The sequence below is a fragment of the Giraffa tippelskirchi genome, chromosome X (assembly GCF_054371585.1).
Source record: "Giraffa tippelskirchi isolate mGirTip1 chromosome X, T2T-mGirTip1v1.2.pri, whole genome shotgun sequence".
Lineage (NCBI taxonomy): Eukaryota > Metazoa > Chordata > Mammalia > Artiodactyla > Giraffidae > Giraffa > Giraffa tippelskirchi.
This window is the reverse complement of record NC_137289.1, coordinates 99,270,338-99,414,516: the sequence shown is the minus strand read 5'-3', so window position 1 is coordinate 99,414,516 and position 144,179 is coordinate 99,270,338. Positions and strand designations below refer to the sequence as shown.

Here is a 144,179-nt window from a genome sequence, read left to right as displayed (position 1 = left end):
ATGGAACTACTAATGCATGTAACAGCAAGGATGCATCTCAGCTGTGTCAATGAGAGATGTCAGACACAGAAGGCTATGTGTTATACGATTTCCTGTCAATGGATTCCTGGAAGAGGCACAACTATAGGCACAGAAATATATCTGTGGTTGCCAGGGTATAGGAGTGGAGGAAGGAGTCTGATGGCAAATAGCTCAAGGGAGCATTTCCGAACCAATGGGACATTTTCTACATTTTTACTGTGGTAGCATTTACACCATGGTATGCATATGTCAAAACTCGACAAACTGTAATGCTTTGAAGCATTGACTTCTATCATATATAAATTGTATCTCAATACTTCTCACTTTTTTTTTAAGGAAAAGGAACTTTTAAGTATTTAAATATTGGTTATCGTATCCATCTAGACCATGAGCTCATAAACATAAAAATCTTATTTGGAATTCTTCCCAGACCTGGCCAACAACCAGGATTCCCATGCTACCTTTGTACCCTTATGACAGGACACAGAAACTTGGTCTTAACCATGTTTACAATTCCCTCTCCTTCAGCTCAAGTCAATATGCTTGTTGAGTTCTGTCCATTTTACTTTGAAAATGTCTAATGCAGTCTACATTTTCCCAAGTCCACCACATCTGCCGTAATCCGAAGCCTCCCTCCATTTAATTGTCAACCCCCTTCTAATAATCTCTCACACACACTCGGGGTGTCGGTCTCCCACTCCCCGCCTTCTCCCTCCCTCTCTTACAGCTGCAAAACTGTTTATGACTTTCTAGATAAAGGCTACTGTCTTACACAAGCACTTGAAAGTATGGTCGAGCCCTTGTCCTGCTTGCTAACAACATGGGAAGCAGAGAATCCTCTTCTTGTCTCTCTTACCGAGCTTCATTCACACCCTCCAATTTCTTAAGCTTAGTTTGTCCCATATTTCTGAAGCCTCCTGGTTAGTAAACTCCTTCAAGCTAGGCTTCAACAGTATATGGAACGAGAACTTCCAGATATACAAGTTGGGTTTGAAGAAGCAGAGAAACAAGAGATCAAATTGCAACCTTCGTTAGATCATGGAGAAAGCAAGGGAATTCCAGAAACACATCTACCTCTGCTTCATTGACTAGACTACCTCAAGACCTCTGACTGTGTAAATCACAGAAAACTGTGCAAAATTCTTAGAGATGGGAGTACCAGACTAGCTGACCTGTCTCCTGAGAAACCTGTATGAGGGTCAAGAAGCAACAGTTAGAATAAGACATGAAACAATGGACTGGTTCAAAATTGGGAAAGGAGTAAAACAAGGTTGTATATTGTCACTCTGCTTATTCAACTTACATGCAGAGCACATCATGGGAAATGCTGGGCTGGATGCCTCACAGGCTGGAATCCAGATTGCTGGCAGAAATATCAACAAGCTCAGATGTGCCGATCATATCACTCTAATGGCAGAAACTGAAGAGGAACTAAAGAACCTCTTGCTGAGGGTGAAAGAGGAGAGTGAAAAGGCTGGCTTAAAACTCAACATTCAAAAATATAAGATTTTGCCATCCAGTCTTATCACTTCACGGAAAACTGAAGGGGGGAAGGGGATGCAGTGACAGATTTAATTTTGGGGGCTCCAAAATCACTGTGGATGGTGATTGCTGCCATGAAATTAAGACACTTAATCCTTGGAAGAACAGCTATGACAAAGCTAGTATGCATGCATGCTCATTGCTTCAGTCGTGTCTGACTATGACCCCATGGACTGTAGCCTGCCAGGTGCCTCTACCCATGGGATTCTCCAGGCAAGAATACTTTAGTGGGTTGCCATGCCCTCTGCCCATGGGGCATGGCAGGGGATCTTCCCAACCCAGAGTTGAAACCCATGTCTCCTGCATCCCGTGCATTGCAGGGGGATTCTCTCTCTCTCTTTTTTTGCCACTTTATTTATTTTTTAATTGAAGGTAATCGCTTTACATAATTTTGTTGTTTTCTGTCAAACATCAACAAGAATCAGTCGTAGGTACACCCATGCAGGAGAATCCTTTACTGCTGAGCCACCAGGGAAGCCTATGTCAAACCTAGACAGCATAGTAGAAAGCAGAGACATCACTTTGCCGACAAACTATGGCTTTTTCGGTAGTCGTGTACAGATGTGTGAGTTCGATCATTAAGAAGGCTGAGTGACAGAATTGACGCTTTCGGTTTGTGGTGCTGGAGAAGACACTTGAGAATCCCTTGGACAGCAAGGATATCAAAGCAGCCAATCCTAAAGGAAACCAACTGTGAATATTCACAGGAAGGACCGATGCTGAAGCTGAAGCTCCAATACTTTGGCCACCTGATGGGAAGAGCCAACTCACAGGAAAAGACCCTGATGCTGGTCGTAAAGCAGGTTATGCCGTGGTGACTACTGAAGAGGTTTTAGAAGCAAAATCTCTCCCCCAGGGAACCAGTGCTCAGTTAGAGGAACTTCTGGCTCTGACCCAAGCTCTAGACTTAAGCAAAGTGCAGCGAGGAAATATCTACACTGATTCTAAATATGCTTATTTGACTTTACACGCTCATGCTGCAATATGGAAAGAAAGACAGTTTAAAAGGGCAACAAGAGAACCTATTAAGCATTTCAGAGAGATCAAGAGACTTTTAACTGCTATATATTGTCCTAAAGAAGTAGCTGTTATGCACTGCAAAGGGCACAACATGGATGGGAGTAAAGTAGCTGAAGGTAATCAGCTAGCTGACTGTCAAGCCAGAAAAGCAGCACTTTAGGAAGCCCCTTCACTGCAGTTGCCTTTGATCTGGACAGGTCCTGTGGAACAGGAAAAACCATAATATACCGAGGAAGAATTAGAAAGATATGAGAAAAGAGGAGCAAAGATTACTGATAAAGGATGGTTACAGTCCGAGGATGGACGATTAATAATTCCTGAAAATACTCAATGGAAAATTCTTAAGGGATTACACCAGAGTTTTCATTTATGTGTAGAGAGTACTTACCAGATGGCTTCTCGTTTGTTTGAAGGGAAAAATGTAATGAAAACTTTAAAGGACCTTATCAAAAGATGTGAGGATTGTTAGAAAAATAACCCGAAGACTGAAAAGCTAGCAAAATCTGGATTACAACGAAGTGGGAAATATCCTGGAGAGGACTGGCAAGTTGATTTTACTCCTATGCCAAAAGCTAATGGATGTTCTTGCTTACAAGTTTGGGTGGATACTTTTACTGGATGGATTGAGGCTTTTCCCTGTTGTAGTGAACAGGCTAAGGAGGTTATAAGAATTTTAATCCATGAAATTATCCCCAGGTTTGGGCTGCCACGGAGCCTTCAGAGTGACAATGGCTCCGCCTTTAAAGCTACTATAACCCAGGGGGTGTCTAAAGCTCTAGGAATAGAATATCACTTACGCTGTTCCTGGAGACCCCAATCCTCAGGAAAGGTCAAAAAAGCTAATGACATTATCAAAAGACATCTGTGCAAATTAACTCAAGAGACACAGGACAATTGGATTGAAGTTCTATCCATAGCTTTAATGAGGGCTCCCACTGCCCCCCAAAAGGAGGGACTGTCCCCCTTTGAACGTATTTATGGAAGGCCTTTCTTATGCACAGACATTGTTATAGACCCTGTAGCCTTAGAATTAACTAATTATGTAACTCAGCTCTCAGCTTTTCAACAGGCACTAATGGAACTCCGGGAGGTGACTCCTGACCCAGCCTCTGAGCTAAGCAAGCCTCTATTTGAGCCAGGAACTGAGGTCTTGATAAAAACTTTGGGATCTGGGGGCCAGTCCCTCGAACCCCTCTGGGAAGGCCCTTACCAGGTTATTCTTTCTTCTCCCACAGCTGTCAAAGTACCAGGAATTGATTCATCGATGCATCACACTCGAGTTAAGAGGTGGCACCCTGACCAGAACTAAGTGACGTCATTTTATGTCTTTACTCTCTATGTTCTGACTTTATACTTTCAGATGGGCCTGATAATCTATGTGAACCTACTTCTGCTGACTCCAAAAATCCTGAGTCTGCCGTTTGATCCTCAAGACAATTCCTTCCTGTCCTGGGCTCCCTCCTATGCTGCATTCCACAATCGGTCTAACTGCTGGGTCTGCGGAGTGCTCCCCTCTTCATCAGTGGAAGGCTTCCCGTGGTGGACATCTCCTCTTCAAGGAAAAGATTTTCTCCAAGTCTGCAAATACCTTCGACAACAGTCATGTGTGATGCCTCTTCTTAATCTGATGACATCTAACAACCCTAAGATGGACTGGTGCAACACTTTGTACTTTAGCTATGAGCCTAAAGGCTCAGAACCCACTTGACAAACCAGTATGTTATACTCATACATTGTTCTCCTTATCTATGTTAATGAAACCATGTATTTGTATGGAAATCTGCCTTTCTTCAAGATTCATGTAAATCGTTTTATGGCCCGGAATGACTTACCTGGTGCCAATGTTATCTCAAAATGCATGTTGTGGGTGAGGCGCCTGGGTTTTGAGACATTCTCTGAGTTTTGAGACATTTCCTTTCCTTAATTAGCAGACTGCTAGTAGCTCTATAACACCCAGTTAAAGACTGGGGGGGGGCACTCTTTCTGTCCCCCTTCTGATGTCTATGTCAGAAGCTTTCTCTATCTCTTGTATACTTTAATAAAACTTTATTACACAAATGTTCTGAGCGATCAAGCCTCATCTCTGGCCCTGGATTGAATTTTTCTCCTCCAGAGGCCAAGAATCCAGGCATCTCTTGCGGTTCAGCAACAACCTTTCACTGGGAAAGATTGAAAGCAAATGGAGAAGGGGGCAGTAAAGGATGAGATGGTTAGATAGCATCACCGACTCAACGGACATGAATTTGAGCAAACCATGGCAGATAGTGGAGGACAGAGGAGCCTGGGTTGCTACAGTTCATGGGGTCTCACGAAAAGAGTCGGACACGACTGAGCGATTGAAAAAGAACAACAACCACCACCTTACCTTTGAGTTTCCCTAAGGTGCCACAGCCCCACTCTCAGTGGGGCTAAGAAGCTTTCTGTGTCTGTCAGTGGTAAAGGCTGAGACTTATGTCTTCACACACTCAGCGCCCCCTGCTTAGGGTTGATGGCAGGTCCTTAGAACGCTCATCACTCCCTCCCACAGCTCAGAGCACGGAGCTTTCTCACAACAGTAATGGAGCCCCCTACCCTGCTACAGAAATGGGAGTTGTACCTGTTCACCCCCTCTTAATATGTTTTCTCCCTTTGTATTCAATTCACTTCCACATTTCTTGCTTGAGTTACCAAATCGAACTCTTCTCATCCTCAACGGGTAACTGTAACAAGCTGCACCTGCATCTCTGTCAGGGATGGTGCATGTACCCCCTGCACTATGTATTTTCTTTCTCCTTTCCTGTCGGAATCTGTCGACTCCCAGACATCACAAAAAGGGCTCCAGATCACCCACAAAAGGGGCGGTGCTGCAGGGGAGGCTGTGACTCTCATCCACAGCCTCAGTCAAAGCAGGACTATGTTATAAGTGTCACAAGCTGCCCCACTGCATCATGGGAGCCAAAAGAGCAATGGTCTGAAAGTCCTAACACAGACACTTATGTGGATAGAACACCAGTGTCTTCCTAGGGACCTGTGAGTTGTTGTTTGGTTTGGGCCTATAAAGTCAGTGACCTTTTTCACAATGCTTGCAGGCTTAGCTAGCCTTCCATCAGGACCTCTCTTCTCCCCTACAGCCCCCCACCTACTGTACCAAAAATCATACTTCTGACGTCAGTGCGCCAATTGGGTTTTCACCTGGCAGGGATACCAACACAACTATTTATGCTGAAATCTCAAGATACCTGAAGAGAACGTGTTTTCAGAAAGTCCATCTTTCAATTATAATAGAAAAACTGCCTATGTAACAATGAAGATACAGCAAATTAAAATACTAATAAAATGTTATTTGGAAATTATCTAGAATGTCACACCTAAGAGAAAAAAAAATTAGTATGTGGTCTATTGCCTTTCAGGTTTAATCTGCATTTAAGAAAATTACGATGTGGGCGAGGTAATGTCTTCATGATATTGTATTTGATTTTTTTGTTTATCATTATATTATTACTATGTTTATGCTACTTTCCAGAATGATGAGGGTGCTCCACTAATGTCTGTGATGGCAAATACAGGTTTAGAGCTTGATATGGACTAGGAACTGTTCTCTGTGATGTGTGCATATTGACATGACACCCCATGGTCTTTCATGAACTTAGGAGAAACTGTGTTCAATCCATATGCAGATCCATCGTAATGTTTCATGCAGATGGACATGTTGATCTGCCTTCTGATTCACAGTAGACTAGACACTGCTCTGTATTCCAGATTGGGAGTCAGATACCACACCTGTCTATTTCTCTCTGGCCTGGGCACCAATCTGACTCAGCTCTTGCAAGCTAGATGACCTTGTGCAAATTCATTCACTGATTATTGTCTACGTGTCTCTGCTCCTCAACTGCTGAAAGGGATGAAAGCATTAAAAATGCTTACCTTACAGTGTTGCTATGAGTACTCAAAGACTTTTGAGTACATATGAAGTACATATGTATATTGTGTACATATGGAGAGCTAAGCACGATACAGAAGGGTGAGCTTTTCTTCTTGTCTCTCTTCAATTCCCTTTCTGCTTGTACTCATATCCCCCTGTCCCTGCCCCCATGCTTTTACTTCCCCAATCCCAACTGATCTGTGTCATCTCTGATCTGTGCCCCTGTTCTCAGACTCTCCATCCCAAAACACAGCTGAACATCTCCTCATGATTTACCTTGGAAAATATCCATATCATCACCCTGGATTAAACAATCATGAATATCAGTGAAAGAAATAAGAAAAACAAAACTGAAATGTGAAAACAACACAAGAAATAAAGCATTACTGATGATCGTTTGACTATTAACATTTTCATATCTTCATCAGATTCAGATGTTCAGAATTTGATTGAGAATTAGACCTGATAAAAATAATGGAAAAAAAGGCCATGTGATGAGGTTTCTTGGCCTTTTAATTTCCCTGGAAAATGTTTTTAAAAGTTTATATACTCATGTTCTATAACCATCCAGTGACCACTTGCTTTCCCATCATGATGCAGATCCTATGAAGAGATCATTAGACTTCTAACTTCATAGAGAATATTCACTAAACTTTTTCATATGAGCACATGATGAAACCTAAATATTTCATTTAAGCTTCACAATATCCTCATAAGAAGAGGAGGGATACTCATTGTGCTAAAAAAAAAAAAAAACCCTCCCTCATACCTCATACACTCCGTTCTTGAGGCCTCGAAAGGCCTGAAATGATAGTGCAAGGTCCATGCGGTGAGTCAAATGTGGTCTTGACATTGTGTCTCTGGAACAATCTCCAGGGAAATGTGGAACAGCAATAATATTAACAACAGTAATGACAACAGCTAGAATTGACTTGGAACGTACCATATGGCACATACTGTCCTGACAATTTCCCATGTCTTAACATGGTCAGTGGTCTACACTGCCCCTTGAAGTAGTTAAATTTACTCCAAGCTAGTGTTTCCATGTGGTTAAAGGAGGAATGAGGCACAGAGTCGCTACATAACTTATTCAGTGTCGTGCAGCAATAAGGGAGCCACAAGTCTGGATGCACTGTGGAAAACTCTGTGTATTCTGTATATATTCAGTCAAGGATAAGATGCAATGGTTACGGCAAAATATGTAGAATAACAGCTACCACATAGCACAAATTGATCTTACATCACAGAAATACACACTAAACAGAAATCTGATTTCTTCAGAAATCCTTCAAATGGAGGCTTGACAAGACTGGCATCAGGATGTTTTGTAGAAATCATGGTCTGAGAGCCTCTTCAGAACAGCAGACAACATGTCAGTGAGTCTCCTAAACTGGAGTTCTTGGGTCTGTGTATCAGAGAAGGCAGGAAACCCCTGTCACATGCTCTCAGTGAAGACAGAGCCTGGCAGTAGGCAAAATAAGACCATGCCTCTGGAGAAGGCAATGGCACCCTACTCCAGTACTCTTGCCTGGAAAATCCCATGGATAAAGGAGCCTGGAAGGCTGCAGTCCATGGGGTCGCGAAGAGTCAGACACAACTAAGCGACTTCACTTTCACTTTTCACTTTCATGCATTGGAGAAGGAAATGGCAACCCACTCCAGTGTTCTTGGCTGGAGAATCCCAGGGACGGGGGAGCCTGGTGGGTTGCTGTCTATGGGGTCACACAAAGTCTGACACAACTGAAGCGACTTAGCAGCAGAAGCAGCAGCAGCTGCTCTGGCAGTGCCTAGACAAGGTGTCCCTGTCAATCAGAACTGAGGAATTCTTTTAAAATGTGCAGATTCCAGGACCTACACTCAGTGAATCTCACTCAGTGTGGCTACAACAGTGCCCTAGAATCTGTGAGATTTCTCTATAATTGAGAAACTATCAGGGACTATATTAAACCCCTTTGGTAGTGAGACTGTCAGCAAAATAAAGGAAATAGAGATCGGAACAGATATTAGAAAAAATATATAGATAATCAACAAAACCCAAAGCTGGCTCTTTCAAACGGTCAATATGAATTCATAAATTTCCACCCACAAGAATAAAAAAAAGATAACTAAAGACAAAACTTCCAATAACAGGAAAGAAATAGGTTACAGATCCCACATTTCCTAATCCAATCATTTCATCAAGGTGAATTGGGCCAAATCCAAGCAATGTGATGAAACCACTCGTTTTTTTTTTTTCTCATTGTCCTCCAGCTTCCCCTTCCTGCCTCTCTCCTTTGCCCAAGTTACTTTCTCCTTCTTAATTCCTGCCCTCCATCAAGAGGAGCAATGTTATGAGGTATGATTCCCATGCCTCATAATCCCATGATTATAACTGATGTCCGCTGCTTGGCTGACATTCAGCATGGATGCTATCATCCCTGCAGCGGGTACACTTAAGCTCTCTGTCTCTCATGATGGACCAGAAGGTTTCATTCCTAATTTCAGGTATAGGTAGGAGAGAAGGTGCAGGGCACATGTTGGAGCCTTGAGTCCTTCATCTGTGAAATGCAGATGACCACAAACTGGGGGACAAACAGAAATAGCAGCACCAGGCCCCTTTCAATGAGAGCTACGTGCCAAACCCAGTGCATCACAGGACTCCTTGACATTCAGGAGCACGCCAAGTAGATTTCCATGCGAGGACTGTTGCATTTGTTGTTCCTTCTGCCTGGAATGCTCTTCCCTTAGGTAACCCCACGACCTGCTCCCTCACTTCCTCCAGATCTCTGCTTACTTGCCATCTTTCAGGGAGACTTTCCCTCATTATCTTGAATAAAATAATAACATCATACTTACATACACCTTTTCCCCTGATCTAGCAATATCTTTCGTCATAGTACCTGCCACCCTTGATTTATTTACTGGCCACCAAGTCTATGAAATGAGAGACTTGGTTAGTTTTGCCCTGTCCCAAACTCCTCCAATAGTGCTCAGGTCTATGGCAGGTGCTCAGAAAACATTTGCTGAAGGACAGTCTGGAGGCAGGCCCTTTACACACTTTGCTAACATGCACAGGTACCCTCCAAGATGGGCACTGGCCCCATTGTATTAATTATGATACATACTGAGATTTCAGGAGACAGGTGATACATTCAACAACACACAGTCAGCATGTCAGGTTCCCAGCTTCAGAATCATATATGCCAGCTTCCAAATCCTCAGTCCTGGACAGAGAGCTCACAGCCAAGAACGTAAGAGGTTTTATTTCTAACAAAAAGACTCCAAACAGCTCAGATACCGAGAGACACCAAAAAGAGCTCACTGAATCTCTGCACAGAGAGCACACAACTCGAGTCTCAGACGCTCAAACACAACAGAGACCATAACCATACACGCTGTGACAGAGACCCTGCAAACAGCCCAAAGTCTTCTAGACAAAAACAAATGAGAACTGCACAGATACTTCAAATCATGGAGACTGACTCTCAAACCACGCGGACACTTAACGACCAAATACAAACCCTCCTAAACAGAAAGACAGAAGTTTTAATAACTCAAGAACATCATATGACCTTAAGATAAAGTTCCCAGACAAATGAAAGACTTGCAACCTGTGCATAGATCCCCAAGCAGCTGATAGTTTACACCTTTAGATTAACCCATCCTTATAGCAGAACAGAGGCATCACAACTTGGAACCCAGAATCAAAAGCTCAGTGATCTCACATTCTGGAGTGCAGACGCCTACACAGAGATATCTAACCCAGGGACTGAAAAGCCAGAAAGCTCCAAAGATGCACATCCCGGTATACAGGCACACATCCTAGAAGCTTTGCACTATGGATCACAAAATCCACTCAGATCAAATATCCCATCACTCACAACTCCGCCCAAAGGCTCAAGATCAAATGTAGTCAAACAGCACCTGTGTTGTCACACGTAGCAACACACAATCCCAAGGTGCCAGATACAGTTTACTCTCCAGGGAGAGACACCAAACTCAGAGACCTCTCCCTGGACATGAATTGCATGCATTTGTGTGAAGACCATGCGCTGCCACAGGATCCAGACTGAGCGAGAGCTAAACAAGACTGAAACGCAGTCACCACGCACGGCCAGTGACCGCGCCAAACCTCGCCACTAACCAGAGCAGCTATTCGACCCCTTTGGGAAAAGCAATAAAACTCGGAGGAAAATTGCATGCTCTGCATCGTCGCGCACGCCAACGCAGGCGCACGGATATACACGCTCCTCTCGCCCTCAGTTCCAGTTCTGTGCCCACAGTGCCCGCAATCACGCGGTGACCAATCACTACCCAGAAAGCTTCCCTGACGCCATACCCAAACCGACAGCAGGTCTCTCGCTCCGTAGTCGTCCCACCAACGAAGGGGTGGAGCTGGAAAAGAGACGAAGAAAGTTTCCGCTTAATACTGGTGTCCACTCGGATTCGAAAGCAGCGGGAAGACAAAGAGGAGCGAATCGGGATATACCCAGAGGGGCCCTGAGCGCCGCGCCTGGGAACTGTGGTCCATGCCTGACGCGGTGTAAGGGGGCCCTCCCTGCTGTGGAACGCCCTCTCCCAATGGTACCTTCCAGAGTGGGGGGTCTTACCGCTACCTCTCAGTGGTACATCCCAGGACAGATCTGTTTCATCTCGCGCGCCCCTTGCTTGTGGCATTGGGGAACAGCAGATATAAATGCCTGTGGACCATTCCAGGATGATCCGCAAAGGGCGGAAGGGCAAGATTAGGGTGAAAACTTCACAGATTGCTGAAATTTGGGACTCAGAAAAAAGTCTTCATAAACTGAAGATTACGTCTCTATGGGGATCACTGTCGTAACAGAGAGCATTGAAAGCATTTTATCTATGCTGGGCGTTGTACTGGTTTGTACTTTCCTGTTCAATACAGAATAGGTCTCATGGGGGAAAGCCAGCAGCAGTCCCTCAACGGGTAGGATGGATAAAGCTTCCGACTGGAATCTGAAGGCCTGGCGTGGGAATGCCCTCTGTCGTTGACTGCGAGTAATATGTGAAAGAGACAACAGGCCCTTCCATTCTATTAGGAAAGGGGTCAACTCCGAGGGGACCCAAGGACACCACCACGTAGGTGAGATAAAGACCATGGCTTTTGTCACCATCTTGTCATCCCTGAATAAGCTTCCTAGCAGAATCCTCAGCCTGTCTAGCTATGCCTCTTTCAACAAGTTTAAATTTGTTTATTCATTCTGTCATTCATTCATTTTCTCCAAAGTATGTGTCAAGCACACCTCTGTGTGTTTGGAAAGAGAAAATCAACGTTTTCCTCATGGAGCTTACATTCTGTTGGGATCATGTGGTCCCCAAATACAAGCAATTTATCAGGTGTTTGTAACTGCTGTGATTAAAATTAAATTGGGATAGTGAAATAGAGGGGATGATATCTAGAAAGAGTGGTCAGGGAAGTTCAAAGATTGTGATGTTTGAGCAACAGCCTAGAGGAGATATGCCTATCTGGGAGAAAAGTATCCTAGATAGAGGTAAGGCCAGTGGAAAAACTAGGGAGTAGAACCCTGTGTAGTGTGTGTGAAAACAGTGAGGAGGGCAGTGTGACAGGCACAGCACGATGGAGGGAGAGCGAGGAAATTGGGTGACAGAAGTGATGCAGGCCAGGTCCCTTAGGCCTTCTGGCCATTGGGAGGATTTTGCCTTGAATCACAGGAGGGTTCTTATCAGAGAAGTCCCCAAGCTTCTTTCAGAGGCCCAGATCACACATGATTGTTGAGGAGCTCTTGGTTTAGTTGAAGAAAAACCCTTCCCCACTCTTTCTGCAGCTGAGCATGCCTTTCCTGGAATCCCCTACACTCAAGGGGAATGCCCCCTACTGCTCCCAGTGAACATCCGTGTCAACCGATGATACCCTCAGGAGAGACAGGGCAAGGACCCTCTTGGTGTGAGTGAGGTCACATTGAGGCTTGCAAAGGCAAAGAGGGACGATATAACAGGCACAGAGATGGCAGGGAGAAAGACAAAGATAGAGCATTAGACAGGGATGGAGAGACTACTTCTGGCAGCAAATTGTCCTCGCTGACTTAGCCCCAGCCATACTACTGGATGATGTACAGTACATTTTCTCTATAGGAGAAAAGAAGCCCCTCCCCAGGGACTTTCTCTAGAGAATGACTCAGTTGCCCATGGCCTGGGCCTTAATCATGCTCCCTTGATACACATCAGGGGCCTCTGTCCATCAAGACAAGGACATGCTCAAGTCATGGGGAAGCTCATGCTGCACACAGGGTCCCTCACAACCTATCCTGCCCAGACTGCCATCCTGCTGATCTCCCTGCCAATGACTGCTTAATGGGGGAAAGAGAAGCAGGGATCTCTGCATTTGTAGTAGAGCCTCATGCAAATTGGTGAATGTGAGGTTTCTCCCCACCTGCTTAGAGGCTCACCTCTATACCTTCCACAACCATATCCCCAGGGAATGTGAAGATTACATCCCATCCATCAGGTAAGAAGCTGGATGTGTGATGGGGAGACACAGAGACATATCCTGACAGTGAGTCAGTCATAGGGTCCTTGTGGCCCTGTGCCAACGCCCCCCTCCCCCACTACCTGGCCAGGGTTGTCCTGATTCTACCCTGCCTCCTCCAAGGAGCCCAAGCTTCCATCCAGTTCCTCCCCTCCTCATGAGCTGAGACCTTCCCTCTGCACTGGGCCTTTGGCGCCCATCTGCTAATGGTGCCCTCCTTGTTGTGGGTTGGGCAGATGGACTGAGGGAGTGTGTGTACACAGTTTTAGTCACAGGGCCCCTATCAAGGGTGGTAGTCATATCAGCATTGTTCTTAACAGGATTATTACCTGGGCTTCTGTGAACTGTGCATTATTACCCTCTCTGAGGATGGGGCCCCAAGCTTTTATCTCTGTAGGGAGGCATGGTAGAAATCGTAGCAAATGTGACATCACAGGCCTACTTCCAAGACCCATGACAGTGGGGTACATCCAGCATTCCTTTTAAGACTCATAGGCAGATACATGAACAGCTGAGAGGCCCAACCCTCTGGACAAAGGCCCCCCAAATAGTACTGAGATTTCATGCCCTGGGACAGAGATCTGCAAACAGTTCAGACTGCTCATCCTGGACACCAACCCAAAACAGCTCTAATACGTCACACCTGAGGACACAGACGCACTCCAGCTCAGAAATGCCAACTGTGGCCTCAGATGAATTAGGATCCCTAAGTGAAACAGCATTTCTCACAGCCACTTCTACGGGGTTAAGTTGTAACCTCCGTGGTTCCTGAATGACACTGCATTGTGAAGGAATTCTGGGTAAAAAACAGGAAGAGGCCCACTGTGCTTTGGACAAACTGGCCCTTATTTAGTCACACGCCTACCTCAGGAGACGGTTCAGTGACCCCAGATTCTTGCATCTCCCCCCCCCAAAAGCATGAAAACGATTAACTTGCAATATCTGATCTCTGTGTTTCACAGTAATCTTTTACCAGCATTCATGCTAGACTTCATGTATTTCCTAGGCAAAAATCATATTGTTTTCACTGCTACCTCCTCACAGCATTGTTCTCAGAGCTAACGGAGGAGCTATAGTCTCAGGAGACCCCCAATCCAACTTAAACTCATAACTCTTCTGTTGTATGTTTTTCTTTAAGTGGACAGTACTGTAGCTAACAGCTCCCATTTACATCAGAGGCTTCACACCCCTCACCCAGAGCCTACAGCCTGCACCCTGGGACACAGAGCCCCACATCTTTGCCTCTGGGCTACTGAGTGGGCATTTGCATGGAGTCTTTGTTCAGTCAACCTCAAGGGACAGAGGCCTCCAGTCTTGCAGTTCTTGCAGCCTGCAGTCACCAGCATGTAACCCTGAGGAAGGCTGGTTCATTCCAGGGGCATGGTGTGCCTTAGAGCTGAGGGGTTCTGAAATTGATTTCCCATGCCTGGGTCCTGAGAATGGCCCTAACCCCACCCTGGTCAACTCTGGTCATGGTAACTTTGTGTCCTGCCCTATGGGAGGTTCAGAGTGAATGCCAGATCCACAGAAGATGCCCTGGGGACCTGGTCCTCTCTATCGCAGCAGCCACTCTGGGCTACTGAATTCTGGAGATAGGAGAGGTTTTCCCCTCACTGTGCCTATGACAACTCCCTTACATCCCTCTAATCACCTCTGTCATTTTCCAAGATCCCTCTCCTGGTGACATCTGCCACAATTCCTCCTATCCCCCAATTCCCACCCCACCCCTCCCCTTCCACCAGGCCTCCCCTCCCCACTCAGGGGCCTCTTTAGCCCCTCCCCCAGCCCTACTCACAGGGCCTCACCCCATTTCTGTCCTCTCACCCAGCACTTACGCTCCCTCAGAAGATCCCCTCAGGACCCTGCTTGCTCCCTGCATTCTGCCAGATACCTGTCTCCTGTCCACACACAGGGTCTGTCATAAAGTCCCTGTGAGGGCTGAACTGAAAAATCTGTTCAGGATCCAGACAAAATTCAGACCCAGACCAGGAGTCCGGGGCAGTTCCTGCAGGGCTGGAAGGAAAAGGAGAGGGTCTCTGAGAGGAGAATCTGGTCTCAGAGTCCTGCACGGGTGAAAGGGTTTTCTTCAAGGCTCCTAGTGAGGATGAAGTGAAATGGCACCTTATAAGTGCTTATGCGTGCATGCCAAGTGTGTGCCAATTCTCACCAGGCTTCTCTGTCGATGGGATTCTCCAGGCAAGAATACTAGAATGGGTTGCCATTTCCTCTTCCAGGGGATCTTCCCGATCCAGGGATCAAACCCCCATTTCCTGCATCACCTGTACTGGCAGGTGAATACTTTCCCACTGAGCCACCTGGGTAGCCCCAACATTTGTTGAGAGTTAATCTGATATTGTGTTCTCACTACACACACACAGTATAACATAAAACAAAACTAAAGGGCCACAAGGAAAGTTTAGGAGGTGTTGGATATGTCTATTACATTGATTGTGGTGATGATAGTATCATTGTTTGCATACGTCCAAACTCATCAAATTGTACACATTAAATGCCGGGAGCCAGCCCTTGAGATCCCACCCATGACAGAGTCATGGGAAGGAGGAATGATTGAGCACAGCTTCTCAGGCCTCAGGGATTCTCGGAAGGCTGCCTCAGCGCTCACCTTAAAGATATCTGTCTTTCTGATGTTTACTATAAAAAACCTCTTCTTATTTTCTATGACTTAAGCAAAAGGCCTTTCCCGATTTCCTTCTAAAATAAATCATTCTGAAACCTCAAATCAACAAGGCCCCTGAATGGTAGCACCCTAAATAAAATTATCTGGGATATAGAGTATGCTGATCTAAATTCCTTCTGCTAACGTATTAGTTTGTTTAATAAATAAGCCTGTGCCTTTAGAGCTAATATGCATAACTGCTCCTTAATAATAAAACAACATTGAGAGCCTCCACACAGAAAGCCCCTATGGGCACAAAACCCTTCGCAGGAAAAAAGGCTTGTTAGGAAATATAAGAAATATTGCTTTATGAAACTGTTACTTAATCTATATTTACTCATTATGTTTTTACTCTTAACATAGTTAGCCTATATAATGAAAGCATAATAGTTAAAAATTTATATAAATAAAAGTTTAGCTTTAATACAAATAATAAGACAATTGTTGATTTAACTGATGATTCTTACTTAAAGCTGAACTTCAGCTTGCTGTTCTATGGCTTTATGGGACCACATTCTTTTCTGTTAAGCTCAAGGCATAGAGTAAATTACCGAAAACAGGTTTTACCTTGAAACTTTCTATTGATGAATTCTTTCCTGTTGTGCCCGATACAAAAGTGTTCTGACTGATCAACCCTTATCAATGGAGAGTCACAAGATGTTGGCAGGCCCTCAGGCCAGAAGACGATGTAAACAAAATGAGGCTTTTGGTAACTAAAAACATGCAAACGGTTTCGATGAAGGTCAAAACTGCTGGCCTATTAAGCTGAATTGATAGGCCCATTAAGCTGAATTCATATGCCCATTAAGCTAAATTAGTATGCCCACTAAGCTGAATTGGTATGACTCTATACTTTACATTTGTTTCTATGTACCACAGAAAAAAAATAAAAGCTGTCTTAAAAATAATAAAGTTGGAAGACACTTGGGAGACACTTGGAAACACCGAGACTCGCTGTGTCTTCTCATTCACATCGCCGACGCCGTCCATCCTGAGGGAACCCCTGGACCTGCTGGAGCTGGACTCCGGCAATTAAATATATAGAATTTGCTGTATATCAACTCTATTTCAATAAAGATGTTTTTAAAGGGAGAGCAGAAAAATGTTCTCCAAAAAATTGATACTTACATAAAATGAGAACATTTCTTGAAAAATACTGATGAGCAAAGTTCACTCAAAAAGTAATGAAGATAAATACCTTTATCTATTAAGTAAGTTCATGTGTGTGCATGCTAAGTCACTTCCATCGTGTCTGACTCTTTATGATCCTATGGACCATGGCCCGCAAGGCTCTTCTGTCCCTGGGATTCTCTAGGTAAGAATACTGGATTGGGTTGCCAGTGCCTCCTCCAGGGGATCTTCCTGACCCAGGGATTGAACCTGACTCTCTCCTGCATTGGTAGGCAGGTTCTTCACCTCTAGCACCAACTGGGAAGTCCGAAGGAAGTTAATTCCTTTGTCTCATATTATGAGGCCATTGTTACCTGATAACACACAGCCGTGTCATACTCCTTTCCCAATTTTGAAGCAGTCACCTCTTCCATCTTTGGTTCTAACTTGCTTCTTGACCTGCATACGGGTTTCTAAGGAGACAGGTCAGGTAGTCTGGTACTCCACTCCGTTTAAGAATTCTCTACAGTTTGTTGTGGTCCATACAGTCAGAGGTCTTAGCGTAGTCAATGATGCAAAAGTAGATGTTTTTCTCAAATTCCCCTTGCTTTCTCCATGATCTAACGAATGTTGGCAATTTGATCTTTGGTTCCTCTGCCTCCTCGAAACCTAAGTTGTATATCTGGAAGTTCTCAGTTCACGTACTGTTGAAGCCTAGCTTGAAGGAGTTTTCTAACCAGGAGGCTTCAGAAACTGGGGACAATCTAAGTGGAGAAGCTTAGGAAATTGGCGGATGTGAAGGAAGTCTGATAAGAGACAAGAAAAGGTCGGACACGACTGAAGCGACTTAGCAGCAGCAAGGTAGACAGGGGCTAGACCATGCCTTCAAGTCCTTGTGTATGAGAGTAGCAACAGAAAGTTCTGCAACTGTAAGAGAAGGAGGGAGAGGGCGGGAAGAGGGAGACAGACACCCTGAGTGGATGTGAGAGAGCCGTTAGAAGGGGGGTTGACAATTAAATGGAGGGAGGTTTGGACTAGAGCAGATGTGGTGGACGTGGGTAAAAGTAGACACATTAGACGTTTACGAAGTAAAATGGACAGAACTCAGCAAGAATTTGGACTTGAGGTGAAGGAGAGGGAATTGTAAACATGGTTAAGAACAAGTTTGTGTGTTCTGTCATAAGAGTCCAAAACTGTCTTGGGGAATCCTAGAAGTTGGCCAGGTCTGGGAAGAATTGCAAAATAAGATTTTTATGTTTTTGAGCTCATGGTCTAGATGGATACAATAACCAATATTTAAATACTTAAATGTTACTTTTTCTTTAAAAAAAGTATTGAGTTACAATTTGTATACAATAAAAGCCAACACTGTAAAGCATCACAGTTTGTAGAGTTTTGACAAATGTATACAGTGGTGTAATGCTACCACAGTAAAAGTGTAGAAAATGGCCCATCGTTTGAAAATGCTCCCTTGGGGTATTTGCCATCAGACTCCTTCCTCCACTCCTATACCCTGGGAACACAGATACATTTCTGTGCGAAAGGTTGTGCCTTTTCAGAAGTGCATTGACATGAAATCATATAATATGTAGCCTTCTGTGTCTGGTTTTTCCCAGTTTCTGCACAGTTGAGACACATCCTTTCTGTTGCATGCATTAGTAGTTCCTTTTTTTTCTTTTATTACCATGTAGTATTCCTTTGTATGGGTATACTCTTTTGCTTTTCTTTCATCTGTATACCAGTTGTTGAATAGTTGGGTTGTTTCTATGTGTGGCTATTAGGAATACATGTGTGGAATATATGAGTACAGGCCACTGTGTGAGCATGTTTTCATTTCTCTTGGGTAAAATTGTCTAGGAATAGAATTGCTGGGTCAGATAAGGCTTCCCAGGTGGCGCTAGTGGTAAAGAACCCACCTGCCAATGCAGGAGACTCAGGTAGGATCCTTGGGTCTGAAAGATCCCCTGGAGTAGGAAATGGCAACCCGCTCCAGTATTCTCATCTGGAAAATGCTATGGACAGAGGTCCTGGCAGGTACAGTCCACGGGGCCCCAAAGAGTTGGATACAACTGAGCGACTGCACACACACACACACACACACACACACGCGCGCGCACACGCGTGCATACATGGTAATTTACATATCTTAGAATCTAAACTGTATCCTCTGTAGACAACATACAGTTGGATCTTGTTTTTATTTTTAAACTAGTCTCTCAATGTCTGCCTTTTGGTCGTATTGTTTAATCTATTCACATTTAATGTTGATACAGACTTATATCTCCCAATATATTTTTCTGTCTCATGTCATTTTGTTCTATGGTTCTTATGTTACTGTTTTCTTTTGCATTAAATGGGTACTTTCTAGTGTAGCATTTTAAATTCTTTACTGTTTTTTCCACTATTTTTAACTTATTTCCTTGGCTATAGGCTACCATAAACAACTTCAGTTCAGTTCAGCGGTTAGTCATGTCCGACTCTTTGTGACCCCGTGGATGTAGCGTGGCAGGGCACCCTGTCCACCACCAACTCCCGGAGCTTGCTCAAACTCATGTCCATTGAGTTGGTGAAAAACCTACCCCACTAGCTTTGTTCATAGTGATGCTTTCTAAGGCCCACTTGACTTCACACTGCAGGATGTCTGACTCTAGGTGAGTGATCATACCATCGTGGTTATCTGGGTCATTAAGATCTTTTTTTGTATAGTTCTTCTGTGTATTCTAGCCACCTCTTCTTAACAGCTTCTGCTTCTGTTAAGTCCATACTGTTTCTGTCCTTTATTGTGCCCATTTTTGCATGAAATGTTCCCTTGGTATCTCTAATTTTCTTGAAGAGAACTCTAGTCTCTCCCATTCTATTGTTTTCCTCTATTTCTTTGCAATGATCACTGAGGAAGGCTTTCTTATCTCTCCTTGCTGTTCCTTGAAACTCTGCATTCAGATGGGTATATCTTTCCTTTTCGAAAGTAAGATGTTTATTACTAATGCCACTAATAAACATCTTACTGTATCACAATCAGCTTGAAATTTATTCTAATCCTAATGAGATACAGAAACATTATTCCTATATCGCTCTATTCCAGTTTCCATCTTTTCCTCATATTGTCACAAATAGTAGAGCTATAAAGGGTACATCCCATTAATACATGCTTATCATTATTATATTACTATAATGTTATGTCTATGAAAAGCTGATATAAGGCAGGATATCAGGTATATATTTACAACTTCTGTTCTATTAACCTTCTTTATCATGATTTCTGATGCTTTGCATATGTTCCTGTGGATCTGACACCATCTTGACTTGTTTCCTTACCTAATACAGCTTTGCTCCCAACCACCTCCTTTATGCTGTTACTGTGAATATATTACATTCCATATGCTATTGGCCCAACAATAATTGGGATTCTGTGGTGGCTCAGACAGTAAAGAATCTGCCTGCAATGCAGGAGACTCGGGTTCAATCCCTCAGTCAGGAAGATCCCCGGAGAAGGGAATGGCCAACTACTCCAGTATTCTCGCCTGGAGAATCCCATGGACAGAGGGGCCTGGCAGGCTGCAGTAATGCGGTTGCCAAGAGTCAGACATGACTGAGCAACTACCACATTCACAACAATAATTTATGTGAAACTGTTTTAGACAGTTGCTTTTTAAATACAGGAAGAAAGGAGTGAAATATGTATTCATAAAGTACTTTTATTCATATAATTATCTTTACCTGTGCTCTTTGTTTTTTCACAGGGACTCTAATTAACATCTGAATTCACTTATTGCAGCATGAAGAACTTCCTTTAGTTTTTCTTGTAAGCCGGTTCTACCAACAAATTCCCTGAGGTTTTTTTCTTTTTTTGGAATTTGGGAATGCTTTAATTTGCTTTCATTTCTATTTTTTTAAACCACTTTATTGTGGTATGTTTGACATGTAAACAGCAGTGTATACACCCGTGAAATCATCACCAGCTCCAATATACAAAACTCAACTGTATTTGTATACTAGTGGTGAATACTCCTAGTAAGTAAGAAAATTCCAGTTATAATAGAATAAGAACAATATAGTTATGAATTAATTTAACCAAGGATGTGTAAGATTTGTACACTAAAAATAACAAAACACAGTTGAAAGAAATAAATGAAAATTTAAACAAATGGTCACTGACTATCAATGGGCACTAGAGTTTCTCCTAGAAATTGGCTGTCATTGTACACACATCTCTGAGCACGTGGGAATATTTCCTTAAGGCACATTCATAGCAGTGAGACTGCTGGATCAAAGACTTCCTTGGCCAAACACACATCTCTGGAGTACCTACTATGTGCATGTGCCTGACACTGTTCTAAACGCCAAGGAGGCATCACAGAATAGGGCTGACACATGTCCCTCTTTCATGAAGGCAAATGCTGCTGAGGGTGAGGGCAGGATGGAATGTAAATCCTGATGGGTGCTGCCACAGAGCCCTGCAAAGGTGTTTCTCCAGTTTACACTGGCCTCAGTGGGGCAGGGGAGTGAATGTGCCTTTACTGGCATCTTGGCACCATTTGTAGGGTGGGAAGTCTAGGCAAGAGGCTGGACTCCTTATGTCCAGTTCCCTAGAAGAGCTTCAAGTCCACAACTAGGAATGATCCGCGTAGGGATTTCAGGGACCGTGAATACCCTAGGTGTCCATACCCTTGGTTGTGACATCACAGAGTGTATTTGACAAAGCCTGGGAGGTATCTGACCCTTCGGTGTCTCTGCACCCTGAGTGTGCCATCTCTGACCTGGAGATAAGTCTGTGAGCCAGGGATTGAGGGTGCTGAAACCTTGAGGGGTTTACTATGTCTTGGACTGTGAACTTTGGGGTTTCTAGGAGGCGGGGTACCATGGTCTGAGGTCTCTTTGTGGTGGCTGCATGAAGCATTGTGAAAGAGCTGTATGTGTTCACCATACCAGTGCTCTGTGCAGTTGGTGTGATGTGTCCTATGGTGTGAGCTGTGTGATTGCGACTTCTGTGTCCAGGGTGTGAGGTCTCTGAGCTGTTGGGTTTCTCCCTGGCAGCTTATGAAGTTGCTAAAATGCATGTCAGCCTGTATTCGAATTTCATCTCAGCTGATTTCGTGTGTCTTGCCTCATTTACTGAGTCTCTAGGAGTTTCAGTTTGGTGGATTGTTTGGTGTTGGGTGTCCAGTGCAGCGAGGTCTGCCAGCTGCTGTTTCCTTGGTCCATATCTGGTTGAGTGTATCATTGAAATTTGTTTTTTTTGACCCATAGTGTGAGGTCCCTGGGGTATTTGTGAGTCTGGATCCAGGCTCTGATGCTGCACAGCTGGCGGGAGACTAGGGTCCTACAGGGAGGTTGCTCTGTCTTGGTCCTGTGCTGCAGGGATTGAAATCTCTGTGCCACTTGGGCATTTATGTCTCCATTGAGATATTTTGTCACTTGCCAGGCTTCAGACATGAGGTGTTTGTGACCTCCTGATGTCTTCATCTGACAGCTGTCTAGAAAGAGAGAGGTTGATTGATTTGAGTTGACTGTGTACTCATCCACTGTCACTTCCATCAACCTGGCTTCATGTCTAGACCGTTGAGGTATGGGGTTGCCTTCCTGGAGACCCTCCCTGGGGGTCAGTTTCTTGCGACTGTTTTGAAGGTCTCCCTCAGTCACAGTGGTGGAAATGCCATTGTGGAGGGCGAGTTTTTTCTGTGACTCTGACAAAATGCAGCAGGGACACCCTGGCTTTCCTAATATATCCTCTGTCTAATGTAAAGCTGCCCCTCTCTCCAACTTCACTTATTCTCAAACCTGCAGAACATCATCACTTCCACAGCAAAGCTGTCAGCCAGGAGCATCACTGTACACTCAGTCCTGGGAAACCTTCCTTGTCATGGACATGTCTGCTTTCCCCAAACCTGCTTCCTGCTTCTAAGCCTTGCCCTCTGGTGCGGCCCCTTGGCTCAGCTGTCTGGTGGCCTGAAGTCTGGAGAAGCCTTCCAACCTGAGAAGGGCAGGGGAACTGGAGGTCACACCCCAAGGGGAAAACAACAAGGCCATTCTAACTTTTCCCAACATTTCCTGTCATTCCAAAATGTAAAGGAATGCCTGTTGGCCTCTCCTTTGCAAAAGTAATTGAAATCTTCCTGCAGTTGTGTGTCAGGCAGGGGTGCATTGAACACACTGGGAGCAAGTCACCGGAATGTTGGGGGTGGCTGCATGGGTGATCAGTCCTGTCTGATTCTTTGTGACACCATGGTCTGTAGCCTGCTGGACTGTTCTGTCCATGGGATTTTCCAGGCAAGAATACAGGAGTGGGTTACCATTTCCTCTCCCTGGGAATCTTCTCAATCCAGGGATCTAACCTGTGTCCTCCTGTCTCCTACACTGGCAGCCACTGTGCCACCTGGGAAGCCCTTTGGGGGCTAGGGGCAGGCAGGGGGTGTGTGGAAAACTTCCTCTTGTTTTTTGAAATAGAAAGCTCGACAAGTGAGAATAAGAAAAGGGGAAAAACAACTACTACACTTGCTGAAAGTTAAAGTCGCTCAGTCATGTCGACTCTTTGCGACCCAATGGTCTATGCAGTCCATTGTCTATACAGTCCATGGAATTCTCCAGGCCAGAATACTGGAGTGGGTAGCCTTTCCCTTCTCCAGTGGATCTTCCCAACCCAGGGATCAAACCCCAGTCTCCGCATTGCAGGTAGATTCTTTACCAGGTGAGCCATAGTGGAAGCCCAAGAATACTGGAGTGGGTAGCCCATCCCTTCTCCAGCAGATCTTCCTGACCCAGCATTGAACCAGGCTGTCTTGCGTTGCAGGAATATTCTTTACCAGCTGAGCTATCAGGGATTGAAACATTTCACATTGTTGTTATTCAGTAGCTCAGTCATGTCCAACTATTTACAGCCTCATGGACTGCAACATGCCAGGCTTCCCCGTCCTTCACTATATCCTGGAGTTTGCTCAAACCCATGTCCATTGAGGCAGTGATTCCATCCAACCATCTCATCCCCTGTCACCCCATTCTCCTCCTGCCCTCAATCTTCCCCAGCATCAGGGACTTTTCAAATGAGTCAACCCTTCGCATCAGGTAGCCAAAGTAGTGCTGCTTTAGCTTCAGCATCAGTCCTTCCAATATTCAGGACTGATTTCCTTTAGAATGGACCGGTTTGATCTCCTTGCAGTCCAAGGGACTCTCAAGAGTCTTTTCCAACACCACAGTTCAGAAGCATCAATTCTTCAGTGCTCAGGTTTCTTTATAGTCCACCACTCACATACATACATGACTACTGGAGAGACCATAGCTTTGACTAGATGGACCTTTGGTGGCAAAGTAATGTCTGTGCTTTTTCATATGCTGTCTAGGTTGGTCATAGCTTTTCTTCCAAGAAGCAAGCCTCTTTTAATTTCATGTCTGTAGTCACCATCTGCAGTGATTTTGGAGCCCAAAGAGATAAAGTCTCTCACTGTTTCCATTGTTTCCCCATCTATTTGCCATGAAGTGACAGGACCAAATGTCATGAAGTTAGTTTTCTGAATGTTGAGTTTAAAGCCAACTTTTTCACTCTCCTCTTTCACTTTCATCAAGAGGGTCTTTAGTTCTTCTTTGCTTTCTGCCATAAGGGTGGTATAATATGCGTATCTGAGATTATTTATATTTCTCCTGGAAGTCTTTTTTTTTAATTTATTTATTTTAGTTGGGGGCTAATTACTTTACAATATTGTAGTGGTTTTTGCCATACATTGACATGAATCAGCCATGGGTTTACATGTGTTCCCCATCCTGAACCCCCCTCCCACCTCCCGCCCCATCCCATCCCTCTGGGTCATCCCATTGCCCCAGCCCTGAGCATTTGTCTCATGCATCGAACCTGGAATGGTGTTCCATTTTACATATGATAATATACATGTTTCGATGCTATTCTCTCAGAACGTCCCACCCTCACCTTCTCCCTCAGAGTCCATAAGACTGTTCTATGCATCTGTGTCTATTATTCTGTCTCGCATATAGGGTTATCGTTACCATCTTTCAAATTCCATATATATGCATCAGTATACTGTATTGGTGTTTTTCTTTCTGGCTTACTTCACTCTGTATAATGGGCTCCAGTTTCATCCATCTCAATAGAACTGATTCAAATGTATTCTTTTTAATGGCTGAGTAATATTCCATTGTGTATATGTACCACAGCTTTTTTATCCATTCGTCTGTTGATGGACATCTAGGTTGCTTCCATGTCCTGGCTATTGTAAACAGTGCTGCGATGAACATTGGGGTACACGTGTCTCTTTCAATTCTGGTTTCCTTGGTGTGTATGCCCAGCATTGGTATTGCTGGCTCATATGGCAGTTCTATTTCCAAGTTTTAAGGAATCTCCACAATGGCTGTACTAGTTTGCATTCCCACCAACAGTGTAAGAGGGTTCCCTTTTCTCCACACCCTCTCCAGCATTTATTGCTTGTAGACTTTTGGATAGCAGCCATTCTGACTGGCGTGAGATGGTACCTCATGGTGCTTTTGATTTGCATTTCTCTAATAATGAGTGATGTTGAGCATCTTTTCATGTGTTTGTTAGCCATCTGTATGTATTCTTTGGAGAAGTGTCTGTATAATTCTTTGGCCCACTTTTTGATTGGCTCGTTTATTTTTCTAGAATTGAGCTGCAGGAGTTGCTTGTATATTTTTGAGATTAATTGTTTGTCCGTTGCTTTGTTTGCTATTATTTTCTCCCATTCTGAAGGCTGTCTTTACACCTTGCTTATAGTTTCCTTTGTTGTGCAAAAGCTTTTAATTTTAATTAGGTCCCATTTGTTTATTTTTGCTTTTATTTCCAATATTCTGGGAGGTGGGTCATAGAGGATCCTGCTGTGGTTTACGTCACAGAGTGTTTTACCTATGTTTTTCTCTAGGAGTTTCATAGTTTCTGATCTTATGTTTAGATCTTTAATCCATTTTGTGTTTATTTTTGTGTATGGTGTTAGAAAGTGTTCTAGTTTCATTCTTTTGCAAGTAGTTGACCAGTTTTCCCAGCACCACTTGTTAAAGAGATTGTCTTTTCTCCATTGTACATTCTTGCCTCCTTTGTCAAAGATAAGGTCTCCATAGGTGCGTGGACTTACCTCTGGGCTTTCTATTTTGTTCCACTGATTTATATTTCTGCCTTTGTGCCAGTACCATATTGTCTTGATGACTGTGGCTTTGTAGTATAGCCTGAAGTCAGGCAGGTTGATTTCTCCAGTTCCATTCTTCTTTCTCAAGATTGCTTTGGCTAATCGAGGTTTTTTATATTTCCATACAAATTGTGAAATTATTTGTTCTAGTTCTGTGAAAAATACTGTTGGTAGCTTGATAGGGATTGCATTGAATCCATTGATTGCTTTGGGTAGTGTACTCAGTTTCAATATATTAATTCTTTCAATCCATGAACACGGTATATTTCTCCATCTTTTTGTGTCCTCTTTGATTTCTTTCATCAGTGTTTTATAGTTTTCTATATATAGATCTTTTGTTTCTTTAGGTAGATATATTTCTAAATATTTTATTCTTTTTGTTGCAATGGTGAATGGTATTGTTTCCTTAATTTTTCTTTGTTTTCTCATTGTTAGTGTATAAGAATGCAAGGGATTTCTGTGTGTTAATTTTATATCCTGCAACTTTACTATATTCATTGATTAGCTCTAGTAATTTTCTGGCAGAATCTTTAGAGTTTTCTATGTAGAGGATCATGTCATCTGCAAACAGTGAGAGTTTTACTTCTTTCCCTATCTGGATTTCTTTTATTTCTTTTTCTGCTCTGATTGCTGTGGTCAAAACTTCCAAAACTATGTTGAATAGTAGTCGTGAGAGTGGGCTGCCTTGTCTTGTTCCTGACTTTAGGAGAAATGCTTTCAATTTTTCACCATTGAGGATAATGTTTGCTGTGGGTTTGTCATATATAGCTTTTATTATGTTGAGGTATTTTCCTTCTATTCCTGCTTTCTAGAGGGTTTTTATCATAAATGGATATTGAATTTTGTCAAAGGCTTTTTCTGCATCTATTGATATAATCATATGGTTTTTATCTTTAAATTTGTTAATGTCGTGTATTACATTGATTCATTTGTGGATATTAAAGAAACCTTGCATTCCTGGGATGAAGCCCACTTGGTCATATGTATGATCTTTTTAATATGATGTTGGATTCTGTTTGCTAGAATTTTATTAAGGATTTTTGCATCTATGTTCATCAGTGATATTGGCCTGTAGTTTTCTTTTTTTGTGGCATCTTTGTCAGGTTTTGGAATTAGGGTGATGTTGGCCTCATAGAGTGAGTTTGGAAGTTTGCCTTCTTCTGCAATTTTCTGGAAGAGTTTGAGTAGGATAGGTGTTAGCTCTTCTCTAAATTTTTGGTAGAATTCATCTGTGAAGCTGTCTGGCCCTGGGCTTTTGTTTACTGGAAGATTTCTGATTACAGTTTCGATTTCTGTGCTTGTGATGAGTCTGTTAAGATCTTCTATTTCTTCCTGGTTCAGTTTTGGAAAGTTATACTTTTCTAAGAATTTGTCCATTTCTTCCAAGTTGTCCATTTTATTGGCATATAGCTGGTGGTAGTAGTCTCTTATGATCCTTTGTATTTCTGTGTAGTCTTTTGTGATCTCTCCATTTTCATTTCTAATTTTGTTGATTTGATTCTTCTCCCTTTGTTTCTTGATAAGTCTGGCTAATGGTTTGTCAATTTTGTTTATCTTCTTCAAAAACCAGCTTTTAGTTTTGTTGATTTTTGCTATGGTCTCTTTTGTTTCTTTTGCATTTATTTCTGCCCCAATTTTTAAGATTTCTTTCCTTCTACTAACCCTGGGGTTCTCCATTTCTTCCTTCTCTAGTTGCTTTAGGTGTAGAGTTAGGTTATTTATTTGATTTTTTTCTTGTTTCTTGAGGTACGCCTGTATTGCAATGAACCTTCCCCTTAGCACTGTTTTTACAGTGTCCCATAGGTTTTGGGTTGTTGTGTTTTCATTTTCACTCGTTTCTATGCATATTTTGATTTCTTTCTTGATTTCTTCTGTGATTTGTTGGTTATTCAGAAGCATGTTGTTTAGCCTCCCTATGTTGGAATTTTTAATAGTTTTTTCCTGTAATTGAAGTATAATCCTACTGCATTGTGGTCAGAGAAGATGATTGGGATGATTTCAATTTTTTTGAATTTACCAAGGCTAGATTTATGGCCCAGGATATGATCTATCCAGGAGAAGGTTCCGTGTGCACTTGAGAAAAAGTTGAAATTGATTGTTTTGGGGTGAAATGTCCTGTAATATCAATTAATTCTAGCTGGTGTATTGTATCATTTAAAGTTTGTGTTTCCTTGTTAATTTTCTGTTTAGTTGATCTATCCATATGTGTGAGTGGGGTATTAAAGTCTCCCACTATTATTGTGTTATTGTTAATTTCCCCTTTCATACTTGTTAGCATTTGCCTTACATATCGTGGTGCTCCTATATTGGGTGCATCTATATTTATAATTGTTATATCTTCTTCTTGGATTGATCCTTTGATCATTATGTAGTGTCCTTCTTTGTCTCTTTTCACAGCCTTTATTTTAAAGTCTATTTTATCTGAAATGAGTACTGCGACTCCTGCTTTCTTTTGGTCCCCGTTTGCATGAAATATCTTTTTCCAGCCCTTCACTTTTAGTCTGTATGTGTCCCTTGTTTTGAGGTGGGTCTCTTGTAGACAGCATATATAGGGGTCTTGTTTTTGTATCCATTCAGCCAGTCTTTGTCTTTTGGTTGGGGCATTCAACCCATTTACATTTAAGGTAATTATTGATAAGTATGGTCCCCTTGCCATTTACTTTGTTGCTTTGAGTTCGTGTTTATACACCCTTTCTGTGTTTCCTGTCTAGAGAAGATCCTTTAGCATTTGTTGAAGAGCTGGTTTGGTGATGCTGAATTCTCTCAGCTTTTGCTTGTCTGTAAAGCTTTTGAATTCTCCTTCATATCTGAATGAGATCCTTGCTGGGTACAGTAATCTGGGTTGTAGGTTATTCTCTTTCATTACTTTAAGTATGTCCTGCCATTCCCTTCTGGCCTAAAGAGTTTCTATTGAAAGATCAGCTGTTATCCTTATGGGAATCCCCTTGTGTGTTATTTGTTGTTTTTCCCTTGCTGCTTTTAATATTTGTTCTTTGTGATTGATCTTTGCTAAGGCAGGGAAATACTCAGCAAGTAAAGGAAAATCATAAATGCCCACCAAACCAAACAAAAGAGGAGGAGATAGGGAACCTATCTGAAAAAGAATTTAGAATAATGATAATAAAAATGATCCAAAATCTTGAAAACAAAATGGAGTTACAGATAAATAGCCTGGAGACAAGGATTCAAAAGATGCAAGAAATGTTTAACAAGAACCTAGAAGAAATAAAAAAGAGTTAATATATAGTGAATAATGAAATAAATGAGATCAAAAACACTCTGGAGGGAACCAACAGTAGAAGAACAGAGGCAGAAGATAGGATAAGTGAGATAGAAGATAGAATGGTGGAAATAAATGAAGCAGAGAGGAAAAAAGAAAAAAGAATCAAAAGAAATGAGGAAAACCTCAGGGACCTCTTGGACAATATGAAACGCCCCAACATTCGAATCATAGGAGTCCCGGGAGAAGAAGATAAAAGGAAAGGCCATGAAAAAATACTTGAGGAGATAATAGTTGAAAATTTCCCTCAAATGGGGAAGGAAGTAGTCACACAATCCAAGAAACGCAGAGAGTCCCAAACAGGATAAACCCAAGGCAAAACACCCCAGACACATATTAATCAAATTAAGAAAGATCAAACACAAAGAACAAATATTAAAAGCAGCAAGGGAAAAACAACAAACACACAAGGGGATTCCCATAAGGATAACAGCTGATCTTTCAATAGAAACTCTTCAGGCCAGAAGGGAATGGCAGGACATACTTAAAAGTAATGAAAGAGAACAACCTACAACCCAGATTACTGTACCCAGCAAGGATCTCATTCAGATATGAAGGAGAATTCAAGAGCTTTACAGACAAGCAAAAGCTGAGAGAATTCAGCACCACCAAATCAGCTCTCCAACAAATGCTAAAGGATCTTCTCCTGGAAGTCTTGCTTCCAGCTTGTGCTTCATCCAGCCCAGCATTTCACATGATATACTCTGCATATAGGTTAAATTAGGAGGGTGACGTTAAAGAACCTTGACGGACTCATTTCCCTCTTTGGAACCAGTCTATTGTTCCCTGTCCAGTTCTAACTATTGCTTCTTGACCTGCATACAGATTTCTCAGGAGGCAGGTAAGGTGGTCTGGTAGTCCCATCTATTGAAGAATTTCCCACAGTTTGTTGTGTTCCACAGAGTCAAAGGATTTGGTGTAGTCAATAAAGCAGAAGTAGATTTTCTGGAATTCTCTTGCCTTTTCAGTGATCCAGTGGATGTTGGCAATTTGATCTCTGGTTCCTCTGCCTTTTCTAAATCCAGCTTGAACACCTGGAAGTTTACAGTTCACATAGTGTTGAAGCCTCACTTGGAGAATTTTGAGCATTACTTTACTAGTGTGTGAGATGAGTGCAATTGTGCAGTAGTTTGAGCACTCTTTGGCACTGTCTTTCTTTGGGATTGAAATGAAAACTGACCTTTTCCAGTCCTGTGGCCACTGCTGAGTTTTCCAAATTTGCTGGTATATTGAGTGCAGCACTTTAACAGCATCATCCTTTAGTGTTTGAAAAAGCTGAACTGGAATTCCATCACCTTCACTAGCTTTCTTTGTAGAGATGCTTCCTAAGGCCCACTTCATTCTGCATTCCAGGATGTCTGGCTCTAGGTGACTGATCACACCGTCGTGGTTATCTGGGTCATAAAGATAATTTTGTATAGTTCTTCTGTGTATTCTTGCCACCTCTTCTTTATATTTTCTGCTTCTGTTAGCTCCATAAAATTTCTGTCCTTTATTATTCCCATATATGCATGAAATATTCCCTTGGTATCACTAATTTTCTTGAAGACACCTCTAGTTTTTCCTTTTCTATTGTTTTCCTCTGTTTCTTTGCACTGGTCACTGAGGAAGGCTTTCTTATCTCTCCTTGCTATTCTTTGGAACTCTGCATTGAAATGGTTATATCTTTCCTTTTCTCCTTTGCCTTTAGCTTCTCGTCTTTTCTCAGCTATTTGCAAGGTCTCCTCAGACAACCATTTTGCCTTTTTGCATTTCTGGTACCTCCATCCATAGTGCTTCAGGCACTCTATCTATCAGATCTAATCCCTTGAATCTATTTGTCACTTCCACTGTATATTCATAAGGGATTTGATTTAGATCATACCTGAATGTTTTAATGGTTTTCCCTACTGTCTTCAGTTTAAGTCTGAATTTTGCAATAAGGTACTCATGATTTGCGGAGAAGGCAATGGCATCCCACTCCAGTACTCTTGCCTGGAAAATCCCATGGATGGATGAGCCTGGTAGGCTTCAATCCATGGGCTCGCGAAGAGTCAGACACGACTGAGCGAATCCACTTTCACTTTTCACTTAAATGTATTGGAGAAGGAAATGGCAACCCACTCCAGTGTTCTTGCCTGGAGAATCCCAGGGACGGAGGAGTCCGGTAGGCTGCCGTCTCTGGGGTCGCACTGAGTCGGACACGACTGAAGCAACTTAGCAACTTAGCAACTCATGATCTGAGCCACAGTCAGCTCCTGATCTTGTTTTTGCTGACTGTTTAGAACTTCTCCATCTTTGGCTGGAAAGAATGTAATTAATCTGATTTCGTTATTGACCATCTGGCTATGTCCATTTGTAGATACTTCTCTTGTGTTGTTGGAAGAGGATGTTTGCTATGACCAGTGCGTTCTCTTGGCAAAACTCTGTTAGCCTTTGCCCTGCTTCAAACTGTACTACAAGGCCAAAGTTGCCTGCTACTCCAGGTATTTCTCAACTTCCTACTTTTGCATTCCAGTCACCTATGGCATGAAAAAGACATCTTTTTTGGGTGTTAGTTCTAGAAAGTCTCATAAGTCTTCATAGAACCATTCAGCTTCTTCAGCATCCCCGGCTGGGGCATAGACTTGGGTTACTGTCATATTGAATGGTTTGAGAAGTCTCTCTGTTAATTATATTTATTTCTAATTTCATTGAATCATATTTCAGAATTTTCTTGTAGCTCACTGAATTTATTTTCAACAGCTATTTTCAATTATTTATCAGTTAGATCTCAATAGTCTATGATTTGGGGTTTAGTTGCTGGAAATTATATTAATAATTATCATCTTATGATGCCACATTTCTTGGTTTTTTTCCTATAGCTTCTAGTTATGCATTCTGCTTCTGCATTTGAGGTATCAGATACCTCTTTTGTTGTTGTTTGGTCACTAAGTCATGTCAGACTCTTTCCTACCCCATGGACTGCAACATGCCAGATTTCCCTGTCCTTCACTATCTTCCCAGAGTTTGCTCAAGCTCATGTCCATTGAGTCAGTGATGCCATCTGAATATCTCATCCTTTGTCACCCCCTTCTCCTCCTGCCCTCAATCTCTCCCAGCATCAAGGTCTTTTCCATGAGCTGTCTCTTCACATCAGATGTCCGAAGTATTGGTGCTTTGGCTTCAGCATCAGTCCTTCCAATGAATACTCAGGGTTGATTTCCTTTAGGACTGACTAGTTTGATCTCTTTGCTGTCCAAGGGACTCTCAGGGTCTTCTCCAGCACCACAATTTGAAATCATCAATTCTTGGGCACTCACCCTTCTTTATGGTCCAACTCTCACATTCATATATGACTACTGGAAAAACCATAGCTTTGACTATATGGACCTTTGTCGGCGAAGTGATGTCTCTTTGTCTAGGTTTGTTCATAGCTTTTCTTCCATGAAGCAAGTGTCTTTTAATTTTGTGACTGCAGTCACCCTCTTCAGTGATTTTCGAGCCCAATAAACTAATATCTGTCAGTGTTTCCACTTTTTCCCTATCTATTTGCCATGAAGTGATGGGACTGGATGCCTTGATCTTAGGGTTTTTTAATGTTGAGTTATAAGCCAGCTTTTTCAATATCTTTTTCCACCCTCATTAAGAGACTAACAGAGTTTTTCCAAGAGAACACACTGGTCATAGCAAACACCTTCTTCCAACAACACAAGAGATAAGCTTTTATGTCTGTGATTCTTAGGTTGACTATTAGAAACCTCTCTTTTGTTTTCCAGAAGATGGCACTATAGCTCAAGTTTATGATTTCTCCCTTCTTTATCATCTGTGTCCTGTTTTTGGCTATGTTCATTGTCTACTAGAGCTCTCGGGAGCTTACTCTGGTAGATGCACCTGAGAGCACACCCAAGAAGCATCTAGCAGAATGGGAAGAGATGTGAGTCTAGCTTTTAGTGTATTTGGCTCTTGCAGACATGGTAAGAAATTCCCCAGTGATGACACACCCAGAGGCATATGGGTGGACTTGCTACTGAGCACAATTCTTTCAAGGCCATTTGAAATTCTTGTCTGTCTCTTCTTCATTATCCTCCCTCCCTCCAGTCATGGTGCTCCCACGTTAGTACTTTAGATGCTGGTGGATAAAAATGTATTTCTCCAGGTGCATCCCATCCAGCTGAAATAGTCAGACCCTCTCTTATTGTCCCATTCTTTCACAGCAGGTTAGTCTCTACTAAATGAATCAGCTCCAATTAGGGCCTTTTTGAGGGTGGGGAGGTGTAGAGAAATTTTCTGTTACCACTTCTTCTGGAATCAAACTTATCTTCATTGTAGCAAAATGTGTATTTTTTCTTGTTTATTTTTTTCTCCAATGATGTGTTGGAGTCTCCCTTCAGGAGGATTGTTGTTCTGCAAATTCTCTTTCATGGGTAAGTGCTCAACATTTACCCAATCCTTGCGAAACAGGACCAAGAGGAGTCCAGAGAGTTCTGCTGGTCCTGTTGGTTCTGCGGAATGTATAGAGGTTTGTCTGTCTCCTATCAGCTGCACTGATGGATGATTCTTCTTGATTCCTTTGGAGATAAGTGCAAAGTCTGGAAATCCCCACAAAGTTGCCTTTGTTCACATATGGATGCTTACTTTATTGATTAAATAGTAGTTCATAAAGGAGGAATGTCTTATGCCAAATTACGGACATCACTTTTAATCCATTTTGAGTTTATTTTGTTTACAGCTTAAGATAGGAGCCTTGTTTTAGTCTTATTCATATGACTATACAGCTTTCCCACCAACATTTATTGAAGACACTGACCTTTACCCAGTATATAGTCTTGGCACCTTTGCAGTAAATTAATTGACCGTATATGATATGCATGGGCTTATTTTTAGGCTTTCCATTCTATTCCATTGTTCTATGTGTCTGTTTTTATGCCAATACCATATCCTTTTTGAAGCATAGCTGATTTACAATATTGCATTAGGTTCAGGTGTACAGTAAAGTGATTATGCATATAATTTTTTCAGATTATTTGCTATTGTATGTTATTACAAGATATTGAATATTTTATCCTGAATTATATGGTAAATCCTTGTTGCTTATGTATTTTATATATAATAATGTGTATCTGTTAATCCCATACTCTGAATTTATCACCTCACTTTCCCCTTTGGTAGCCATAAGTTTGTTTCCTATGTCTATGGGTCTGTTTCTGTTTTTAAATAGGTTCTTTTGTATTATTTTTTAGATTCCACATGTAAGCAATGTCATATAATATTTTCCTTGACTTACTTCATTGGTATGATATTCTCTAGGTCACCTATGTTGCCACAAATGGCAACATTTCATCCCTTTTTATGGATGAGTAATATTCTCTCATGTATATATGTGCCACATCTTCCTTATTCACTCATCTTTCTATGGACATTTAGGTTGCTCTCATGTATTTGTTGTTGTAAATAATGCTGCTATGAACATTGGATTGCATGTGTCTTTTAAAATTAGAGTTTTCATTTTTTTCCAGATATATGTCCGGGGTAAAGTTGCTGGATATTATACCACACTGTTTTGATTACTATGAAAGAATCTGAAAGCATTAGTCGCTCTTTCGTGTCCTACTCTTTGTGACCCTATGGACTGTAGCCCACCAAGCCCCTCTGTCCATGGGATTCTCCAGGCAAGAATACTGGAATGGATAGCCATTCCCTTCTCCAGGGGATCTTCTCAGCCCAGGGACTGAACCCCAATCTCCTGCATTACAGGCAGATTCTTTATCATCTGAGCTACCAGAAAAGCCATTTTGATAGCTTTGTAATATGGCTTTAAATCAGAAAATGTGCTGCCTCCAACCTGATAAAAGTTTTCAAAGATTGTTTTGGCTATCCACTGTTTTTTTATTATTAAATATAATCAATTTACAATGTTGTGTTAGTTTTTGGTGTACAGTAAGGTGATTTAAAGTCAATGGGTATTTTTCAGTCCTCATCTTATCTTTCTGCAGCATTTATACAATTGAATTTTCCTTTCTTGACATATTTATTCTCTGGATTTCTTGGCACTGTCCTACTTCCCAGATTATTTATCCATCTCCTATCTATATGATCATTTAGCTTCAATCTTGTCTGTGGACTCTTCACCTTTCCCATACCTTTAAGTTTTAGAATTTCTTAGAGCCCAGACCTTGGCTCTCTCTTTCATATTCTTGCCTTAAGTAAACTCACCCAGACCCATGAATTCAATTGACTTTCTAAAACAACTTACTAAAACATACTCTAATATTATTTGATCAAAGTTATTAATTCTGAGTATTTCATTTCGAAAACCTTCAACTCTTGGTATAGGTGAATTTATTTTCTACTTTTTTAAATTAGTTTATTTTCTATTTTTTAACTTTACAATATAGTATTTGTTTCCCATACATTGACATGAATCCACCATGGGTGCACATGTTTACCCCTTCCAGAACCCCCCTTCCACCTCCCTCCCCATTCCATCCCTCCGGGTATAGGTGAATTTTGCTAGATAATAAAGTCACCTAAGAAATGAAATGTTGATTGTTCTTGCTCTTTGAGGTATGTTTAGAACTATAAATTATATATCTTTACTGAATATATTCATGTGATTGAGACAGAGACTGTTAAAAATTAGGAAAAGAATTACTAGAAGTAGAATATATATCCTTGGATAAGTGCAGAATTTTAATATTTGTCCTCAAAAATATTTCTAAAAAACTAACATAAGGACTGTGTGCATGTGTGTTTAGTAGTTCAGTCTTGTCCAACTCTTTGCAACCCTTTGGACTGTAGCCCATCAGGATCCTCTGTCTATGGGTTTTTCCAGGTAAAAATACTGGAGTAGGTTGCCATGCCCTCCTTCACGGGATCTTCCTGACCCAGGAATCAAACTCTCATCTCCTGGGTCTCCTGCATTGCAGGTGGATTCTTTACTTGCTGAGCCATCAAGGAAGGCCCAACATGAAGACTGTCTATGTTTAATACTCAGTAGTTTTAGTTTACTTGAGCAAATTAAGAAAACTGTAACATATTTATGTTGGAGTATATGCTGACAGTTTTCTTGGAAAAAATAGAAATAGTGTTTAATTCTAAAAAGTGAAACATTAGAAATGACTTAAACATCATAAGCCAATAGACATTTATTCTTACTTTAGTTGCATTTATTTTTTTACTCTTCCTCCATCCAATCAGTCTCACTCTCTGATATACCAGAACTATATCCCATAGCTCTACGACAGACCAGGATGTGACTTGCTTCATTTTTAGGAATCTCCATTTTGACTTTGGGTACACATTGATACTTAGTTTTGCATAGCAGAACACCTTTTCGTATTGCTCCCATCAAGGCCATCCTTGCTTTATTGATCATTGGTAGAGCTGATGGAGAAGATTGCTTAAAGCCAGGACAAACTGGAGTTGATGAAGATTGAGACACTGATAGAGCCCAAGGGCTTGAAATGGAAGATGGTGACTGTACAAAGGAAACGAGTGATTGTAGAGTGGATGATTTTGTTGACTTCAAACTTGATGATCTTGGGTGTGGTGTAGTCAAATGTCCTGTTGGTTGTGCAACTGAAGATCTTGGCAACTGTGCAACTGAAGATCTTGATGACTGTGTATCTAAACATCCTGATGATTGGGCAACTGGACGTCTTGGTAACTGGGCAACTGAAGGTTTTGATGATGAAATCAAAGATACTGATGTTTGTGGATATGAAGATACTGATGATAGTGGAATTGAACTTTGTAGTGTTTGTGGAGTTGAAGATCTTGGTAATGGTGCAATTGAAGATTTTGATGTTGGTGGAACCACACGTCTTGGTGGTGGTGGAAGTGAAGATATTAGTCTTGATGAAACTGAAGATCTTGGTGATTGTACATCTGATGCAGAGTCATTTAGATCTGTAACTGCAGTCCTTGATTGAATTCTAGGTGAAGTTACTGGAGGAGATAAAGGTGGAAGCATCTCCTGATCTTCACTTTGTGGGACTAGATCATTTTGTATCAGTTCATAATATTGGAAAGGTTCAGGTGCTGGAGGAGAGAAATCTCTTTCAGGTGGTGTAATTAGAAGAGCTGTATCAAGAGTGGTCTGCAGGCAATCAGGAGGTAGTGAGGCTGCTGGATCACTGAAAACAGCTGGTGTAAGTTGAGTCAGGGAATGTGTTACTGAGGAAAGACTTGTCCTCTTTGAAGCTCTTAATACAGCTAACCAATCAGGTGGTAGTGGAGGTGGTGAATTTGGTGCTGTGGGACTCACAAATACCTCTGTTTTAAGACGAGTTTGAGGTTGGGGTTGCAAGCCTTCTCCCATTCCAGTTCCATAATTGACATAGGTATGTGAATTTTTAATGTCGCCAGCTCCATGCATTGGCCGTTGTAGAGGGCTGGATAACACCTTTCCTACAGTTCTTGTTAGAGGTTTACTGATTTCACTAAATGAGAAAGTGCAAAATGAATTTTCAGCTGATTGATCTACATATGAATGAGAGGTCTCACCACAGGCATCTGTGATATGGTCCACCGTAATATTATCTTCTATCTGTTGACCTTGAGGCACACATTTTGGATCATATGGATAATCTAGGTGCTTCTTCTTTTGCTTGACCTTCCCTCCCTTTTGTTCTTCACCCTCAGAATATGAAACAGGATAAATCTTTAAACTTTCTCTACCATCTTGGCAGTAACGAGCAGGCAGAGTAAGAGATGATGTCTGTACACAGGAATCATGTTTTCCACACATTTTAACAGATTTGGAAGAGTATACTTGCTGTGTTTGAAAAGCTGTATTTTGAAAGATCCTCTTTGATTTTCTAACTTGCAAGGGCACTCCTTCATTTGGATCCTCTTGGGTAATGCCACCAGTTAACTGGATTACACTCTGTTGTAAAGTCTTAAGTTTGAAATAGAGCCTATCGACCTCTTTGGTTAGTTCCCCAAATATGTATTCAGTATATTTATTTAGATCATTTACTTGTCTAGCTATATTGTTTAAAGACGTCTGGGTTACATAAACTAACTCCCCTCGAATTTTTCTGGGCCCTGCTGATTGATTTGAGGGCCCTTCATCTTTTTCTTCATTTAACGACATTTCAGAATCACATTAGTTTACTAGGAAAAGTTGCAAGGGCACGCCTGTCTCACCTGTTTGAGCATCCGCAACTCTTTTCAGACTCACTCCAAGCTTTACAGGGTTTTGAATTCTGCCGGCAACATCTGGCAGTTGGCAGACACTGCTTGTATGCGAGAATAAAAGCTCCTGCCTCCAGATTTTGAGCAGTAGTAACCTGGCAACCAAGTCCTATGTCAGAATCTTAATATTGCGCAAGCAGTGACAGAACAATGCCTTCAAATCATTGTCACGCCCCTCTGGCCCACCCTCTCTGCAACTAGTTTCACAAAGATAGAGACCAGCTGGAGAGGAACAAACAGGGTTATCACCTAACCTCTCATTTGCTAAGTCGCTTCAGTCATGTCTGACCCCGTGCGACCCCGTAGACAGCAGCCGACTGGGCTCCTCTTTCTCTGGGATTTTCCAGGCAAGAGTACTGGAGTGGGTTGCCATTTCCTTCTCCAGAAACCTCTCATTTAGTGTTACTCAAAATATGGCCATAGATATGAGAACATACTATCCCATGGGACCACCAACTTACTTCACTGACTTTAAATAGCATTTGTCTCTCATCTGATTCCAAAAATTATCTTACACTTGAAATGTTTATTCTGAGCTCCACTTGGATATCAACTTGTAGTTGTTCTCTTATTCTACCCACACTTACCTCTCCTCCCTGCATCTCTTATTTCTGAATACCACAAGTCCGTCAATCCAGTTACTCATGTCCAAAACTTGGTGATTCACTTTATCCTTGACACTTCTCCTATTTCCATATCCAATCTACAATATGGTCAATTCTATCTCAAATTATATTCCCCAATGTATCCACTTCTCTTCACCTACCTTACCACTAGTAAAGTAAATTTCTCACCATCTTTCATCAGAACGATCAGAGCAGCCTTCTAAATAGTGTTCCTGATCTTCTCTTTTCCTCTTCCAATCTATTCTCCTTCCTCCTTCCATCCATATGTCTGTGCATCCTTCCATTCATCATCTATCAAAGTAAGCCTTTAAAATATTCAGTTTATAAAAACCTCTGAGTAAGATGGTAGGGTATAAAGCTAAATGACAAAAAAACTCATCCTCAAAAAATAAATTATATGAACAAAAATGAATTTTAAAATGAAAAAATTAATATTTCAGCACCATAAAAAAAATAAGGGTCATAATCCCCTACCAGTTCAGTTCAGTTCAGTCGCTCAGTCGTGTCCGACTCTTTGCGACCCCATGAACTGCAGCACGCCAGGCCTCCCTGTCCATCACCAACTCCCGGAGTCTACCCAAACCCATGTTCATCGAGTCGGTGATGCCATCCAACCATCTCATCCTCTGTCATCCCCTTCTCCTCCCGCCCCCAATCCTACCCAGCATTAGGGTCTTTTCCAATGAGTCAACCCTTCGCATGAGGTGGCAAAAATATTGGAGTTTCAGCTTCAACATCAGACCTTTCAATGAACACCCAGGATTGATCTCCTTTAGGATGGATTGATTGGATCTCCTTGCAGTCCAAGGGACTCTCAAGAGTCTTCTCCAACACCACAGTTCAAAAGCATCAATTCTGCAGCGCTCAGCTTTCTTCACCGTCCAATTCTCACATCCATACATGACCACTGGAAAAACCATAGCCTTGACTAGACGGACTTTTGTTGACAAAGTAATGTCTCTGCTTTTAAATATGCTATCTAGGTTGGCCATAACCTTCCTTCCACGGAGTAAGCGTCTTTTAATTTCATGGCTGCAGTCACCATCAGCAGTGATTCTGGAGCCCAAAAAAATAAAGTCTGACACTGTTTCCACTCTTTCCCCATCTATTTCCCATGGAGTGATGGGACCAGATGCCATGATCTTAGTTTTCTGAATGGTGAGCTTTAAGCCAACTTTTTCACTCTCCTCCTTCACCTTCATCAAGACGCTCTTTAGTTCTTCTTCACTTTCTGCCGCAAGGGTGGTGTCATCTGCATATCTGAGGTTATCGATATTTCTTCTGGCAATCTTGATTCCAGCTTGTGTTTCTTCCAGCCCAGCGTTTCTCATGATGTGCTCTGCATATAAGTTAAATAAGCAGGGTGACAATATACAGCCTTGACAGACTCCTTTTCCTATTTGGAACCAGTCTGTTGTTCCATGTCCAGTTCTAACTGTTGCTTCCTGACCTGCATACAGGTTTCTCAAGAGACAGGTCAGATGGTCTGGTATTCCCATCTCTTTCAGAATTTTCCACAGTTTATTGTGATCCACACAATCAAAGGCTTTGGCATAGTCAATAAAGCAGAAATAGATGTTTTTCTGGAACTCTCTTGCTTTTTCGATGATCCAGTGGATATTGGCAATTTGATCTCTGGTTCCTCTGCCTTTTCTAAAACCAGTTTGAACATCTGGAAGTTCACGGTTCACGTATTGCTGAAGCTTGGCTTGGAGAATTTTGAGCATTACTTTACTAGCATGTGAGATGAGTGCAATTGTGCGGTAGTTTGAGCATTGTTTGGCATTGCCTTTCTTTGGGATTGGAAGAAAAACTGACCTTTTCCAGTCCTGTGGCCACTGCTGAGTTTTCCAAATTTGCTGGCATATCGAGTGCAGCACTTTCACAGCATCACCTTTGAGGATTTGAAATAGCTCAACTAGAATTCCATCACCTCCACTAGCTTTGTTCGTAGTGATGCTTTCTAAGGCCCACTTGACTTCACATTCCAGGATGTCTGGCTCTAGGTGAGTGATCACACCATCGTGATTATCTGAGTCGTGAAGATCTTTTTTGTACAGTTCTTCTGTGTATTCTTGCCACCTCTTGTTAATATCTTCTGCTTCTGTTAGGTCCATACCATTTCTGTCCTTTATCGAGCCCATCTTTGCATGAAATGTTCCTTTGGTATCTCTAATTTTCTTGAAGAGATCTCTAGTCTTTCCCATTGTGTTGTTTTCCTCTGTTTCTTTGCACTGATCACTGAGGAAGGCTTTCTTATCTCTCCTTGCTATTCTTTGGAACTCTGCATTCAGATGGGAATACCTTTCCTTTTCTCCTTTGCTTTTTGCTTCTCTTCTCTTCCCAGCTATCTGTAAGGCCTGCTCAGACAGCCATTTTGCTTTTTTGCATTTCTTTTCCATGGGGATTTTCTTGATCCCTGTCTCTTGTACAATGTCATGAACCTCTGCCCATAGTTCATCAGGCACTCTGTCTTTCAGATCTAGTCCCTTAAATCTATTTCTCACTTCTACTGTATACTCATAAGGCATTTGATCTAGGTCATACCTGAATGGTCTAGTGGTTTTCCCTACTTTCTTCAATTTAAGTCTGAATTTGGAAATAAGCAGTTCATGATCTGAGCCACAGTCTGCTCCTGGTCTTGTTTTTGCTAACTGTATAGAGCTTCTCCATCTTTGGCTGCAAAGAATATAATCAATCTCATTTCGATGTTGACCATCTGGGGCTGTCCACGTGTAGAGTCTTCTCTTGTGTTGTTGGAATAGGGTGTTTGCTATTACCAGTGCGTTCTCGTGGCAAATCTCTATTAGCCTTTGCCCTGCTTCATTCTGTACTCCAAGGCCAAACTTGCCTGTTACGCCAGGTGTTTCTTGACTTTCTACTTTTGCATTCCAGTCCCCTATAATGAAAAGGACATCTTTTTTGGGTGTTAGTTCTAGAAGGTCTTGTAGGTCTTCATAGAACCGTTCAACTTCAGCTTCTTCGGCGTTACTGGTCGGGGCATAGACTTGGATTACCGTGATATTGAATGGTTTGCCTTGGAAATGAACAGAGATCATTCTGTCATTTTTGAGATTTCATCCAAGTACTGCATTTTGGAGTCTTTTGTTGACCATGATGGCTACTCCATTTCTTCTAAGGGATTCTTGCCCACAGTAGTAGATATAATGGTCATCTGAGTTAAATTCACCCATTCCAGTCCATCTTAGTTCGCTGATTCCTAGAATGTCGACGTTCACTCTTGCCATCTCATGTTTGACCACTTCCAGTTTGCCTTGATTCATGGACCTAACATTCCAGGTTCCTATGCAATATTGCTCTTTACAGCATCGGACTTTGCGTCTGTCACCAGTCATATCCACAGTTGGGTATCGTCTTTGCTTTGGCTCTATCCCATCATTCTTTCTGGAGTTATTTCTCCACTGATCTCCATTAGCATATTGGGCACCTACTGACCTCGGGAGTTCATCTTTCAGTGTCCTATCCTTTTGTCTTTTCATACTGTTCATGGGGTTCTCAAGGCAAGAATACTGAAGTGGTTTGCCATGCCCTTCTCCAGTGGACCACAATCTGTGAAACCTCTCCACCATGATCCATCCGTCTTGGGTGGCCCCACACGGCATGGCTTAGTTTCATTGAGATAGACAAGGCTGTGGTCCGTGTGATCAGATTAGCTAGTTTTCTGTAATTTTAGTTTTAGTGTGTCTGCCCTTTGATGCCCTCTCGCAACACTTACCGTCTTACTTGGGTTTCTCTTACCTTGGGCCTTGGATAATTCCTCTCACCGCCGCCACCGCCGCCGGCCCCAGCCCCCCCGCCGGGCCTAGGCCCTGTCGGCTGCCGTCCCCAGCCCCCGGCCCAGCCTAGCCCCTGTCGGCCGCCGCCCCCATGCGCTAGGGAAATTGGTGTCCAATGACATGGAGACCAGGGATTTTATGAACTGGTACACAACTTCTATTCACATTGCTTAAGGAGTGTTTTGATGATGGGGTTGAGGCTGGTATTGACTGGAAGAAGTTGGTAAGCATTTGGAAAAGTGTCAGTCATAACTCCAATCTGTAGGGAAAGGGTTGAAAAAAGCAAATGAGTTTCCTGGGTGAAAGGTACATAGTATCTCTCTATCCTCCATACTTCCACACTGACACAAGAGTTTTTTGAAAAACCTTCCAGGACTCTCTAGCTGGGAGGAATACAGGAAAGAGAAGACAGAATGTCTTAAATAATCAGAGCTAATTGGTTGTAACAATAAAAGATTTAGTTTGAACATATACTACAGATAACTGCAAAAAGAGTGGGTAGTTATTTGGGAAAAGGCACAAAGAAAATATCAGTATAAGTCTGTCTCCACAGCTGTGGGCTAATAGGGCCTTGGCCAACCACCCCAAACTGCAAAACTGTAACATCATGGCTCCAGAACAAAGTATTAGTATCATAAACTTGAAAATATACGTTTAGTAAAGAAACAAAAATTGGGAGATAAACTACAAAAGTTTAAGGGTTGTGATTATGTTATTGTTTTCATTTTTTTATAGCAAAAATCCAATAGATACCTAAATCTAGAGATACAAGTTCAAATAATATATAAAATTATAACTATAATAATTCATTTATTCTGCAATGTTTTTAAAGTGCTACCGTATGATATTCACAGATTTCCACCCAGACATAAAAGCACATGCAAATACTCTGAGGCATGAACTAAAATGTCCTGAATGAGACCCTGCAAGAGGCCCTGTGGCTAGGAAATGGTATGAGGTGAGATTTGAGGGATTTATAAATGCATCCATGCAAAAGATATATCAGAACTGTATTAGTGGTAGAGATAGTGAGAAGTGATTTCATTCAAGGTGTATTTTGGAGAGGAAGAACAAGTTTGTGACAGAGGATATAGAAATATAGTGTAAGCAATAAGCAGTCAGGTGTTCTGAGGAAAGTTTGGGCCTGCAGATGAGCGTTTGTAGTTGTTAGTGTGTAAATGGTGTTTAAAGTTATGGAATTGGATGAAAAATTCTAGGAGGAAACTACAGGTACAAAAAATTACATCCTTCATTATCATAAGGAATATAAACACATATTTAAAACAAATCATAAATGATGTAGAAAAGCTAAAAAGCTAAAGTATGAAGAACAATAATAACATAAAGAATTAGAATTAAGAAAGATCATTTCATATCAGCAAATTTTAATGGTATAAATTCATTTATTAAAAGCAACAGAAGAGTGTTTGAAGCATCAGGGCTACAATAGTGAATAGTACAGATAAAGTCTCTGTCCCCCTGGGGCTCTCATTCTACTGAATGAGATTAAAATAAACTAGTAAATAAATCAATATATAATATAACTTCAGATGGTGATATGTGCTGTCAAGGAATATAGAGCCAGTTGAGAAGATAGATGACTGTTAATTAAGGCCCTTCTGAGGAGATAATATATGAAAATAACCCTAAATCCAAGTTACAAAAGGGATCTAAAACATTGACTTAAAAAGATGAAAGTAAAAGGATAGGATTAAACATGAAGAAAGTTGTAGTTATAATATTGATGTCAACCAGAATTGAATCTACATACACATGTTAAACAACACAGGAGAAATATGTCATTAAAAGTATAACTCAAAATGAATCTCTAATGGTTATATTTTATATAAAATAACACAGCATCAAAATATATAAACAAAAAATGGAATAAGCAAAAAACTAAAAATTTAGAAACACAATTGACAAAATTTAGCAAAGAAGGAGAGAATCCAAATAAAATGAATAAAGTTGGTCTAATAGATCTATATGAAACCCTGCTGCCTGACACAAGAAAATGCACCTTTTTTACTTACCATTAGAATATTTATATATTTGGCTGTGTATTGGGCCACTACAAGTCTAAATAATTAAAAATATATAAAAACAATAAAGATCACATTATTTTAAAATAATTTCTTCTTATATAATCACTAGTATTTATTTTGTATATTTTAATTCCATTATTTTCTCAATATGTTTATTATAGTTGCAACTTCATTGTTATGGATTTACCTGTAGACCCGTGTAGTGCTTTATCCTTCAAAATCAGTTTTCTGAAGTTAATATGATTATTTCTGGGTTTTTTGTATCATATAACTTTTATATTTTTACTTTGAGAGGCTATATAACACAGTGATTAAGAGCATGTTTTGCAATCAGTCTAACTGGATTAAAATTTTGATAGTCTCAAGGACTAAGGAAATTTTCTCATCCTTTCATTTTCTCAGTTCTGATTTGTTACATGGTGTAATAATCACACTGATCTCATAGAGGTGCTGTGAAAATTAAAGTAATTCATTCATAGCATTTATGAAGAGCATCTTCCACACAATGTGTGCTGTGCTTAGTTGCTCAGTCGTGTTTGACTCTTTGCGACCCCATGGACTGTAGCCCACCAGACTGCTCTGTTCATAGAATTCTCCAGGCAAGAATACTGGAGTAGGTAGCCGTTCCCTTCTCTAGCAGATCTTCTCTACCTAGGGATCAAACCTGAGACTCCTGCATTGGAGGTAGATTCTTTACCATCCTGAAACACAATAAGCCCATACTGTCAGCTATTATTATTATTTTCATTCTTTTTGAGTCATGGTGTTTGTCTCTTGATAGAAAGAAGTAATTTTTTGACAATGTAGGATAATTTTTTTCTTAAAAATTGATGTTTCTAAGATTTATATTTATTTTTGTAATACTTACATGGCTAGTCTCAATTGTATCAGCTTTTTTTGTTTTGTTTTAGCTTTTTTTTTTATTTTAGTTGGGGGCTAATTACTTTACAATATTGTAGTAGTTCTTGCCATACATTGACATGGATCAGCCATGGGTTTACATGTGTTCCCCTTCCTGGACCCCCCTTGTATTAGCTTTTTCAATATTTTCTGTTTAAGAATCCTTTGATTTATTGTTTAGTGTCCTTTGATTTCAACTTTGAAGACTCCTTAGTATTTCTTACATGGCATATTTGCTAACAATGAATTCTCCCAGCTTTTTTTTTTTTGTTGTCTGAGAATTCTTATTTTCTCCTTCAGAAGAATTTTGGTAAGGAATTATTTGATGACACTTTTTTTTTCCTGTCAGTACTTTGAATGTTATCTGGCCTCCATTATTTCTAATTAGAAATCAACTGTTACTATTATTGAAGATCCTTTGTATGCGATGAATCACTTATCTATTTATGCTCTCAAGATTCTCTGTTTTTTACTTTCAACAGTGATTTTGAAAGTAATCACTTTCAAATCACTTTCATTTTGATTTTGATGTGTCTACCTAAGTTTGCATTACTTGAATTACTATTTGTACTACATTGAGTTTCTTGTATGTGTAGATTGATGTTTATCATCAAATTTTGGAAGTTTTCAAATATTATTTATGCAAGTCTTCTTTCTGATTCTTCTTTTGTCTTCTCTGTCACTTCCTTTATGCATATTTATTACACTTAATGGTGTCCTACAGGTCTTTGAAACTCTGCTAATTTTCTTCCTTCTTTATTTTTTGTGTTCCTCAAATGGAAATTTTTATTTTTTTTTAATTTTTTACTATATTTAAATTTTTAAAACTTTTTATTTTGCATTGAGGTACGGGCTGCCATCTATGGGGTCGCACAGAGTCGGACACGACTGAAGCAACTTAGCAGCAGACTTAGCAGCATAGCTGATTACCAGTGTCATGATAATTTCAATGGACAGCAAAGAGACTCAGCCATGCATATACATGTATCCATTCTTCCCACATTCCCTTACCACCCAGGTTGTCACATAAAATTGAGCAGAGTTCAGTGTGCTGTACAGTAGGTCATTATTGGTTATCCATTTTAAATATAGCAGTGTATATGTGTCCACCCCAAACTGTCTACAATTCCTTCCCTGCATTCTTCTGCTGGCAACCATAAATTCATTCTCTTAGTCTTTGTGTCTATTTTGGTTTGCAAATAACTTCATTTGTATCATATCTTTTAGATTCTGCATATAAAGGGTATCATATGATATCGTTCCTGCTTCTCTGACTTAATTCACTCAGTAATTAATTAATCACTAGATCCATCCATTGGAGAAGGAAATGGCAACCCACTCCAGTACTCTTGCCTGGAAAATCCTATGGACAGAGGAGCCTGGTAGGCTGCAGTCCATGGGGTTGCTAAGGGTCGGACACGACTGAGTGACTTCACTTTCACTTTTCACTTTCATGCATTGGAAAAGGAAATGGCAACCCACTCCAGTGTTCTTGTCTGGAGAATCCCAGGGACGGGGGAGACTGGTGGGCTGCCATCTATGGGGCCGCACAGAGTCGGACACGACTGAAGTGACTTAGCAGATCCATCCATGTTGCAGCAAATGCCATCATTTCATTCTTTTTGATGGCAGAGTAATATTCCATTGTGTGTATGTATGTGCGTATGTGTATATATATATATACTGCATCTTCTTTATCCATTCTTCTGTCAGCAGACATTTAAGTTGCTTCCATGCTTTGGCTATTGTAAACAGTGCAGCAATGAACATTGGGGTACATGTATCCTTTTGAACCATGTTTTATCCAGATATATGCCCAGGAGTGGGACTGCAGGGTCATATGATAGCTCTATTTTAAAGTTTTATAAGGAACCTTCATACTGTTCTTCATAGTGGCTGTACAAATTTGCTCAGCAACAGTATAGGAGGGTTCATCTTCTCCATACCCTCTCCAGCATTTGTTGTTTGTAGATTTTTTGATGATAGCCATTCAGGCTGGTATAAGTTGATAGCTCACTGTAGCCTTGACTTGCATTTCTCTAATATTTAGCAATGTTGAACATCTTTTCGTGTGCATTTTGGCTATATGTTTGTCTTTTTTGGAGAAATATCTATTTAGTACTTTTGCCACTATTTATTGGGTTGTTTGTTTTGATGCTGTTAAGCATCATGAACTGTTTCTAAATTTTGGAGATTAATTCCTTATTGATCACATAATTTGCAGATATTTTCTCCCAATCTGTGGGTTGTCATTTCATTTTGTTGTTTCCTTTGCTGTGAAAAACTTTTGAGTTTAAGTAGGTCCCATTTGTTTATTTTTGCTTTTATTTCCATTACTCTGGGAGATAGATTGAAAAAAATATTGATATGATCTATGCCAGAGAGTGTTCTGCCAATGTTTCCCTGTTTGAGTTTTATAGTGTCTGGTCACACATTTAGGTCTTTAATTGTTTTGTGCTTTTTTTAGTGTATGGGGTTAAAGAATGGTCTAATTTCATTTTTACATGTAGCTGTCCAATTTTCCCAGCACTATTTGTTGAAAATACTGTCTTTCCAACACTGTACAGTTTTAAACCCTTTGTCATAGATTAATTGACCATAGGTGCATGGGTTTATTCTGGGTTTTCTATCATGTTCCATTGACCCATATTTGTTTTTGTGCCAGTATCATACTGTTTTTTTAATTATTATTAATTTATTTATTTTAGTTGGAGGCTAATTACTTTACAATATTGTAGTGGGTTTTGCCATACATTGACATGAGTCAGCCATGAGTTTACATGTGTTCCCCATCCTGAACCCCTCTTCCACCTTCCTCCCTATTCCATCCCTCTGGGTCATCCCCATTTCATACTGTTTTGATGACTGTAGATTTTTAGTATAGTCTGAAATCAGGGAGACTGACTCTTCCAACTCCGTTTTTCTTTCACAAGATTGCTTTGACTAATTGGGGTCTTCTGTGTAGCCATATAAATTTTAAGATTTTTTTGTTCTAGTTCTGCAAAAAAATGCCATTGGTAATTTGATAGAAGCTGCATTGAATCAATCTGTAAATTGCCTTGGGTAGTATAATAATTTTGCTAATATTGACTCTTCCAATCCACCAACATGGTATGTCTTTCCTTCAGTTTGTGTTTTCTTCACTTTCTTTCATTACCATTTTATATTTCAGGGTATAGGTCTTTTATCTCACTATTTATTTTTATTCCTGGATATTTTATTCTTTTTAATGTGATGGTTGGTCTTCCCTTGTAGCTCAGTTGGTAAAGAATCTGCCTGCAAGGCAGCAGACCCAGGTTTGATCCCTGAGTCAGGAAGATCCCCTGGAGAAGGAAATGGCAACCCACTCCAGTATTCTTGCCTGGAAAAACCCATGGACAGAGGAGCCTGGCAGGCTACAATCCATGGGGTCTCAAGAGTTGCGCATGACTTAGTGACTAAACCACCTTCGATGTGATGGTAAATGTAATTGTTTCTTGAATTTCTCTTTCTGAGTTTTCGTTGTTAGTGTATAAAAATGCAACTGATTTATGTGTATTAATTATATGACCTGCAACTATATCAAATTCATTGATGAGTTCCAGTAGTTTTCTGGTAGCATCTTTAGGATCTCCTAGATGTACATTAAAAACCAGAGACATCACTTTGCCAACAAAGGTCAGTATAGTCAAAGCTATATTTTTTCCAGTACTCATGTATGAATGTGAGAGTTTCCATAAAGAAGGCTAAGCACTTAAAAAGTGATGTTTTCGAAGTGTGGTACTGGAGAAGACTCTTGAGTGTCCCTTGGACTGCAATGAGATCAAACGAGTCAATCCTAAAAGAAATCAACCCTGAATATTCATTGGAAGGACTGATGCTGAAGCCGAAGCTCCAATACTTTGGCCACCTGATGCAAAGAGCCAACTGATGGAAAAGACCCTGATGCTGGGAAAGATTGAGGGGAGGAGGAAAAGGGGGAAACAGAGGATTAGTTGGTTGGATGACATCACTGACTCAATGGAAAGGAGTTTGAGCAAACTCCAGGAGATAGTGAAGGATGGGGAAGCCTGGCATGCTGCAGTCCATGGGGTCACAAAGAGTCAGATATGACTTAGCAACTGAACAACAACAATAGTGATGATGAAATGAAAGATGAAATCAGTAAATACCACCAGAAAAATAATAGAAACACACATTTCCAAAACCTATGCGATACAGAAAAAGCATTTCTAAGATGAAGATTTATAGTGAAACAAGCTTAATTCAAGAAATAAGAAAAATCTCAAATAAAAATTAAAATACAAAACTGGGGTGACATGGAAACAAACAGAGATCATTCTGTTGTTTTTGAGATTGCATCCAAGTACTGCATTTCAGACTCTTGTTGACTGTGAGGGCTATTCCATTTCTTCAAAGGGATTCTTGCCCACAGTAGTAGATATAATGGTCATCTGAATTAAATTCGCCCATTCCAGTCCATTTTAGTTCACTGATTCCTAAAATGTCAATGTTCACTCTTGCCATCTCCTGTTTGACCACTTTCAATTTGCCTTGATTCATGGACCTAACATTCCTGGTTCCTATGCAATATTGTTCTTTACAGCATTGGACTTTACTTCCATCAGCAGTCACACCCATAACTGGGTGTTGTTTTTGCTTTGGCTCCATCTCTTCGTTCTTTCCGGTGTTATTTCTCCACTCTTCTCTAGTAGCATATTGGGCACCTACCGACCTGGGGAGTTCATCTTTCAGTGTCATATATTGCATTTTTATACTGTTGCCTTGTCATATATCTGCCTTTTTATACTGTTTATGGGGTTCTCAAGGCAAGAATACTGAAGTGGTGTACCAATACCAATACCTTCTCCAGTGGACCACGTTTTGTCAGAACTCTCCACTATGAGGTGTCCATCTTGGGTGGCCCTACATGGCATGGCATGGCATGGCTCATAATTTCACCGAGTTAGACAAGGCTGTGGTCCATGTGATCAGTTTGATTAGAAGTGCTTAGGACACTGCAACTCAGAAGAATGATTACCTAAAACTCAGAGACGTGCCCGTGGATGCCAGCTGAGTCCTAGAGTGACCTCACTAAAGCAGCCACTGACTGGGGATGTGTCTCCAGCCTGTTGACTGGGCAGCGAACACTCCTCGAGATTGGGTTCCAGTGGTCCTCCAGTGCCCAGGCCCAAAACCCCCACTGTGAGCTCTTGCCCATCCACCTCAGTGCCTGACTATGTGAGCCCTGGTCTGATTTGGGCTCTCTGTCCCTGTACCCCATGAGAGCCTGAGCCTGTGTTTTCCACGTGGGCTCCCCAGAATGGTCTAGGATTCCTTGCCTCACAAGCCCCACAACCAATCACTGCTGCTGGTGTATTCAAATCTTCAGGCAATGGGCGTGGCCAAAATGGGGTTGGACTGGCCTCCTGGACATCCGAGAAAGGGGATTCCATTCGGTCCAGATTTGAGGCCTGAGTTGCCAAGATAGCATCCTCCCTATCTGTGTCAAAGGCTGAGGTTGGTCACCCTGGGCAGTGGTAGACGTTTTGTCCTTCCATACGCAGGACTTGCATTGTTGCCAAATGGAACTCTCTCCCCTGTAGTACCTTGCACCTCCTTTGGTGGTACTTCCCATCTCTGCAGGCACAGTGGAGTGTTCCAGTCTCACACCTCATCCTCCAGCACCCTCAGGAGATGAGACCCTATGGGGAGCCATTTTTCATTCAGTCTTGTTGGCCCTGGCTAGGACCCGAGTATTTGCATTTCTAACCATGCTCAATCTCCCTCCTACACAACTGGTGAACTCCATGATGAGCAAAGGTCTAAGCATCTTAACTGCAGCAGAGTGTCTGTTCCAAGAATGATGTGAGGAGGTAGTAAACAAGCTTTACTTCTCCTGCACCACTTATGGACAGCATTGTGGCAGCATCTATCAGGGTGAAAAATGGTTACAAAATCCTTGTTCTGTCTCAGAGGGAACTTCTTCAGGTTGTGTTGTTAATATTTGGGGGAGGGGAAGCAAAAGCACTTTGATGCCCAAAGTGGGGCCTCTTCTGTGTGAGTGTGTGTGTGTGTGTGTGTGTGTGTGTGTGTGTGGTTTAAATACAGAGAAACATGTTTGAAAGTAACAGGGAGGCACCAATAACTAACCCCAGTGGTAGGCCCTGGAAGCAGAGAATGTGGAGTGTGGTGACCTGTGTAGTCCATGTACTGATACACTAATGGAATCTTTCTCCAGCCCCATACTCATGTAATATTTGAGTAACTGAAGGGACTACAACAGGGCTGTTTACTGTCACCCTGTTTGTTTAATCTATATGCTGAGTACATCATGAGAAATGCCTGGCTAGATGAGTTACAAGCTGGAATCAAGATAGGCAGGAGAAACATCAACAACCTCAGACATGCCGATGATACAACACTAATGGCAGGAAGCAAAGAGGAACTAAGGAGCCTCTTGATGAGGGTAAAGGAGGAGAGTGAAAGAGTTGGCTTAAAACTAAATATTAAAGAAGCTAAGATCATGGCATCTGGCCCAATGACTTCATGGCAAACAGAGGGGGAAAGGTGGAAGTCGTGACAGATTTCCTCTTCTTGGCCTCTAAAATCACTGTGGATGGTGACTGCAGCCATGAAATCAGAAGACATTTGCTTCCTGGCAGGAAAGCTCTGACAAACTTAGTGTGTTAAAAGCAGAGACATTACTCTGCTGGCAAAGGTCTGTATAGTCAAGGCTATGGTCTTCCCAGTTGTCATGTATGGTTTTGACAGCTGTACCTTGAAGAAGGCAGAGTGCCGAAGAACTGATGCCTTCGAACTTTGGTTCTGGAGAAGACTCCTGAGAGTCCCCTGGACAGCGAGGAGATCAAACCGGTCAATCTTAAGGGAAATCAACCCCGAATATTCGTTGGAAGGACTGATGCTGAAGCTAAAACCCCAGTATTTTGGTCATCTTATGTGAACAGCTGACTCACCGGAAAACTCTCTGATGCTGGGAAAGATTAAGGGCAGGAGGAGAAGAGGGCATCAGAGGATGAGATGGCTGGATGGCATCACCGATGCAATGCACATGAACTTGGGCAAACTTCGGGAGATGGTGAGGGACAGAGAGGCCTGGCGTGCTGCAGTCCATGGGGTCACAAAGAGTTGGACACAACTGAGCACATTCTAGCATTCCTGGAACACAGGTTAAGAGAAAGTGGAGTTGCATGGAGGTGGGGAGGACTGCAGAGAGAGAAAGAGAAAGAGAGAGACAGCACAGGAGCAAGCACTACGGATATTTGCACAGGGTTCTCTGGGAGTCCCCCACAAATTCTGATCAGCTCATGTGTGTGCAGGATGCACCTAAGGCCGAGAAAAGAACCACGGAAAAGGACTGGGTGGAGTGATCCCAGAGCTCACAGAGGGATGGAGATAGATCTTCTTCTTACTCGCCAGAGGGAAGAAAACACTCAGAATATGCTGCTGCTGCTAAGTCGCTTCAGTCGTGTCCAACTCTGTGCGACCCATAGACTGCAGCCCACCAGGCTCCGCCGTCCCTGGGATTCTCCAGGCAAGAATACTGGAGTGGGTTGCCATTTCCTTTTCCAGTCCATGAAAGGGAAAAGTGAAAGTGAAGTCGCTCAGTCGTGTCCGACTCTTAGCGACCCCATGGACTGTAGCCTACCAGGCTTCTCCGTCCGTGGGATTTTCCAGGCAAGAGTACTGGAGTGGGGTGCCATTGCCTTCTCCATCAGAATATGCAGGTGTTGTATATTACTCAGCAACTTATTACCTCAGTAGTGGGGCTAATTAGCCCTAGATTAGTGACTGCTCTTGTCCAGTCTAACAATGATTGAAAGCAAGCGTGAAAAGGATAAATCTCCTTCTAAAAAAAAAAAAGATATGACAAAAATATGTTACAGATGGAAGAACAAGGTTAAAAAACTACAAGACCACATAAATGAAGAGGAAATAGGGATACTACCTGAAGAAGAATTTAAAGTTAGGATATTAAAGATGATCCAAAATCTTGACAATACAGTGGAGTTATAGATTGAAAAAAAAATACAAGAAATGTTTAACAAAGAGATAGCAGAAATCAGGAACAAACAAAGATGAAAGCACAGCAACTGAAATGAAACGTGCACTAGAAGAAATCAGTAACAGACTAACTGAAGCAGGAGAACAAAGAAGTGAGTTGGAAGACAGAATGGGGGAAATAACTTCTGAGGAGCAGAATAAAGAAAAAAAAAATGAAAAGAATCAAAGACAGTCTTAGAGAACTCTGGGACAATAATAAGCACATTAACATTCAAATTTTAGGCATCCTAGAAGTGGACGAGAAAAAGAAAGTGTTTGAGAAAATATTCAAAGAGATTACACTCAAAAACTTCCTTAACATGGGAGAGGAAATAGCAACCTAAGCCCAGGAAGTGCAGAGTCCCATATAGGATAAACAGTAGGAGAAACACAGTAAGACATATAATTAATCAAACTAACAAAAACTAAATAAAAATGAATATTACAAACAACAAGGGAAAAGCAGATGATAACATAGAAGGGACTCCCGTAACGCTATCAGCTGACTTTTTAGCAGAAATTCTGCAGGCCAGAAGGGAGTGGCAGGATATATTCAACATGATGAAAGGATAACGCCTTCAACCAAGATGACTCTCTCCAGTAAGGATCTCACTCAAATTCAATGGAGAAATCAAAAAATTTAGACACAAGCAAAAGCTAAGAGGATTCAGCACCAGCAAACCAACATTACAACAAATGCTAAAGGAACTTCTCAAGGCAGGGAGCACAAGAAAAGTAAAAGACCCAGAAAAACAAACCCAAAAGAATTAAGAAAATGGTAATGGGAACATACATATCAATAATTATCTTAAATGTAAATGGATTAAATGTCCCAACCAAAAGACAAAGACTGGCTGAATGGACACAAAAGCAATATCGGTGTATATGCTGCCTACAACAGACCCACTGCAGACTGAGGGACACATACAGACTGAAAGTGAGGGCATGGAAAAAGATATTCCATGCAAATGGAAATCAAGAGAAAGCTGGAGTAGCAATGCTCATATCAGATAAAATAGACTTTAAAATAAAAACTCTTGCAAGAGATAAGAAAGAACACTACATAATGATCAAGGGATCAATTCAAGAAGGAGATACAGTAGTTTTAAATATTCATGCACCCAATATAGGAGCACTTCAATACATGAGGCAAATGGTAACAACTATTAAAGAGGAAATCAAGAGTCATACAATAGTAGTGAGGGATGTTAACAGCCCACTTACTCCAATGAGCAGATCATCCAGACAGAAAATTAATAAGGAAATTCGATCTTTAAATGAAACAATAGACAAGATCGATTTAATTGATATTTAAAGGACATGTGACCTGAATAGAGCAGAGTACACTTTTTCCCAAGTGCACATGGAACAGTCTCCAGGAGAGACCACCTCTTGGGTCACAAATGAAGCCTCAGAACATTTAAGAAAATTGAAATTGTATCAAGTGTCTCTCTCAACCACAGTATTATGATATTAGAAGCTAATTACAGGGAAAACACTGCAGAAACAAAAGTACATGAAGGATAAACATTGCACTGCAAAATAACCAAGTGATCACTGAAAAAATTAAAGAGAAAATTTAAAAATACATAGAAACAACGACAATGGAAACACAAAGACCACAAACGTGTGAGATGCAGCAAAACCCATTCTAAGAGAGAAGTTTATAGCAATTCAATCTCACCTCAAGAAACAAGAAAACTCTCAAATAACAATCTAACTCTACACCTAAAGCAACCATAGAAAGGAAAACAAGGAAAACCCAACGTCAGTAGAAAGAAAGAAATCATAAAGATCATAGCAGACATAAGAGAAATAGAAATGAAGTAAATAGCAAGGATCATTAAAAGGAATAGTTGGTTGCTCGAGAAGATAAGCAATACTGAAAAATCTTCAGAGAGGCTGCTCACAAAAAAGGGGAGAGAACTCAATAAAATTAGAATTGAAGGAGGGGAAGTTATGACTGACAGAAATACAAAAGATCATAAGAGAATACTACAAGCAACTGCATGCCAATAAAATGGACAACCTGGATGAAATGGACATATTCTTAGAAAGATACAACTTTCTAAGACTGAACCAGGAAGAATTAGAAAATATAAACAATTTGATCACAAGTAATGAAAGTGAATCACTGCAGATGACTACTCTGTAAGTAGACACTTACTCCTTGGGAGGAAAGTTATGACCAACCTAGACAGCATATTAAAGAGCAGAGACATTACTTTGTCAACAAAGATCCGTCTAGTCAAAGCTATGGTTTTTCCAGTAGTCATGTATGGATGTGAGAGTTGGACTATGAAGAAAGCTGAACACCAAAGAATCGATGCTTTTGAACTGTGGTGTTGGAGAAGACTCTTGAGAGTCCCTTGGACTGCAAGGAGGTCCAACCAGTCCATCCTAAAGGAGATCAGTCCTGGGTGTTCATTGGAAGGACTGATGTTGAAGCTGAAACTCCAATACTTTGGCCACCTGATGGGAAAGGCTGACTCATCTGAAAAGACCCTGATGCTGGGAAAGATTGAGGGCAGGAGGAGAAGGGGATGGCAGAGGACGAGATGGTTAGATGGCATCACCGACTCAATGGACATGGGTTTGGTTGGACTCCGGGAGTTGGTGATGGACAGGGAGGCCTGGTGTGCTGCGGTTCATGGGGTCGCAAAGAGTTGGGCAAGACTGAGTGACTGAACTGAATGAAAGTGAAAGTGTGAGTCACTCAGTCATGTCCGACTCTTTGCCACCCCATGTACTGTAGCCTCGGAGAAGGCAATGGCACCCCTCTCCAGTACTCTTACCTAGAAAATCCCATGGATGGAGGAGCCTGGTAGGCTGCAGTCCATGGGGTCACTAGGAGTCGGACAAGACTGAGTGACTTCACTTTCACTTTTCACTTTCATGCCTTGGAGAAGGAAATGGCAACCCACTCCAGTACTCTTGCCTGGAGAATCCCAGGGACGGGGGAGCCTGGTGGGTGGCCGTCTCTGGGGTCGCACAGAGTTAGACACGACTGAAGCGACTTAGCAGCAGCAGCAGCAGCAGCAGTACTGTAGTCTGCCAGGCTCCTCTGTCCATGGAATACTCCAGTCAAAAATACTGGTGTGGATAGCCATTCTCTTCCCCAGGGGATATTCCTGACCCAGAAATCGAACCTGGGTCTTGGGCATTGCAAGTGTATTCTGTACCATCTGAGCCAGCAGGCAAGCCCAAATGTAAGACTGGACATTATCAAACTCTTAAAGGAAAACATAGGAAAAACACACTTTGACATAAACCATAGCAAGATTTTTTTTGACTCACTTTCTGGAGTAATGAAAATAAAAACAAAAACACAAATGGGACCAAGTTAAATTTAAAAGCTTTTGCACGGGAAAGTAAACCATAAACAAGATGAAAAGACAGCCCTCAGAATGTCAGAAAATATTTGCAAATGAAGCAACTGACAAGGGACTAATCTTCAAAATACAGAAGCATCTCATGGGGCTCAAGATCAAAAGAACAAGCAACCCAATCAAAAAAGAAGTAGAAGACCTATATAGACACTTCTCCAAAGAAGACATGCTGATGGCCCACAAACACATGGAAAGATACTCAATTTTGTTCATTATGATAGTGAAAGTGAAGTCGCTCATCCTGTCCGACTCTTTGCGACCACATGGACTGTAGCCTACCAGGCTTCTCTGCCCATGGGTTTTTCCAGGCAAGAATACTGGAGTGGGTTGCCATTTCCTTCTCCACGAGATCTTCCCAATCCAGGGATTGAACCCGGGTCTCCCCCACTGTAGCAGACGCTTTACCGGCTGAGGCACCAGGGAAGTTCTGTTCATTATGAGAGAAATACAAATCAAAGTACAATGAGATATCACCTCACACTAATGAGAACGATCAGCATGAAAAGTCTACAAAAAGTAACTGCTGAAGAGGATGTGCAAAAAAGGGAACCCTCCTGCACTGTTGGTTGGAGTGTAAACTGACACAGCCACTAAGGAAAACAGTAAGGAGATTCCTTTAAAAACTAGGCATAAACTTAAAATATGACCAAACAATGCCATTATTGGGCATATACCCTGTGGAAGCCATAACTGAAAAAGACACATGTACCCCAAAGTTCATTGCAGCACTATTTACAATAGCCAGCACATGGAAGCAACTTAGATGTCTTTCGACACATGAATTGATAAAGAAGATGATGTGGTACATATATACAATGACATATTGCTCAGCCATAAAAAGGAACGAAATTGAGTCATTTGTTAGTGAGATGGATGAACCTAGAACCTGTTATACAGAGTGAAATCGGTCAAATCGGTCAAAAAGAGAAAAACCAATATTGTATATTAACGTACATATATGCAATCTAGAAAAATAGTGATGAACCTACTACAGGGAAGGAATGGAGATGCAGACGCAGAGTGGGCTTGTGGACACTGGAGGGGAAGGAGAGGGTGGGATGAATTGAGAAAGTAGCATTGACATATATACACTATCATGAGTAAAGTAGAAGGACACTACATAATGATCAAAGGATCAATCCAAGAGGAAGATATAATAATTATAGATATATATGCACCCAACATAGGAGCACCACAATATGCAAGGCAAATGCTAACAAGTATGAAAGGGGAAATTAACAGTAACACAATAACAGTGGGAGACTTTAATACCCCCTCACACCTATGGATAGATCGAGTAAACAGAAAAGTAGCAAGAAAATACAAACTTTAAATGATACAATGGACCAGTGCAACTTAATTGATATCTATAGGATATTTCACCCCAAAACAATGAATTTCACCTTTTTCTCAAGTGCACATGGAATCTTCTCCAGAATAGATCACGCCCTGGGTCATAAATCTAGCCTTGGTAAATTCAAAAAATTGAAATCATTCCAAGCACCGTTTCTGATCACAATGCAATAAGATGAGATGTCAACTACAGGGGAAAAAAAAACTATTAAAAATACAAACATATGGAGGCTAAACAACACGATTCTGAATAATGAACAAATCACAAAAGAAACCAAAATATGCATAGAAACCAATGAAAATGAAAACACAACAACCCAAAACCTACGGGGTTCAGTAAAAGCAGTGCTAAGGGGAAGCTTCATAGCAATACAAGCTTACCTCAAGAAACAGGAGAAAAATCAAATAAACAACCTAACTCTACACTAAAGCATCTAGGAAAAGAAGAAATGAAGAATCCCAAAGTTAGTAGAAGGAAAAAAATCATAAAAATTAGGACAGAAATAAATGAAAAACAAACAAAGAGGACCATAGGAAAAATCAACAAAGCTAAAAGCTGGTTCTTCGAGAAGATAAATAAAATAGAGAAACCATTAGCCAGACTCATCAAGAAAAAAAGGGAGAAGAATCAAATCAACAAAATTAGAAATGAAAATGGAGAAATCACAACAGACAACACAGAAATGCAAAGGATCATATGGGACTACTATCAGCAAATATATGCCAATAAAATGGAAAACTTGGAAGAAATGGACAAATTCTTAGAAAAGTATAACTTTCCAAAACTGAACCAGGAAGAAATAGAAAATTATAACAGACCCATAACAAGCACGGAAATCGAAACTGTAATCAGAAACCTTTCAACAAACAAAAGTCCAGGACCAGATGGCTTCACAGCTGAATTCTACCAAAAATTTAGAGAAGACATAACACCTATCCTACTCAGACTCTTCCAGAAAATTGCAGAGGAAGGTAAACTGCCAAACTCATTCTATGAGGCCACCATGACCCTAATACCAAAACCAGACAAAGATTCCACAAAAGATGCACTGGTATGGTGAATGCATACAGCTCTTTCACAATGCTTCATGCAGCCACCACAAAGAGACCTCAGACCATGATACCCTGCATCCTACACATGCCAAAGTTCACAGCCCAAGAATTAGTAAACCCCTCAAGGTTTCAGCACCCTCAATCCCTGGCTCACAGACTTATCTCCAGGTCAGAGATGGCACACTCAGGGTGCAGAGTCACCAAAGGGTCAGATACCTCCCAGGCTTTGTCAAAGACACACTGTGATGTCACAACCAAGGGTATGGACACCTAGGGTATGCACATCACCTGAAATCCCTATGTGGATCATTCCTAGTTGTGGACTTGAAGCTCTTCTACGGAACTGGACATAAGGAGTCCAGCCTCATGCCTAGACTTCCCACCCTTCAAATGGTGCCAAGATGGCAGTAAAGGCACATTCACTCCCCTGCCCCACTGAGGCCAGTGTAAACTGGAGAAACAACTTTGCAGGGCTCTGTGGCAGCACCCATCAGAATTTACATTCCATCCTGCCCTCACCCTCAGCAGCATATTTGCCTTCATGGATGAGGGACATGTCTTAATCCTATTCTGTGATACCTCCTTGGCATTTAGAACAGTGTCAGGCACATGAACATAGTAGGTACTCCAGAGATGTTTGTTTAGCCAAGGAAGTCTTTGATCCAGCAGTCTCACTGCTATGAATGTGCCTTAAGGAAATATTCCCACATGCTCAGAGATGTGTGTACAATGACAGCCAATTTCTAGGGAAAACTCTAGTGCCCATTGATAGTCAGTGACCATTTGTTTAAATTTTCATAAATTTCTTTCAACTGGTTTTGTCATTTTCAATGTACAAATCTTATACCTCCTTGGTTAAACTAACCCCTAAGTATATTGTTATTTTTTACTCTATTGGAACTGGAATTTTCTTACTTAATAGGAGTATTCACCACTATTATAGAAATACAGTTGAGTTTTGTATACTGAAGCTGGTGATGATTTCGCCAGTGTGTACACAGCTTTTTACATGTCAAACATACCAGAATAAAGTGGTTTAAGAAAACAGAGATGAAACCAAAATAAAGGTATTCCCAAATTAAAAAAAAAAAAAAACTCAGGGAATTTGTTGGTAGAACTGGCTTACAAGAAAACCTAAAGGAAGTTCTTCAGGATGCAATAAGTGAATTTAGATGTTAATCAGAATCCATGTGAAAAAGCAAAGAGCACAGGTAATGGTAATTATATGAACAAAAGTACTATATGAATACATATTTCACTCCTTTCTTGCTGTATTTAAAAAGCAACTGTCTAAAACAGTATCACACAAATTATTGTTGTGAAAGTGGTAGTTGCTCAGTTGTGTCTGACTCTTGGCGACCCCATTACTGTAGCCGCCAGGCTCCTCAGTCCATGGGATTCTCCAGGCAAGAATACCGGAATGGTTAGCCATTCCCTTCACCAGGGGCACTTCGAGGGATTGAACGTGGGTCTCCTGCATTGCAGACAGAGTCTTTACTGTCTGAGCCACCAGAGAAGCCCAATTATTGTTGGGCCAATAACGCATGGAATGTAATATATTTGCTGTAACAGCACAAAGGAGATGGTTGGGAGCAAAGCTATATTATGTAAGGAAATAAGTCTGGATGGTGTCGAATCCATACAAACGTATGCAAAGAATCAGAAATCATGACAAATAAGGTGAATATAACAGAAGCTATAAATAGATATCTGATATCCTGCCTTATATCATCTTTTCATCACATAACATTTTATATAATAATGATCAGAGTGTATTAATGGGATTACTCTTTGTAGAATTACTATATATGTGACAATATGACGAAAAGAGCAAAACCAGAATAGAGCGATATAGGGGTAATGTTTCTGTATCTCATTAGAATTAGTGTAAATTTCAAGCTGATTGTGAGAAAGTAAGATGTTTATGGTGGCATACAGCTAAGGAAATAACTTTAAAGTAGTGGAAAAATCAGTAAAGAGTTTAAAATGCTGCATTAGAAAATATCCATTGAATGCAAAAGAAAGCAGTAAAATGAGGACCATAGAACAAAACGACATGAGACAGAAATATGTATTGGCAGATGTAAGTCTGTATCAACACTAAATGTGAATAGATAAAAGAATCCAACCAGAAGGCAGACATTGAGAGACCAGTTTAAAAAAAAAAAATCCAACTGTGTGTTGACTAAAGAGGACACAGTTTAGATTCCAAGATACATAAATTACAATGTATGTGTGTGTGTTCAGTCGCTCAGTCATGTTCAACTCTCTGGGGCCCCATGGACTTTAACCCACCAGGGCCCCTGTTCATGGAATTTTCCAGGCAAGAATACTGGAGCGGCTTGTTATTTCCTACTCTAGGGGATCTTCCAGAGCGAGGGATCGAACCTGAGTCTCCTGCATTGGCAGATGGGTTCTTTACCACTAGTGCCACCTGGGAAGCCTTATATGACCCAGCTATTCTGGTGCTGAGTCACTTCAGTCGTGTCCGACTCTGTGCGAACTCATAGACGGCAGCCCACCAGGCTCCCCCGTCCCTGGGATTCTCCAGGCAAGAACACTGGAGTGGGTTTCCATTTCCTTCTCCAATGCATGAAAGTGAAAAGTGAAAGTGAAGTCGCTCAGTTGTGTCTGACTCTGCGCGACACCATGGACTGCAGTCTACCGGGTTCATCCATCCATGAGATTTTCCAGGCAAGAGTACTGGACTGGGTTGCCATTGCCTTCTCCAATTCTACTCCTAGACAATTTTACCCAAGAGAAATGAAAACATGCTCACTCAAACACCTGTACTCAAATATCCCACACATGTATTCCTAATAGCCAAAGCCAGGAACAATCCAACTATTCAACAAAAGGAATACACATGAGAGAAAAACCAAAGAAAATACCGAAAACAAAGGAACACTACACGGTAATAAAAAAAAAAAAAAAAGGAACTACTAATGCATGTAACAGGAAGGATGCATCTCAACTGTGCAAATGAGAGAAACCAGACACAGAAGCCTACATATTATATGATATCATGTCAATGGATTTCTGGAAAAGGCACAACTGTTGGCACAGAAATGTATCTATGGTTGCCAGGGTATTGGAGTGGAGGAAGGAGTCTGTCTGGTGGCAAACACCCCAAGGGAGCATTTTTGAATGATGGGCCGTTTTCTACATTTTTATTGTGGTAACATTTACACCACGGCATACATTTGTCAAAACTCTACAAAATATAATGCTTTAAAGTGTTGGCTTTTATTGTATACAAATTATACCTCAATACTTTTTTTAAAAGGAGAAAGAACATTTAAGTATTTAAATATTGGTGATTGTATCCATCTAGACCATGAGCTCAAAAACATAAAAATCTTCTTTTGGAATTCTTCCCAGACCTGGCCAACTTCTAGGATTCCCCATGGCAGTTTCGTACTCTTATGACAGGACACACAAACGTGTTCTTAACCACATTTACAATTCCCTCTCCTTGACCTCAAGTCCAAATTCTTGCTGAGTTCTGTCCATTTTACTTCGTAAACGTCTAATGTGTCTCCTTTTACCCACATACACATCTGCTCTAGTCCAAAGCCTCCCTCCATTTAATTGTCAACCCCCTTCTAACGGGTCTCTCACATCCACTCAGGGTGTCTGTCTCTCTCTTCCCGCCTTCTCCCTCCCTCTCTTACAGTTGCAAAACTGTCTATGACTTTCTAGATAAAGGCTACTCTCCTATACAAGGACTTGAAGGCATGGTCTAGCCTCTGCCCACTTTGTTGCAACATCGAAGGGAGAGCTTCCTTTTCTTTTCTCTCTTATCAGGCTTCCTTCACACCATCCAATTTCCTAAGCTTCTCCACTTAGATTGTCCCCAATTTCTGAAGCCTCCTGGTTAGCAAACTCCTTCAACCTAGGCTTCAATAGTACATGAACCAAGAACTTCCAGCTATAAAACTTAGGTTTGGAGAAGGCAGAACAACGAAAGATCAAATTGCCAACATCCATTAGATCATGGGGAAAGCAAGGGAATTCCAGAAAAACATCTAATTCTTTGTCATTGACTACACTAAGACCTCTGACTGCGTGGATCACAACCAACTACAGAAAATTCTTAAACAGAGGGCAGTACCAGACTACTCGACCTGTCTCCTGAGAAACCTGTATGTGGGTCAAGAAGCAACCGTTAGAAGCAGAGTTGGAACAAATGACTGCTTTATAATTGGGTAAGGAGTATGAAAAAACTGTATATTGCCATGCTGCTTATTTAACTTATACGCAGAGTACATCATGTGAAATGCCAGACTCACAAGCTGGAATCAAGATTGCTGGCAGAAATATCAACAAAATCAGATACACAGATGATACCAGGCTAATGGCAGAAAACGAGGAACAACTAAAGAACCTTTTGAAAAGGGTGAAAGAGGAGAGTGAAAAAATTGGCCTAAAACTCACCTATCAAAAACTAAGATCATGGCATCTGGTCCTATCACTTCATGGCAAATAGAAGGGGGTTAAGTGGAAGCAGTCCATCCTAAAGGAGATCAGTCCTGGGTGTTCATTGGAAGGGCTGATGCTGAAGCTGAAACTCCAATACTTTGGCCACCTGATGCGAAGAGCTGACTCATTTGACAAGACCCTGATGCTGGGAGGAGAAGGGGACGACAGAGGATGAGATGGTTGGATGGTATCACCGACTCAATGGACATGGGTTTGGGTGGACTCCTGTAATTGGTGATGGACAGGGAGGCCTGGTGTGCTGCGGTTCATGGAGTTGCAAAGACTTTGACACGACTGAGCGACTGAACTGAACTGAAGTGGATGCAGTGACAGATTTCATTTTCTTGGGGTCCAAAATCACTGCAGATGGTGATTGCAGCCATGAAATTAAAAGACACTTGCTCCTTGGAAGGAAAGTTATGGCAAACCTAGGTTCCACGCATTCTGAGGCACTTCAGTAACGTCCGATTCTTTATGACCCCATGGACTGAGGCCCACCAGGATCCTCTGTCCAGGGGATTCTCCAGACGAGAATACTGGCGTGGGTTGCCATGTTCTCCTGCAGGGGATCTTCCTGATCCGGGGATTGAACCTGTATCTCCTAAGTGTGCTGCATTACACACAGATTTTGTACGACTGAGCCCCTGGGGAAGCCCATGACAAACCTAGACAACATACAACATATTAAAAAGCAGAGCCATCACTTTGCTGACAAAGGTCTGTAGAGTCAAAACTACGCTTTTTCCAGTAGTGATGTACAGATGTGTGAGTTGGATCATTAAGAAGGCTGAGTGCCAAAGAACTGATGCTTTTGAATTGTGGTGTTGACGTGAGCCTAGAGAATCCCTGGGACAGCAAGGAGAACAAACCCGCCAATCCTAAAGGAAATGAACTCTGAATATTCACTGGGAGGACTGATGCTGAAGCTGTAACACTTTGGCCACCTGATGCGAATAGCAGACTCATTGGAAAAGATCCTGATGCAAAAAGATCGAAGGCAGGAGGAGAAGGGGGCGATAGCAGGTGAGATGATTAGACAGCATCACCAATAGACATTAATTTGATCAAACTCAGGGAGATAGTTTAGGACAGAGGAGCCTGGCGTGCTGCAGGCCATGGGGTCGTAATACTCAGACACGACTGAGCGACTGAACAACCACCACCACCACCACCACCACCTTACCTTTGAGCATCCCTAAGGTGCCACTGCCCCAGTCTCACCAGGGCTAAGAAGCTTTCTGTGTCTGTCAGTGGTAAAGGCTGAGACTTATGTCTTCACACACTCAGCACCCCCTGCGTAGGGCTGGTGGTGGGTCCTTAGAATGCTCATCACTCCCTCCCAGAGCTCAGATCAGGGAGCCTCTCACAACAGTAATGGAGCCCCCTACCCTGGTACAGAACTGGGAGTTGGAGCTGTTTACCCCTCTCAATGTGTTTTCGCCCTTTACATTCATTTGCACATTTCTTCTTGAGTCACCGATTCCAACTCTGCTAATCCGCAAAGAGCTACTGTAACAAGCTGCAGCTGCATTTCTATCTCGGTGGGTGCATGCATCCCCTGCACTATTTCCTTTCTCTCCCTTCAGACTCTGGAGACTCCCAGACATCACCCTCAAAAGGGGCAGTGATGCAGGGGAGGTTGTGACTCTCATCCACAGCCTGGGTCAAAGCACGACTGTGTTATATATAACCTCGTTCACTCTTACAGTGAACCTTATCTTCTAGCTTTCCTCCTGCTTCTTGGCCACCCCACTCACTGTTTTTTTCCCCCTTAGGTCCATTCCCTGTGTTTCTCCCTTGCACTTCTTTTCTGTTTGTGTGTCTGTCTGGTCCACCAGTGTGATATTCCCGTCCCCAACCTCACATCACTGGTCTTTTTTCAAGCATTGCAGATACACCCTGAAACATGCTAGTAATCAATGTGTGTGTACTCAATGAAGGAATATTTTTAATGACTGACAGGAAAAGCATCTCCTCCATGTAGGAGTCAGTATATAGGTGTTATATTTGTAGCACCATACATAAAGCCTTGTGTCTTGTTCCAGACACTGTAGGGGTGTGGCTCTGTCTTGGTGCCCTGGTGACCTTGCACGTCCCCCCTTAGGCTATGTAGGCAAGGCTAAACTGCAGGCTGACTTGAATCTTGGCAGAGAACCTCCTGATTGCTCTTGGAGCAAGAGGAGATAAGCAGCCTGGCAGAGACCTGTTATGAGGCAATTTCTCACCTGCCTCCTTATCCAGCTGGAGGCTGACACAAAGTTGTTACTCATCCACCTCTGGTTTCAGTTGAACACAGGATGGTCTCCCTAGCCCCAGCTGAGAGTACAGCTGTGGACGATAGAGCTGCTCATTGCCATAAGGCACAACTGTGGGCTCCTTCCTGGCAGAGACCCACCACCTCTAGTGCCTGTTACTGAGGCCTTCCAATTCAGCGTCAAACTGTGGGACTAGGGACGAGGCAACTGACACCAGGGTCATATTGCTTCTGCACTGTCTGTAAATTAGAATCTGAATCCATTCGGGTTCATTGTCTCCTTACTGGCCAAGCCCGTAGAAGGTGACAAGCCAAACTAACAACTGCAGTGGGACACTGTGTGGCCCTGTAGCTCCTGCAGTGTTACTTAGGGACTGGCTGCCTGACTACATGACAGAGTCTGGTGTTGAGTTGTATGATGTTGCATGACCAGAATATTGGCCTATTTTCTTTGTCATCACACACAGCAAGGAGCACAGTTTTCACTACATACTATGACTTAGGGTAGCTTTGTCAGTCCTCATTAACCAACCAACCTTAGAATGGATACCATGTCTGATAGCAGCTAGACTGCTATTCAATCAATATATTTAAACAACATATGTTTCTGAAGTCCAATTCATTTTAACAGTTAGCCTTATACTCTACTTGGAATTCAAAATCCATTATCACTTGTGAGGGAATTTTAATTGTAAAGGTAAATGAAATTAAAAATTTTGAAAGTTTAAATGAGAAAATGGAGTAGAATAAGCCAAATCTATTTGCAATGTTATGCCTACTTCACGTTATTTTATTTTTCGTAACAAATATTTAGTGTAAAATTGTAATTTCCATTTTAGAAATGGGGAAACAGATCCAAAGGATATAAATACCTTTCTCACCTTCACACAGTATGTGTCAGAGCCAGTACTGATACTCTTAGTTGTGTCACATGCTGTGCTTAGTTGCACAGTCGTGTCCGACTCTTTGCAACCCATGGACTGTAGCCCGTCAGGCACCTCTATCCATGGGGATTGTTCAGGCAAGAACACTGGAGTGGGTTGCCATGGCCTCCTCCAGGGGATCTTCCCAACCCAGGGACTGAACAAGGTCTCCAGCACTGCAGGTGGATTCTTTCCCATCTGAGCCACCAGGCAAGCCCAGTTATGTCATGGCATAGCCAATAATGAGACAGTCAAGTCATTTTGTCTCAGGAAGTTCCCCTCGTTCCTTTCCCTTTTCTTCTAGCTAGGCTCTAACCTTGTGAGGCAGCTCCATGACCTAGGGGCTTTTTCACATACGTTTTGGGAAGATAGAATACTCTAACTTAAGTCTCGTGGTAGATTTGAACCTCCCATTTTCAGTCCTTTTGGACCTGGATTTTCATAAATCTGTAAGGGCACAACAGCTGCTATGTATAATCCCCTATTATTCCGTAAGCAGAGTGAATTCTGAATAGGTCCTTTGTTGCAGAAATATATGTTTTTGTTGCATGAGGATGCAGATGGGGGCTCAGAGATGTAAGTGTTTTGTTATTATGTAATACTAAGGATATAAGGGAGGACTCAGACAGCTGGAGGATTTCCCTGTAGCTCAAACGGTTAAGAATCTGCAGGAGACCAGGGTTCGATCCCTGGGCTGGGAAGATCCTCTGGACAAGGGAATGGCAATCCACTCTAGTATTCTTGCCTGGAGAATTCCATGGACAGAGAAGTCTGGCAGGCTATAGTTCGTGGGGTAGCAAAGAGTTGGACACGACTGAGTGATTAACATACACACACACACAGACAGGTGGGGGCCTTCTGAGATCTGGTGAGTATCAAGCAAATGGAGGATGTCATGGAGAAGAAAAGACGTTTGTGGCTGCTCTCTCCCTGCACCCCAAAAAACTTGGAAGGCAACTCAGAAATGTGTGAAAGATATGTTGTGGCATTTGCCATGGAACTTGACAGAAGTTATTTTCCTGTCTCCCTACAACCTTTAACAATGGCTTTGGCATTCCATTTCTCTATAGGACAATACAAATATATTAAGTTTTAAAAAATATTTCTCTGTCAGTGATTTCACCAGGGACACCTTATGAGATTTGGGTGACACATTTTGTAAACCCATTTATTCGAGAAGACCAAAGGCTTTTATGAATTTTTTATGTGTGGGTATATATATGTATGTATATGTATCAACAGGTAAATTACACCCAAAGAATATGTTATGAGCAAATTTTTTTAATCCTAGAAGTGCAAGGGTGGTTGAAATGTATATGGTTACCAATTCAATTCACCACATTAATGGAAAAATGGAGGGAAACAATTCTATGATAATCACAATTGAGACATTATAAGTGTTTGATGAAAATTAATCTATATTCAAGACAGCAAACTAGGAATAGAATGGAACTTACTCTGATAAAGTATATCTACAAAAAAGCAATGTAAACAGGTCGAAATTGAGAAGATTTTTCATTTCCTATCGGGAAAAATGCCGATTATCACCTGCTTTAGTCAAGACTCTTCTGCCTAGGTTTGTTCAATGCTGCAAAATGAGAAAGGTTTAAGGTTTAAGCCAGTAGAAACTGTTGATATTCAAATATTATAGTATATTTTGAAAAGCAAAAATAATCTAGATCTAAATTTGTGGAAGTAATATGCATACTTAGAGGAACTGTTGAACAGAAAATCTATATGCAAACATTCTATCTCTACATACATCCTCAACTAGACCATAAAAATCACAAACCATGAATTTTCAATACCATTAAATACTCAGGGATAAATTTAACAAAAAATGTGCAAGGAGAAAATGAAACTTTATTGACAGAACTTTAACAGTCAAATATACAACATAAGAACAGCACAGATGGTTTCAGTCTATCTTCTTTCAAGCAAATCGTTGCCTTCACCTATAATATATACATTTAAAAAGTTACTTAGCAGAAATTTCAATGATAGGAGAGGTGTACAAAGTTCATCGCAGTCGTAGTTTTATAAAGTGGACTAAAACAAGAACACTATGGGCGACCCTTTGGCTTACCTTCAGTTAATCCTCTCTAGAGGTTTTATAGGCTTTTCAAGCCTATTACCAGTATTTTTAAAAACACACTACTCTTCCTAGTTATACAAGAAAATAAGGACACTGAGTTCAGAACAAATGAAATCAACTGAACCTATCAGAAGGTAGTTTTCAGTAGAGGGCAAAACTGTGTACACATTCAGTAAAATATCTAACAACAAAAAACACCCTAAGAGAAACAAAATACACAAAAACTAAAACAAAAAAATCCCCCAAAAGTATCATTGAACTGTGTTGGTTTGAAATAATATTCCGAATATAGGATAGCTCAACAGTTGTTATCTCTGTTACTACTTAAGTGAAGTAAATAAAAAGGCCAGTAGTACATTTGTTTCTTCTCTACTGTGGAAAAGTGTAGAAATTTTCGTTTGTTTTAATTTATCCCTGATGTGGTTGTTTTAAGTCAGTTAAACATTTATCCCCCTTTTTACTTGTGGCCCTCTTGTAATTCTAAATGTTTCTTGTCACCTTGGAAAGCATTCCAGTTGGTATAATAAATTATATGGGGACACTAATTTTCAGTCACTACTACCACTGGAGACATCAAAATGTGAAGCAGAAATAGGACTGTTTCTCACAGCCACACCAAAAGAAGAAAGAGAAAAAGGATAGAAGAAAAGAAACGGGAGAGCTAGAGGGAGTATGAGTGAGAGAGACAAGCAAGTAGGAAGAGAGAAAGAAAATCTGGAAAAGGAGATTTTTTGGTTTGTTTCTAAATGATAATGGCTTTTAAGAGAACTCTGACCACTTTCAAAAGTTCATCCATGGTATCTGTGATCTTTAGTTATTTAGTTACTCTGTGCTACGTTAAATAATATTTCTTTTTCTACCCTATTAGACATTCCACCAATATTCTGAAACTATCTGAGTTCCAGATTATACTCTGTTTTAATTCTGTAATATACTCTCAGTGTCTTGTTCATATTTCTTATTAGGTATACTTGGGCTTTGTCCATTTTCTTCACAATCATGTAAACTGAGAGGAATGGACTGGCAATTTGGGGATGGCAGATACAAACTACTACATTCAGAATGGATAAACAAGGTCCTACTATACAGCACAGGGAACTATGTCCAATCTCCTGTGATAAATCACAACGGAAAAGAATATTAAAAAAATGTGTGTGTGTGTATATATATATTAAAAAATTATGTAAATTACCACATTGTCTTTATTTTGTTTGTTGAGTTTATTTTCCTCTTCCTAACGATTCATACCTGTCTTCTTTTAAGTATCTTTTTACTTTTCTCTTAGGTTTACTCTGTTGCTCTTTTTCTTACCTGTTTGTTGGAGGTAGGATTTTATGTTTACATACTTTGTAATTTATGTATTTTTCTTTTTAAATACCACACATATTTAGGGCTAAGATGTTTCTATGAGAACATTTTAATCATGTTCTGTAGTTACTTGAAAGTAGTCTGAAAGTTGTATTTTTGTCTACATGCTCTAATGGAATGGAACAAAAAGGTAAAGTGAAAATATTTAGAAGGCTAATACACAGTAAATTCTTCCCTAACCATGAAGTTCTTCCTGTAAAATTAGAACCATGCACTTAATTGTCAGCAATTTGGAAAACACCTAAGTGAAAGATACTAAGTTGATTACGTGGGAAGAACTAGAGTTACAGACTTTGACCTTCAAAACTTTTTAAACTCATGTATCAAAGAGGAAAAATAACATATTTGATATAGATAGAGAGGATTACATCATGAGGCACAGATTTTTACTAGTTCTTTAAGAGTGAGAGTTGCGTGTATGGCAAAAACCATCAGAGTATTGTAAAGTAATGATCCTGCAATTAAAATGAGAAAAAAAACGCCCCCCAAAACAGACCCAACATGGGGGCAGGTAGAGTGCTTAGTGTATGTATCTTACTCACACCTGCCTTGAATATAACTGATTAAATGCACTCTAACAACTTGATCAGCCACAGAAACAGGAAACTAGACTACCATTTGCCATTTTATTATTCAGTCATATCATGCTTCACTGGGGAAAGGATTTAAAATGCAACTAATTTTCTTAAGAGCTAGAGAATTCAGAATTTGAGAGAATTTAACAAACATCAAGCAGAATATTGGCTCATTTTCTTTTTAAAAAATTAATTTTTTAATTTTAATTGGAGGCTAATTACTTTACAATAGTGTGGTGTTTTTTGCAATACACTGATATGAATCAGCCACGGGTGTACACGTGTCCCCCATCAGAATATGAAATCTCAATTCCCTCGTTAAAATTTGACTCTAGATGATATTTTATGATAAATCAATCAAGAAAAACAGAGTATTCTTGTATGCATTCCATCGAAGAGAATCAGAGAATGCAAAAATCAGCATGGAAAAATTGGCATTTTAGTGTATCTGTTCTGAATTCACAACTTATATGAATAAAGTTGAGTTTAGAAGTTAAGGGAGTTCACTGAATCACACACATTATGTTAAAGCTGGTACTAGAACCTAGTGAGCACATTTCATGTAAACTGATATTTATTACAAATGCATTCCGTATCTGTTACAAGCAGAAATTAGAGAAGAACCTGAAAATTATTAGCTGTTGCTTAAAGTACTTATACTCAAGGGAAGAAAACGGTTTCCTATTTTCAGTTCAATATGGCTTTGATCCTGTCTGTTTCTTTATTGGAAAGTCTGTAAGTCAGGCATTCAGGTATCTGGGGTCTGCAATATCTTTCAAACAATATGTGAATTCTACTATTAAAATAATAGTAATGTTCCCTCTATATTATTAAAGATATAATATTCTGAAAAACAGAAAGCACATAAATTACTTTCCAAATGGATGACATACCTGCTTCTGGCATTTCAAAAGGCTCTATATTTGATGCAATCTCCTCCAAGATATCAGGAAAATCTTCACCTTGACCCTCAGTCTTTGCCACAGCCAATTCCGGGAGGTCAATTTCCAAGTCAGAATCATTAAAAAAATGTATCAATTCAGGTGTAAAGCCTACAATATAAACAAGGGAATGATGATATTCATTTCCTCAGTGTTATGAATTAAAATCCTTAGGTTAGTATGGTAAAAATGTGATGAGTAAGAAACTCAGGAGCAGTATTCCAGGAATGTTTTGCTGGAGAAAAAGGAAAGCAGAATTTTCCGAAAGTCATTACCATTTTCCTTTTCCAGGGTTGTCCTCAGACAACTTAGATGCTCCCCCGACTTCTTTGTCTTGAAAACAAGGAAAATTTCACCAACCACACGAACCTGCAAACTATACTCTCCTCAGTTTTTTAGGAACTGTCTGAAGTCCTTTTCTAATGTTTCCTTTCCTCCACTCACTGGGTATGTCTTAAGGCAGGATGCACTGATACACTTTACCTTGACAGGCATGCTGCAGCTCCTCTTCATCACGATCCACTGGATGCTCTTCATTTACTTCCTCCTTTGCAGGTGTGATATCATGAATTTCAGCTGGTGGTTCCCCTTGTTGAGGTTGCTCAACACTTGGCTGCTGGTCCTAGTAGAGTGGGCATGCAAATAAAAACTTTTTGTTGTTAATACATCTAATAGCATAAATATACATAAGACACAGATGTATCTGATCATAAGTTAACCTAACAACATTTTCCCAAAACAATTCTATGTACTTACTTTTAATAAAGTTTCTCTTCCCACAGAGAAAAGTCAACTCCCATAAGAGTTACTCAGAAAGACTTTGGAAGCTATTTAACTCTATGTTGGGATGGAAGTATGCAATCTGTTGTTAATAAGCAGGAGGAGGGAGTCACTGGGCACATTTCCAGGGAATTTAACAGTATACTCACCCAGGCAACACCAGACTGTAATATATCTGGATCAATGTTCCTTCCTAAGACACACTGTCACCCTTTATCAGCATGAAAGACCTTTATCACTGCATCTGTACTACTTAACATCATTTTCTCAAAAATAAACTTCTGCTAATAGAAAACACCAAATGGTAAGGTACTCACAACCACAGGTGCATCCAGCTGGGAGGACTCTTGATCTATAGGTCCCAGTGTTGATGCCACTTGCCCACTCATAGTTCTCCCTGAAAGTAGAATGTTGTGATTTAGAAAATGTATTTATGACTAGAGCTATATTTGATCACTTTTATGGCCATATGTTGACTTATTACTTTTTTTAAAAATGTGAAAATACTTTCAAAAGAAAACGATGGTTAAGTATGAGTGTACATGCATTCCAATCACACCAAATACAGTTACTGGAAAAGCCATTTTTGTCTGCTAAGCTGGCAGAGAAATTACCTTAAGGTACACAGGAAGGCTCAATTTTTGTGAGGAAGTTTGATTTCACAACAGAATTCTCCATTATGAAGATATTTAGTGAAATACTGCTAAGAGTTAAAAATTCAGGACTATTCCTTTTGTCACACTCCTATTCACCAGACATATCTCCCCCAACTCCCTTGGAATTCAGCTGGAACAAGAAGGCTCAGTCTTTACAGCCTGACTATGGCGATTTTCTCAGTGTCTGGGGCTGAAGTGAGTCTGCGTGCAGAGCAACCGGTCCACGTCTCCCTTGACACCTTATCACAAAACCGGGGAGACAGTCACAACCCTCCCCCCCCCGCGGTCTGGTTTCTAGGCCTTTCCTTAATCGCCCACCCCGCCCCCTGCCCAGGTCCCACTGCCGGCCCCAGATTCTGTGCTCTGTCGTCAGTTCCAGGGCCCCAGTGAACCAGATATTTCAAATAGCACTCCCAAGTCTCCCCCCACCATCACCCGACCCCTGCCCTCTTCTGCCCACCGAGCTTCCTCTCCAGCCACCAGGGCAAGAACTATGGCGTCACGACACCTCTGAAGAGCAAGATGACGACCTCGAGGGCCTTCCTCCTCAAAGGCCCGAAAACGCACTGCCCGACCCGCCCGAAACTCGCTGGCTCCCCCTCACGCACTCGCACACTTCAACTCCAGACAGGACAGATCTGTGGACCTACCTGGTGACTCGCAAGCAGTGAGAAGGAACCGGGAGAGAGTAAACACAACCTCCTCAGGCCCAACGCTCCCCACAGAATGCGCGCTACTTATGCGCACCAAGGCGCATGCGCAGTAGCGGGTGTACGTGCACACACTGCGCATGCTCCCTGAGTTCGGCGTGTGCCGAGCACGTTGAGCTTTTCTCGCTACTGAGGTAGAGTCCTGGAACCGCAGGGTCTCTGGAGGATGAGAAAGGGGATTGAAGAGTATATTTTTTTCCTTCCAGTGCAGTCGTATGCATCCACAAACTGTGGTGATAGGTAGTCCCAGGTTACCCTTAGTGGAGAATGTGTCTCAGGAAGACATTTATGACAGGAATAGACATTACTGGTTTGAATACCTATTTTTATACATGCTTTGATGAACCATTTCCTTCTCTGCTTCTGGGTTTTCCATCATGCTTGCAATGGCTTTACTCACTTCCATAGAATAGACACAGAAATATGTACCTCCGTTTCCATCTGTTGCTTGGAGCATTGCACATTTATATCTCTGAACTGGTAACTGATTTCTCAGAATATACCTCTGGTTCCTGTACAATATTGTTCTTTTAGCATCGGACTTTACTTTCACCACCAGACACATCCACAGCTGGGGGCTGTTTCCACTTTAGCTTAGCCTTTTCATTCCTTTTGTAGCTATTTCTTCACTCTTCTCCGGTAGCATATTCTTCTTATTCTCAAGAATTTCGGTACTTCCTAGGAGTTTTAATTTTAGCCAATTTTACCCAAGAGAAAGGAAAACATATTCACACAAGGACCATTACTAAAATATCCTACTCATTTACTCCTAATAGCCAAAACTAGAAACAGCCAAACTATTCAACAACTGGTATGTAGATGAAAGAAAAAAGAGTATACTCATGCATAAGAATACTACACAGTCATTTCAAAAGGAACTACTAATGCATGTAACAGCAAGGAGGCATCTCAGCTGTGCCACTGAGAGATGTCAGACACAGAAAGCTATGTGTTATATGATTTCATGTCAATGGATTTCTGGAAAACGCACAACTATAGGCACAGAAATATATCTGTGGTTGCCAGGGTATAGGAATGGAGGAAGGAATCTGAATGCAAATAGCCGGAGGGAGCATTTGCTTTTTTTTTTTAAATAAATTTATTTATTTTAGTTGGGGGCTAATTACTTTACAATATTGTAGTGGCTTTTGCCATACATTGACATGAATCAGCTATGGGTTTACATGTGTTCCCCATCCTGAACCCCCCTCCCACCTCCCTCCCCATCCCATCCCTCTGGGTCATCCCATTGCCCCAGCCCTGAGCATTTGTCTCATGCATCGAACCTGGAATGATGTTCTGTTTCACATATGATAATATACATGTTTCAATGCTATTCTCTCAGAACGTCCCACCCTCACCTTCTCCCTCAGAGTCCATAAGACTGTTCTATGCATCTGTGTCTCTTATTCTGTCTCGCAATAGGGTTATGGTTACCGTCTTTCAAATTCCATATATATGCATTAGTATACTGTATTGGTGTTTTTCTTTCTGGCTTACTTCACTCTGAATAATATGCTCCAGTTTCATCCATCTCAATAGAAATGATTCAAATGTATTCTTTCTAATGGCTGAGTAATATTCCATTGGGTATATGTACCAATGCTTCCTTATTCATTCGTCTGCTGATGGACATCTAGGTTGCTTCCATGTCCTGGCTATTGTAAACAGTGCTGTGATGAACACTGGGCTACACGTGTCTCTTTCAATTCTGGTTTCCTTGGTGTGTATGCCCAGCAGAGGGATTGCTGTGTCGAATGGCAGTTTTATTCCCAGTTTTTTAAGGAATCTCCACACTGTTCTCCATAGTGGCTGTACTAGTTTGCATTATCACCCGAGGGAGCATTTTCAAACCAATGGGACGTTTTCTACCTTTTTGTTGTGGTAGCATTTACGCAATGGTATGCATATGTCAAAACTCGACAAACAGTAATGCTTTAAAGCATTGACTTCTATTGTATATAAATTATATCTCAATACTTCTCACTTTTTTTAACAGGGAAAAGGAACTTTTAAGTATGTAACTACTGGTTATTGTATCCATCTGGACCATGAGCTCATAAACATAAAAATCTTATTTGGAATTCTTTCCAGACCTGGCCAACAACCAGGATTTCCCATGACACCTTTGTACCCTTATGACAGGACACAGAAACTTGGTCTTAACCATGTTTACAATTCCCTCTCCTTCACTTCAAGTCCATATTCTTGCTTAGTTCTCTCCCTTTTACTTCAAAAATGTCTAATGCATTTACTTTTTCCAAAGTCCACCGCATCTGCTCTAGTCCAAAGCCTCCCTCCATTTAATTGTCAACCCCCTTGGGTTTGTGTCATACCCCTTGGGTTTGTGCATCAGGGAAAGCAGAAAACCCAGTCACATGCTCTCAGTGAAGACAGAGCCTGGCAGTAGGGAAAATAAGACCATGCCTCTGCTCCAGTAGTGCCTAGACAAGTTGTCCATGTCAATCAGAACTGAGGAATTCTTGTAAAAAGTGCAGATTCCATGATCTACATTCAGTGGATCTCACTCAGTGCGGCTACAACAGTGCCCTAGAATCTGTGAGCTTTCGCTATACTTGGGAAACTTTCAGGGACTTTATTAAACCCCTCTGGTAGTGAAACTGTCAGCAAAATAAGGGAAGTAGAGATAGGAACAGATATTAGAGAAAATATATAGATAATCATCAAAACCCAAAGCTGGCTCTTTCAAAAGGTCAATACGAATTCATAAACTTCCACCCAGAAGAATAAAACAAAAGCAAGATAACTATAGACAAAACTTACCAATATCAGGAAAGAAACAGGTTACAGATCCCACAGAAATTAAAACGATTCTATGAATAAGTTTAGATTCATAGAATAACTACATCTGGCAAATTAGGTGAAGTGGAACAAACTATCAAAGTTCAGTGAAAAAGCAACAGATAATCTATTCTAAAACCAAGCTTGTAGTTGAAAAATTCACAGAAAAGAAATCTCCAGCCCCAGGTGGTATCCCAGGCACAAAAGAGAAGGGGAGGGAAAGAAAGGGTAGGGACAGGGAGAAAGTAAAAAAAAATACATATATATATATAACTCCAATCATTTAATCGAGGTGATTTGGGCGAAATCCAAGCAATGTGATGAGACCATTCATTTATTTTTCTCATTGTCCTCCAGCTTCCCCTTCCTGCCTCTCTCCTTTGCCCCAGTTTCCTTTCTCCTTCTTAAGTCCTGCCCTCCATCAAGGGCAGGCAATGTTATGAGGCATGATTCCCACTTTATAACTGATTGCGGTGCTCAGCTGACATTCATCATGGATGCTATCATCCCTGCAGCTGGTACCCTCAAGCTCTCTGTCTCTCATGACGGACAAGAAGGTTTCACCCCTAATTTCAGGTATAGGTAGGAGAGAAGGTGTAGGGCACGTGTTGGAGTCTTGACTCCTTCATCTGTGAAATGCAGATGACCACAAACTGGGGGAGAAACAGAAATAGCAGCACCAGGCCCCTTTCAATGAGAGCTACGTGCCAAACCCAGTGCATCACAGGACTCCTTGACATTCAGGAGCACGCCAAGTAGATTTCCATGCGAGGACTGTTGCATTTGTTGTTCCTTCTGCCTGGAATGCTCTTCCCTTAGGTAACCCCACGACCTGCTCCCTCACTTCTTCCAGATTTCTGATTATTTGCCATCATTCAGGGAGACTTTCCCTCATTATCTTGAATAAAATCATAATATCTTACCTACATACACCTTTTCCCCTGATCTAGCAATATCTTGCTTGATAGTGCCTGCCACCCTTGATTTATTTACTGACCACCAAGTCTATGAAATGAGAGACTTGGTTAGTTTTGCCCTGTCCCAAACTCCTCCAATAGTGCTCAGGTCTATGGCAGGTGCTCAGAAAACATTTGCTGAAGGACAGTCTGGAGGCAGGCCCTTTACACACATTGCTAACATGCACAGGTACCCTCCAAGATGGGCACTGGCCCCATTGTATTAATTATGATACATACTGAGATTTTAGGAGACAGGTGATACACTCAACAACACACAGTCAGCATGTCAGGTTCCCGGCTTCAGAATCATATCTGCCAGCTTCCAAATCCTCACTTCCTGGACAGAGACCTCACAGCCAAGAACATAAAAAGTTTTATTTCTAACACAAAGACTCCCAACAGCTCACAGATAGCCAGAGACAACAAAAAGAGCTCACTGAGTCTCTGCACAGAGAGCACACAACTCGAGTCTCAGACGCTCAAACACAACAGTGACCATAAACATACACACTGGGACAGAGACCCTGCAAACAGTCCATAGTCTTCCAGACAGAAATAAATGAGAACTGCACAGATACTTCACATCAATGAGAGTGCCTCTGAAACCACGCGGACACTTACTGACCTAATACAATCCCTCCTAAACGGAAAGACAGAAGTTTTAATAACTCAAGAATATCATACAATCTTAAGACAAAGTTCCCAGACAAATGAAAGACTTGCAAACTGTGCATAGATCCCCAAGCAGCTGATGCTTTACACCTTTAGACTAACCCATCCTTAAAGCAGCACAGAGGCATCACAATTTGGAACCCAGAATCAAAAGCTCAGTGATCTCACATTCTGGGGTGCAGACCCCTACACAGAGATCTCACACACAGGGACTGAGAGGCAAGAAACCTCCAAAGATGCACATCCCGGTATACAGGCACACATCCAAGAGGCTTTGTATTATGGCTCACAAAATCCACTCACATCAAATGTCCCATCACTCACAATTCCGCCCAAAGGCTCAAGATCAAATGTAGCCAAACAGCACCTGTGTTGTCACACGTAGCAACACACAAACCCAAGCTGCCAGATACAGTTTACTCTCCAGGGAGAGACACCAAACTCAGAGACCTCTCCCTGGACATGAATTGCGTGCATTTGTGTGAACACCGTGCGCTGCCACAGGATCCAGACTGAGCGAGAGCTAAACAAGACTGAAACGCAGTCACCACGCACGGCCAGTGACTGCACCAAACCTCGCCACTAAGCAGAGCAGCTATTCGACCTCTTTGGGAAAAGCAATAAAACTCGGAGGAAAATTGCATGCTCTGCATCGTTGCGCACGCTAACGCAGGCGCACGCGTATACACGCGCCTCTCGCCCTCAGTTCCAGTTCTGTGCCCACAGTGCCCGCAATCACGCGGTGACCAGTCACTACCCAGAAAGCTTCTCTGACGCCATACCCAAACCGACAGCAGGTCTCTCGCTCCGTAGTCGTCCCACCAACGAAGGGGTGGAGTTGGAAAAGAGACGAAGAAAGTTTCCGCTGAATACCAGTGTCCACTCGGATTCGAAAGCAGCGGGAAGACGAAGAGGAGCGAATCGGGATATACTCAGAGGGGCCCTGAGCGCCGCGCCTGGGAACTGTGGTCCATGCCTGACGCGGTGTAAGGGGGTCCTCCCTGCTGTGGAACGCCCTCTCCCAATGGTACCTTCCAGAGTGGGGGGGTCTTACCGCTTCCCCTCAGTGGTACATCCCAGGACAGAACTGTTTCATCTCGCGCGCCCCTTGCTGGTGGGATTGGGGAACAGCAGATATAGATGCCTGGGGACCATTCCAGGATGATCCGCAAAGGGCGGAAGGGCAAGGTTAGGGTGAAAACCCCACAGATTGCTGCCATCTTGGACTCAGAAAGAAGTCTTCATAAACTGAAGATTACTTGTCTATAGTGACCACTGTCGTAACAAAGAGCATTGAAAGCATTTTATCTATGCTGTGCATCGTAGTTGTTTGAGCTTTCCCGTTTAATGCAGAAATATCCAGCCACAGTCCCCCAGTGGGCAGGATAAGTAAAGCTTCCGACTGGAATCTGAGGTCCTGGCGTGGGGAAGGCCTCTGTCGTTGACTGCGAGTAATATGTGAAAAAGACAACAGGACCTTCCATTCTGTTAGGAAAGGGGTCAATTTCGAGGGGACCCAAGGACACGACCTCGTAGGTGAGATAAAGATCACAGCTTTGTCATCATCTTATCATCCCTGAATATGTTCTCTAGCAGAATCCTCAGCCTGTCTAGCTATGCTTCTCTCAACAGGTTTAACTTTGTTTATTCATTCCGTTGTTCATGCATTCTCTCCAAAGTATGTGTCAAGCACAAATTTCTGTGTTTGCAAAGAGAAAATCGACCTTTTCCTCATGGAGCTTACATTCTATTGGGATCATGTGGTCCCCAAATACAAGTAATTTATCAGGTGTTTGTAACTGCCATGATTAACATTAAATTGGGATAGTGAAATAGAGAGAGGGGATGATATCTAGCAAGAGTGGTCAGGGAAGTTCTAAGATTGTGACATTTGAGCAACAGCCTAGAGGAGATACCTATCTGGGAGAAAAGTATCCTAGATCCTAGTGGAAAAACTGGGGAGTAAAATCCTGATGTCTCCATTTTACTCCTGGGGAGTAAAATCCTCTCTTTCTCTAGAGAATGACTCAGTTGCCCATGGCCTGGGCCTTAATCACGCTCCCTTCACACACATCAGGGGCCTCTGCTCATCAAGAAAAGGACATTCTCCATTCCTGGGGAGGCTCATGCTACACACAGGGTCCCTCACAACCTATACTGCCCAGACTGCCCTCTTGCTGATCTCCCTGCTAATGACTGCTCTAATGGGGGAAAGAGAGGCAGAGATCTCTGCATTTGTGGTGGAGCCTCATGCAAATTGGTGAATGTGAGATTTCCCCCCAGCTGCTTGGAGGCTCAACTCCAATTATGTCATAATTATTATGTCAACTTTACAATGTTGTAGTGTTTTTTGCCATACATTGACATGAATCAGCCATGGGTTTACATGTGTTCCCCATCCTGAACCCCCCTCCCACCTCCCTCCCCATCCCATCCCTCTGGGTCATCCCATTGCCCCAGCCCTGAGCATTTGTCTCATGCATTGAACCTGGAATGGTGTTGTGTTTCACATATGATAATATACATGTTTCAGTGCTATTCTCTCAGAACGTCCCACCCTCACCTTCTCCCTCAGAGTCCATAAGACCGTTCTATGCATCTGTGTCTCTTATTCTGTCTCGCATATAGGGTTGTCGTTACCATCTTTCAAATTCCATATATATGCATTGGTATACTGTATTGGTGTTTTTCTTTCTGGCTTACTTCACTCTGTATAATGGGCTCCAGTTTCATCCATCTCAATAGAACTGATTCAAATGTATTCTTTTTAATGGCTGAGTAATATTCCATTGTGTATACGTACCACAGTTTCCTTACCCATTCCTCTGCTGATGGACATCTAGGTTGCTTCCTTGTCCTGGCTATTGTAAACAGTGCTGCGATGAACATTGGGGTACACGCGTCTCTTTCAATTGTGGTTTCCTCAGTGTGTATGCCCAGCAGTGGGATTGCTGGGTCATGTGGCAGTTCTATTCCCAGTTTTTTAAGGAATCTCCACACTGTTCTCCATAGTGGCTGTACTAGTTTGCATTCCCACCAACAGTGTAAGAGGGTTCCCTTTTCTCCACACCCTCTCCAGCATTTATTGCTTGTAGACTTGTGGATAGCAGCCATTCTGACTGGTGTCAAATGGTACCTCATTGTGGCTTTGATTTGCATTTCTCTAATAATGAGTGATGTTGAGCATCTTTTCATGTGTTTGTTAGCCATCTGTAGGTCTTCTTTGGAGAAATGTATGTTTAGTTCTTTGGCCCATTTTTTGATTGGGTCGTTTATTTTTCTGGAATTCAGCTGCAGGAGTTGCTTGTATATTTTTGAGATTAATTGTTTGTCTGTTGCTTCGTTTGCTATTATTTTCTCCCATTCTGAAGGCTGTCTTTTCACCTTGCTTATAGTTTCCTTTGTTGTGCAAAAGCTTTTAATTTTAATTAGGTCCCATTTGTTTATTTTTGCTTTTATTTCCAATATTCTGGGAGGTGGGTCATGGAGGATCCTACTGTGATTTATGTCGGAGAGTGTTTTGCCTATGTTTTCCTCTAGGAGTTTTATAGTTTCTGGTCTTACGTTTAGATCTTTAATCCATTTTGAGTTTCTTTTTGTGTATGGTGTTAGAAAGTGTTCTAATTTCATTCTTTTACAAGTGGTTGACCAGTTTTCCCAGCACCACTTGTTAAAGAGATTGTCTTTTCTCCATTGTATATTCTTGCCTCCTTTGTCAAAGATAAGGTGTCCATAGGTGCGCGGATTTATCTCTGGGCTTTCTATGTTGTTCCACTGATCTATATTTCTGTCCCTGTGCCAGTACCATACTCTCTGGATGACTGTGGCTTTGTAGTATAACCTGAAGTCAGGCAGGTTGATTCCTCCAGTTCCATTCTTTCTCAAGATTGCTTTGGCTATTCGAGTTTTTTTTTTGTATTTCCATACAAATTGTGAAATTATTTGTTCTAGTTCTCTGAAAAATACCGTTGGTAGCTTGATAGGGATTGCATTGAATCTATCGATTGCTTTGGGTAGTATACTCATTTTCACTATATTGATTTTTCCGATCCACGAACACGGTATATTTCTCCATCTATTTGTGTCCTCTTTGATTTCTTTCACCAGTGTTTTATAGTTTTCTATATATAGGTCTTTTGTTTCTTTAGGTAGATATATTCCTAAATATTTTATTCTTTTCGTTGCGATGGTGAATGGAACTGTTTCCTTAATTTCTCTTTCTGTTTTCTCGTTAGTGTATAGGAAAAATATGGAACTCTTCACGAATTTGCGTGTCATCCCTGCGCAGAGGCCATGCTAATCTTCTCTGTATCGTTCCAATTTTAGTATATGTGCTGCTGAAGCGAGCACCCCCTTCATTTCTTGTCACACCTCCCTTGTCTGAGCTCTCTCACCTCTGCCTGCCACTGCCTCTCTGGGCCGTTCCCCCGCTGTGACTGGGACACTCTTTTCTTTGGCTTGTTTTTCATTTGACCCAAGACTTCCCATACAATATCAAGGTCAAAGGGGGCATAGTGTAGAATGTGTACCTTGTCGAGTACATCTAGGAGACGCTGTTGTCACATAAGCCCCCACGCCCCTGAAATACAAAAAACAGAGGGATAAAGAACACGAGAGTCAAATATGCCAAAGGTGCCTGAGATGAAGACTGTCTGTGGGATCAGGAAGTATGGCTATTAATGATGGCCTTGACGAGCCCAGTTACAGTGGAGTGACTGGGACAAAAGCTCCATGGAAGGGGGCTGAGAGAATATCTCAGCAGAATTTGAAGCAGTTTTGCTTTGAAGGGCAACCGGTAATGTGCCAGTAGTTCAGAATAGGGTGGTGGAAGACGGTGGGTTTCCCCCTTTGCTGTGGAATGCTGCGATGGAGAGGGAGCAGGTGCTGGTTCAGGAGAGGAGTGATAACTGCAGGTGCGAAGTTCCTGAGAAGGTGCAAGGCATGGGATCCGGGGGCAGAGGTGAGGGGCCGGGTGCAGTCAGGAGCATGTGTGGAGAGGGGCAGCAGAGTGCCAGGGCAGAAACATGCAGATTGGGACTGGGAAACGAGAACTCCCACCGGACTGCTTCTGTATTCTCCAGGAATTCTTGGCGGGTGGGGCTGGTGGTCATTGGCATGGGGGAAGGTTACTAGTGTGTAGTGTAGGAGTGTAGGTAGGTGACCGTGAAATGGATTTAAGATAAAACACTTCTGTAAAGTTGTAAAGTTTTCTCCTCGGTGCTCAGGTGCTCAGACACAGGCAGGGAGTGGGTAGGCAGGAAGGTGCAAGGAGCACAAGAGGTGTGTTTGCAGGGGACAGCGTCCAGCCCTGGCTCAGCCGATCGAGGAGGGGCCTGGCGCACGGTGGGAGAGGACGCGTGGTCGGTGAGCTGGGGTCTCCAGGAGGTTGTGGTATCAGCGCACTGGCACTAGAGCGAGGGGGCTGGAGGACAGGACGTCATGCTGAGGGCGCTGAGAGGGAGGCAGGCTAGAAACAGGACACCACGAGGGGCGCGGTCTTTCCTGATGCCCGGGGCGGGACGACCGTGGGCAGAGGGATGCTCGGGTGGGGCGGAGGGGAGCATCGCCAAGGACGGAGAGTCTCCGGGGTGACCGGGTGAGCCTCGTGGGCACTGAGGACGGATCAGAAGCGTGAGGGCTGACAGGAGAACAGTGACTGTACCACGGGAGGAAGGCGTTCACAGGCCGGGGGTGGGCGGGAGGAGAATGGACAGGGGACTGCTACCGGTCCCGCTCGTGGGGGGCTTCGGCAGTGGGCGACGGGACCCGGACGTCACCGGTCAGGTTCTTCAGTGGAGAGTTCGAAACTGGGTCCCAGAGAAAACTCCCAGCCGACCAGGGCCAGGAGACTGGCACGGGCCTCACTGGGTTGCTGCGCGCAGGCCCAGAGCCAGCCAATCGGAGTGCAGCCCCGCCCACCAAGCCCCGGATCTTCCCGGACTCCCTGACTTCCTGCCCGTGTTGCTGTGGTTCCGCGGACGGCCCGCGGGGCGGCTCGCTGTCCAGGGGCGGTTTGGCCGGACTCCCTCGAGAGATTCCCTTCCTTTCTCTGGTCCTTACGGGCATCCCCCTTAACTTTCGCATCCACGCTGTCCAGTCCTCTGCGCGAAAACCCAGCAGAAACGATGAATTTTCTCCCGGGCTTGCGGCGTTTTGGTTTCTGTGGCCTGCAGGTGGCGATGTTCCGCCACAGTGTCGACGGGCCGTTTTTTTTTTTTTTTTTTTTCCCCCCCTCCGCCCTTCGCGCTTTAAAAAAATGAGAGGAAGTCTTTTGCCACAAGAAGAGGCTGACTTTTTTTTTTTTTTTCCTCCGCCTGTGCAGGCTGGCTGATTCAAACCGCATCTGAGCCCTTCAGAGAGCCCTTTGTGAGAACTTTCACCGGACCCATTGACACTTAACATTACAATAAAATAACATAAGCTGATAACATTGAATAATAGTGGACGGAGTGGTCACCCTTGTCTTGCTTCCGTTCGTTGAGGAATTCCTGTATGTTTAAAGAGAACTTTATTATGACAGTGAGTTTTGACGTGAAAATCATTACATGAAGTGGAAGTGAAAGTGGCTCAGTCGTGTCCGAGTCTTTAAGACCCTTTGGACTGTAGCCTGCCTGGCTCCTCTGCCCGTGGGATTCTGCAGGCAAGAATAATGGAGTCGGTTGCCATTTCCTTCTCCAGAGGATCTTCCCAACCCAGCGATTGAATCTGGCTATCCTGCACTGCAGGCTGACTCCTTACCATCCGAGCCACCTACAATAATAACACGACAGGGACAAGTGCCAAGCTAAGAGCCTGCTGGGTAATTGATGCTGGACACCACCCAAGAAGCAGATGCTATTACTGCCCTCATTTTATGCCTTTGGGACCTGTGGCACACAGAGGAAGAGTCAGCTGTCCAGGTTCTCAGGGTTCCTCAGAGAGTGTCCCTATGTTCAGGTCTCAAGTCTGTCAGATTGTAGTTTGCACACTGGTTTGCAGGATACATTCCCCTCCCCAGTAGAAGAGTGAAATAAAACGCTCACTGGGATCGAGGGTAAAACAGCCTGCAATGCTGCGAAAGATGGACGGCAGGAGGAGAAGGGGATGACAGAGGACAAGATGGTTGGATGGCATCACTGACTCAATGGACATGAGTTTGAGCAAGCTCCGGCAGATGGTGAAGGCCAGGGAAACCTCCTGACGTGCTGCATGCAGTCCATGGGGTCGCAAAGAGTCGGACACGACCGACGGACTGAAAAACAACAGTAACATTTATTACAGTGAGATACTAAATGAAAGGGGGCGGGGAGGGAAACTACAGAGAAAACGACTCATCCACTCTATCAAGATTATGACATGATAACACATTTATAATGCAAAGCACCTGGAAGTAATCAGCTGTTACGGAGTACAAGTCGCTCAGCTCACTGCAAGGTGAGTCAGGAAGGGACTTGAATCCAGAGTCGACTGACAGAGAAGAGGGCAGGGTAGTGACTCAAAATAACCATCTCGTTGGGGCCAGGTTGGACAGGACCCGGACATCACGGATCAGGTCCCTCAGTGGAGAGTTCCAAACAGTTTCGGGGAGAAATCTCCCAGCGGACGCAGGCTGGGAGGCTGGCACTGACCTCACTGCTCCCCGGGGCAGGCCCAGAACCAGCCCTCAGCAACTCCGGATCTTCCTGGACACCCTGACTTCCTGCCCGCCTCGCTGTGGTTCTGTGGGCGGGTCGAGCGGAACTCGCGCCGTCCAGGGGTGGTTTGCCCGGGCCCCTTCGAGAGGTTCCTGTCTTTCTCTGGTCCTCAGGGCATCCCGCATAATTTCCCATCTACGTTGTCCAGTCCTCTGCCCGAAAACCGAGCAGGAAGGATCGACTTACTTCCGCGCTTGCTGGCATTTTGGTTTCTATGGTCTGCAGGGGGCAGTGTTGCTCCGCGGAGCCACTTGTCCGGTTCTCCCCCGCCCGTCCGGGTTGAAAAAAGGCCTGAAAGCTTTTTGCGGTAATAAGCGAAGGATTTTTTTCTGCGCTTGCGCCGGTTGGCTGCTTCGAAGTGCTGAGGAAAATGCTGAGACACACATTAAGCAAACTGAAAAATTAACAACAAAGAGAAAATATTAAGAGGTCAAGGGAAAAGTAGCAAATAACATAAGAGGGAATAAGATTATCAGCTGATTTCTCAGCAGAAACTGCAGGCCAGAAGGGAATGAATGGCATGATATATTTAAAGTGGTGAAAGGGAAAAACCTACAACCAAAATTACTCTACCAAGCAAGGCTCTTCTTTCAGATTCAACAGAGAAATCAAAAGACAAGCAAAGGTTCGGAGAATTCAACAGTACCACACCAGCTCTACAACAAAGACTAATGTAATATCTCTAGGCAGAAACAAAAAGGCCACGACTAGAAAGAAGAAAATTATGAATGGGAAAGCTCACCAGTAAAGACACACAGTAAACATAGGAAATCATCCACACACAAATATGATGTCAAAACCAGCAGTTGTGAGAGGATGGGAGGATATGGAAAATGTATTTGAAATTAAGAGACCAGCAAACAAGTATATGTATATATATACATGTATATATATACTCTTTTACTCAGGCATGTCTGACTCTTTGCAACTCCATGGACTATAGCTCTCCAGGCTCCTCTGTCCATGGAATGTTTCCAAACAAGAATACTGGAGTGGTTTCCATTTCCTCCTCCAGGGGATCTTCCCAACCCAGGAAGCAAACCAAAAGCTTCTGCATCTCCTGCATTGGTAGGGGGATTCTTTAGCACTGAACCACCTTGGAAGATATATATATATGTATATATATATATATATATGTATATATGTGTGTATGTGGGTGTGTGTATAGACAGCTATAACAAAAAACTCATGATAACCAAACATATACAATAGACACAAATAGAAAAAGGGATCCAAACACAACACTAAAGATAGTCATCAAATCACCTTGAAAAACAACCCCAAAGCAATTTTTAAAATGGCAATAAGAACATACCTGTCAGTAATTAACTTAAATGTGAATGGATGAAATGGAGGAAACATCATCATGTTCTATGTGCACATGAGAAGAAAGTGTATTCTGCTGCTTTTGGATGGAATGGCCTAGAAATAGCAATTAAGTACATCTGGTGTAATGTGTCATTTAGGGGCTGTGCTTCCTTCTTGATTTTCTGTCTGGATGAGCTCTTCATGGATGAAAGTGGAGTGCTAAGGTCCCCCACTATTATTGTGTTGCTGATGCTTCCTCCTTTTATGGCTGTTTCTATATCGAGGTGCTCCTATGTTGGGTGCATATTTATTTACAATTGTTCTGTCTTCTTCTTGGGATAATCCGTTGATCATTATGTGGTGTCCTTGAATCTTGCAACAGTCTTTAAAGTCTATTTTGTCTGATGTGAGTACTGCTAATCCAGGTTTCTTTAGATTTCCATTTGCATTGAATATCTTTTTCCTTCCCTTCACTTTCAGTCTGTATGTGTACCTAGATTTGAAATGGGTCTCTCGTAGACAGTATTATGTGTGCTGGGCTGTGCTTTGTCGCTCAGTCGTGTCTGCCTCTTTGCGACCCCATGGATTGCACCCCGCCAGGCTCTCCTCTGTCTATGGGGATTCTCCAGGTAAGAATACTGAAGTGGCTTGCCATGCCCTCCTCCAGGTGACCTTCCCAACCCAGGGATCAAATCCAGGTCTCCTGCATTGCAGGCAGATTCTTCACCGACTGAGCCACCAGGGAAGCCCAAGAATACTGTAATGGGTAGCCTATCCCTTCTCCAGGGGATCTTCCCAATGCAGAAATCAAACTGGGGTCTCATGCGTTGTAGGCAGATCCTTTACCAGCTGAGCTACCAGGGAAGCCCAGACAGTATTACGCATGGGTCTTCATTTTTTTTAAAATCCGTTATCTTTTTCTTTCAGTTCAGTTCAGTTCAGTCGCTCAGTCGTGTCTGACTCTTTGCGACCCCATGAATCGCAGCACGCCAGGCCTCCCTGTCCATCAGCAGCTCCCAGAGTTGCAGCACTTCATCCATTTATATTTAAGTTAATTACTTCCAGATACACAACTTAGCTTTTGAGGAGGCAGAGAAACCAAAGATCAAATTGCCAACATTTGTTAAATCATGGGGAAAGCAAGGGAAATCCCACAAAACATCTGCTTCTGCGTCATTGAGTACACTAAGACCTCTGACTGTGTGGATCACAACAAACTGTAGAAAATTCTTAACCAGAGCGGAATACCAGACTACCTGACCTGTCTCCTGAGAAACCTGTATGCAGGTCAAGAAGCAAGTTAGAACCAAAGTTGGAAGAGGTGACTGCTTTAAAATTGGGAGAGAGTATGACAAGGCTGTATGTTATCTGGTAGCAATGGCCTCATAATATGAGACAAAGGAATTAACTTCCTTGGGACTTCCCAGGTGGCCCTAGAGGTGAAGAACCTGCCTGCCAATGCAGGAGAGAGTCTGGTTCAGTCCCTGGGTCAGGAAGATCCCCTGGAGGAGGCACTGGCAACCCACTCCAGTATTCTTACCTGGAGAATCCCAGGGACAGAAGAGCCTTGCGGGCCATGGTCCATAGGATCGTAAAGAGTCAGACACGGTGGAAGTGACTCAGCATGCACACACATGAACTTAATAGATAGAAAGGTATTATTCATCTTCATTACTTTTAGAGTGAACTTTGCTCCTCAATATTTTTCAAGAAATGTTCTCATTTTATGTAAGTATCAATATTTTGGAGAACATTTTTCTGCTCTCCTTTTTTAAACACATTTATTGAAATAGAATTGATATACAGCAAATTGTATATATTTAATGTGTACAATTTGATGAGTTTGGACATACGCAAACAATGATACTATCATCACCACAATCAACGTAATAGACATATCCAACACCTCCTAAAATTTCCTTGTGTCCCTTTAGTTTTGTTTTATGTTAGACTCTGTGTGTGTGTGTGTGTGTAGTGAGAACACAGTATTAGATTAACTCTCAACAAATGTTGTGGCTACCCAGGTGGCTCAGCGGGAAAGTATTCACCTGCTAATGCAGGAGATGCAGGAAATGGGGGTTTGATCCCTGGATCGGGAATATCCCCTGGAGGAGGGAATGGCAACCCATTCCAGTATTCTTGCCTGGAGAATCCCATCGACAGAGGAGCCTGGCTGACATGATTCAAGAGAATTGGCACACACTTGGCATGTACGCATAAGCACTTCAGTTTAGTCGCTCAGTCGTGTCCGACGCTTTGCGATCCCATGAACCGCAGCACACCAGGCCTCCCTGTCCATCACCAGCTCCCGGAGTCCACCCAAACCCATGTCCATCGAGTCGGTGATGCCATCCAGCCATCTCATCCTCTGTCATCCCCTTCTCCTCCTGCCCTCAACCTTTCCCAGCATCAGGGTCTTTTCCAATGAGTCAGCTCTTTGCATCAGGTGGCCAAAGTATTGGAGTTTCAGCTTCAACATCACTCCTTCCAGTGAACACCCAGGACTGATCTCCTTTAGGATGGACTGGTTGGATCTCCTTGCAGTCCAAGGGACTCTCAAGAGTCTTCTCCCACACCACAGTTCAAAAGTTCAATTCTTCGGTGCTCAGCTTTCTTTACAGTCCAACTCTCACATCCATACATGACCACTGGAAAAACCATAGCCTTGACTAGACGGACCTTTGTTGGCAAAGTAATGTCTCTGCTTTTTAATATGCTATCTAGGGTGGTCATAACTTTCCTTCCAAGGAGTAAGCGTCTTTTAATTTCATGGCTGCAGTCACCATCTGCAGTGATTTTGGAGACCAGAAAAATGCAGTCAGCCACTGTTGCCACTCTTTCGCCATCTATTTGCCATGAAGTGATGGGACCGGATGCCATGATCTCAGTTTTCTGAATGTTGAGTTTTAAGCCACCTTTTTCACTCTCCTCTTTCACTTTCATCAGGAGGCTCTTTAGTTCTTCTTCACTTTCTGCCATATGGGTGGTGTCACCTGCATATCTGAGGATACGGCGTGTGACTAAATAAGGGCCAGTTTGTCCACAGCACAGTGTGCCTCTTCCTGTTTTTCACCCAGAATTCCTTCATGACGCAGTGTCATTCAGGGATGGCAGAGGTTACAACTTAACCCTGTAGAACTGGCTGTGAGCAACGCTGTTTCTGTTAGGGATCCTAATTCATCTGAAGCCAGAGATGGAATTTCCGAGCTGGAGTGCATCTGTGTCCTCAGGTGTGACCTATTAGAGCTGTTTTGGGTTGGTGTCCAGGATGAGCAGTCTGAACTGTTTGCAGATCTCTGTCCCAGGCCATGAAATCTCAGAACTGTGTGGAGGGTCTGTGTCCAGACGGTTGGGCCTCTCAGCTGTTCATGTATGTGCACATGAGAACAGTCTCTCAATAGGAAGGCTGCATGGACCCCACTCTCACGGGCCTTAGAAGCAGGCCTGTGATGTCACATTTGCTACGACTTCTACCATGCCTCCCTACAGAGATAAAAGCTTGGGGCCCCATCCTCAGAGAGGGTAATAATGCACAGTTTACAGAAGCCCAGGCAATAATCCTGTTAAGAACAATACTTGCTGATATGACTACCACCCTTGACAGGGGCCCTGTGACAAAAACCGTGTACACACACTCTCTCAGTCCATCTGCCCAACCCACAACAAGGAGGGCACCGTTTGCAGATGGGCGCCCAAAGCCCAGTGCAGATGGAAGGTCTCAGCTCATGAGGAGGGGAGGAGCTGGATGTAAGCTTGGGCTCCTTGGAGGAGGCAGGAAAGACTCAGCACAACCCTGGCCAGGGAGTGGGGGAAGGGGGCGTTGGCACAGGGCCACAAGGACCCTATGGCTGACTCACTGTCAGGATATGTTTCTGTGTCTCCCCATCACACACCCAGCTTCTTACCTGATGGATGGAATGGAATCTTCACATTCCCTGGGGACATGATCATGTCTCACGTACAGAGGTGAGCCTCCAAGCAGCTGGGGAGAAATCTCACATTCACCAATTTGCATGAGGCTCCATCACAAATGCAGAGATCCCTGCCTCTCTTTCCCCCATTAAAGCAGTCATTGGCAGGGAGATCAGCAGGAGGGCAGTCTGGGCAGGATAGGTTGTGAGGGACCCTGTGTGCAGCATGAGCCTCCCCAGGAATGGAGAATGTCCTTGTCTTGATGGGCAGAGGCCCCTGATGTGGATGAAGGGAGCGTGATTAAGGCCCAGGCCATGGGCAACTGAGTCATTCTCTAGAGAAAGTCCCTGGGGAGGGGCTTCTTTTCTCCTATAGGGAAAATGTACTGTACATCATGGAGTAGCAGGGCTGGGAGCCCATAGGTGGGTGCTAACTAAGTGAGGACAGTTTGCTGCCAGAAGTAGTCTCTCCATCCCTGTCTAATGCTCTATCTTTGTCTTTCTCCCTGCCATCTCTGTGCCTGTTATATCGTCCCTCTTTGCCTTTGCAAGCCTCAATGTGACCTCACTCACACCAAGAGGGTCCTTGCCCTGTCTCTCCTGAGGGTATCATCGGTTGACATGGATGTTCACTGGGAGCAGTAGGGGGCATTCCCATTGAGTGTAAGGGATTTCAGGAAAGGCATGGTTTTCTGCAGAAGGAGTGGGGAAGGGTTTTCTTCAACTAAACCAAGAGCTCCTCAACAATCATGTGTGATCTGGGCCTCTGAAAGAAGCCAGGGGACTTCTCTGGTAAGAACCCTCCTGTGATTCAAGTCAAAATCCTCCAAGTGTCCAGAAGGCCCAAGGCACCTGGCCTGCATCACTTCTGTCACCCAATCTCCTCGCTCGCCCTCCATCATGCTGTGCCTGTCACACTGCCCTCCTCACTGTTTTCATACACACTACACAGGATTTTACTCCCCAGTTTTCCACTAGGATCTAGGACACTTTTCTCCCAGATAGGTATCTCCTCTAGGCTGTTGCTCAAATGTCACAATCTGAGAACTTCCCTGACCACTCTTGCTAGATATCATCCCCTCTCTCTATTTCCCTATCCCAATTTAATGTTAATCACGGCAGTTACAAACACCTGATAAATTACTTGTATTTGGGGACCACATGATCCCAACAGAATGTAAGCTCCATGAGGAAAAGGTCGATTTTCTCTTTCCGAACACACAAATTTGTGCTTGACACATACTTTGGAGAGAATGCATGAACAACGGAATGAATAAACAAAGTTAAGCTTGTTGAGAGAAGCACAGCTAGACAGGCTGAGGATTCTGCTAGAGAACATGTTCAGGGATGAAAGATGGTGACAAAGCTGTGATCTTTATCTCACCTACGAGGTGGTGCCCTTCGGTCCCCTCGGAATTGACCCCTTTCCTAACAGAATGGAAGGTCCTGTTGTCTTTTTCACATATTACTCGCAGTCAACGACAGAGGCCTTCCCCACGCCAGGACCTCAGATTCCAGTCGGAAGCTTTACTTATCCTGCCCACTGGGGGACTGTGGCTGGACATTTCTGCATTAAACAGGAAAGCTCAAACAACCACGATGCCCAGCGTAGATAAAATGCTTTCAATGCTCTTTGTTACGACAGTGGTCCCTATAGACAAGTAATCTTCAGTTTATGAAGACTTCTTTCTGAGTCCAAGATGGCAGCAATCTGTGGGGTTTTCACCCTAACCTTGCCCTTCCGCCCTTTGCGGATCATCCTGGAATGGTCCCCAGGCATCTATATCTGCTGTTCCCCAGTCCCACCAGCAAGGGGCGCGCGAGATGAAACAGTTCTGTCCTGGGATGTACCACTGAGGGGAAGCGGTAAGACCTCACCCCACTCTGGAAGGTACCATTGGGAGAGGGCGTGTCACAGCAGGGAGGGCCCCGTTACACCGCGTCAGGCGTGGACCACAGTTCCCAGCGGCGGCGCTCAGGGCCCCTCTGGGTATATCCCGATTCGCTCCTCTTCGTCTTCCCGCTGCTTTCGAATCCGAGTGGACACCGGTATTAAGCGGAAACTTTCCTCGTCTCTTTTCCAGCTCCACCCCTTCGTTGGTGGGACGACTACGGAGCGAGAGACCTGCTGTCGGTTTGGGTATGGCGTCAGGGAAGCTTTCTGGGTAGTGATTGGTCACCGCGTGATTGCGGGCACTGTGGGCGCGGAACCGGAACTGAGGGCGAGAGGCGTGTGTATACGCGTGCGCCTGCGTTGGCGTGCGATGATGCAGAGCATACAATTTTCCTCCGAGTTTTATTGCTTTTCCCAAAGGGGTCGAATAGCTGCTCTGGTTAGTGGCGAGGTTTGGCGCAGTCACTGGCCGTGCGTGGTGACTGCGTTTCAGTCTTGTTTAGCTCTCGCTCAGTCTGGATCCTGTGGCAGCGCACGGTCTTCACACAAATGCACGCAATTCATGTCCAGGGAGAGGTCTCTGAGTTTGGTGTCTCTCCCTGGAGAGTATACTGTATCTGGCACCTTGGGATTGTGTGTTGCTACGTGTGACAACACAGGTGCTGTTTGGCCTCTTTTGATCTCCTTGAGCCTTTGGGCGGAATTGTGAGTGATGGGACATTTGATGTGAGTGGATTTTGTGAGCCATAATACAAAGCCTCTAGGATGTGTGCCTGTATACCGGGATGTGCATCTTTGGAGGTTTCTTGCCTCTCAGTCCCTGTGTGTGAGATCTCTGTGTAGGGGTCTGCACCCCAGAATGTGAGATCAGCTGCTTGGGGATCTATGCACAGGTTGCAAGTCTTTCATTTGTCTGGGAACGTTGTCTTAAGATTGTATGATGTTCTTGAGTTATTAAAACTTCTGTCTTTCCGTTTAGGAGGGTTTGTATTAGGTCGGTAAGTGTCCGCGTGGTTTGGGAGTCAGTCTCCATGATGTGAAGTATCTGTGCAGTTCTCATTTGTTTCTGTCTGGAAGACTATGGACTGTTTGCAGGGTCTCTGTCACAGCGTGTATGGTTATGGTCTCTGTTGTGTTTGAGCGTCTGAGACTCGAGTTGTGTGCTCTCTGTGCAGAGATTCAGTGAGCTCTTTTTGGTGTCTCTGGCTGTCTATGAGCTGTTGGAAGTCTTCGTGTTAGAAATAAAACCTCTTATGTTCTTGGCTGTGAGGTCTCTGTCCAGGAAGTGAGGATTTGGTAGCTGGCAGATATGATTCTGAAGCCGGGAACCTGACATGCTGACTGTGTGTTGTTGAGTGTATCACTTGTCTCCTGAAATCTCAGTATGTATCATAATTAATACAATGGGGCCAGTGCCCATCTTGGAGGGTACCTGTGCATGTTAGCAATGTGTTTAAAGGGCCTGCCTCCAGACTGTCCTTCAGCAAATGTTTTCTGAGCACCTGCCATAGACCTGAGCACTATTGGAGGAGTTTGGCACAGGGCAAAACTAACCAAGTCTCTCATTGCATAGACTTGGTGGTCAGTAAATACATCAAGGGTGGCAGGCACTATGAAGAAAGATATTGCTAGATCAGGGGAAAGGGTGTATGTAGGTATGATATTATGATTTTCTTCAAGATAATGAGGGAAAGTCTCCCTGAAAGATGGCAAGTAAGCAGAGATCTGGAGGAAGTGAGGGAGCAGGTCGTGGGGTTACCTAAGGGAAGAGCATTCCAGGCAGAAGGAACAACAAATGCAACAGTCCTCGCATGGAAATCTACTTGGCGTGCTCCTGAATGTCAAGGAGTCCTGTGATGCACTGGGTTTGGCACGTAGCTCTCATTGAAAGGGGCCTGGTGCTGCTATTTCTGTTTCTCCCCCAGTTTGTGGTCATCTGCATTTCACAGATGAAGGACTCAAGGCTCCAACACGTGCCCTGCACCTTCTTTCCTACCTATACCTGAAATTAGGAATGAAACCTTCTGGTCCGTCAGGAGAGACAGAGAGCTTGAGTGTACCAGCTGCAGGGATGATAGCATCCACGTTGAATGTCAGCCGAGCAGCGTACATCAGTTTTAATGTGGGAATCATGCCTCATATCGTTGCCTGCCCTTGATGGAGGGCAGGACTTAAGAAGGAGAAAGGGAACTGGGGCAAAGGAGAGAGGCAGGAAGGGGAAGCTGGAGGACAATGAGAAAAAAAAATGAATGGTCTCATCACATTGCTTGGATTTGGCCCAAATCACCTTGATTAAATCATTGGAGATATGTAAATATATATATATATATATATATATATATATTTTTTTTTTTTTTTTTTTTGTACTTTGTCCCTGTCCCTAAAGAAAGTCTTTCCCTCCCCTTCTCTTTTGTGCCTGGGATACCACCTGCGGCTGGAGATTTCTTTTCTGTAAATTTTTCAACTACAAGCTTGGTTTTAGAATAGATTGTCTGTTTCTTTTTCACTGAACTTTGATAGTTTGTTCCACTTCACCTAAATTGCCAGATGTAGTTATTCTATGAATATAAACTTATTCATAGAATCCTTTTAATTTCTGTGGGATCTGTAACCTATTTCTTTCCTGATACTGGTAAGTGTTGTCTATAGTTATCTTGCTTCTGTTTTATTCTTCTGGGTGGAAATTTATGAATTCGTAGTGACCTTTTGAAAGAGCCAGCTTTGGGTTTTGTTGATTATCTATATATTTTTTCTAATATCTGCTCCGATCTCTATTTCCCTTATTTTGCTGACAGTCTCACTACCAAAGGGGTTTAATAAAGTCCCCGAAAGTTTCCCAAGTATAGTGAAAGCTCACAGATTCTAGGGCACTGTTGTAGCCGCACTGAGTGAGATCCACTGAATGTAGATCATGGCATCTGCACTTTTTACAAGAAGTCCTCAGTTCTGATTGACATGGACAACTTGTCTAGGCACTACTGGAGCAGAGGCATGGTCTTATTTTCCCTACTGCCAGGCTGTCTTCACTGAGAGCATGTGACAGGGGTTTTCTGCTTTCCCTGATGCACAAACCCAAGGGGTATGACACAAACCCAAGGGGGTTGACAATTAAATGGAGGGAGGCTTTGGACTAGAGCAGATGCGGTGGACTTTGGAAAAAGTAGATGCATTAGACATTTTTGAAGTAAAAGGGAGAGAACTAAGCAAGAATATGGACTTGAAGTGAAGGAGAGGGAATTGTAAACATGATTAAGACCAAGTTTCTGTGTCCTGTCATAAGGGTACAAAGGTGTCATGGGAAATCCTGGAAGTTGGCCAGGTCTGGAAAGAATTCCAAATAAGATTTTTATATTTATGAGCTCATGGTCTAGATGGATACAATAACCAATATTTACATACTTAAAAGTTCCTTTTCCCTATTAAAAAAAGTGAGAAGTATTGAGACATAATTTATATACCATAGAAGTCAATGCTTTAAAGCATTCCCGTTTGTCGAGTTTTCACATATGCATACCATTGCGTAAAAGCTACCACAACAAAAATGTAGAAAACATCCCATTGGTTTGAAAATCCTCCCTTGGCCTATTTGCATTCAGACTCCTTCCTCCATTCCTATACCCTGATCACCGCAGATATATTTCTGTGCCTACAGTTGTGCCTTTTCCAGAAATCCGTTGACATGAAATCATATAACACATAGCCTTCTGTGTCTGACATCTCTCAGTGGCACAGCTGAGATGCATCCTTGCTGTTACATGCATTAGGAGTTCCTTTTGAAATGACTGTGTAGTGTTCTTCTGTACGAGGATTGGGGACCTGTGACACTAAGGCACACATGGTCGGTCCTAAAGAGATACACGTCTCCCTCTGGGTGTCTGTTCCTCTCTCGACCCCTCGGTCTCACAGGTTCTTTCTCAGCAGCAGGTTCTCACCAGCAGGACGCCAACGTAGTGCGTCCCATCCTCAGCCTCTGAGAGGAGCCGGCGGTGGCTGCGGGTCGGCCTCCCATCCTTAGTGTGTGTGGAATAGAAGGATTAAAGACCACCGAGAGGAGTCCTCCAGTGTCCTAGAGAGCCTACACGCCCTTCGGCGGTGAGGAGTCTGAGGGCCTGGTTTTGACGTCACAAAGATGGGACATTTACCCTCCCCTCCTTATAGAAGCACCTTCCTGCGTATTCCCTCGGTTGTAGGGGATTGAAAGGGAGCCTGGAATGGCCTCAAAAAAAGTAGGTTCCTCCCTAGGGATGACGACAATAGGGCGGGGGCGGCGGCGGGATTCGGAGAAGAGGAGTTAGTGTCGGGCCCTCTAGACCGCGTACCCCGAGCGCCTCTCCCAGCATCTTGGAGGCTAGGAGGGACCATCGCTGCCAGAGTCGCAGGAAGTTTCCTTCCACACAGATGACAGCTGGTGATGGTCGGGTCTTGCGTTTGAAAGGCGGAGGCTTCTCCCTGATGCTTGGTAATTTGTGTTGTCGCCTGTCAACATGAGAAGCAGATCCTGTTACTTGAATGTTTTTCTACCAATTGTTACTAGTAACACACTAGGAAAGAGTAAAAGCAAACTAATAGAGACAATGACTGTATTTCTACAGATTGCAATTGGGAGAGCACCAGAGACCTGAAGATCAGACTGTCAGCAAGGTTTTGCATTGTACTTCATTCCACAGAGTGTAGTAGAGAAGTTACAGTGGGGATCTTTGCAAGTGGGAAAACATTTAGGGGGAAATCTCATCGACAGAAGAGGAAATGATGCTCTTTGTGACTAGCTAGTTTCAGGTGAACTGACTTTTAATCTCCGTTCCTAGTCATGAGACAGAAAACAAGGAGTTGGATGGTCTGTGTCTGCCCTTTAATGACAAGGAGGAAGGTCTGTACTTGACCTTGTAGTAGGTAAACCCAGGAGTGAGTGGATACTTTGGACGAGTTTTATCGAAGTTAGACGGGCAACGGTGGTTCTTTGCATTAAGTCATTGTGGGGACACGAAAGTCTGCAGAGATTTCTTTACTGTGGCTTTTTTTAACAGCTCAGGTGAAGTTGAACTTTGTCAGCAAGGTAAATATAAGCATCTTTCACGCCGGTCCCACTAGATAAGTATAAAGCAGAGAGGTTCCAACACCCCCCACCTTTAAAAATTGTATTATAATTGCTTTAAATGTTGTGCTAATTTTTGCTGTAGGACAAGGGTGAATCAGCTATAAGTATATACATATATCCCCTCCCTCTTGAACCTCTCTTCCACCCCTCAACCCCACCCCTCTAGGTCATTACAGTGCACCAAACTAAGCTTCCTGTGCTATACAGAAGCTTGCCACTAGCTAGCCATTTTACACATGGTAATCTGTATATTTCAGTGCTACTCTCTCAATTCAATCCGTCCTCTCCTTGCCTGCTGTGTCCATAATTCTCTTGTCCATGTCTGAGACTCTAATCTTGCCCTGCAAATAGGTTCATCAGTACTGTTTTTCTAAGTTTCACATGTACGTGTTGATGTATGATATTTGTATTTCTCTTTCTGATTTATTTCACTCTGTATAACAGGCTCTAGCTTCATCCAATTCACTGGAAATGACTCAAATTCATTCCCTTTTAAAACCGATTAATATTCCATTGTATCTATGTACCACAACATCTTTATCCATTCATTGACAGACATCTACGTTTCTTCCATGTCGTGGACATTGTAGATAGTGCTGCAAGGAACACTTGGGTACATGTGTCTTTCTGAATTATAGTTTCCTCAGGGCGTATGCCCAATAGTGTGATTTCTGGGTCATGTGGTAGTTTTATGGGCTTCCCTGGTAGCTCAGCTGGTAAACAATCCATGTACGATGTGGGAGAACCCGGTTCAAATCCTGGGTTGGGAAGACCCCCTGGAGAAGGGATAGGCTAGCCACTCCAGTATTTATGGGCTTCCCTGGTGGCTCAGACGATAACGGATCCGCCTGCAATGCGGGAGACCGGATTCGATCCCTGGGTTGGGAAGATCCCCTGGAGGAGGGCATGATAACCCACCTCGGTATTCTTGCCTGGGGAATCCCGATGGGCAGGGTAGCCTGGTGGGCTACAGTCCATGGGGTTGCCAAGAGTCGGACACAACTGAGCAACAAAGCACAGCACAGCACGTGGTAGTTTTATTCCCAGTTTTTAAAGAAATCTCCATACTGTTCTCCGTAGTGGCTGTATAAATTTTCATTTTCACAAACTCTATAGGAGGATTCCCTTTTCTCCACATCCACTCCAGCATTTGTTGTGTGTCGATTTCTGATGATGACCATTCTGACCACTGTGACAAGATACCTAATTGTGGTTCTGATTTGCATTTCTCTCATGATGAGCGAGGTTGAGCATCTTTTCATGTCTTTGTTGACAGGCTCCGTTTTTACTCTGGAAGTAACCGACACTTGAACATCACTGTATAGTTCTCAAAAGGTTTGTTTTTTTGGTAATCTAAATGAAGGCAGCAAAAAGGAGTCATTATCGCAGAACAGGATCATCATCCTCTTCAGTTGAGGAAACTGAATCACAGAGAGTGTAAGTCACTTGCCCAAGGTCACCGAAGGAATAAGTGGTGGGACCTTGATTCAAATCTAGGCATCTGTGGCTTCATCACCTCCCAGCTCGGCACCACACAGGGATGGTTTCCAGATCCACACATCAGGCTCAGCACTCTCTTCTAACTACAGACTTGCCTAGTCAACTGACAGGTCTGCAGGGAGCCTACACTCAACTAGTGCTAGGCAACTCCTGGGACAGCAGAGATGACTTCACAGGGAAGAGAAGTGTAAGACACACTGGGTCCCACAGGCCTCTACCCACCCCTGGAGGAAGTGAGGAGCTACAGGAGGAAGATTGGAGGGTCTAAACGGGGCTGTTTCTCTGAGAGACAGGTTGATGGACTGCCGGTCTGCATGCATGTGACAAGAAACACTTGTTACTTTGAGTGTATTTTTCTTTACAGTTGACAATACATACCACATGGTGAAAATACACAAAGCAGATATGTATGATGATCAAGCAGATATATGGATAAGTAGATCCATTCCCATTTTACCGACAGAGTTCGTCACAGTAAGACAGCACTTCTTTGTAAAAGGAGAATATTCTCCTAGACTAAAGCAATGAAACAGGAAATTAGTCTTTTTCTTAATTATTAGTCTCATTCCCCCTATCACAGATGAGGCATCATGGGCATAGAGAAGTTAGGTCAGCTCCCCCAAGTCTTTCTGATAGTACATGTTTGAGTCCCACAGGCAAGGAATATTCAACATGTCCAAACTGCACCCATCCCCCCCACCTCCGCGCCTCCCGCAACTGCACCTCCTTTACTGTTACCTGACTCAGTGCAAGGCAGCCTTCTCCCCAGCCGCTTATGCCAGAGATGCTTAAAGCCATCCTTGCCTGCTGCCTCTCTCTCACCACGCTCTCAATCATCAAGCCTCACCTCCCCGCCTCCTAAGTCTAAGTAAGATTCTGTTCCTTCTCTCCATCAGCACAGTGAGTTCCCTAGGCCAGGTCACCTTCGTCTCTTTCCTTGACAAGCACCAGCGAAACTGATGCTTTCCAACACGTGTTCTGTCCTGCGGCCTGAGGAAGGAAAGCTTTCTTCAGTGCAATCTGGGCACGACACCCCTGCTTAACACTCTGCACGGGCTGCCTGCTGGTCGTAGGATACCGTCCAGCCTCCTGGATTAGGCGCAGCAGGTCTTCTCTGTCCCCAAATGCCCAATCTTCACCAGACGCCCTCCTTCTGCTCCACACTCCACTTGATATTCCAGCCCACCCAGACCTCTCTCTGTTCATCAGATGGCCAGTGGGCTCACAGTCATACTCCCTAGCACCCCCCCGCCCCCTCCCAACCCACCAATTTCACAATCTCACTCCTACCTTAGCCTCCATCTTACATGCCCTTCCTCCCTCCCCACCTGTCTGATTCCTTCTTAGGTTCAGCTGTCAGGCTGGGTAGAGAAATTTCCATTTTTCCTGGGAAGTACCAGGGTGAAAAGTCGCAGTTAACAGATTTGATGTTTATACCAAATGGAAGGTGGTGGAGATTTCACTATGAATCGCTGCTGCACGATGAGCTGATGCAAAATGCAATCTGATGGCAGAGTTTGTCTGGGAAAGGCTTCCTTGCTAAGAATAGCATACACACAGAAAAGATCTCCTCTTGCTTTATATGGGCCCATTGTTGTGTTTGAATATGGCCTTTGGAATTTGGTCACAGTGTTGGAAGGATAAAGGTTTCCACAGTGACCACCTGCTTCACAGTGAGGAGGGATAAGCCGAAGCATGGAAATTTCAAAAGGTCACTTTCCGGTGTCTGTGACCCAGTACACGAAAGAGGACTTGAACTGCCCTACGCACGCACCATGTTTTGCTGATATTTTGACTATTTTTCACTCTATAGTCTGAGTTCCTGTTAGGACAAGATGAAGTATATTAACACATCCTCCTTCTCTATGCAGGGGTTTGATTTACTAGTCCCTGTGGTCATCAGGGAGGCAAGGATGAGCTGCCAGCTCAATATGGGGACCCTCCTAGGGAATGTCACAGCACCTTCTTGCAACTCCTCAGGTGTCTCCACCCAGTGCCATCAACCCATGGAGGGAACTGCCAGTTCCTCTGATGGCCAGTGGAGGGAGTGACCCCACTGCTGCTTCTACCTGCTACAGATTCAACTGTGATGACTGACTTCATTCTCTACAACTCCTCTGAGCAGAGCACACCTAAATATGAAATGAAGTGTGTGCCTGTGGTATGTAAAGCCAATTAAATAGTTGGACACAGCACCAGTTCCACCACCCCCACCCCAACCCCCACGCCAGCCAGAGGATGGAGTAGACTCTCACGGGCTCTGGCATGCCTCCCTCCCCGCTGACGTGTCCGTAACATGGGGCGCAGTGTAAATGACTCACCTGGAGCCTACTTATGCAGCTTGTGGGAGCCGGGCATGTGGGGTTTTATTCCCCACACACCCAGAGGGGTAAGGATGAACCCCAGCCTTCTCACAGACAAGGAAGCGAGCTGAAAGAGCTTAGATGGCTGATGCAATAAAGGCTGGATCGGAGTAGCGCCCTAGTTTTTCTTGAGTGCAAAGCCAGTCTTCTCTTCACAGCAACACGCGTGGCTTGTGTTTCAGTTACCGAGATGCAGATGTTGTTCCATGAGAGGAGAGTCATCATTGTCCCAGTGCCCTGTCCACTTGTGAAACGCAGGTACCCAGGAGGGCAAAGCCACCCTGAAAGGTTCTAAGCCGCTTTGTGTGTGCTCCTTAGGAGGAGCTGCCTTGCAGCCAAGAAACCGGAGTCCCCTGGTAGGAAAGGGTTGCTCCAGAGGCAACACCAAGCAGGACTTTAACTTCCCCTGCGGGGAGGCACTCTGCGATATCAGAGAGGGTTTGCAACGAGCCCCCGCCCCAGTTATGACTCCACCAGTCTCACTCTCTTTATCAGATATTAGGAATTGGGAGGCACGCCAAAGCACAGGAAGTGTCTTTAGTGGTTGTAAGACAGCTCTGGAGATGACCCAGCTGCCATGATGGTCTGGAGACAACTGGGAATGAAAGTCTGTCTGGCTCCACGTGCGTTCAGGTCTGTGCTCTTCTGCTCGGGTGTGTGTAAACTGTGGATGGTCAAAGTGCCACCTCCAGAAACCCCCCCTCCCCGAGAATGTGTCCTGACCAGGGACGTACACCACATCCCACCCCCGGACATATGGCAGGGGTCAGATCCCCTGTTCTGTGTTCCCAGAGTTCTATAATTTAAATCCTGCCGTCGCTTTTCCCACACAGCACGTGGCAGTCATCTGATTGCAGGTGACAGTCCCCATCATCCCTAACCAATCCAGCCACAGTAGGAGGAGACACAGTGTCTGGTCCCTGCTTGGAACGACTTCCTCAGTGAATGAAGGACCGGGACTCAAGGTAAATACTCGGTCAATAAAGCGTAGCTCTTCGTGGACCTGTTACTTTTCTGTTGATAATGACACAGGAGAATGGTGTAAGCAGGACATCTGTGGAATCAGGTTCTTTTCCCTTTGGGGGCGGGGGGAGGACCGCATGTTTCATATGACCACTAATTCTGGAAACTCCTGATCAAAGAGGCTGCAAGGTTCATTACACACGTGTGGGTCACTCTGTTGCCCCATCAGCCACAGTTGTAGCCTCAGAGCGGAGCTGGGGTCAAGATCCTGAGAGCACCGGTCAGGTCACTGAACGTTTCCCAAGGACCAAGGAGCAATGTAGGCCCTGCAACTTTGTGTCCAGACGATGGACTGTTGAATGAACTCAGGCTGCCAGGGGGGTCTGTGACACTGCGCCCGGAGCACAGGCGTCTATGGAGTCGGGGACACAAGCACAGGTAGGAAGGGCGTGTCGAGTCCAGGGCAGGCCGTCAGCCTCACTCGGAGGGGCCCCTCGTGCATCCTCCTCACTCCTTGCTTCTCCCACCTCAGCTGTCTCTGCTGTTTCCCCCTGTTCTGCCTCTGCATTCCTCACAGGCCTGGCACAGGCATGTTCATCAGCACCTGTGATCCCTGCTTGTCCCTGTCGGTTCGCTGACAGAGCAGACGCTTACCCAGTGCCGCAGGATCTAGTTCCCACTTCCTGTTCAACTCTCACTCCCTGCTCCCATCTGCCCTGGCCCACTGTTCCCTCTTCTGCAATATTCTGACCTCAGATGTCTGCTGTGCTGATTCCTTTCCCCCTTTAATTCTTTGTTAAAATATCAGCTCCTCAACGAAGCCCACCCTGGTTGCTCTGTTCAATACTGTGACTTGCAGCTTTCCCCCTTGCTGCCCACAGTGCCAGTCCCTTACAGGACTTACATTTATCTGATCACAGCAGCACCACCTTCTAACACATTGTATAATGTCCTGGGTTGTTATGGGAAGGGTTTACTTGGTGCCACCTAGCCCTTCCCCTTCTGGGAGAGTCAAGTCCAGCGCAGGGATTTCTGTAGGCTGGTCACTTGTATCCAGCACGAGGAGCCAAGGAAAGCCTCAATGAATATTTGCTGCCTGAAGCAATGTGCCTGCCTCCCTGCTAGACTGTGAGACCCCTGAGGGTCCTGTTCTTCTAGTCCTTGGGGCAGGCCCTCCCTCCACACAGGCAGAGGGCCTCAAGTTGTGGCTGCCTCAGTTTCAGCCACACCTCCAGCCCAGCAGCTCTGTGACCTGGGACTCAGGAGTCACCTGGCTTCACTTCAAACTGGAAATGCCTGTCTTTAACGGAATGTAGGTATTTTCAATGTTTACACTTTACTTTGGGCCTCAAGGTTTTTGGCACCCACATTGAGTACCAATTGTTGCAGCTTCTGAAACACAAGTTCAAAATTTTTGATGAATTTGGTTGTGCCAATGAGAAACAATATAGAACATACTGGGCTGTGAAGTCAAGTGGGCCGTAGGAAGCATTACTACGAACACAGCTAGTGGAGTTGATGGAATCTTGGCTATTTCAAATGCTAAACAATGATGCTGTTAAAGTGCTACATTCAATATGCCAGGAAAGTTGGAAAACTCCACAGTGGCCACAGGACTGGAAAAGGTCAGTTTTCATTCCAATCCCAAAGAAGGGCGATGCCAAGGAACGTGCAAACTATTGCACAACTGCACCCATTTCAGATGCTAGAAAGATCATTCTCAAAATCCATCAAGCTAGGATTCAACAGCACGTGAACGGAGAAGTACCAGATGTACAACATGGATGTAGAAAAGGCAGAGGAACCAGAGATCCCAATTGCCAACATCCGTTGGATCATAGAAAAAGCAAGGGAAATCTGGAGAAACATTTGCTTCACTGAATATGCTAAAGCTTTTCACTGTGTGGATCACAACAAACTGTGGAAAATTCTTCAAGTGATGGGACTACCAGACCACCTTACCTGCTTCCTAAGAAAGGTGTATGCAAGTGAAGAAGCATCAGCTAGAACCAGACATGGAACAACAGTCTGATTCAAACCTCAGAAAAGAGTACCTCAAGGCTGTATATTGTCACCCTGCTTATTTAACTTATATGCAGAGTACATCATGCAAAATGCTGGCCTGGATGAAACTCAGTCTGGAATCAAGGTTGCTTTTAGAAACATCGATAACCTCAGATACACAGAGGACACCACCCTTATGGCAGAAATGGAAGAGGATCTAAAGAGCCTCTCGATGCAGGTCAAAGTGGAGAGTAAAAAAGCTGTCTTAACTCAGCATTCAAATAGTAAGATCACGGTATCTGGTTGCATCACTTCATGGCAAATAGATGGAGAAAAAAAATGGAAACACTGACAGACTTTATTTTCTCAGGCTCCAAAACCACTGCAGACCATCACTGCAGCCATGAAATTAATAGACACTTGCTCCTTAGAAGAAAAAGTATGACCTACCTAGACAGCATGTTAAAAAGCGGAGACATTACGTTGCCGACAAAGGACCCTATCGTCAAAGCTAAGGTTTTTCCAGTAGTCCTGTGTGGATGTTAGAGTTGGACCTAAAGAAGGCTGCACGCCAAAGAATTGAACCTTTGAAACGGTGATGCTGGAGAAGACTCTTGCGAGTCCCTTGGACCGCAAGGAGATCAAATAAGTCAATGCTAAAGGAAATCAACCCTAAATATTCATTGGAAGGACTGATGCTGAAGCTGAAGCTCCAGTTGTTTGGCTACCTGAAGTGAAGAGCCGACTCATTGCAAAAGACCCGGATGCTGGGGACGATTGAGGGCAGGAGGAGAAGGGGGCGACAGAGGATGAGATGGTTAGATGGCATTATTTCCTCAATGGACATGGGTTTGAGCAAACTCCGGGATGAAAGCAAAATAAAGGTTGCCCAAATTAAAAAAAAAAAAAACAACTCAGGGAATTTGTTGGTAGAACTGGCTTACAAGAAAAACTAAAGGAAGTTCTTCAGGCTGCAATAAGTGAATTTAGATGTTAATCAGAATCCATGTGAAAAAGCAAAGAGCACAGGTAATGGTAATTATATGAACAAAAGTACTTTATGAATACATATTTCACTCCTTTCTTCCTGTATTTAAAAAGCAACTTTCTAAAACAGTATCACACAAATTGTTGTTGTGAAAGTGGTAGTTGCTCAGTTGTGTCTGACTCTTGGCGAACCCCTTTACTGTAGCCGCCAGGCTCCTCAGTCCATGGGATTCTCTAGGCAAGAATACTGGAATGGTTAGCCATTCTCTTCTCCAGGGGCTCTTCGAGGGATTGAACGTGGGTCTCCTGCATTGCAGGCAGAGTCTTAACCGTCTGAGCCACCAGAGAAGCCCAGTTATTATTGGGCCAATAACACATGGAATGTAATATATTCGCTGTAACAGCACAAAGGAGGTGGTTGGGAGCAAAGCTGTATTAGGTAAGGAAACAAGTCTGGATGGTGTCTGATACATACAAACACATGCAAATAATCAGAAATTATGAAAAATAAGGTGAATATAACAGAATCTATAAATAGATACCTGATATCCTGCCTTATATCAGCTTTTTATCACATAACAGTTTATATAATATAATAATGTGACAATATGAGGTTAAGAGGGAAACCAGAATAGAGTGATATAGGAGTAATGTTTTTGTATCTCATTAGAATTAGTGTAAATTTCAAGCTGATTGTGATAAAGTAAGATGTTTACAGTGGCATACACCTAAGGAAATAACTTTAAAGTAGTGGAAAAATCCATAAAGAGTTTAAAATGTTGCATTAGAAAATATCCATTGAATGCAAAAAAAAGCAGTAAAATCAGGACCATAGAACAATACGACATGAGACATAAATATATATTGGCAGATGTAAGTCTGTATCAACACTAAATGTGAATAGATAAAAGAATCCAACCAGAAGGCAGACATTGAGAGACCAGTTTAAAAGATAAATCCAACTGTGTGTTGACTAAAGAGGACACAGTTTAGATTCTAAGATACATAAATTACAATGTTATGTGTGTGTGTTCAGTCGCTCAGTCATGTTCAACTCTCTGGGGCCCCATGGATTGTAACCCACCAGGACTCCTATTCATGGAATTTTCCAGGCAAGAATACTGGAGCGGCTTGTTATTTCCTACTCCAGGGGATCTTCCAGAGCGAGGGATCGAATCTGAGTCTCCTGCATTGGCAGATGGGTTCTATACCACTAGTGCCACCTGGGAAGCCTTATATGACCAAGGAATTCTACTCCTAGAGAATTTTACCCAAGAGAAATGAAAACATGCTCACTCAAACACCTGTACTCAAATATTCCACACATGTATTCCTAACAGCCAAAGCCAGAAACAATCCAACTGTTCAACAACTGATATACACATGAGAGAAAACCCAAAAAGTATACCCATATACAAAGGAACGCTACACGGTAATAAAAAAAAAAAAAGGAACTACTAATGCACATAACATCAAGGATGCATCTCAACTGTGCAAATGAGAGAAACCAGACACAGAAGCCTACATATTATATGATTTCATGTCAATGGATTTCTGGAAAAGGCACAACTGTTGGCACAGAAATGTATCTATCGTTGCCAGGGTATAGGAGTGGAGGAAGGAGTCTGGTGGCAAACACCCCAAGGGAGTATTTTTGAATGATGGTCCGTTTTCTACATTTTTCTTGTGGTAGCATTTACACCAAGGTATACATTTGTCAAAACTCTACAAACTATAATGCTTTAAAGTGGTGGCTTTTATTATATACAAATTACACCTCAATACTTTTTTTAAAAGGAAAAAGAACATTTAAGTATTTAAATATTGGTTATTGTATCCATCTAGACCATGAGCTCAAAAACATAAAAATCTTCTTTTGGAATTCTTCCCAGACCTGGCCAACTTCTAGGATTCCCCATGGCAGTTTCGTACTCTTATGACAGGACACACAAACGTGTTCTTAACCACATTTACAAGTCCCTCTCCTTCTCCTCAAGTTCAAATTCTTGCTGAGTTCTGCCCATTTTACTTCGTAAACGTCTAATGTGTCTCCTTTTACCCACATACACATCTGCTCTAGTCCAAAGCCTCCCTCCATTTAATTGTCAACCCCCTTCTAACGGGTCTCTCACATCCACTCAGGGTGTCTGTCTCTCTCTTCCCGCCTTCTCCCTCTCTCTCTTACAGTTGCAAAACTGTCTGACTTTCTAGATAAAGGCTACTCCCCTATACAAGGACTTGAAGGCATGGTCTAGCCTCTGCCCACTTGGCTAGCAACATCGAAAGGAGAGCTTCCTATTCTTTTCTCTCTTATCAGGCTTCCTTCACACCATCCAATTTCCTAAGCTTCTTCACTTAGATTGTCCCCAATTTCTGAAGCCTTCTGGTTAGTAAACTCCTTCAAGCTAGCCTTCAAAAGTACATGAACCAAGAACTTCCAGATATACAACTTAGGTTTGGAGAAGGCAGAACAACCAAAGATCAAATTGCCAGCATCCGTTAGATCATGGGGAAAGCACGGGAATTCCAGAAAAACATCTAATCCTTTGTCATTGACTACGCTAAGACCTCTGACTGCGTGGATCACAACCAACTACAGAAAATTCTTAAACAGAGGGCAGTACCAGACTACTCGACCTGTCTCCTGAGAAACCTGTATGCGCGTCAAGAAGCAACCGTTAGAAGCAGAGTTGGAACAAATGACTGCTTTATAATTGGGAAAGGAGTACAACAAAACTGTATATTGCCATGCTGCTTATTTAACTTATACACAGAGTACATTATGCGAAATGCCAGACTCACAAGCTGGAATCAAGATTGCTGGCAGAAATATCGACAAAATCAGATACACAGATGATACCAGGCTTATGGCAGAAAATGAAGAGCAACTAAAGAACCTTTTGATAAGGGTGAAAGAGGAGAGTGAAAAAACTGGCTTAAAACTCAACTATGCAAAAACTAAGACCATGGCATCTGGTCCTATCACTTCATGGCAAATAGAAGGCTGGGGGTGGGGGGTGGGGGAAGTGGAAGCATTTCATCCTAAAGGAGATCAGTCCTGGGTGTTCATTGGAAGGGCTGATGTTGAAGCTGAAACTCCAGTACTTTGGCCACCTGATGCGAAGAGCTGACTCATCTGACAAGACCCTGATGCTGGGAAAGATTGAGGGCAGGAGGAGAAGGGGATGACAGAGGACGAGATGGTTGGATGGCATCACCAACTCAATGGACATGGGTTTTGGTGGACTCCGGGAGTTGGTGATGGAGAGGGAGGCCTGGCATGCCGCAGTTCATGGGGTCGCAAAGACTCAGACACGACTGAGCGACTGGACTGAAGTGAAGTGGAAGCAGTGACAGATTTCATTTTCTTGGGGTCCAAAATCACTGCAGATGGTGATTGCAGCCATGAAATTAAAAGGCACTTGCTCCTTGGAAGGAAAGTTATGGCAAACCTAGGTTGCATGCATTCTAAGGCCCTTCAGTAGTGTCCAATTATTTATGACCCCATGGACCAAGGCCCACTAGGCTCCTCTGTCCAGGGGATTCTCCAGACGAGAATTCTGGAGTGGGTTGCCATCCCCTCCTCCAGGGGATCTTCCTGACCCAGGGATTGAACCCATATCTCCTAAGTGTGCTGCATTACAGACAGATTCTTTACCACTAAGCCCCTGGGGAAGCCCATGACAAACCTAGACAAATTAAAAAGCAGAGCCATCACTTTGCTGACAAAGGTCTGTAGAGTCAAAACTACGGTTTTTCCAGTAGTGATGTACAGATGTGTGAGTTGGATCATTAAGAAGGCTGAGTGCCAAAGAACTGATGCTTTCGAATTGTGGTGCTAGAGATGAGCCTAGAGAATCCCTTGGACAGCAAGAACAAACCCGCCAATCTAAAGGAAATGAACTCTGAATATTCACTGGGAGGACTGATGCTGAAGCTGCAATACTTTGGCCACCTGATGCGAATAGCAGACTCATTGGAAAAGATCCTGATGCAAAAAGATCGAAGGCAGGAGGAGAAGGGGGCAATAGCGGGTGAGATAATTAGATAGCATCAGCAATGGACATTCATTTGATCAAACTCAGGGAGATAGTGTAGGACAGAGGAGCCTGGCGTGCTGCAGGCCATGGGGTCGTAAGTAGTCAGACACGACTGAGCAACTAAACAACCACCACCTCCACCTTACCTTTGAGCATCCCTGAGGTGCCACTGCCCCAGTCTCACCAGGGCTAAGAAGCTTTCTGTGTCTGTCAGTGGTAAAAGCTGAGACTTATGTCTTCACACTCTCAGTGCCCCCTGCTTAGGGCTGGTGGTGGGTCCTTAGAATGCTCATCACTCCCTCCCAGAGCTCAGACCAGGGAGCCTCTCACAACAGTAATGGAGCCCCCTACCCTGGTACAGAACTGGGAGTTGGAGCTGTTTACCCCTCTCAATGTGTTTTTGCCCTTTACATTCATTTGCACATTTCTTCTTGAGTCACCGATTCCAATTCTGCTGATCCCCAACGGACTACTGTAACAAGCTGCACCTGCATCTCTATCAGGGCGGGTGCATGCATCCCGTGCACTACCTATTTCCTTTCTCTCCCTTCAGACTCTGGAGACTCCCAGACATCACCCTCAAAAGGGGCAGTGATGCAGGGGAGGTTGTGACTCTCATCCACAGCCTGGGTCAAAGCACGACTGTGTTATATATAACCTCGTTCACTCTTACAGTGAACCTTATCTTCTAGCTTTCCTCCTGCTTCTTGGCCACCCCACTCACTGTTTTTTTCCCCCTTAGGTCCATTCCCTGTGTTTCTCCCTTGCACTTCTTTTCTGTTTGTGTGTCTGTCTGGTCCACCAGTGTGATATTCCCGTCCCCAACCTCACATCACTGGTCTTTTTTCAAGCATTGCAGATACACCCTGAAACATGCTAGTAATCAATGTGTGTGTACTCAATGAAGGAATATTTTTAATGACTGACAGGAAAAGCATCTCCTCCATGTAGGAGTCAGTATATAGGTGTTATATTTGTAGCACCATACATAAAGCCTTGTGTCTTGTTCCAGACACTGTAGGGGTGTGGCTCTGTCTTGGTGCCCTGGTGACCTTGCACGTCCCCCCTTAGGCTATGTAGGCAAGGCTAAACTGCAGGCTGACTTGAATCTTGGCAGAGAACCTCCAGATTGCTCTTGGAGCAAGAGGAGATAAGCAGCCTGGCGGAGACCTGTTATGAGGCAATTTCTCACCTGCCTCCTTATCCAGCTGGAGGCTGACACAAAGTTGTTACTCATCCACCTCTGGTTTCAGTTGAACACAGGATGGTCTCCCTAGCCCCAGCTGAGAGTACAGCTGTGGACGATAGAGCTGCTCATTGCCATAAGGCACAACTGTGGGCTCCTTCCTGGCAGAGACCCACCACCTCTAGTGCCTGTTACTGAGGCCTTCCAATTCAGCGTCAAACTGTGGGACTAGGGACGAGGCAACTGACACCAGGGTCATATTGCTTCTGCACTGTCTGTAAATTAGAATCTGAATCCATTCGGGTTCATTGTCTCCTTACTGGCCAAGCCCGTAGAAGGTGACAAGCCAAACTAACAACTGCAGTGGGACACTGTGTGGCCCTGTAGCTCTTGCAGTGTTGCTTAGGGACTGGCTGCATGACTACGTGACAGAGTCTGGTGTTGAGTTGTATGATGTTGCATTACCAGAATATTGGCTTATTTTCTTTGTCATCACACACAGCAAGGAGCACAGTTTTCACTACATACTATGACTTACGGTAGCTTTGTCAGTCCTCATTAACCAACCAAACTTAGAATGGATACCATGTCTCATACCAGCTACACTGCTATTCAATCAATATATTTAGACAATGTATGTTTCTGAAGTCCAATTCACTTTAAAAGTTAGCCTTATAGTCTACTTGGAATTCAAAATCCATTATCACTTGTGAGAGAATTGTAATTGTAAAGGTAAATGAAATTAAAAATTTTGAAAGTTTAAATGAAAAAATGGAGTAGAATAAGCCAAATCTATTTGCAATGTTATGCCCACTTCACATTATTTTCTTTATTCTTCGTGACAAATATTTCGTGTAAAACTATAATTTCCATTTTAGAAATGGGGAAACAGATCCAAAGGATATAAATACTTTTCTCACCTTCACACAGTATGAGTCAGAGCCAGTACTGATACTCTTAGTTGTGTCACATGCTGTGCTTAGTTGCTCAGTCGTGTCCAACTCTTTGCGACCCCATGGACTGTAGCCCGTCAGGCACCTCTATCCATGGGGATTGTTCAGGCAAGGACACTGGAGTATGTTGCCATGGCTTCCTCCAGGGGATCTTCCCAACCCAGGCATTGAACCAGGTCTCCAGCACTGCAGGTGGATTCTCTCCCATCTGAGCCACCAGGCAAGCCCAGTTACGTCATGTCATAGCCAATAAGGAGACAGTCAAGTCATTTTGTCTCAGGAAGTTCCCCCTCGTTCCTTTCCCTTTTCTTCTAGCTAGGCTCTAATCTTGTCAGGCAGCTCCATGACCTAGGGGCTTTTTCAAATACTTTTTGGGAAGATAGAATACTCGAACTTAAGGCTCGTGGTAGATTTGAACCTCCCATTTTCAGTCATTTTTGGACCTGGATTTTCATAAATCTGTAAGGGCACAACAGCTGCTATGTATAATCCCCTGTTATTCCTTAAGCAGAGTGAATTCTGAATAGGTCCTTTGTTGCAGAAATATATGTTTTTGGTGCATGAGGATGCAGATGGGGGCTCAGAGATGTAAGCGTTTTGTTATTATGTAATACTAAGGATATAAGGGAGGAATCAGACAGCTGGAGGACTTCCCTGTAGCTCAAATGGTAAAGAATCTGCAGGAGACCAGGGTTCGATCCCTGGGCTGGGAAGATCCTCTGGACAAGGGAATGGCAATCCACTCTAGTATTCTTGCCTGGAGAATTCAATGGACAGAGAAGCCTGGCAAGCTAGAGTTCGTGGGGTCGCGAAGAGTGGACACGACTGAGTGATTAACATACACACACACACACACACACAGACAGGTGGGGGCTTCTGAGATCTGGTTAGTATCAAACCAATGGAGGTCGTCATGGAGAATAAAAGACGTTTGTGGCTGCTCCCTGCACCCAAAAACACTTGGAAGGCAAGTCAGAAGTGTGTGAAAGATATGTTGTGGCATTTGCCATGGAACTTGACAGCAGTTATTTTCCTGTCTCCCTACAACCTTTAACAATGGCTCTGGCATTCCATTTCTCTATAGGATAATACAAATATATTAAGTTTTAAAAAATGTTTCTCTGTCAGTGATTTCATCAGGGACACCATATGAGATTTGGGTGACACATTTTGTAAACCCATTTATTCAAGAGAAGACCAAAGGCTTTTATGAATTTTTTATGTGTGGGTATATATATGAATGTATATGTATCAACATGTAGACTACACCTAAAGAATGTGTTATGACCAATTTTTTTTAACCCTAGAAGTGCAAGGGTGGTTGAAATGTGTAAGGTTACCAATTCAATTCACCACATTAATGGAAAAATGGAGGGAAAACAATTCTATGATAATCACAATTGATGCATTATAAGTGTTTGATGAAAATTAATCTATATTCAAGACAACAAACTAGGAATAGAATGGAACTTACTCTGATAAAGTATATCTACAAAAAAGCAACATAAACAGGTTGAAATGGAGAAGATTACTCATTTCCTATCGGGAAAAATGCCGATTATCATCTGCTTTAGTCAGCACTATTCTGGCTAGGTTTGTTCAATGCTGCAAAATGAGGAAAGGTTAAAGGTTTAAGCCAGTAGAAACTGTTGATATTCAAATATAATAGTATATTTTGAAAAGCGAAAATAATCTAGATCTAAATTTGTGGAACTAATATGCATATTTAGAGGAACTGTGGAACAGAAAATCTATATACAAACATTCTATCTCTACATACATCCTCAACTAGACCATAAAAATCACAAACCATGAATTTTCAATACCATTAAATACTCGGGGATAAATGTAACAAAAAATGTGCAAGGAGAAAATGAAACTTTATTGACAGAACTTTAACAGTCAAATATACAACATAAGAACAGCACAGATGGTCTCAGTTTATCTTCTTTCAAGCAAATCGTCACCCTTCACCTATAATATATACATTAAAAAAGTTACTTAGCAGAGATTTCGATGATAGGAGAGGTGTACAAAGTTCATCGCAGTTGTAGTTTTATAAAGTGGACTAAAACAAGAACACTACAGGCGACCCTTTGGCTTACCTTCAGTTAATCCTCTCTAGAGATTTTATAGACTTTTCAAGCATATTACCAGTATTTTTAAAAACACACTACTTTCCCAGTTATACAAGAAAATAACGACACTGACTTCAGAACAAATGAAATCAAGTGAACCTATCAGAAGGTAGTTTTCAGTAGAGGGGAAAACTGTGTACACATTCAGTAAAATATCTAACAACAAAAAACACCCTAAGAAAAACAAAATACACAAAAACTAAAACCAAAAAAATCTCCCAAAAGTATCATTGAACTGTGTTGGTTTGAAATAATATTCTGAATATAGGATAGCTGAACAGTTGTTATCTCTGTTACTGCTTAAGTGAAGTAAAGAAAAAGGCCAGTAGTACATTTGTTTCTTCTCTACTGTGGAAAAGTGTAGAAATTTTCATTTGTTCTAATTTATCCCTGATGTGGTTGTTTTAAGTCAGTTAAACATTTATCCTCCTTTTTACTTGTGGCCCTCTTGTAATTCTAAATGTTTCTTGTCACCTTGGAAAGCATTCCAGTTGGTATAATAAATTATATGGGGACACTAATTTTCAGTCATTACTATCACTGGCGACATCAACATGTGAAGCAGAAATAGGACTGTTTCTCACAGCCACACCAAAAGAAGAAAGAGAAAAAGGAGAGAAGAAAAGAAACGGGAGAGCTAGAGGGAGTATGAGTGAGAGAGACAAGCAAGTAGGAAGAGAGAAAGAAAATCTGGAAAAGGAGATTTTTTGGTTTGTTTCTGAATGATAATGGCTTTTGAGAGACAACTCTGACCAATTTCAAAAGTTCATCCATGGTATCTGTGATGTTTAGTTATTTAGTTACTGTGGGCTACGTTAAATAATATTTCTTTTTCTACCCTATTAGACATTCCATCAATATTCTGAAAATATCTGAGTTCCAGATTATACTCTGTTTTAATTCTGTAATATACTGTTAGTGTCTTATTCATGTTTCTTATTAGGTATACGTGGGCTTTGTCCATTTTCTTCACAATCATGTAAACTGAGAGGAATGGACTGGCAATTTGGGGTTGGCAGATACAAACTATTACATTCAGAATGGATAAACAACAAGGTCCTACTATGCAGCACAGGGAACTATGTCCAATCTCCTGTGATAAATCACAACAGAAAAGAATATTAAAAAATGTGTGTGTGTGTGTATATATATATATATATATATGTTAAAAAATTGTGTAAATTACCACATTGCCTTTATTTATTAGTTGAGTTTATTTTCCTCTTCCTAACGATTCATACCTGTCTTTTATTAAGTATCTTTTTCTTTTTCCGTTAGGTTTATTCTGTCGCTCTTTTTCTTACCTGTTTGTTGGGGGTAGGATTTTATATTTATGTACTTTGTAATTTATGTATTTTTCTTTTTAAATACCACACATATTTAGGGCTAAGATGTTTCTATGAGAACATTTTAATCATGTTCTGTAGTTACTTGAAAGTAGTCTGAAAGTTGTCTTTTCATCTACATGTTCTAATGGAATGGAACAAAAAGGTAAAGTGAAAATATTTAGAAGGCTAATACACAGTAAAATCTTCCCTAACCATGAAGTTCTTCCTGTAAAATTAGAACCATGGAATTAATTGTCAGCAATTTGGAAAACACCTAAGTGAAAGATACTAAGTTGATTACGTGGGAAGAACTAGAGTTACAGACTTTGACCTTCAAAACTTTTTAAACTCACGTATCAAAGAGGAAAAATAACATATTTGATATAGTTAGAGAGGATTACATCATGAGGCTCAGATTTTTATTAGTTCTTTAAGAGTGAGAGTTTGGTGTATGGAAAAAACCATCAGAGTAGTGTAAAGTAATGATTCTCCAATTAAAATAAGCAAAAAAACGCCCCCAGAAACAGACCAAACATGGGGGCAGGTAGTGTGCTTAGCATATGTATATTACTCACACCTGCCTTGAATATCACTGACTAAATGCACTCTCTCAACTTGATCAGCCACAGAAACAGGAAACTAGACTACCTTTGGCCATTTTATTATTCAGTCATATCATGCTTCACTGGGGAAAGGATTTAAAATGCAACTAATTTTCTTAAGAGCTAGAGAATTCAGAATTTGAGAGAATTTAACAAACATCAAGCAGAATGTTGGCTCATTTTCTTTTTAAAAAAATTAACTTTTTAATTTTAATTGGAGGCTACTTACAATAGTGTGGTGTTTTCTGCCATACATTGATATGAATCAGCCATGGGTGTACATGTGTCCCCCATCAGAAAATGAAATCTCAATTCCCCTGTTATAATTTGACTCTAGATGATATTTTATGATAAATCAATTGTGAAAAACAGAGTATTCTTGTATGCATTCCATCGAAGAGAATCAGAGAATGCAAAAATCAGCATGGAAAAACTGGCATCTTAGTGTATCTGTTCTGAATTCAAAACTTATATGAATAAAGTTGAGTTTAGAAGTTAAGGGATTTCACTGAATCACACACATTATGTTAAAGCTCGTACTAGAACCTAGTGAGCACATTTCATGTAAACTGATATTTATTACAAATGCATTCCGTATCTGTTACAAGCAGAAATTAGAAAAGAACCTGAAAATTATTAGCTGTTGCTTAAAGTACTTATACTCAAGGGAAGAAAACAGTTTCCTCTTTTCAGTTCGATATGGCTTTGATCCTGTGTTTCTTTATTGGAAAGTCTGTAAGTCAGGCACTCAGGCATCTGGGGTCTGAACTATCTTTCAAAGAATATATGAATTCTATTATTAAAATAATAGTAATGTTCCCTCTATATTATTAAAGATATAATATTCTGAAAAACAGAAACCACATAAATTACTTTCTGAATGGATGACATACCTGCTTCTGGCATTTCAACAGGCTCTATATTTGATGCAATCTCCTCCTAGACATCAGGACCATCTCCACCTTGACCCCCAGTCTTTGCCACAGCCAATTCCGGGAGACCAGTTTCCAGGTCAGAATCATTAAAAAAAGGTATCAATGCAGCTGTAAAGCCTACAGTATAAACAAGGGAATAATGATATTCATTTCCTCCGTGTTATGAATTAAAAGCCTTAGGTTAGTAAGGTAAAAATGTGATGAGTAAGAAACTCAGGAGGATTATTCCAGGAATGTTTTGCTGGAGAAAAAGGAAAGCACAATTTTCCGAAAGTCATTACCATTTTCCTTTTCCAGGGTTTTCCTCAGACAACTTAGATGCCCCCCCCCGAATTCTTTGTCTTGAAAACAAGGGAAAATTTCACCAACCACACGAACCTGCAAACTATACTCCTCAGTTTTTACCTTGACAGGCATCCTTCTGCTTCTCTTCACCACGATCCACTGGATCCTCTTCATTTATTTCTTCCTTTGCTGGTGTGATATCCTGCATTTCAGCTGGTGGTTCCCCTTGTTGAGGTTGCTCAACACTTGGCTGCTGGTCCTAGTAGAGTGGGCATGCAAATAAAAACTTTTTGTTGTTAATACATCTAATAGCATAAATATACATAAGACACAGATGTATCTGATCATAAGTTAACCTAACAACATTTTCCCAAAACAATTCTATGTACTTACTTTTAATAAAGTTTCTCTTCCCACAGAGAAAAGTTAGCTCCCATAAGAGTTACCCAGAAAGACTTTGCAAGCTATTTAACTCTATGTTGGGATGGAAGTATGCAATCTGTTGTTAATAAGCAGGAGGAGGGAGTCACTGGGCACATTTCCAGGGAATTTAACAGTATACTCATCCAGGCAATGCCAGACTGTAATATATCTGGATCAATGTTCCTTCCTAAGAGAAACTGTCACCCTTTATCAGCATGAAAGACCTTTATCACTGCATCTGTACTACTTAACATCATTTTCTGAAAAATAAACTTGTGCTAACAGAAAACATCAAATGGTAAGGTACTCACAACCACAGGTTCATCCAGCTGCGACGACTCTTGATCTAAAGGTCCCAGTGTTGATGCCACTTGCCCACTCATATTTCTCCCTGAAAGTAGAATATTGTGATTTAAAAAATGTATTTAAGAGTACAGCTGTATTTGATCACTTTTATGGCCATATGTTGATTACTTTTTTTTAAATGTGAAAATAGTTTCCAAGGAAAACTCTGGTTAAGTATGAGTGTACATGCATTCCAATTACACCAAATACAGTTGCTAGAGAAGCCATTTTTGTCTTTGCTAAGCTGGCAGAGAAATCACCTTAAGGTACTTAGGAAGGCTGAATTTTTGTGAGGAAGATTGATTTCACAACAGAATTCTCCATCATGAACTTATTTAGTGAAATACTGCTAGGAATTAAAAATCCAGGACTATTTCTTTTCTCACACTCCTATTCACCAGACATATCTCCCCCAACTCCCTTGGAATTCAGCCGGAACAAGAAGAAAGGCTCAGTCTCTACAGCCAGACTATGGCGATTTTCTCAGTGTCTGGGGCTAAGGTGAGTGCATGCAGAGCAACCGGTCCAGGTCTCCCTTGGCACCTTATCACAAAGCCCGGGATACAGTCACAACCCCCTAGCAGCGGTCCGGTTTCTAGGCCTTTCCTTAATCGCCCACCCCGCCCCCTGCCCAGGTCCCCCTGCCCAGGTCCCACTGCCGGCCCCAGATTCTGTGCTCTGTCGTCAGTTCCAGGGCCCCACTGAACCAGATATTTCAAATAGCACTCCCAAGTCTACCCCCCACCATCACCCGACCCCTGCCCTCTTCTGTCCACCGAGCTTCCTCTGCAGCCACCAGGGCAAGAACTATGGCGTCGCGACACCTCTGAGGAGAAAGATGATGACCTCAAGGGCTTTCCTCCTCAAAGGCCCCAGATCGCACTGCCCCACCCGCCCGAAACTCGCTGGCTCCCCCTCACACACTCGCACACTTCAACTCCAGACAGGACAGATCTGTGGACCTACCTGGTGAGTCTCAAGCAGTGAGAAGGAACCGGGACTGAATAAACCCAACCGCCTCAGGCCCAACGCTCCTCACAGAACGCTCAGGACATATGTCCACCAAGGCGCATGCGCAGCAGTGGCAGTACGTGCACACACTGCGCATGCTCCCTGAGTTCGGCGTGTGCCGTGCACGTTGAGGTTTTCGCGCCACTGAGGTGGAGTCCTGGAACGGCAGGGTCTCTGGAGGATGAGAAAGGGGCTTGAAGACTGTATATTTTTTTCCTTCCAGGGCAGTCTTTCTTATGCATCCACAAACTGGTGATAGGTAGTCCCAGGTTACCCTTAGTGGAGAATGTGTCTCAGAAAGACATTCGTGACAGAAACAGACATTACGGTTTTTAATACCTATTTTTATACATGCTTTGATGAACCATTTCCTTCTCTGCTTCTGGGTTTTCCATCACGCTTGCGATGGCTTTACTCACTTCCATGGAATAGACACAGAAATACATACCTCTGTTTTCATCTGTTGCTTGCAGCACTGCACATTTATATCTCTGAACTGGTAACTGATTTCTCAGAATATACCTCTGGTTCCTGTACAATATTGTTCTTTTAGCATCGGACTTTACTTTCATCACCAGACACATCCACAGCTGGGGGTTGTTTCCACTTTGGCTTAGCCTTGTCATTCCTTCTGTAGCTATTTCTTCACTCTTCTCCAGTAGCATATTCTTCTTATTCTCAGGAATTTTCGTACTTACTGGGAGTTTGAATTTTACCCAATTTTACCCAAGAGAAACGAAAACATATTCACACAAGGACCTTTACTAAAATATCCTACTCATGTACTCCTAATAGCCAAAACCAGAAACAGCCCAACTATTCAACAACTGGCATATAGATGAAAGAAAAACAAAAGCGTATACTCGTACAGAAGAACACTACACAGTCATTTCAAAAGGAACTCCTAATGCATGTAACAGCAAGGATGCATCTCAGCTGTGCCACTGAGAGATGTCAGACACAGAAGGCTATGTGTTATATGATTTCATGTCAACGGATTTCTGGAAAAGGCACAACTGTAGGCACAGAAATATATCTGCGGTGATCAGGGTATAGGAATGGAGGAAGGAGTCTGAATGCAAATAGGCCAAGAGAGGATTTTCAAACCAATGGGATGTTTTCTACATTTTTGTTGTGGTAGCTTTTACGCAATGGTATGCATATGTGAAAACTCGACAAACGGGAATGCTTTAAAGCATTGACTTCTATGGTATATAAATTATGTCTCAATACTTCTCACTTTTTTTAATAGGGAAAAGGAACTTTTAAGTATGTAAATATTGGTTATTGTATCCATCTAGACCATGAGCTCATAAATATAAAAATCTTATTTGGAATTCTTTCCAGACCTGGCCAACTTCCAGGATTTCCCATGACACCTTTGTACCCTTATGACAGGACACAGAAACTTGGTCTTAATCATGTTTACAATTCCCTCTCCTTCACTTCAAGTCCATATTCTTGCTTAGTTCTCTCCCTTTTACTTCGAAAATGTCTAATGCATCTACTTTTTCCAAAGTCCACCGCATCTGCTCTAGTCCAAAGCCTCCCTCCATTTAATTGTCAACCCCCTTGGGTTTGTGTCATACCCCTTGGGTTTGTGCATCAGGGAAAGCAGAAAACCCCTGTCACATGCTCTCAGTGAAGACAGCCTGGCAGTAGGGAAAATAAGACCATGCCTCTGCTCCAGTAGTGCCTAGACAAGTTGTCCATGTCAATCAGAACTGAGGACTTCTTGTAAAAAGTGCAGATGCCATGATCTACATTCAGTGGATCTCACTCAGTGCGGCTACAACAGTGCCCTAGAATCTGTGAGCTTTCACTATACTTGGGAAACTTTCGGGGACTTTATTAAACCCCTTTGGTAGTGAGACTGTCAGCAAAATAAGGGAAATAGAGATCGGAACAGATATTAGAAAAAATATATAGATAATCAACAAAACCCAAAGCTGGCTCTTTCAAAAGGTCACTACGAATTCATAAATTTCCACCCAGAAGAATAAAACAGAAGCAAGATAACTATAGACAACACTTACCAGTATCAGGAAAGAAATAGGTTACAGATCCCACAGAAATTAAAAGGATTCTATGAATAAGTTTATATTCATAGAATAACTACATCTGGCAATTTAGGTGAAGTGGAACAAACTATCAAAGTTCAGTGAAAAAGAAACAGACAATCTATTCTAAAACCAAGCTTGTAGTTGAAAAATTTACAGAAAAGAAATCTCCAGCCGCAGGTGGTATCCCAGGCACAAAAGAGAAGGGGAGGGAAAGACTTTCTTTAGGGACAGGGACAAAGTACAAAAAAAAAAATATATATATATATATATATATATATATATTTACATATCTCCAATGATTTAATCAAGGTGATTTGGGCCAAATCCAAGCAATGTGATGAGACCATTCATTTTTTTTTCTCATTGTCCTCCAGCTTCCCCTTCCTGCCTCTCTCCTTTGCCCCAGTTCCCTTTCTCCTTCTTAAGTCCTGCCCTCCATCAAGGGCAGGCAACGATATGAGGCATGATTCCCACATTAAAACTGATGTACGCTGCTCGGCTGACATTCAACGTGGATGCTATCATCCCTGCAGCTGGTACACTCAAGCTCTCTGTCTCTCCTGACGGACCAGAAGGTTTCATTCCTAATTTCAGGTATAGGTAGGAAAGAAGGTGCAGGGCACGTGTTGGAGCCTTGAGTCCTTCATCTGTGAAATGCAGATGACCACAAACTGGGGGAGAAACAGAAATAGCAGCACCAGGCCCCTTTCAATGAGAGCTACGTGCCAAACCCAGTGCATCACAGGACTCCTTGACATTCAGGAGCACGCCAAGTAGATTTCCATGCGAGGACTGTTGCATTTGTTGTTCCTTCTGCCTGGAATGCTCTTCCCTTAGGTAACCCCACGACCTGCTCCCTCACTTCCTCCAGATCTCTGCTTACTTGCCATCTTTCAGGGAGACTTTCCCTCATTATCTTGAAGAAAATCATAATATCATACCTACATACACCCTTTCCCCTGATCTAGCAATAGCTTTCTTCATAGTGCCTGCCACCCTTGATGTATTTACTGACCACCAAGTCTATGCAATGAGAGACTTGGTTAGTTTTGCCCTGTGCCAAACTCCTCCAATAGTGCTCAGGTCTATGGCAGGTGCTCAGAAAACATTTGCTGAAGGACAGTCTGGAGGCAGGCCCTTTAAACACATTGCTAACATGCACAGGTACCCTCCAAGATGGGCACTGGCCCCATTGTATTAATTATGATACATACTGAGATTTCAGGAGACAAGTGATACACTCAACAACACACAGTCAGCATGTCAGGTTCCCGGCTTCAGAATCATATCTGCCAGCTACCAAATCCTCACTTCCTGGACAGAGACCTCACAGCCAAGAACATAAGAGGTTTTATTTCTAACACGAAGACTTCCAACAGCTCATAGACAGCCAGAGACACCAAAAAGAGCTCACTGAATCTCTGCACAGAGAGCACACAACTCGAGTCTCAGACGCTCAAACACAACAGAGACCATAACCATACACGCTGTGACAGAGACCCTGCAAACAGTCCATAGTCTTCCAGACAGAAACAAATGAGAACTGCACAGATACTTCACATCATGGAGACTGACTCCCAAACCACGCGGACACTTACCGACCTAATACAAACCCTCCTAAACGGAAAGACAGAAGTTTTAATAACTCAAGAACATCATACAATCTTAAGACAACGTTCCCAGACAAATGAAAGACTTGCAACCTGTGCATAGATCCCCAAGCAGCTGATCTCACATTCTGGGGTGCAGACCCCTACACAGAGATCTCACACACAGGGACTGAGAGGCAAGAAACCTCCAAAGATGCACATCCCGGTATACAGGCACACATCCTAGAGGCTTTGTATTATGGCTCACAAAATCCACTCACATCAAATGTCCCATCACTCACAATTCCGCCCAAAGGCTCAAGGAGATCAAAAGAGGCCAAACAGCACCTGTGTTGTCACACGTAGCAACACACAATCCCAAGGTGCCAGATACAGTATACTCTCCAGGGAGAGACACCAAACTCAGAGACCTCTCCCTGGACATGAATTGCGTGCATTTGTGTGAAGACCGTGCGCTGCCACAGGATCCAGACTGAGCGAGAGCTAAACAAGACTGAAACGCAGTCACCACGCACGGCCAGTGACTGCGCCAAACCTCGCCACTAACCAGAGCAGCTATTCGACCCCTTTGGGAAAAGCAATAAAACTCGGAGGAAAATTGTATGCTCTGCATCATCGCACGCCAACGCAGGCGCACGCGTATACACACGCCTCTCGCCCTCAGTTCCGGTTCCGCGCCCACAGTGCCCGCAATCACGCGGTGACCAATCACTACCCAGAAAGCTTCCCTGACGCCATACCCAAACCGACAGCAGGTCTCTCGCTCCGTAGTCGTCCCACCAACGAAGGGGTGGAGCTGGAAAAGAGACGAGGAAAGTTTCCGCTTAATACCGGTGTCCACTCGGATTCGAAAGCAGCGGGAAGACGAAGAGGAGCGAATCGGGATATACCCAGAGGGGCCCTGAGCGCCGCCGCTGGGAACTGTGGTCCACGCCTGACGCGGTGTAACGGGGCCCTCCCTGCTGTGACACGCCCTCTCCCAATGGTACCTTCCAGAGTGGGGTGAGGTCTTACCGCTTCCCCTCAGTGGTACATCCCAGGACAGAACTGTTTCATCTCGCGCGCCCCTTGCTGGTGGGACTGGGGAACAGCAGATATAGATGCCTGGGGACCATTCCAGGATGATCCGCAAAGGGCGGAAGGGCAAGGTTAGGGTGAAAACCCCACAGATTGCTGCCATCTTGGACTCAGAAAGAAGTCTTCATAAACTGAAGATTACTTGTCTATAGGGACCACTGTCGTAACAAAGAGCATTGAAAGCATTTTATCTACGCTGGGCATCGTGGTTGTTTGAGCTTTCCTGTTTAATGCAGAAATGTCCAGCCACAGTCCCCCAGTGGGCAGGATAAGTAAAGCTTCCGACTGGAATCTGAGGTCCTGGCGTGGGGAAGGCCTCTGTCGTTGACTGCGAGTAATATGTGAAAAAGACAACAGGACCTTCCATTCTGTTAGGAAAGGGGTCAATTCCGAGGGGACCGAAGGGCACCACCTCGTAGGTGAGATAAAGATCACAGCTTTGTCACCATCTTTCATCCCTGAACATGTTCTCTAGCAGAATCCTCAGCCTGTCTAGCTGTGCTTCTCTCAACAAGCTTAACTTTGTTTATTCATTCCGTTGTTCATGCATTCTCTCCAAAGTATGTGTCAAGCACAAATTTGTGTGTTCGGAAAGAGAAAATCGACCTTTTCCTCATGGAGCTTACATTCTGTTGGGATCATGTGGTCCCCAAATACAAGTAATTTATCAGGTGTTTGTAACTGCCGTGATTAACATTAAATTGGGATAGGGAAATAGAGAGAGGGGATGATATCTAGCAAGAGTGGTCAGGGAAGTTCTCAGATTGTGACGTTTGAGCAACAGCCTAGAGGAGATACCTATCTGGGAGAAAAGTGTCCTAGATCCTAGTGGAAAACTGGGGAGTAAAATCCTGTGTAGTGTGTATGAAAACAGTGAGGAGGGCAGTGTGACAGGCACAGCATGATGGAGGGCGAGCGAGGAGATTGGGTGACAGAAGTGATGCAGGCCAGGTGCCTTGGGCCTTCTGGACACTTGGAGGATTTTGACTTGAATCACAGGAGGGTTCTTACCAGAGAAGTCCCCTGGCTTCTTTCAGAGGCCCAGATCACACATGATTGTTGAGGAGCTCTTGGTTTAGTTGAAGAAAACCCTTCCCCACTCCCTCTGCAGAAAACCATGCCTTTCCTGAAATCCCTTACACTCAATGGGAATGCCCCCTACTGCTCCCAGTGAACATCCATGTCAACCGATGATACCCTCAGGAGAGACAGGGCAAGGACCCTCTTGGTGTGAGTGAGGTCACATTGAGGCTTGCAAAGGCAAAGAGGGACGATATAACAGGCACAGAGATGGCAGGGAGAAAGACAAAGATAGAGCATTAGACAGGGATGGAGAGACTACTTCTGGCAGCAAACTGTCCTCACTTAGTTAGCACCCACCTATGGGCTCCCAGCCCTGCTACTCCATGATGTACAGTACATTTTCCCTATAGGAGAAAAGAAGCCCCTCCCCAGGGACTTTCTCTAGAGAATGACTCAGTTGCCCATGGCCTGGGCCTTAATCACGCTCCCTTCATCCACATCAGGGGCCTCTGCCCATCAAGACAAGGACATTCTCCATTCCTGGGGAGGCTCATGCTGCACACAGGGTCCCTCACAACCTATCCTGCCCAGACTGCCCTCCTGCTGATCTCCCTGCCAATGACTGCTTTAATGGGGGAAAGAGAGGCAGGGATCTCTGCATTTGTGATGGAGCCTCATGCAAATTGGTGAATGTGAGATTTCTCCCCAGCTGCTTGGAGGCTCACCTCTGTACGTGAGACATGATCATGTCCCCAGGGAATGTGAAGATTCCATTCCATCCATCAGGTAAGAAGCTGGGTGTGTGATGGGGAGACACAGAAACATATCCTGACAGTGAGTCAGCCATAGGGTCCTTGTGGCCCTGTGCCAACGCCCCCTTCCCCCACTCCCTGGCCAGGGTTGTGCTGAGTCTTTCCTGCCTCCTCCAAGGAGCCCAAGCTTACATCCAGCTCCTCCCCTCCTCATGAGCTGAGACCTTCCATCTGCACTGGGCTTTGGGCGCCCATCTGCAAACGGTGCCCTCCTTGTTGTGGGTTGGGCAGATGGACTGAGAGAGTGTGTGTACACGGTTTTTGTCACAGGGCCCCTGTCAAGGGTGGTAGTCATATCAGCAAGTATTGTTCTTAACAGGATTATTGCCTGGGCTTCTGTAAACTGTGCATTATTACCCTCTCTGAGGATGGGGCCCCAAGCTTTTATCTCTGTAGGGAGGCATGGTAGAAGTCGTAGCAAATGTGACATCACAGGCCTGCTTCTAAGGCCCGTGAGAGTGGGGTCCATGCAGCCTTCCTATTGAGAGACTGTTCTCATGTGCACATACATGAACAGCTGAGAGGCCCAACCGTCTGGACACAGACCCTCCACACAGTTCTGAGATTTCATGGCCTGGGACAGAGATCTGCAAACAGTTCAGACTGCTCATCCTGGACACCAACCCAAAACAGCTCTAATAGGTCACACCTGAGGACACAGATGCACTCCAGCTCGGAAATTCCATCTCTGGCTTCAGATGAATTAGGATCCCTAACAGAAACAGCGTTGCTCACAGCCAGTTCTACAGGGTTAAGTTGTAACCTCTGCCATCCCTGAATGACACTGCGTCATGAAGGAATTCTGGGTGAAAAACAGGAAGAGGCACACTGTGCTGTGGACAAACTGGCCCTTATTTAGTCACACGCCGTATCCTCAGATATGCAGGTGACACCACCCATATGGCAGAAAGTGAAGAAGAACTAAAGAGCCTCCTGATGAAAGTGAAAGAGGAGAGTGAAAAAGGTGGCTTAAAACTCAACATTCAGAAAACTGAGATCATGGCATCCGGTCCCATCACTTCATGGCAAATAGATGGCGAAAGAGTGGCAACAGTGGCTGACTGCATTTTTCTGGTCTCCAAAATCACTGCAGATGGTGACTGCAGCCATGAAATTAAAAGACGCTTACTCCTTGGAAGGAAAGTTATGACCACCCTAGATAGCATATTAAAAAGCAGAGACATTACTTTGCCAACAAAGGTCCGTCTAGTCAAGGCTATGGTTTTTCCAGTGGTCATGTATGGATGTGAGAGTTGGACTGTAAAGAAAGCTGAGCACCGAAGAATTGAACTTTTGAACTGTGGTGTGGGAGAAGACTCTTGAGAGTCCCTTGGACTGCAAGGAGATCCAACCAGTCCATCCTAAAGGAGATCAGTCCTGGGTGTTCACTGGAAGGAGTGATGTTGAAGCTGAAACTCCAATACTTTGGCCACCTGATGCAAAGAGCTGACTCATTGGAAAAGACCCTGATGCTGGGAAAGGTTGAGGGCAGGAGGAGAAGGGGATGACAGAGGATGAGATGGCTGGATGGCATCACCGACTCGATGGACATGGGTTTGGGTGGACTCCGGGAGCTGGTGATGGACAGGGAGGCCTGGTGTGCTGCGGTTCATGGGATCGCAAAGCGTCGGACACGACTGAGCGACTAAACTGAAGTGCTTATGCGTACATGCCAAGTGTGTGCCAATTCTCTTGAATCATGTCAGCCAGGCTCCTCTGTCGATGGGATTCTCCAGGCAAGAATACTGGAATGGGTTGCCATTCCCTCCTCCAGGGGATATTCCCGATCCAGGGATCAAACCCCCATTTCCTGCATCTCCTGCATTAGCAGGTGAATACTTTCCCGCTGAGCCACCTGGGTAGCCACAACATTTGTTGAGAGTTAATCTAATACTGTGTTCTCACTACACACACACACACACACAGAGTCTAACATAAAACAAAACTAAAGGGACACAAGGAAATTTTAGGAGGTGTTGGATATGTCTATTACGTTGATTGTGGTGATGATAGTATCATTGTTTGCGTATGTCCAAACTCATCAAATTGTACACATTAAATATATACAATTTGCTGTATATCAATTCTATTTCAATAAATGTGTTTAAAAAAGGAGAGCAGAAAAATGTTCTCCAAAATATTGATACTTACATAAAATGAGAACATTTCTTGAAAAATATTGAGGAGCAAAGTTCACTCTAAAAGTAATGAAGATGAATAATACCTTTCTATCTATTAAGTTCATGTGTGTGCATGCTGAGTCACTTCCACCGTGTCTGACTCTTTACGATCCTATGGACCATGGCCCGCAAGGCTCTTCTGTCCCTGGGATTCTCCAGGTAAGAATACTGGAGTGGGTTGCCAGTGCCTCCTCCAGGGGATCTTCCTGACCCAGGGACTGAACCAGACTCTCTCCTGCATTGGCAGGCAGGTTCTTCACCTCTAGGGCCACCTGGGAAGTCCCAAGGAAGTTAATTCCTTTGTCTCATATTATGAGGCCATTGCTACCAGATAACATACAGCCTTGTCATACTCTCTCCCAATTTTAAAGCAGTCACCTCTTCCAACTTTGGTTCTAACTTGCTTCTTGACCTGCATACAGGTTTCTCAGGAGACAGGTCAGGTAGTCTGGTATTCCGCTCTGGTTAAGAATTTTCTACAGTTTGTTGTGATCCACACAGTCAGAGGTCTTAGTGTACTCAATGACGCAGAAGCAGATGTTTTGTGGGATTTCCCTTGCTTTCCCCATGATTTAACAAATGTTGGCAATTTGATCTTTGGTTTCTCTGCCTCCTCAAAAGCTAAGTTGTGTATCTGGAAGTAATTAACTTAAATATAAATGGATGAAGTGCTGCAACTCTGGGAGCTGCTGATGGACAGGGAGGCCTGGCGTGCTGCGATTCATGGGGTCGCAAAGAGTCAGACACGACTGAGCGACTGAACTGAACTGAACTGAAAGAAAAAGATAACGGATTTTAAAAAAAATGAAGACCCATGCGTAATACTGTCTGGGCTTCCCTGGTAGCTCAGCTGGTAAAGGATCTGCCTACAACGCATGAGACCCCAGTTTGATTTCTGCATTGGGAAGATCCCCTGGAGAAGGGATAGGCTACCCATTACAGTATTCTTGGGCTTCCCTGGTGGCTCAGTCGGTGAAGAATCTGCCTGCAATGCAGGAGACCTGGATTTGATCCCTGGGTTGGGAAGGTCACCTGGAGGAGGGCATGGCAAGCCACTTCAGTATTCTTACCTGGAGAATCCCCATAGACAGAGGAGAGCCTGGCGGGGTGCAATCCATGGGGTCGCAAAGAGGCAGACACGACTGAGCGACAAAGCACAGCCCAGCACACATAATACTGTCTACGAGAGACCCATTTCAAATCTAGGTACACATACAGACTGAAAGTGAAGGGAAGGAAAAAGATATTCAATGCAAATGGAAATCTAAAGAAACCTGGATTAGCAGTACTCACATCAGACAAAATAGACTTTAAAGACTGTTGCAAGATTCAAGGACACCACATAATGATCAACGGATTATCCCAAGAAGAAGACAGAACAATTGTAAATAAATATGCACCCAACATAGGAGCACCTCGATATAGAAACAGCCATAAAAGGAGGAAGCATCAGCAACACAATAATAGTGGGGGACCTTAGCACTCCACTTTCATCCATGAAGAGCTCATCCAGACAGAAAATCAAGAAGGAAGCACAGCCCCTAAATGACACATTACACCAGATGTACTTAATTGCTATTTCTAGGCCATTCCATCCAAAAGCAGCAGAATACACTTTCTTCTCATGTGCACATAGAACATGATGATGTTTCCTCCATTTCATCCATTCACATTTAAGTTAATTACTGACAGGTATGTTCTTATTGCCATTTTAAAAATTGCTTTGGGGTTGTTTTTCAAGGTGATTTGATGACTATCTTTAGTGTTGTGTTTGGATCCCTTTTTCTATTTGTGTCTATTGTATATGTTTGGTTATCATGAGTTTTTTGTTATAGCTGTCTATACACACACCCACATACACACATATATACACATATATATATATATATATATATATATATATATATACATATATATATATCTTCCAAGGTGGTTCAGTGCTAAAGAATCCCCCTACCAATGCAGGAGATGCAGAAGCTTTTGGTTTGCTTCCTGGGTTGGGAAGATCCCCTGGAGGAGGAAATGGAAACCACTCCAGTATTCTTGTTTGGAAACATTCCATGGACAGAGGAGCCTGGAGAGCTATAGTCCATGGAGTTGCAAAGAGTCAGACATGCCTGAGTAAAAGAGTATATATATACATGTATATATATACATATACTTGTTTGCTGGTCTCTTAATTTCAAATACATTTTCCATATCCTCCCATCCTCTCACAACTGCTGGTTTTGACATCATATTTGTGTGTGGATGATTTCCTATGTTTACTGTGTGTCTTTACTGGTGAGCTTTCCCATTCATAATTTTCTTCTTTCTAGTCGTGGCCTTTTTGTTTCTGCCTAGAGATATTACATTAGTCTTTGTTGTAGAGCTGGTGTGGTACTGTTGAATTCTCCGAACCTTTGCTTGTCTTTTGATTTCTCTGTTGAATCTGAAAGAAGAGCCTTGCTTGGTAGAGTAATTTTGGTTGTAGGTTTTTCCCTTTCACCACTTTAAATATATCATGCCATTCATTCCCTTCTGGCCTGCAGTTTCTGCTGAGAAATCAGCTGATAATCTTATTCCCTCTTATGTTATTTGCTACTTTTCCCTTGACCTCTTAATATTTTCTCTTTGTTGTTAATTTTTCAGTTTGCTTAATGTGTGTCTCAGCATTTTCCTCAGCACTTCGAAGCAGCCAACCGGCGCAAGCGCAGAAAAAAATCCTTCGCTTATTACCGCAAAAAGCTTTCAGGCCTTTTTTCAACCCGGACGGGCGGGGGAGAACCGGACAAGTGGCTCCGCGGAGCAACACTGCCCCCTGCAGACCATAGAAACCAAAATGCCAGCAAGCGCGGAAGTAAGTCGATCCTTCCTGCTCGGTTTTCGGGCAGAGGACTGGACAACGTAGATGGGAAATTATGCGGGATGCCCTGAGGACCAGAGAAAGACAGGAACCTCTCGAAGGGGCCCGGGCAAACCACCCCTGGACGGCGCGAGTTCCGCTCGACCCGCCCACAGAACCACAGCGAGGCGGGCAGGAAGTCAGGGTGTCCAGGAAGATCCGGAGTTGCTGAGGGCTGGTTCTGGGCCTGCCCCGGGGAGCAGTGAGGTCAGTGCCAGCCTCCCAGCCTGCGTCCGCTGGGAGATTTCTCCCCGAAACTGTTTGGAACTCTCCACTGAGGGACCTGATCCGTGATGTCCGGGTCCTGTCCAACCTGGCCCCAACGAGATGGTTATTTTGAGTCACTACCCTGCCCTCTTCTCTGTCAGTCGACTCTGGATTCAAGTCCCTTCCTGACTCACCTTGCAGTGAGCTGAGCGACTTGTACTCCGTAACAGCTGATTACTTCCAGGTGCTTTGCATTATAAATGTGTTATCATGTCATAATCTTGATAGAGTGGATGAGTCGTTTTCTCTGTAGTTTCCCTCCCCGCCCCCTTTCATTTAGTATCTCACTGTAATAAATGTTACTGTTGTTTTTCAGTCCGTCGGTCGTGTCCGACTCTTTGCGACCCCATGGACTGCATGCAGCACGTCAGGAGGTTTCCCTGGCCTTCACCATCTGCCGGAGCTTGCTCAAACTCATGTCCATTGAGTCAGTGATGCCATCCAACCATCTTGTCCTCTGTCATCCCCTTCTCCTCCTGCCGTCCATCTTTCGCAGCATTGCAGGCTGTTTTACCCTCGATCCCAGTGAGCGTTTTATTTCACTCTTCTACTGGGGAGGGGAATGTATCCTGCAAACCAGTGTGCAAACTACAATCTGACAGACTTGAGACCTGAACATAGGGACACTCTCTGAGGAACCCTGAGAACCTGGACAGCTGACTCTTCCTCTGTGTGCCACAGGTCCCAAAGGCATAAAATGAGGGCAGTAATAGCATCTGCTTCTTGGGTGGTGTCCAGCATCAATTACCCAGCAGGCTCTTAGCTTGGCACTTGTCCCTGTCGTGTTATTATTGTAGGTGGCTCGGATGGTAAGGAGTCAGCCTGCAGTGCAGGATAGCCAGATTCAATCGCTGGGTTGGGAAGATCCTCTGGAGAAGGAAATGGCAACCGACTCCATTATTCTTGCCTGCAGAATCCCACGGGCAGAGGAGCCAGGCAGGCTACAGTCCAAAGGGTCTTAAAGACTCGGACACGACTGAGCCACTTTCACTTCCACTTCATGTAATGATTTTCACGTCAAAACTCACTGTCATAATAAAGTTCTCTTTAAACATACAGGAATTCCTCAACGAACGGAAGCAAGACAAGGGTGACCACTCCGTCCACTATTATTCAATGTTATCAGCTTATGTTATTTTATTGTAATGTTAAGTGTCAATGGGTCCGGTGAAAGTTCTCACAAAGGGCTCTCTGAAGGGCTCAGATGCGGTTTGAATCAGCCAGCCTGCACAGGCGGAGGAAAAAAAAAAAAAAAGTCAGCCTCTTCTTGTGGCAAAAGACTTCCTCTCATTTTTTTAAAGCGCGAAGGGCGGAGGGGGGGGAAAAAAAAAAAAAAAAAACGGCCCGTCGACACTGTGGCGGAACATCGCCACCTGCAGGCCACAGAAACCAAAACGCCGCAAGCCCGGGAGAAAATTCATCGTTTCTGCTGGGTTTTCGCGCAGAGGACTGGACAGCGTGGATGCGAAAGTTAAGGGGGATGCCCGTAAGGACCAGAGAAAGGAAGGGAATCTCTCGAGGGAGTCCGGCCAAACCGCCCCTGGACAGCGAGCCGCCCCGCGGGCCGTCCGCGGAACCACAGCAACACGGGCAGGAAGTCAGGGAGTCCGGGAAGATCCGGGGCTTGGTGGGCGGGGCTGCACTCCGATTGGCTGGCTCTGGGCCTGCGCGCAGCAACCCAGTGAGGCCCGTGCCAGTCTCCTGGCCCTGGTCGGCTGGGAGTTTTCTCTGGGACCCAGTTTCGAACTCTCCACTGAAGAACCTGACCGGTGACGTCCGGGTCCCGTCGCCCACTGCCGAAGCCCCCCACGAGCGGGACCGGTAGCAGTCCCCTGTCCATTCTCCTCCCGCCCACCCCCGGCCTGTGAACGCCTTCCTCCCGTGGTACAGTCACTGTTCTCCTGTCAGCCCTCACGCTTCTGATCCGTCCTCAGTGCCCACGAGGCTCACCCGGTCACCCCGGAGACTCTCCGTCCTTGGCGATGCTCCCCTCCGCCCCACCCGAGCATCCCTCTGCCCACGGTCGTCCCGCCCCGGGCATCAGGAAAGACCGCGCCCCTCGTGGTGTCCTGTTTCTAGCCTGCCTCCCTCTCAGCGCCCTCAGCATGACGTCCTGTCCTCCAGCCCCCTCGCTCTAGTGCCAGTGCGCTGATACCACAACCTCCTGGAGACCCCAGCTCACCGACCACGCGTCCTCTCCCACCGTGCGCCAGGCCCCTCCTCGATCGGCTGAGCCAGGGCTGGACGCTGTCCCCTGCAAACACACCTCTTGTGCTCCTTGCACCTTCCTGCCTACCCACTCCCTGCCTGTGTCTGAGCACCTGAGCACCGAGGAGAAAACTTTACAACTTTACAGAAGTGTTTTATCTTAAATCCATTTCACGGTCACCTACCTACACTCCTACACTACACACTAGTAACCTTCCCCCATGCCAATGACCACCAGCCCCACCCGCCAAGAATTCCTGGAGAATACAGAAGCAGTCCGGTGGGAGTTCTCGTTTCCCAGTCCCAATCTGCATGTTTCTGCCCTGGCACTCTGCTGCCCCTCTCCACACATGCTCCTGACTGCACCCGGCCCCTCACCTCTGCCCCCGGATCCCATGCCTTGCACCTTCTCAGGAACTTCGCACCTGCAGTTATCACTCCTCTCCTGAACCAGCACCTGCTCCCTCTCCATCGCAGCATTCCACAGCAAAGGGGGAAACCCACCGTCTTCCACCACCCTATTCTGAACTACTGGCACATTACCGGTTGCCCTTCAAAGCAAAACTGCTTCAAATTCTGCTGAGATATTCTCTCAGCCCCCTTCCATGGAGCTTTTGTCCCAGTCACTCCACTGTAACTGGGCTCGTCAAGGCCATCATTAATAGCCATACTTCCTGATCCCACAGACAGTCTTCATCTCAGGCACCTTTGGCATATTTGACTCTCGTGTTCTTTATCCCTCTGTTTTTTGTATTTCAGGGGCGTGGGGGCTTATGTGACAACAGCGTCTCCTAGATGTACTCGACAAGGTACACATTCTACACTATGCCCCCTTTGACCTTGATATTGTATGGGAAGTCTTGGGTCAAATGAAAAACAAGCCAAAGAAAAGAGTGTCCCAGTCACAGCGGGGGAACGGCCCAGAGAGGCAGTGGCAGGCAGAGGTGAGAGAGCTCAGACAAGGGAGGTGTGACAAGAAATGAAGGGGGTGCTCGCTTCAGCAGCACATATACTAAAATTGGAACGATACAGAGAAGATTAGCATGGCCTCTGCGCAGGGATGACACGCAAATTCGTGAAGAGTTCCATATTTTTCCTATACACTAACGAGAAAACAGAAAGAGAAATTAAGGAAACAGTTCCATTCACCATCGCAACGAAAAGAATAAAATATTTAGGAATATATCTACCTAAAGAAACAAAAGACCTATATATAGAAAACTATAAAACACTGGTGAAAGAAATCAAAGAGGACACAAATAGATGGAGAAATATACCGTGTTCGTGGATCGGAAAAATCAATATAGTGAAAATGAGTATACTACCCAAAGCAATCGATAGATTCAATGCAATCCCTATCAAGCTACCAACGGTATTTTTCAGAGAACTAGAACAAATAATTTCACAATTTGTATGGAAATACAAAAAAAAAACTCGAATAGCCAAAGCAATCTTGAGAAAGAATGGAACTGGAGGAATCAACCTGCCTGACTTCAGGTTATACTACAAAGCCACAGTCATCCAGAGAGTATGGTACTGGCACAGGGACAGAAATATAGATCAGTGGAACAACATAGAAAGCCCAGAGATAAATCCGCGCACCTATGGACACCTTATCTTTGACAAAGGAGGCAAGAATATACAATGGAGAAAAGACAATCTCTTTAACAAGTGGTGCTGGGAAAACTGGTCAACCACTTGTAAAAGAATGAAATTAGAACACTTTCTAACACCATACACAAAAAGAAACTCAAAATGGATTAAAGATCTAAACGTAAGACCAGAAACTATAAAACTCCTAGAGGAAAACATAGGCAAAACACTCTCCGACATAAATCACAGTAGGATCCTCCATGACCCACCTCCCAGAATATTGGAAATAAAAGCAAAAATAAACAAATGGGACCTAATTAAAATTAAAAGCTTTTGCACAACAAAGGAAACTATAAGCAAGGTGAAAAGACAGCCTTCAGAATGGGAGAAAATAATAGCAAACGAAGCAACAGACAAACAATTAATCTCAAAAATATACAAGCAACTCCTGCAGCTGAATTCCAGAAAAATAAACGACCCAATCAAAAAATGGGCCAAAGAACTAAACATACATTTCTCCAAAGAAGACCTACAGATGGCTAACAAACACATGAAAAGATGCTCAACATCACTCATTATTAGAGAAATGCAAATCAAAGCCACAATGAGGTACCATTTGACACCAGTCAGAATGGCTGCTATCCACAAGTCTACAAGCAATAAATGCTGGAGAGGGTGTGGAGAAAAGGGAACCCTCTTACACTGTTGGTGGGAATGCAAACTAGTACAGCCACTATGGAGAACAGTGTGGAGATTCCTTAAAAAACTGGGAATAGAACTGCCACATGACCCAGCAATCCCACTGCTGGGCATACACACTGAGGAAACCACAATTGAAAGAGACGCGTGTACCCCAATGTTCATCGCAGCACTGTTTACAATAGCCAGGACAAGGAAGCAACCTAGATGTCCATCAGCAGAGGAATGGGTAAGGAAACTGTGGTACGTATACACAATGGAATATTACTCAGCCATTAAAAAGAATACATTTGAATCAGTTCTATTGAGATGGATGAAACTGGAGCCCATTATACAGAGTGAAGTAAGCCAGAAAGAAAAACACCAATACAGTATACCAATGCATATATATGGAATTTGAAAGATGGTAACGACAACCCTATATGCGAGACAGAATAAGAGACACAGATGCATAGAACGGTCTTATGGACTCTGAGGGAGAAGGTGAGGGTGGGACGTTCTGAGAGAATAGCACTGAAACATGTATATTATCATATGTGAAACACAACACCATTCCAGGTTCAATGCATGAGACAAATGCTCAGGGCTGGGGCAATGGGATGACCCAGAGGGATGGGATGGGGAGGGAGGTGGGAGGGTGGTTCAGGATGGGGAACACATGTAAACCCATGGCTGATTCATGTCAATGTATGGCAAAAAACACTACAACATTGTAAAGTAATTAGTCCCCAACTAAAATTAATAAATTTATTAAAAAAAAATAACATCATACCTACATATACCCTTTCCCCTGATATATCATTATCTTTCTTCATAGTGTCTGCCACCCTTGATTTATTTACTGACCACCAAGTCTATGAAAGGAGAGACTTGGTCAGTTCTGTCCTGTCACAAATTCCTCCAATAGTGCTCAGGCATATGGCAGGTGCTCAAAAAACATTTGCTGAAGCATAGTCTGAAGCCAGGCCCTTTACACACATCGCTAACACACACAGGTACCCTCCAAGATGGGCACTGGCCCCCCTGTATTAATTATGATATATACTGAGATTCCAGGAGACAACGGATATGCTCAGCAACACACAGTCAGCATGTCAGGTTCCAGGCCTCTGAATCATACCTGCCAGCTTCCAAACCCTCAGTTCCCGGACAGAGAGCTCACAGCCAAGAACATAAGAGGTTTTATGTCTGACACAAAGACTCCAAGCAGCTTAGATAGATACCCAGAGATATCAAAAAGAGCTCACTGAATCTCTGCACAGAGAGCACACAACTCAGACCATAACCATACACTCTGTGACAAAGACCCTGCCAACAGACCAAAGTCTCCAAAACAGAAAGAAATGAGACCTGCACGGATACTTCACATGATGGAGACTGACTCCCAAACCACTCGACACTTACCAATCTAATACAAAAACCCTAAACGGAAAGATAGAACTTCTAATACCTCAAGAACATCATATACTCTTTAGATAGAGTCCCCAGATCTGCACCCTGTGCACGGATCCCCAAGCAGCTGATAGTTTACACCTTTAGACAAACCCATCCTGAAAGCAGCTCAGAGACATCACAACTTAGGACCCAGAATCAAAAACTCAGAGCTCTCACAATCTCAGGTGCACACGCCTACAGAGATCTCACACTCAGGGACTGAAATGCCACAAAGCTCCAAAAATGCACACCCTGGAATACAGGCACACACATCCTAGAGGCTTTGTACTATGGCTCACAAAATCCACTCAGATCAAATATCCCATCACTCACAATTCCGCCCAAAGGCTCAAGGAGATCAAATGTAGCCATACAGCACCTGTGTTGTCACACGTAGCGATACACAAGCCCAGGCACCCTGACACAGGTTACTCTCCAGGGAGAGACAGCAAACTCAAGAGACCTCTCCCTGGACATGAATTGCATGCGTTTGTGTGAATGACCGTGCGCTGCCACACGATCCAGACTGAGCGAGATCTAAACAAGACTGAAACGCCGTCACCATGCACAGCCAGCGACTGCGCCAAACCTCGTCACTAACCAGGGCAGCTCTTCGACCTCTTGGGGAAAAGCAGTAAAACTCGCAGAAAAATTGTATGGTCTAAAAAGCCGCGCACGGCAACACACCTCTCGCCCTCAGTTCCAGCTCTGCGATCCCAGTGCCTGTAATAGAGAGACAGCCAATTGGAACTGGGCAGGAGACGAAGCAGGGCGGGAATCGCGGGACTTCCGGCGCCTATTCGCGCCCAGGATGAGCTAATTCCGCGATCACGCGGTGACCAATCAATGCCCAGAACGCTTCAGTGACGCCATTCCCCAAACTGGCAGCCCATCTCGCTCCGTAGCCGTCCCCCCTTGGATGTAACCATGTAGAAACGAAGGGGTGGAATTGGAAAAGAGTCGAAGACAGTTTCAGCTTTATACAGGTGTCCACTCAGACTCGAATGTCACAGGAAGACGGAAAGGAGCAAATGGGGATGGAGCCAGTGGTGCCATGAGTGCCTCCGCTAGGAACTGTGGTCAACACCCGACGCGGTGTAAATGTACTCTCTCTTTGTTGTCCTACGCCCTCTCGAATGGTACCTTCCAGTGTGGGTGGTCTTACCGCTACCCCTCAGTGGTACATCCCAGGACAGAACTGTTTCATCTCGCGCTCGCCTTGGTGGTGAGACTGGGGAACAGCCGATGTAGATGCCGGTGGACCATTAGAGGATGATCCTCCAAGGATGGAAAGGCAAAGTTAGGATGAAAACCCCACCGATGGCTGCAGTCTTTCTGGCTGGGGTCAGAAAAATGTCTTCATAAACTGAAGTTTACTTCTCTGTAGTGGCCACTATCGTAACGGGAAGCATTGAAAGCATTTTCTCTGTGCTGGGCATTGTGCTTGTTTGTGCTTTCCTGTGTAATACAGAATAGGTCTCAATGGGGAAAGCCAGCCACAGTCCCCCAACGGGCAGGGGAGAGAAAGCTTCGGACTGGGATCTGAAGGTCTCGAGTGGGGAAGGCCTCTGTCGTTGACTGCGAGTAATATGTGAGAAGGACAACAGGACTTTCCATTCTGTTAGGAAAGGAGTCAACTCTGAGGGGACCCAAGGACATGGCGTAGGTGAGATAAAGACCCCGGTTTTGTCAGCATCTTGTCATCCCTGAATATGTTCCCTAGCAGAATCCTCAGCCTGTCTAGCTATGCCTCTCTCAACAAGTTTAAATTTGCTTCTTCATTCCGACATTCATTCATCCTCTCCACAGTTTCTGTCAAGCACAACTATGTGTGTTAGGAAAGAGAAAATCAACTTTGGCTTCATGGAACTTACATTGTGTTGGGGTCATACAGCCCCCAAGGATAAATAATTTATCGGGTGTTCATAACTGCTGTGAGTAACGTTAAACCAGGATAGTGAAATAGAGAGAGGGGATGATCTCTAGAAAGAGTGGCAGGGAAGTTCCTTCTAAGATTATGACATTTGAGCAAAAACCTAGAGGAGATGCCTATCTGGGAGAAAAGTATCCCAGACAGAGTTAAGGCCAGTGGAAAAACTGGGGAGTGGAACTCAGTGTAGTGTGTATGAAAACAGTGAGGAGGGCTATGTGACTGTCACAGCATGATGGAGGGAGAGCCAGGAGATCCGATGAGAGCGGTGATGGGGGGCGGGTCCCATAGGGCCTTCTCGCCATAGGGAGGACTTTGACTTGAGCCACAGGAGGGTTCTTACCACAGAAGCCCCCAGGGTTCTTTCAGAGGCCCAGATCACACAATGATTGTTGAGGAGCTCTAGATTTATCCCAGGAAAACCACAGACCCTCTGCAGTTGAACATGCCTTTCCTGGAATCCCTTACACTCAAGGGGAATCCCCCCTACTGCTCCCAGTGAACATCCATGTCAATTGATGATACCCTCAGGAGAGAGAGAGGAAGGACCCTCACGGTACGAATGAGGTCACAGTCAGTCTCGTAAAGGCAAAGAGCGAGGATGTAACAGGGACAGAGATGGCAGGGAGAAAGACAAAGATAGAACATCGGATAGACTATTTCTGGCAGCAAAGGATCCCCACTTAGCACCCACCTATGGGCCCCCAGCGCTGCTACTGGATGATGTACCTATCTCTACAGGAGAAAAGAAGCCGCCCCCCACCCCGATCAGGGACTGTCTCTAGGAAGTGACTCAGTTGCCCATGGTCTGGGTCTTAATCATGCTCCCTTGGCACACATCAGGGTCCTCTGCCCTGATCAAGACGTGATGATATTCCAGTCATGGGGAGGCTCAAGCTGTACACAGGGTCCCTCACAACCTGTCCAGCCCTGACTGCCCTCCTGCTGACCTCAGTGCCAGTGAATGCTTTAATGGGGGAAACAGAGGCAGGGATCTCTGCATTTGTGGTGGAGCCTCATGCAAATTGGTGAATGTGAGGTTTCTCCCCACCTGTTTGGAGGCCCACCTCTATTTTCTACCACCACGTCCCCAGGGAATGTGCAGATTACATTCCATCCACCAGGTAAGAAGCTGGGTGTGTGATGGGGAGACACAGAGATGTATCCTGACAGTGAGACATTCACGGGGTCCTTGTGGCCCGGTACCAATGCCCCCCTCCCCCACTACCTGGCCAGGGTTGTGCTGAGTCTTCCCTGCCTCCTCCAAGGAGCCCAAGCCTGCATCCAGTTCCTCCTGTCCTCATGAGCCGAGACCTTCCATCTGCACTGGGCCTTGGGCTCCCATCTGCAAATGGTGCCCTCTTTGTCGTGGGTTGGGCAGATTGACTGAGTGAGTGTGTACACAGTTTTTGTCACAGGGCCCCTATCAAGGGTGGTAGTCGTGTCAGGAAGTATTGTTCTTCTCAGTATTGTTACCGTGGGCTCCTGTGTACTGCACATGACTTGCCCTCCCTGAGGATGGGGCCACAAGCTTTTATCTCTGTAGGGAGGCATGGTAGAAATTGTAGCAAATGTGATATCACAGGTCTACTTCTAAGACCCATGAGAGTGGGGTCCATCCAGCCTTCCTCTTAAGACTACTCTCATATGCAGATACAGGAACAGCTCAGAAACCCAACCCTCTGGACAAAACCCTCCCAAATAGTTCAGAGACTTCATGACTGGGACAGACATCTACAGACAGTTCAGAGCACACTCATCCTGGACAGCAACCCAAAACAGCTCAAATACGTCACACCTGAGGACACAGACCCTAACCATCATAGACAATTTGAACTCTCAGTTCAGTTCAGTCGTTCAGTCGTGTCTGACTCTTTGAGAGCCCGTGGACTGCAGCATGCTGGGCCTCCCTGTCCAACGCCAACTCCCGGAGTTTACTCAAACTCATGTCCACTGAGTCGGTGATGCCATCCAACCATCTCATCCTCTGTCATCCCCTTCTCCTCCCGCCTTCAATCTTTCCCAGCATCAGGGTCTTTTCAAATGAGTCAGTTCTTTGCATCAGGTGGCCAAATTATTGGAGTTTCAGTTTCAGCATCAGTCCTACCAATGAAGGACCGGTTTCCTTTGGGATGGACTGGTTGGATCTCCTTGCTGTCTAAGGGACTCTCAAGAGTCTTCTCCAACACCACGGTTCAAACGCATCAATTCTTCGGCACTCAGCTTTCTTTATAGTCCAACTCTCACATCCATACATGACTACTGGGAAAGCCATAGCCTTGATTAGACGGACCTTTGTTGGCAAAGTAATGGCTGTGCTTTTTAACATGCTGTCTAGGTTGGTTCTAATTTTTCTTCCAAGGAGCTAGTGTCTTTTAATTTCATGGCAGTAGTCACCATCTGCAGTGATTTTGGAGCCCAAGAAGATAAAGTCTCTCACTGTTTCCATTGTTTCCCCATCTATTTGCCATGAAGTGATGTGACCAGATACCATGATCTTAGCTTTCTGAATGTTGAGTTTTAAGCCAACTTTTTCACTCTCTTCTTTTACTTTCTTCAAGAGACTCTTTAATTCTTCTTCACTTTCTGCCATAAGGGTGGTGTCATCTGCATATCTGAGGTTATTGATATTTCTCCTGGCAATCTTGATTCCAGCTTGTGCTTCATCCAGCCAAGCATTTCTCATGATGTACTCTGCATATAAGTTAAATAAGCAGGGTGACAATATACGGCCTTGAGTTACCCCTTTTCCTATTTGGAACCAATCTGTTGTTCCATGTCCAGTTCTAACCATTGTTTCCTGACCTGCATACAGATTTCTCAAGAGGCACGTCAGGTAGTCTGATATTCCCATCTCTTTCAGAATTTTCCAGAGTTTGCTGTGGTCCACACAGTCAAAGGCTTTGGCATAGTCAATAAAGCAGAAGGAGATATGTTGGGGTCCTTTAATGGACCGGGATCTGGTGGTCTGGAGTCGACGATAAGAAAATGAAAGAGAGAAAGAGAGATAGAAAAAGGAGAGAGAGAGAGAGAAAGAAAGACATGGGGACCCAAGCCTCTGATGGAGGAAGGGCACTTTAATGATCTTTCTATGAGTATATATATGCCATGTTACAAGAAACTTCTTTTGACAATGACAAAGGTCAGAAAACCAAACATACAGCTACAGTTACCAAGGGAAGAAGGGAAGAATAATAATCACAAGGTCAGGAGACAAACAATATCTCAAGAAAGAGGATCGAGACTAACTAGTTTTGCCTAAGGAGAATGTTTACTGAAGGAGACCCGAGCCTGTCTCATTTCATGACCTCGACCCTGGGAATGGCATTCCATTCCACTGATAAGGGACAGAGGTTTTATGAGAAACAGCACGTAGGAATCCTTCTGCTAAACACTCCCTGACAATTTCAGAATTCATGAGAAACAGCACGTAGACATCCTCCTGTTAAATATCCCCCGATAGAGATGTTTTTCTGGAACTCTCTTGCTTTTTCGATGATCCAAAGGATGTTGGCAATTTGACCTCTGGTTCCTCTGCCTTTTCTAAATCCAGCTTGAACATCTGGCCTCGGGTAAATTCAGATCCTTAAGACAAACAGCATTACTCACAGCCAGTTGTACAAGTGTTAAGTTGTAACCACTGTGGTTGCTGACCTAAAGTGCATTCTGAAGGAATTTAGGATGAAAAACAGTTTGAGGCACACTGTGCTTTGGACAAGTTGGCCTTTATCTATTTACAGATACCTCAGGAAAAGGTTCAGTGACCCTAGATTGTTGCATCTTCCACACACAGAAAAACATGAAAATAATGAACTTGTGACATCTGATCTCTGTGTTTCACAGTAATCTTTTACCAGTATGCATACTTGACTGCATGTACTTCCTAGGCAAAAATCATACTAACTTCTCTGCTACCTCCTCCAAGCAGTTTCCTCAGAGCTAATAGAAGAGCTGTGTCCTGGGTTGTAGTTCCCAGAAGACTCCAAATCCAACTTAAACTCACAACTCTGCTGTTGTATGTTTTTCTTTAAGTAGACACTACTCTAGCTAACAACTCTCCTTTAGCTCAGAGGCTTCACCCCCCTGCCCCAGAGCCTACAGCCTGCACCCTGGGACACAGCCCCACATCTTTCCCTCTGGGCTGCTGTGTTGGCATTTGCACTGAGTCTCTGTTCAGTCAACCCCAAGGGAGAGAGGCCTCCAGTCCTGCAGTCCTTGCAGTCTGCATTCACCAGCATGTCATCCTGAGGAAGGCAGATTTCATTCCAGGGGTGGGGATTACCTGAGAGCTGAGGGGTTCTGAAATTGATTTCCCACATCTGGGTCCTCAGAATGGACTTAACCCACCCTGGTCACCTCTGGTTGTGGTGACTTTGTATCCTGCCCCACGGGAGGTTCAGAGTGAATCCCAGATCCACAGAACGAGTCCCAGGGACCTGGTCCTCTCTGTCATGTCTCAGCACACACTGTGGGCTACTGAATTCTGGAGATAGGAGAGGTCTTCCCCTCACTGTGCCTCTGACAGCTCCTGTACATCCCTCTAATCATCTGTCATTTTCCAGAGTCTCTCTCCTGGTGACAGCTGCCACAAATCCTCTCTATCCCCAAATTCCCACTCTCTCCCCTCACCTTCCACCAGGCCTCCCCTCCCACTCCAGGAGCCTCTTTAGCCCCTCTCCTAGCCCTCCTCAC

At 43.4% G+C, this 144,179-nt stretch overlaps 4 protein-coding genes, 2 long non-coding RNA genes and 2 other non-coding genes across 9 annotated transcripts in view; 2 read left to right on the top strand and 6 right to left on the bottom strand.

Moving 5' to 3' along the window:
* Positions 1–11,022, bottom strand: part of LOC145536329 (X antigen family member 5-like) — a 19,218-nt gene extending 8,196 nt beyond the window's left edge. The window contains exon 1 of the mRNA XM_081565435.1: positions 10,803–11,022. The gene's annotated coding sequence lies outside the window, so the exon portion shown is untranslated. The remainder of the gene's footprint in view (positions 1–10,802) is intronic.
* Positions 11,023–69,048: 58,026 nt separating this feature from the next.
* Positions 69,049–79,786, bottom strand: LOC145536328 (X antigen family member 5-like). The gene is made up of 6 exons (XM_081565434.1): positions 79,546–79,786; positions 74,271–74,489; positions 73,282–73,361; positions 72,668–72,806; positions 72,137–72,295; positions 69,049–69,160 (listed from the first exon to the last, which is right to left on the bottom strand). Exons 2-6 carry the CDS (start codon positions 74,410–74,412, stop codon positions 69,129–69,131), a joined length of 552 nt encoding a protein of 183 aa, XP_081421560.1. The 5' UTR covers positions 74,413–74,489; positions 79,546–79,786; the 3' UTR covers positions 69,049–69,128.
* Positions 79,787–83,006: 3,220 nt separating this feature from the next.
* Positions 83,007–83,113, bottom strand: LOC145537340 (U6 spliceosomal RNA). The gene has a single exon (XR_014076359.1). It is a non-coding gene; the product is annotated as a U6 spliceosomal RNA (small nuclear RNA).
* A 2,141-nt stretch (positions 83,114–85,254) lies between these two features.
* Positions 85,255–86,594, bottom strand: LOC145536326 (uncharacterized). The gene is made up of 2 exons (XR_014075772.1): positions 86,127–86,594; positions 85,255–85,994 (listed from the first exon to the last, which is right to left on the bottom strand). It is a non-coding gene; the product is annotated as an uncharacterized LOC145536326 (long non-coding RNA).
* Positions 86,595–97,669: 11,075 nt separating this feature from the next.
* Positions 97,670–132,901, top strand: LOC145536325 (uncharacterized). 2 transcript variants are annotated; one of them, XM_081565431.1, is made up of 7 exons: positions 97,670–97,775; positions 103,341–103,472; positions 103,700–103,908; positions 119,098–119,197; positions 126,190–126,266; positions 131,125–131,311; positions 131,940–132,901. In XM_081565431.1, the coding sequence occupies exons 4-7, from the start codon at positions 119,168–119,170 to the stop codon at positions 132,048–132,050; spliced, it is 405 nt and encodes a 134-aa protein (XP_081421557.1). In that variant the 5' UTR covers positions 97,670–97,775; positions 103,341–103,472; positions 103,700–103,908; positions 119,098–119,167; the 3' UTR covers positions 132,051–132,901. The 2 variants fall into 2 exon arrangements, 1 of the variants encoding a protein (XP_081421557.1); XR_014075771.1 differs by lacking the exons at positions 119,098–119,197; positions 126,190–126,266; positions 131,125–131,311; positions 131,940–132,901 and adding exons at positions 102,125–102,305; positions 103,003–103,140 and having other exon boundaries at positions 97,732–97,775; positions 103,700–106,384.
* Positions 114,502–124,560, bottom strand: LOC145536487 (uncharacterized). Its single transcript, XM_081565858.1, has 8 exons — positions 124,271–124,560; positions 124,121–124,176; positions 120,156–120,404; positions 119,663–119,881; positions 118,663–118,742; positions 118,049–118,187; positions 117,602–117,760; positions 114,502–114,614 (listed from the first exon to the last, which is right to left on the bottom strand). The coding sequence occupies exons 1-4, from the start codon at positions 124,558–124,560 to the stop codon at positions 119,673–119,675; spliced, it is 804 nt and encodes a 267-aa protein (XP_081421984.1). The 3' UTR covers positions 114,502–114,614; positions 117,602–117,760; positions 118,049–118,187; positions 118,663–118,742; positions 119,663–119,672.
* On the bottom strand, positions 130,776–138,370 carry LOC145536327 (uncharacterized). Its single transcript, XR_014075773.1, has 3 exons — positions 138,245–138,370; positions 132,395–132,848; positions 130,776–132,080 (listed from the first exon to the last, which is right to left on the bottom strand). It is a non-coding gene; the product is annotated as an uncharacterized LOC145536327 (long non-coding RNA).
* LOC145537339 (U6 spliceosomal RNA) lies at positions 134,820–134,926 on the top strand. Its single transcript, XR_014076358.1, has one exon. It is a non-coding gene; the product is annotated as a U6 spliceosomal RNA (small nuclear RNA).
* Positions 138,371–144,179: the final 5,809 nt, after the last annotated feature.

Bases quoted from the DNA above. Each gene is read 5' to 3' on its own strand.
- LOC145536325 (XM_081565431.1), top strand. From the start codon at position 119,168: ATGGCGATTTTCTCAGTGTCTGGGGCTAAG. The intron at 119,198-126,189 runs GTGAGTGCATGC...ATTTCTCCCCAG, and splicing joins TCTCAGTGTCTGGGGCTAAG to CTGCTTGGAGGCTCACCTCT. The intron at 131,312-131,939 runs GTAAGTCGATCC...GTTGTTTTTCAG, and splicing joins AAATGCCAGCAAGCGCGGAA to TCCGTCGGTCGTGTCCGACT.
- LOC145536328 (XM_081565434.1), bottom strand. From the start codon at position 74,412: ATGCGCAGTGTGTGCACGTACACCCGCTACTGCGCATGCGCCTTGGTG. The intron at 72,807-73,281 runs GTGAGTACCTTA...CCACTCTACTAG, and splicing joins AGCTGGATGCACCTGTGGTT to GACCAGCAGCCAAGTGTTGA. The intron at 72,296-72,667 runs GTAAAGTGTATC...TTTATATTGTAG, and splicing joins GCTGCAGCATGCCTGTCAAG to GCTTTACACCTGAATTGATA.
- LOC145536487 (XM_081565858.1), bottom strand. From the start codon at position 124,560: ATGGCAGCAATCTGTGGGGTTTTCACCCTAACCTTGCCCTTCCGCCCT. The intron at 120,405-124,120 runs GTATGGCGTCAG...TCAAACTCCCAG, and splicing joins GAGACCTGCTGTCGGTTTGG to TAAGTACGAAAATTCCTGAG. The intron at 119,882-120,155 runs GTATGTATTTCT...CTCATCCTCCAG, and splicing joins AGCAACAGATGAAAACAGAG to AGACCCTGCCGTTCCAGGAC.